The 144,179-nt window shown below is 41.7% G+C and overlaps 2 protein-coding genes across 4 annotated transcripts; one reads left to right on the forward strand and one right to left on the reverse strand.

Moving 5' to 3' along the window:
• Positions 1-13,336: 13,336 nt before the first annotated feature.
• On the reverse strand, positions 13,337-23,636 carry TIMM21 (translocase of inner mitochondrial membrane 21). Its single transcript, XM_055296507.2, has 6 exons — positions 22,999-23,636; positions 16,906-16,968; positions 16,710-16,807; positions 14,056-14,129; positions 13,867-13,972; positions 13,337-13,767 (listed from the first exon to the last, which is right to left on the reverse strand). Exons 1-6 carry the CDS (start codon positions 23,297-23,299, stop codon positions 13,663-13,665), a joined length of 747 nt encoding a protein of 248 aa, XP_055152482.1. The 5' UTR covers positions 23,300-23,636; the 3' UTR covers positions 13,337-13,662.
• Positions 23,637-24,268: 632 nt separating this feature from the next.
• On the forward strand, positions 24,269-100,858 carry FBXO15 (F-box protein 15). Of its 3 annotated transcripts, XM_055296531.2 has the most exons (11): positions 24,403-24,431; positions 24,522-24,607; positions 31,764-31,874; positions 36,207-36,311; positions 41,359-41,601; positions 42,400-42,609; positions 45,910-46,036; positions 47,442-47,524; positions 48,510-48,652; positions 91,013-91,137; positions 100,496-100,858. In XM_055296531.2, exons 4-11 carry the CDS (start codon positions 36,208-36,210, stop codon positions 100,763-100,765), a joined length of 1,305 nt encoding a protein of 434 aa, XP_055152506.1. In that variant the 5' UTR covers positions 24,403-24,431; positions 24,522-24,607; positions 31,764-31,874; position 36,207; the 3' UTR covers positions 100,766-100,858. The 3 variants fall into 3 exon arrangements, with proteins under 3 accessions (XP_055152497.1, XP_055152516.1, XP_055152506.1); XM_055296522.2 differs by lacking the exon at positions 24,522-24,607 and having other exon boundaries at positions 24,269-24,431; XM_055296541.2 differs by lacking the exons at positions 24,522-24,607; positions 91,013-91,137 and having other exon boundaries at positions 24,280-24,431; positions 100,496-100,661.
• Positions 100,859-144,179: the final 43,321 nt, after the last annotated feature.

A 144,179-nucleotide genomic window follows, 5' to 3' on the forward strand; every position in this document is an offset into this window, starting at 1 on the left:
AGAGAAGCAGGAGAGAAAGGGCACAAATGGCCAGGCATAGTGGCTCAGGCCTGTAATCCCAGCACCTTGGGAGGCCGAGACAGATGGATCACGTGAGGTCAGGAGTTCAAGACCAGCCTGGCCAACATGGTGAAACCCCGTCTCTACTAAAAATACAAAAAATTTGCTGGGTGTGGTGGTGGGCGCTTGTAATCCCAGCTACTCGGGGGGCTGAGGCAGGAGAATTGCTTGAACTCGAGAGGCAGAGGTTGCAGTGAGCCGAGATCATACCATTGCACTCCAGCCTGAGCAATAAGATTGAGATTCCGTCTCAAAAAATAGAAAAGAGAAAGGGCACAAACAAGGGTTATAACTCGGGGATACTGAGGCTTGATGGGCTTCCAATGAGCGTTAGCTGGAAGCTGCGTCCTGCTGTTTCCTTGGGACGTGAGCTTCAGTGTGGAGTCACCTGGATTTTGAAGCGTTTTGTGTCATTTAACTGCTGATCAGAGCTCTCCACACACTGAAACCTCAATTCTCTTGTTGAGACTCTAGAAGTCTGCGGGTGCCCTTCGCACAGGAGAAATGCAAGCTGCCCACTTGAAAAACGTCCTCAGAATTGCAACCACAGGGGCCAAGTCAAGAACACTTCAAAGACTGGATGCAATCCAGCCAAGAGGTTGGCTCGTCCCCTCAGCCAGATCTCCCCTGTGCTACCATAAGGAGAGCCTTGCAGCGCTGTGGCAGGCGGTGTTGGCATATGGATGAGAAACTTCTGCATGGGTCTTAGTGAATGCATTGGCATTCCTGGATGAAATACATTAAAAATCAAATAAATCCATATTCATAACAAATAATGATGCAGTCACCTTTGATAGAGTAAAAATGAAGACTTTTGTAATCCTTTGATATGAAAAATAATGAGCCTATGAAGACTCAATTACACTATTTGCAACTACTTGAAGCATATTTTTATCTCATTTCTTGTATCTATAGGCTAAATACAAGTTGATATCAATGCTGATGATATTTAGCTTAATAAGTTTGTCTTTTATCTGAATTATTCCTAAATAAAATTGACAGCAGTATTATAAGTATTCTGTTTATAACACAGAGCAGCCAGTGGCTTCCAGGAAAAGTATAGGTAATTTGCATCATCTTGCCAGAGACAAGGGGTTCTGTTGGATTCATCTAGAAATCAAGACATATTCCTTTAGAGGCTTCCCTATGGGCAGTAAGCCATTTGCCTCACTTGGCATTTATTTGTTGATAGCATTTACATGTCTTTGAAACAATGCTGACAACTTTGCTTAAATAAATGAACATTTCCATGTCCATTCTCAGGTGGCCAGAATAGTCAGTGGATGTGAACAATAAGTTCTCATAAACGTGACTCATGTTTGGATTAAGTATCATCACTGACCAAATAATTTTGTCCTTCTCCCCATTTGTCGTGCCGCCCTCCCATGATGTTATAATACCCATCAAATGATCATGACTGTCAGCAACAAATGCAGCCACTGACACCAGCTGCAAGGAATGAAGTCAGGATTGTCCATGCGATGAATCTGACCTTTTCAACTAAGCTTTAATTTTGGTATGCTTTTCCCCCCTTTTTATAAATTGCTCAGATCTCAAGGTAATAAGCATGTAAAGGAAAACCTGTTAAACATCTTATGCTGTATTCACCATTCCTTTAACTGTTTTTAAACAAATTCCATGTTCATCACAAATTCCAGAAAAAGCAGAGAGTGTAGAAAAAGAGGACAGAGAGCGACATTTTATAATTTTTAGGAGATGTTGGTATTATGATTATAAACCAGAAAAGCACAGACTAATGTTTTCCTAGGTTGGATGAGAAATCTGGAAATAGGATATTGGTGGTAAAAGGGGAAGAGTGCCTTAGGAAGAGTCTTGGGGAAATTTGGGGAGTACCTTTCTTCCAAGCTACACACAGCCAACTGTTGGTAGCGTCGTACTCCACACAGTGAGAAGAAAGGTGGGGCCAAGATGCCACTCTGGAAGGTCAACAGATAAGTGCAGAATATCTAATGCAAATGATTGAAAGCAAATGGTGACTCCGAGCTATGTAGGAGCTTCCCATGTAAATGGCTGCACCACCTTCACTACAGTCGAATAAATGTGTTATCATGAAAACATTCTCTTCTAAACATGAACAAAATCTGCAGGGTCAAATCAATAGATACCCATCAAAGCATTTACTGTGGTTCTAGTAACTATTTGATCAGAATATCCTTCCTTTTTGGCATTTTTGTCTTGTCATATTATAAAGTAAGTGGTCTTACAAGGTGATTGTTCCATAACCATTTTTTTTTTTTTTTTTTTTTTTGCTGCCTTATTCCACACCCTGAAGAGCAGCATATGTGTTTCTCCTGCCAACCCTGCTCCTCATGGTGATTCAGTCTTCTAGAGGCATTAGATTTATGTTGCTAATGCAAGACCACTTTTGTATGCAATGGGACACATCCGTAATTTTTGCAGGCTTCTATCTCTCATGGCTGGCACGCCAGGAATTTTGTAGCTTTCTCAGTCACTTTTTGAATAATGCATTGCTTGGGTATTAGAACTACAGGTACTTATAAGGTTTAGATTTAACACATTTTTTTTCTGAGAACTTGTTTGACATCCAAATACTGTAGTAACTGGAGGTACAGGAGTTAAAATGATGCCTTCTGTATGTACAATGTAAAAGAAAGGCAAGAAACATACCGACAGTTGCGGGGTAACCATGTGCCAGCTACTGCTGAGGCCCCTTCCCTATGGCCTCATATGGTCCTTACAAAATCCCTAAGAAGTAGGTATTGTTGTCCTCATTTAAGAGATGGGGAAACAGAAATGTAGGCAGGTAAAAACAAAACAAAACAAAACAAAAACATGAAAGGCAACATTAGGTGATGTGTAAACACTCAGGATTTAAAAATCAGACATCCCTGGTTCCAGGCTGTGTATGGTAAGATGACCTCGGGCCACACACTGCTGTAGCAGATCCTTTTGGTTGCCTCCTGAAGGGGGGTCTCCCACAAGGTGGGTCCACATTTCAATCTTGGAACCTGTGGATATTATCTTCTATGGTAAAATATGTGCTTAAGTTAAGGATCTTGAGAGGATGCATTAGCCCTGGGTTATATGGGTGGGCCCTAAATTCAAGGGCATGTATTTTTCTAAGACAGACACAGAAGAGAAGACAAGTGCGGAGGAGATTATGATGTAAAGATGGAGGCAGAGACTGGGGTGATGCGGCCACAAGCATCGGAATGCCGATAATTTTTAGAAAATTTGATTATCATTCCTATAGACATATTACTTCCCAATTTTTTAAATAAATTAAATAGAGAGACCATGGAAAATCCCAAAAGGGCTTTCCATGGATGTTGATGAAAACAATGCTAAATATTATGTTAAAGTAAAGAGCTAACATTAGCTAGAGTATTTCTGAATAAGAAGAGTAGGGAGAGTGGCTTTCTCTTACTAGGTATCAGTATCTACTACGAAGCTATGTAGTAAATAGATTAGAGCAGTATTGGTATTAGCAAAAATTAACCAATAGAGTGAAAGAGAGCCCAAAAATAGACCTGCACACATATGGGATTTTGGTGTATGACAGATGTAGATGTCAGTTCAGTAAATGGAGCTGGAATGCATGGTCATCCATATGGAAAACATAAAGTTGGATCACTACTTCACACTCTTAAAATAAAAATAATCAACTCCAGATGAATTAAGGACTTAATATCAAAAACAAAACTTAAAATGATTAATAGACAATGGAGATGAATATCCTTTCAATCTTGGTTTAGACTCCTTACACAAAAACTTGAGAAAGAGTACCTACATAAGACACAGTACCTTTTTACTTTAAAAGATACACTTGATCTTGACTTTATTATCGTTAAAAACATTTGATCATCCAAAGATATCACATACAAAGCAAAATAGCAAGTTTAAAACTTGGAGATAGTCTTTTATGCACACAACCAATGGAATATTACTATCAAATATATAAAAACCTTCTTACAAATTAATAAGAAAATAGAGGCCAGGCACGGTGCCTCATGCCTGTAATTCCAACACTTTGGGAGGCCGAGGCAGGTGGATCACTTGAGGTCAGGAGTTTGAGAACAGCCTGGCTAACATGGTGAAACCCTGTCTCTACTAAAAATACAAAAATTATCAGGGAGTGATAGTGGGTGCCTGTAATCCCAGCTACTTGGGAGGCAGAGGCAGGAGAATCATTTGAGCCTGGGAGGAGGAGGTTGTAGTGAGCCCAGATCATGCCACTGCACCTCCAGCCTGGGCAACAGAGTGAGACTTGGTCTCAAAAAAACAAAAACAAACAAACAAACAAACACAAAACAGAAAAATACCAATAAAAGCACATGCAAAAGACATGAACAGGCATTTGTCCAGAAGAAGGAACACATAAACCATATAAAAATGTTCATTAATGATTAGTGAATGGCAGTCAAGACCACAAAGAGACCCCTTTTACACCATGTGGCTGGCAAATATGAACAAGACTGACAGTCACAGGGCAGGGCAGGATGTGACGCCACAGGGTTTCTTACAATGCACGGCTGGAAGTCATGTTGTTACAATTACTTACAACTTCTTAAAGTTGGCTGCCATAACAGAATACCACCAGCCTGGGGGATTAAAAAACGGATGTTTATTTTCCCACAGTCCTGGAGGCTGAAAGTCCAAGATCAAGGTGTCAGCAGGGTGGGTTTCTCCTGCGATCTCTCCTCGGCTTGCAGATGTCCACCTTCTTGCAGTGTCCTCACATGCTCTTCCCTCTGTGCAAATGCCTCCCTGGTGTCTGTGTGCCCAGATTTCCTCTCATTATAAGGACAAATCAAATTGGGTGAGGGCCCTCCACCCTCATTGTAACTTAATCACCCCTTTAAAAGCCCTATCCTCAAATTCGGCTACATTCAGAGGTGCTGGGGTTGGGAGGCTTCATCACAGGGGTTTTGGAGGCCAGAGGGAGACATAGTTCAGTCTGTAACAGGGGGCGTCAGCCTCCGCTACCCTTAGCTCTCCCATCTCTTCTTTCTGTGGTTCTGTCCTTACTTGTTCCTTCTTCCTTTCCGGCCTGTCCATCCGTCCAGCTGTCTACTATCTGTGCATCTCACCTGTCCATCCCTGTCATCCACCTGTCCCTCCTCTGCTGTGCAGGCTCCTCTTCCTCTCCTCAGCCCTCGGCGTCACTGTCCCTCAGCTTTCAGTCTGCTTTGCTCTTCTTCCTCATCTCACATTAGGGAGAGTCATTACCATTCACTCTCCCTAGTCACGTTCTGAACAAAAGGCATTCTGGGAAACAAAGCTTCCTGGGTGCCACTGCACAGTGACAGTGACATTCTGCTTAGGTGCAACCCAGCTTGCCACTTCCTGGCTCTGTGACTGGCCTGTGCATCAGTTACTTCGTAGGTACAGCTGAACTGCCGGCAGTAGCTAGAAGTTGTCAGGAATGTGAAACCAGCTGATATTTGTGTGGTGCTTGGAACAATGACTGGCATGCTGTGAGGGTTACTTGGGAGTTTGTTAAATAACTAAAACTGAGAGAAACTCCTTATCTCATGTTTAACTAGAAAGTTCATTTCAGCTGTAGGGCTTCAACGGACGAGTGCCAGCTGCTTCCTCGTGCAGGCAGCATTGAGTGCTGCGGTTCTCCAGGTACCTGCTCAATCAGTACTTGTTAATTTGATAACAAATTACGAGATTTGTTTAAAATGAGCTTATACTGTATTAATTATTACTGAGTACAGAAATAAGTTGTAAGTGTGAAGACAACTATTCCACTTGGCTCATGGTTCTTTTGTGCAGTTTCTAATAAGATGAGAAGACAATCTTTCAAAAGAGCCTGGGCGGGAGTGTGGAAAGGCAACCTTGCTGTAACAGGGATGAATTGCAGGGGCTCGGGCGGTCTCCAGCCCTGCTGCCCGTGAGTTTATCCTTAAGCTCGTTGATCTCATAGCTGGAGCCGAGGTGAGCACTGCCTGTTTCTGCTTTGGGTCTAGCTTGGCACCCCCATCTCATGGCAACACTCACACTTCTTTAGGCAGTGGCAGAAAGACAGGAGCTGCTCCTCGTGCCGCAGGCTCACCTTGTCAGTTCCTTTTTGTCCGTCTGTCAGCATCCCATGTCCCAGCAGCTGCTCACCCCTTCTAACCACAGCCAGGGTGAGGGCAATGGTGACAGTGTAGCAGCCACCCCTTTGGGCCTCTGCTCTGCTCTTTCAGGGCCAGCGACCTCTGTCTGGCCTTGAGCCTGTCCTCCCCTCCAGCAGGCAGAGGCTGGCTGTCCCCGGCTCCTCCAGATCTGTCAGGCCTGCGGCTCCACCCCTCACTTCACGGGCAGAAAAGGGCCTGGATTTTTCTGAGAAGGTCTGGAAGGGAAAAGACTGAGGATGCTAACACTGAACATGGAGGATCCCCGCATGCTGGATCTCAGAAGATAAGGCTCCCATCCAATCAGTGGTAGGCACTATGGTCCCGAACCAGGTCACAGAAATCTTTGTGCCTGATGTGATATCTGATTCCTAGGAAGAGAAGGCCACTTTCTGTAGAGGAGACAGGCAGATGAAAAGGACACTTTCTGTTTTGTCTCATAAAAAGAGGCGAATTTTTGTCATGCATCTATAGTGTAGTTAGACTAGCATTATGGCAGAGGAAGGGATGGAAATTACAGAAATTTTGAAAGAATCATGATAGGAGTCAATGATTAATTAGAAATACATGTTTAAAAATACAGAGGATTTAAAGAGCAATCTAGGATCTTAAGCCTGGGGAGGGAAGGAGTGGATGGCAATGGTGACTGTATGCTGTGGAAATCAGTAAGAACCTGGGGGAGCTGGAGCTCGTTGTAGGGGGATGGCAAGTGCAGGGCTGGGTGTGTGGAAGCTGAGGTGACGGCAGGACTTGTCACATGGAGACTGAACCTGCCCAGCAGGTTCCGGCCGGGTGCAGTGGCTCATGCCTGTAATCCCAGCACTTCGGGAGGCCGAGGCGGGTGGATCACGAGGTCAGGAGATCGAGACCATCCTGGCGAACACGGTGAAACCCTGTCTCTACTAAAAATACAAAAAAATTAGCTGGGTGTGGTGGCGGGTGCCTGTGGTCCCAGCTATTTGGGAGGCTGAGGCAGGAGAATGACGTGAACCTGGGAGGTGGAGCTTGCAGTGAACGGAGATTGCGCCACTGCACTTCTAGCCTGGGCGACAGAGCAAGACTCCATCTCAAAAAAAAAAAAAAAAAAAAAAAAAAAAAGAAAATTCCAAGTAGCTGGGAATGTCTACTAGCAAAACAGATACAACAGTCTTCAAACAACCCATTACTAGAACTTCCTAAAGTAAGGGTATAAAGGAGGGAGCCCAGGGAGGGGCGCCTGTCCAGAAGCTGGACCTTGGTGGGAGGATCGGCAGAACGGTGGCGCCTGACTTCCCAATCAGGCCTTTGCGAACTGGATTCAGCTTTCTCAGGACCACTGGCCATCACTGAAGGACGTGGGGAGCATCAGGGCACAATCAGCTCTTGTGCAGTGAGGAGGACAGACACGGGGGAGTGATTTGGGATAGATGGTGACTTTGGAGATGACTCTTAATTTCCTAGGTGACAGCAGCTGTGAGCACCAGACAAAGACAGGGCAGGGGGAATGGGAGTAGCAAGTGGACTAAGAACCAATTTAAGGAAAACGGAGGAAAAAATGTGTAGCCAAAATTGTGAGGTTAGAGACAAGTTAGGATATAGAAAGAAAAACATGAGTGAAAGAAATAAATGTCACGATACTATAGTGGGGAAAAAGAACAGAAAGCAGGATTTTCACAGATCTATATATTAATGCAAGGAGTTTGGGAAGACTTAAGAATTTCATGTAACGAGGTTAATAAAACGTAAGGCTGCAAGCAGGCTGAAGGATACACTCAGGTCTGGAACACAAGCCTGGGAGGGCAAGCAGTGGAATGTTTCCATGCTAAAATTTATGAAATACTTGGTGTGTATAAGGTATAACTTGTACGCAGGTGTGGATCCAAGTTTTCAGGGCCCAAGGGTTACATAGGTTTTGGAGTCTTCCATAAGAAAGGAAATCATTATCAACACAAAATTAAGTACTGGGCTTTGGAGTCTGCGAAAGTGAGGGGCCCCAAAACTTAAGTTTTGTGACCTGGGTAACTCACCCACCTGCAGTGAAAGGTATATAGTAACAGAATGAACACGCAGCAATCTACCATACTGTGTAAGAATTTGTCTAAGATGAACCCCTGGGAAACTCAATTTCATCCTCCTTCCTCCTCACCAGAAACCACCATTCTCCTGAAACCTCGGCTTACCTTTCCCTTGCATTTCTTCATAGGGTTTTCACACATAGGTATGTATCTCCAAAGAGTATTTATTTAGCTCCGTGTTTCTGAACTCTGTATAAATTACGTCAGAATACATATTTAATTTTGCAGTCCGCCTTTTTTGCTCGAAGTGTTTGTTAGATTCATTGGTGCTGGCAAATGCAGCTGTTAGTTCCTTTTCCCTTGCTTGTCGAAACAAAGGCAGTTCCTGCTTTGCACATCTGCAAAACTCATGCAAGTCAGAACTCTCGCCTCAACCCGCATGGTCCCATGGTAACTGAAATTGTGCATCACAATTTTTTTTCCACCAATCTTTTGTCAAAATTTGCCAGTTTTTGTTCTTACATATCTTATACTTGGCTCCAGGGACATGGGCAAGTTTTTCTACGGTGAATACCCAGGGGAGGAAATTCTGCGTTATGGAGAATCTGAAGTTTCAACTCTTCTAAATAATGCCAAGTTGGCCAGCCAGGTGGTTCCACGAATATACATCCCACCAGCAGGGGATGAGAGTTCCCTCTGCTCTATTCACCGTTTTATTGATTAAAAGTTTCTCACCAATCTGGCAGATGAAAATGAGTAACCCATTCTGCATTTTCTTGATTTTAGTGAGATTGAAAGTATTTTTGGAAGTGTATTCGCTTCATGTTTTCCTCTTTACTGAAATGGTCTTTTGCCTGTTAGGGCAGCTTTTTCCTCCTTTTTTGGGGGGTCCTTGGTGTATCTGAAAAGTGATGCTTTCTTAGCTTTGTGTTCTTTAAAGTTTTCTCATTCGTGGCTTTTTTTTTTTTCTGATAAAGTTCTTGATTTTAAAATCAAACTTTTTCTTTATGGTTTCTAATTTTGTGTCTTATTTAAGAAATCCTTTCCAAAAGTCATAAGGATATTCTCCTGTCTAGTTTTGCAAATGTAAAGGTTTTAATTTTCCTGGAATTGATTCTTATGTGGTGTGGGGTAGAGATTTAATTTCATTTTCTCCCACATGGATATACGACTGTCTCAGCACTATTTGTTGAATACTGAACCCTTTCCATTGCGCTGTAATGTAACCTCTGACACATAACTAGTTTCCACAAATGTGTAAGTCTGTTCTGGGATCTTTATTTTGTTCCGTTTGTTCCACTGCCTTAATTGTCTATCGATGCATGAATGCCTTGCTGCACTGATTACTGGAGCTTTCTAGGAAGTGCAGATACCTGGTTGGGGAAGTACCTCTACCTCTATCTTCTGTAAAGGTGTGCATTCTTCAAAGAAACACGTCAGCTCAGAGTAGCCCAGCAGGCTCTCCACAGGTAAGTCCAGCAGCCTGCCTCACCGATTCCTACACCTGCGAGCCCTGTGTGAGCGGACGGCACAGCTGTGCAGACCAGCATCATCACCCGCTTTCTGCGGTGTCACACTGGCCACTGTTCCCTAGTCAGTTTCCTCCCTTCTCCTTCAGGGCTTCTTCCAAGCTTTCATCTTTCTCTTTAAGTCCCAACGCCACCCTTCCTTGCCACTCAGCTGACGACACACGGAGGCTGACCAGCTGGGCTCGGCTGCCAGTGCATCATCTTTCCACAAACGCCTCTGCCTGAGCTGCTCTCCTGCCTCTGGTCAGCTCTGCTCTGAGTCGAACCTGCCAAGACCTTACTCCACTATTCTCTTTGATCTTCCATGGGTTTCCAACCTCTCCTCCATGGCCTCCCTTCCTTTAGCACATTCCCCATTTCCTTCATCTTTAACAAAAATATAAATCAAACCAATTTACAACTCAAAACAGAAAAATAAAATCCTTTCCTCAGCATCTGCTAACCATTATAAGGAAAGAGGGGACTGCAAGTGTTGCTGGCCAGATGACCCTAACATACAGCAAGCTTGCCTCAACTGGCCAGCATGCTCCTCCCGGGCAATGCCATTGCCCCCTCGGCTCCAGCTGCTTCCTCTCTGCAGGCCACTCCTAATCCCGTCCAGTTCAGACAGCATCCTGAGCCCCAGACTTGAGAAGCCTGTTGCTTCTAGGACTTCACCTGGCTGACTGATGCACCTTGAGCTCAATGTAAACTGACTGTTTTCTGCTCATGACCCATTCCTGTCCTGGATTTTAACAGTCGATCAGAGGCCTGAGTTATTCTCGACTGCTCCTGCTGTGTGACTCTGGATTTTAACACAGTCAGAGGCCTGAGATATTCTCGACTCCTCCCCATGTGACTCTGGATTTTAACACAGTCAGAGGCCTGAGTTATTCTCGACTCTTCCCCCTGTGTGACTCTGGATTTTAACATAGTCAGAGCCTTGAGTTATTCTTGACTCCTCCCCGTGTGACTCTGGATTTTAACAGTCAGAGGCCTGAGTTATTCTCGACTCCTCCCCGTGTGTGACTTCCCACATGCACTTGGTCACAAAGTCCTGTCCTTCCCCCAGCCTCACGCATTTCTCAAATATACTACCTCCTTCTAGCTTTATCCTCTCTCATCTCAACCATTACGGCAACCTCTACCTGGCCTCTGCCAAATGCAAGCCATCCTGCACACAACTACCACTTCTAAATACAGATACAGCAGCTTAATTCCCACTCAGATTCCCGTGATGCTCTTCAGGGCCTACGGGATCAAAACCTTAACCCTGTCACACAATACACCTGGCCCCTGCACTCTACACCCCGCCCCCAAGCATTTCAGTGGCACTGGACGACTCTAGTCTGACATATAGCATACCCTTAATCAATATGTTGCATGAAATCTAACAGATGGAACACATGAGTGGTACTATATAAAATAAATAGTAAGTGTAACCGTGAGTGGAAATCTATGAATTAGGAATTGGGGACCTGTTTCTGGATGAGAATAAGAGAAACAGAAGTAACACTGTAGTGGCTTACCAAATGGAAATAAATGGACAAAGTATTACTAGCATTGATCAACAATAGTTATGAAGGGAGCTTGCAAGGTAGTTAGGCTGGAAATCTCACTGGGCTAAACGCAGAACTTCTGATAAACTCTTGCTTTGCATATAATTTCTTCATTAAGGAGGAAGAGCAAACAGTGACAGGAGAGTCTGCTCTAGAGTTAGTGGTGAAAAGAGTTCACTGATCAGGTGTGGAGGAGTGACAGAGGCCTTGGAGGAAAATGACCAGAGCATTTGCAAACTCCCAAATATGACAGAAGGGGATACCAGGCAGAGTCAGATAAGTGCCCTAGAATTCAGAGAAAAAGTGGGAGTAAGCCCATGGACAGAGACACCACAATCAAAGTGGATTAAAGAGGGTCTTAAAAAAAGAGAAATTTTAACATTTAGTAGGGTACATCAGAGGGAATGAAAACAGAGATCCAGAGAGTTACACATCACATTTTCTTGTGGCTATACAGAAGAATCTCTTATTGGTACAGAGATTTTTCCTTTTGAAAAAGTAATTTAGTTTTATTTCTAATTATAAAAGCTCTGATCTGGTTTTTTTTTTTTTTTTTTTTTTTTTTTTTTTTTTTGAGACAAAGTCTCACTCCATCACTCAGGCTGGAGTGCAGTGGCATGATCTCGGCTCACTGCAACCTCTGCTTCCTGGGTTCAAGCGATTCTCCTGTCTCCTGAGTAGATGAGATTACAGGAGTGCGTCAACGTGCCTGGCTAATTTTTTTTTTTTTTTTGTATTTTTAGTAGACAGGGTTTCACCATGTTGGCCAGGCTGGTCGTGAACTCCTGACCTCCAGTGATCCACCTGCCTCGGCCTCCCAAAGTGCTGGGATTACAGGCCCGAGCCAAAGCGCCTGGCCAAAAGCTCAGATCTTAAAGGGGCATGAGCATATCGTAAAATGGCAGGTGCATAAAAATGAATATAGAAAAAGCAAACAGTCTTAAGCCAAATGACAAGTCCAGGGAGGGTGGCTAAATCCCCACCTGAGCTCAGATGTCGGGCTTCTTCAGCAAGCTACAGTTTGAGCAGGTCCTTTGAAGAGCGGGACTGCTTTTTTGAGTTTAGGATAGCAAGTGGAATTTCTCAGCCTGTTAAATGTTGACATTTCAGTGCATACTGAAACTGAACATTCTATAGCAAAGGAAAAAACGATTAGGAGAGAAAGCCTAAGTTAAGGCCTCATTCAAAGTGTGTTACGTCAGGGAGACAAGAGTGTCTGCCATGATATTTTCTATACTCCTTAAATGTTGGAAATTTTTATAATTAAAAACATCTAAAACAAGCAGTCAAACCAAGAAACTAACTAAATTAAGCAGGGAGATAAAGTAAACAGGGGAGATAGATTGCCTGGAGGTCTCTCTATCCTGAATATCCCAAAATTTCAAGAACACATCAGAAATTCCTCTACAGACAGTCCTAAGGGAGAAGGAACAAACACGTCAGAGGGGATACCTCACACTGAAGCCACCGCAGATAAACATGGTTCTAGACCCCTCCCAATGCACATAGCACTTACATAGATATGGAATTGGGATCTTGTAAGTGAAGGTCACTTTTTTCCAAATCCCCAGCAAATATTTCAAATAAAATAGAATCCCCCCCCACCCTTTTATTTAAGGGGGACTCACACACGTATTTGAATGTCTCTCATTCACTCCCATGCTCTTTTGGCAGTCAGAAGTATCATCCCCTTTAGTAAGTTCTAAAGGGGATGAGGGCACTTCATGGCTGCCTTCTATGGTCCAGGCTTCTACCTCTCATCACACTGCCATCCTAACAACCCACACAACAGGGACACTTGACCACACAACTGCTAGAAAATGTGGGGTGGGTGCCCAGGTCTACCCAACTTGTGAGTGTGTACTTTTCCCGCTATGTACAAGGCCCTTAATTCATGAAGGGGGAAATATGAGACAGATTCCTAAAACTCACACAATTTTGAAGAATGTATTTACCATCTGGTTCCCTATGGCCCTCAACCATTTTCACATGTTTATCTCAAGTCAGATTCCAAAGTAAGTGGAGGGCAGCTGCTAATGACATACTTGTTAGTTTTAATTTTATTCTGTAGACATTATGCAGTTCTATAATATAAAATGAATACAATATTAAAATCTATTTCCTTTATTTACATGGTGTAACATTTTCAATAACAAACATCTCTAATCATGAAAGATGGTGTTAAAGCAGAAATATTGTCATGATTGAGTCAATGGGAGAACATAAAATATGCTAATATGCTGTCTTTCATAATTTTTCCGTAAGAAAATGTCTAGTTTGTTTAAATGCAACAAATACTGTATTAGACTCACTTTATAAGCCATACACTCCTTCTTGTCTTTCTTTTGAACACATTCTGGAAGGCAGCTGTGAAGAACGGAGTAGCGAGTCCGCGCCATTCAACATCCATCAGAAACCTGCTTGCTTGATTATTTTAATCATCTTGGGATCGATTATCTTCAATGATAATAGTTCTTCTAGGATAAGATTCAATTTCTACAAATATATATCGAAAATCATATTCACCACTTCCTGGGTTCTGAAAAAAATGTAGTGTTTCCAGGTATTATTTTCCTTTCCAGAACTTAAATAACACTGCGCTCAGAACCTCTGACCCCACGCCCCATGATTCCCACACCTCTTTCACTTCCGTATACACCGTTCCTTGCTTCCCTGGCTCAGAGCCCTCAATGTAGAATTTCACACGCGTGTGTTTCAGCCCATCTTTTACATATTCAGTGAAACTGTCGAGAAAACGAAAGATCAGTCTAAGTTCCTTTCATTTAAAAATCTCCCCAGAGCTTCCTCTGAATTCAAGCCACAGTACCTGACATGCTGCCGGCGACCCCGCCTTGTCACCTCCCCATAGCCTTTAACAGACTCACCAAAGACACCGATCACCTGCAGAACAAGGACAGTGCTTTATTTTGTGTTTTTTTTTAAGCTTCCTAAATAAATAATTTTTAACAAACCAAATGATTTTAGGAAAAAAAAAATCAGTAAGCTTAGGACCTTTTCAAAAATGACCACTCCTGGCTCATGCCTGTAATCCCAGCAATTTGGGAGGCCGAGACACGTGGATCACAAGGTCAGGAGTTCAAGACTAGCCTGGCCAACTAGGTGAAACTACGTCTCTACTAAAAAACACAAAAATCAGCTGGGTGTGGTGGTGCACATCTGTAGTCCCAGCAACTCAGGAAGCTGAGGCAGGAGAATCGCTTGAACCCAGTGGGCAGAGGCTGCAGTGAGCCAAGATCGTGCCACTGCACTCCAGCCTGGGTGACAGAGCGAGACTCCGTCTCAAAACAAACAAACAAATAAAAAAATGACCACTCCAATAAGAAAACTGAAAAAAGAGTTATTATACAAAAATCATCCCATAAATAATTTAAACAAATATTTCATGCACAAAGATGATAACAGTTAGCTTTATGGTGTGACTTGTAGTTTCAGGGCAATGTAGGTTAACGTGACGCAGTTCCTGCTCCCCTTACAGAAAACAAACATAACAACAGAGTTCAGATGTTTCTCTACTAACCCCTTATGGTTTGAAGATAAAATGTATGAACATTTTTAATGAAATGTAATTAATTAATAGCATCTAATACTAAAACCATGAGCTCAAACAATTTTTAAAGTTACTAAACACAGTGAGGAAAAAGAAAACAGATAATGACATTTAAAATAAATCAGAGCTACAGGTGTGAATCTACTATTTCTAATGAGAAAATCCACATGAAGTAGAAATGTAGTTTTTATTGAATTCAAAATGCAAATACTGTGGAACCCTCTAAAAAATATAAATTTGATATTAAACTAAAAAAGTTTGACCCTCAACTCCATGAAATTTATCTTATTTTGTCTGTTTGTGGGGTATCTTCAGTATCACAATTTCCAGGATAAAAAGAAGTAATATGTAAGATGATATTTCAGAATTGTATAGCACAAATAGAACAATTTATTAAACATATAAATGTCAACATCCATTAAGATTTTGTTTCTCCAGGAGACACAGTACCCAGCAAAGAGAAGGGTACCCCTTAAAAAATGTTGACAAAATTGTTAAAGTTTAATTGTTATTTGCAGAGCTTTTTCAGGCAGCAAATGAAGTTATGACTTTAATAATATCCCACTTTTGTATATTCTGTGGAGTTTTTTGTTAAAAATGCTGAAAAATCTATGAAAGGCTGAGTTTGTGAATAAAACAGCAACTCTTCATCTCTTTCCAGAGATGCGTCCTAACATTTAATAAGGTTACCACCCACAGGTATTTCCGGAGTCTGTAAAGCATGTTTCTTGTCAGATAAAATTTGGATTCCCAATAACTATTATGGGAACCTTCCTTATTTCCTGGTTTTCACCTCTGAGATACTTTACCCTCCCTGCCTCTTTCTCCATGGTTACCACTGGCTGTCCAGAGCTCAATGAAGAGAAATCAGTGGATTTAAAAGGAAAGATGCCAGAGATCATTAGCTTCTGAGGTTTCCACCCTGACATGATTAGAAAAACTGGTGGAACATTCAGAGCCAGGGCCCCAGGGAAGATTAGCACCGGGCTCCATACTGAGCACGCTGTAGATTCAAATCTTTCTCCTCTTCAGGGGCTGCAAATGCGAGCTATGATGTTACTCCTTGGTCTGTGTGAAGAACAGCCCTAATGTTTATGATGATAATGGCAGACAATTACCTGCTGTTATCTTTCAAGGTGAATGAAGTTGTATTCCAATGAGTAATATTTTCAGTGCTGAAGGTTTCCATCAGGTAGTAAGAAATCTGATACTTCCCAGGCCACACTGGCTATGTGTGACTGGAAGGCCACATCTAAAGCCTTCCTTCTTGACAGGGTCCTTCAAAGAACCAAGGCAGCTTCCCCATGTCCACTCCTCCCAGGGAAGGGTAGAGGCAGACTGTGCTTAAGAGCTTAGATTTGGAAGCAAATTTTGGATTTGTTTGGATTCAGGTTCCGGCTCTCCCACCTACTAGCTCAGTGATCCTGGTGAAGTTACTTAATCTCTTTAAGTGTCAGTCACCCCTTCTGCAAACTGAAGACAAAGTAGTGCCGAACACGAATGGTTTTTGTGAGACTGAATAAAGATGATGCAATGAGACCCTAGGCAGAGTGCTTGCACAGACACATTTTCGGTAAGTGTCAGCAATGACATTACGACCATGAGGTCATGCGTCAGGCTTTAAAAAGACTAGAAACTTACCGTGAGTTTGATATTTTGGTGTATTCTAAGAATTTAATATCTATGAACAACCAGCAAAATGACTGTCTTGTACAATTAGCATGAAAACATCTCTATACTGAGTTTTGGGTTCTCTTAAAGAACAAAGACCTAATAATGTAGTGATGACCATTATGTATTATTATGTCAGTTTCACTAGCGTGAGAACTGGTTCTTGAATTCTGCCCACTTCCTCCTCCCAAACATTTTCTCCCCCTCATCAGAGTTCATGTAACTCAATCTTGAGAACTAACCTCAGGATGTGATCTGCATTTTTCTAAGGCTCTCCCATATATCTTGCTAGGACTGGATGAAGAAAAAAGTTCTTTGAAAATCGTGTAAAACAAGCCACCTGAAATCACAGAAAACAAAGATGAAGCAAAGCAAGGGCAACATAAAAAGGCCAGCTTAAAAAATATTCAAGGGCTTATACTTGCTGTTGTTTGCAACCTGTAATGCTGATTCCAAAAAGCACCACTATTAAATAGGCAAAATCTCTTCCGGCTTCTTTCACTGTAAAGAGAAAACACCAATGGGTTATGTGTGCTGGCTGGGAGCAGGCATGCTTGTCTGCTGCTTTTGCGCTTCTTGCGAGAGAAAAACAGCCTCCAGATCAAAGCAAAGGGTCTGCGTGTGTTCAGGGGCAGCTGTTTTGAAAACTCCCTGTGTGTCAGCGCCTCAGTAGAATTCTCAGAGCAGGACTTGGGAATCTATGTTTTAATTTAGAATGAAGAAATCCTTTTAACAAGTGATCCAGTCCACAACTGCCGTAGGTTAGGCAACATTCCCAGATTAGGAAGAGTGCTGGCTTTTGTCAACCAAATGGGTAAGGGACTGAATGGACCAAAATGGGTGTCAACTCTTAACAGTCAGTAACTAGCTCAAATGCCAGTCCCACCCCACACTGACTGGTGCATAAAAACAGAACTGTGTTCAGAGTAGGAATTTGGTTGGCCAGAAAGATTTATGAATTAAACTTAGAAAATGAAGAAGATGCACAGACCAGACATTTGTTTTCTCACACTAATAAAATATGTGCATATGGGTTAAACAGACACTCTGAGAGCTAGAGAAACTCAATCAAGACAGTGTCAGGCGGCCGGGAGCGGTGGCTCACACCTGTAATCCCAGCGGATCACGAGGTCAGGAGATCGAGACCATCCTCCATCCTGGCTAACACGGTGAAACCGCGTCTCTACAAAAAATACAAAAAATTAGCCGGGCGCAGTGGCGGGTGCCTGTAGTCCCAGCTACTTGAGAGGCTGAGGCAGGAGAATGGCCTGAACCCAGGAGGCGGAGCTTGCAGTGAGCCAAGATAGCACCACTGCACTACGGCCTGGGCGAAAGAGCGAGACTCCGTCCAAAAAAAAAAAGACAGTGTCAGGGGACAGAGTATATACGTATGTATAGCTATAAATAAATGTATTTGTATTATAGAGAAATACATATACAAGTACGCTTATTTGTCCCTATTACCCCAATCACCCTAGATTCTTGATTGTCCCTCCCAACATTTCATTCCTGCCTTGCTTAGCGTATCAGATGAGTCTATTTTTTCACTTACCAACAGCTACTGTATATCTACTATGTGTATCTTCATATATATGCAAAGAGCTATAACATTACACTACCTTAACATTACAATTATGACTATGCTTTTCACTGATGCTGAGAAAGTGAGTCACTTCCTGGCATTATGTTTATAGACTAATTTATTCACCACATTAGCAATTCAGACTTCTGAAATATAAATCTTTAAAAATTTTTTAAGAAAAAAACTTTTGGAAGAAAATTTTAACAGATGTTGCTGTTATTTTCTCTTCTGTATAAAAAGTTTCTATTACGTTTATAAACAACATTATTTAAAAGAAGTATTTAGCTAATACAACGCTTGTTTAAAAGTGGTCTTTAGCGTATCACAATCCTTCAAGTTTTCAGCAAGGTTCCCAACTTAGAAGACATTATTCAAATAATAAAAAGACCTCATCTGCCAAAATCTGTGTAATTCATGGGACTGACTCAAACAATTGTCACAAATCCAATTTCCCTTCCAAGGTTCAGGAGTTGGGGCCTACAATGATGACATCTCATTCCACTCTCAGTGTCACAAAATACATTTCAATAAATATTACCTGCCAGTTATGTATCAACTCCCAGGTTGAGAACACAATAACAACTAATTAGTTGTAGTAAGTATCTTTATTTGTCCTTGTTACCCAAACCAGGTCATTGGCCCCAACACCCTGGATTTCTGACTGTCCCTTCCAACAATTCATTCCTGCCTTGCTTAGGGTATCTGACAGGTCTTTTCCACTTATTTGATAAACAACAGCTCCTGTATATCTGTTATATATAAAGCCCTGTGCTCAATATTCTCCATATTCTACACACTTAAAAAATTTGTTTGTTACTTTATAGCTGCCTCCAGTGGAAGCTGCTCACTGTCTAACTTTCTCAACCCCATCAGACCTAATACTTTTATGCAAAAAACCCTCATGCCATTTATTTGCTTCCACAATTCTCTACCCCTCCTGTAGTAGGTGCTGTGGTATGGGGCTCCCAGCTGCAGGGAGCACTGGTAGCGGAGAGTTGTCAGCTGAGCTCCTCTCTGGGCATTCCATCATAAGAGAGCTTCCTCACTTAGGTCACAGCACTTCCCTGGACCAGCCCATACTCAATGCCTGGTTGATGCAGAAGCACAAGACTCGGCCCCCACATTAGGTAGGACAGTGACTGGTCAGCTCAGCTCCAGAGGTCCCCAGAGCAGCAGCTGAGGTCCCAACTGCAAATGCACTTCAGCCTCTCCCTCTGCCCAGTCCTGCTTCCCTCATCCCTCAAGATGTATTCTGAGAGCACTCCCTGATAAACCTCATGCAAATCCCACTTCCCTGGGAAGCCAACCTACAACGGGTGCTACCGGGAGTGGTAAGCAGCTCTCAATTTGGATTTTGGAGCTGGCTCGCTGGCCACCGGCTGGCAATGAGGACCCTGTCCCTGGTGGTAGGGGGGTACTGACAGCACCTGCCATAGAGCTGTAGTGCAGCTGATGCAGCTCTCACCAATGGGGACCTGGGATGGAACGCTGGCGGAAGGGAACGTACTGGCTGATCTGTTATGCTGGGAGTTTAGGAGGAATCAGCAATTTTTAGGACTTACATCAGACGGCGGTGGCTGGGGCCATGGAGAGGGACGGTGAGATGATGTGTGTAACTAATCATCAATGAAGGTGAGTGCCAAGGGCAGGAGCCTCCTCCCCAGAGGAACAAGACTCAAATTGTACCCAGAGGATAGAAAATGCGTGGGTCAGGTCTGGGGCATAAGGGCTTCAGGGAGTTTGGCATTTCAAGCCCATGAGACCTCCCACGCCAAGGCCAGGGTCCTGAATTGGGAGGAAAGGGAACCTAAAGCTGGGTAGGGGGCCCTTGAGGTCAATGTTGTAAAAAATCTTGAATCCCGATTCTCCTGACCCCTCTAGCCCTGAAGCAGCAGCTCAGTGTCTGGTAAAGGTGGGCACTTCCTCCATTTTGGAAACTGGGCGAGGGGTGGGTGGGGGCTTCTGCCTAGCAAGATACGTGCTGCCCTCAGGAGGGCTCTCCACCTCCCCTCCTGGCCAAGTTACAACACAACGGGGCATGAGAAGGATGAGAAGGAACAACACTCGGAAGGAGCAGGAGGCCTTCCTGGGGGGTGGGGGGAACATAGACACCACTGCTTCTTAAGGGTGGTGTGTCAAGGGCACAGAACACAAAACCGGCTGAGAGTTGATCAGCATGGGGCACGCTCCTGTGATGAATTTAGCAACCAGGCAAGCACCCTGGGAACTGATATGCAGCTGGCTAGGTCTGCTCCTGGAAACTTTGAGACAGTGATGGTCCACATTAAGTAGAAGTGACAGAACAGCCATGGCAAACTGGAGGAAAGGCTCAACAGCCTCCAAGAATGGGGATGCCACTATAGATATAAGATATAAAGCCCGAAAACCCACCAGCTGACTATGTTCTTGGGAGGGACAGGAGGACACTGTGTACCAAAGCCACCAGCAAGCCACAGTTACATCTTTATAGAGCAGGATGCCCTGACAGAAATGGAGATGAAAGAATTCTGAAGCAGAGACCAGGCTGGGGTGTTAAACAGAAGCCAAGATGGGTGCAACCATCATAACTAATGGCAAGGCTGGAGTGGCAGTCGGGAGTGTCTGACCTACAGAAAGCAACAGAGTTGATGACTAGAACACACTGTTCCCAAGGGGAAGACACAAGGGCAGCAGACAAGGCTACTTCTGAATTACACAGTCATGAGAAATTAACTACAGATGATTCCTGAGGCTGAAGGCAGCTGCTCTAATGCAAAGTCCTGAACATTGCCCCAGTTTCTGGACCTGAATCAGTTTTCAGACCTGGAACCCATTTACTGAAGGAAAGCATATGTAATTGACTCCCCCCGTCCTTCACCAAAAGGACCTATAGTTATCAATTTGGACACAGTCTGTGCTGACAGTGATACCCAAGGACCCAAAGAGTCATGATGACCCCCTGACCGCCCCGCCTCACTGGGATGTAAGAAGCTCACAGGTGGGTCCAGGGACTTACCTGGTAATAATTTCTGTGATTTCCAAATGTATAAATCGAAGGGATGTACTGAGTAACTGGCAACAATAACTCCCACTTTAGTTCCTTTGGAAGTGGGTTAAGAGCTATCACAGTGGGAAAAGTCAAATGGAAGCCTCTGAAACTGCCATTTTACTGACCAAGATAATAAATTAAAAATGATATCACATCTATGGGGAATGGCAGAGTATTCTTAGAGACCTTAGATGCCGGAATGGTGATCCTCATCACAGTCCCTTGTAATTTACCAGTCTTCCTTTCTTCCTTTACAAAACACAAATAGGTGCTGGAGAATGACAGTGGTTAACTGCAAACTCAACCAAGTGGCAGCCAGGGTACACATGTAATACCACATATGGTAACTTTACAGGGGAATGCATTAACACAATCTCATGGTATTGGCCATTGATTTGAAGAATGCCTTCTATTCAGAAGCAGCAGCAGCAGTAGTCTGTAGTAACATGAAACAGATAATAACAGTGTATGTTTATGATCCTGCCCAGGATTTGCTAATTCTCTCACCCTCTGTCATAACAGTCTTAAGGGACCGAAACCTTCTGGACCTGGGCTGTCTAATACAGTAGCCACTCGCCACTCATGGCTATTTCAGTTCAATTTTAAATTAATTAAAGTTAAATCAATTCAGTTCTTCAGTCACATATTTTAGCAACATTTCAAGTGCTCAAAATAGCTACAAGTGGCCAGAACTACCCAAATGGACAGCACAGATATAGGACATCTCTATGCAGAAAGTTTTATTTGAATAATGCTGTTCTGGACATTCAGCAGAATATCACATTTTCTATACTTATGCCATCATGTTAGAGCCCATAAGTAACAAGTGGCAAGTGTGTTACAAGGCTTGGTCAGACAAGCTGCAAGTGTGAGAGGTGGGTCCAACAAAGATGCAGAGGCTCATCAACACATGAGCCGACCTCGTGGGGCTACACTGGGGCGTACCAGGACATGCCCTTCCAAGTAAAAGACAATTGTTGCACCCTATACCTCCTACCACAATGCTTCATAGGCCTCTTTGAATTCTGGACGCAGCATATTCCATATTTGGGAATGTTGCTCCCATCCATTCACTCAGCAACAAGGAGGACTGTCACCTCTGAATGGGGTGCAGATGAAGGAAGGGGTCCCTAAGCAGGTCTGGTGTGCAGTGCAAGCAGGAGCACTGTTGCCTGAGCCAGATGACCTGACGCACATGCTGTTTGCCACTTCTATGCCTTTCACCTCTGCATACAGGTTGTTCCTTCGTGCTGAACTAGTATGAATGAAAAACTAGGTTTTCGGCATAGTCAGCAGATTCTAAAACAATTGGTAGAATATGATTCAATTTTTTGGGTTAAAAATTATTAAAAGGTATTTGTATGAAAGTGTAAAATGTTAAAAATAGTCATCTTCGTGTGGTATAATCATGGGGGTCTAAATTGCTTTGTCTTTTTTTCCTACAAATCACATGCGAAATGAAGAAATTAAAAAAAAAATCTTAAAATATCTGTGAACACATCTCTGACTTTCCCTGACAAATTACATTCCATCCTCCCTATTTTATGTTTTTCTATTATTGCAGGTAACATGTGAAAGTTTTCCCTACCGGTTATGAGTCAATAATATCTCTCTCTCTCTCTCTTTTTATCCTATCCAATTACTCTTTATTATATGTAACAGAGCCAATACAACTTGAGAAAAATTTCCCAGACATAATGAAAAAAGTTGTATCAAATTCAAGATTAACTTTCAAATCTGAGTTCCAATCTGTGAAGAAAACTGTAGGTCTATATGTTCTAGTTCTAAGTTATGTTTAAACGGTTTTTAAAAATTCATGTGAATTGCTTTTTCACCTTTAGCAGTGAACTTGGTGTAAAAGGGCATTGGCAGCTCTTGTCATGCCTGTTGAAAGACCAATCATTAAAATACTCCTTTTTACCTTTTTGTGATGTTGGGACGGCGGTTCCCCCTCTCTGACTCCTGTGCACAGACACTTGTTTGCTGCTATCCTCCTTTGCTTTTCGGGGGCTCGGTCCCTGCGTCCAGATGGTTTTCTGGGTGACTCCAAGAATACATCTAGGTCGCACCGTTTTCTTTTGATATTGAAGCCCATATCTCAAACTGGACTCAGTCTTCAAGCAGGCTTTGTTAAGCATGATGTGTGGCAAAAGCAATCGCTTTGCCGAGGACCTGTGCAGCTTCTCCGTATACTGCACGGCTCGTAGAAAAGTACAAATCATGTTCACAGAAAATCGTTCCGCTTAGGGACGATGCTAACTACAATTAGGAAAGCTTTAGGGTTCACTACACATGCGGCCGGACATGTACTCAAGCCTATACGTTTACATTACATGGCGTGTTAGGCAAAAACGTCAGTTTCCGCAGCGTAAATGAAAACGAAAAGTCTCGAGGGAGAACCTGATGTCTACCTTCCGTTTTGTCTTCTATTTGAATTAACATGCTCTGATTACCTTCGGGGCTGACATTCCCAGTGTCCCCGCCATGCCTTCGCAAAGTCACCTGGGAAACCCCCCGTCTTCCTGGGAATAGTAGTTTGAAAACCTCGCTCTTAACTTGGATGCGGCAATGAGGCGCGCAAAAGAGACTACATCTCCCACAATTCAAGGCGGCCAGAGCACGGCGCAGGCCCTTCCCGCGCCCCCAGACGCCTCCGCGCCCAGCGCCTGCGCAGACGCTGCGCGTCCTTGGAGCGGCGGGAAAGTGGGACGTTGGTCTGGGAATTGGTACCACCGACCCTACGTGGTTCAGGCGGGACTTGGAAAAGCCAAATTAGCAGTTACAATCTACGTGTTCTCCTGATCCTTATAGAGAGGACTGTGCACAGTGGGAAATACCCCCTCTGACTGTGATCTTGCCATTCCGCGTGGGCAAATGGTTTAGTTTTTGCGTTTCACTGTGTTTTCAGAAAAACTGGACAATAAAGAGTTAGCAAGTGGGGATGAACGAGGCCGCTGCAAAGTAGGCGCGGGTTTCCTAAATGGTTAAGCCGCGAACTTGGCTTGGCGCCCTTGGCGGCAGAATGTTAGGGATGGTGAAAGAAGCCGGGGCCCAGAAGTTTCTAGAAGCCCGGTCCGTGAGCGGGTGTGGGGCGCGGTGCCGTCTGCGCACGCGCCAGGGTATCCGTTCGTTTGCCCACGTGCGCATGCGCATAAGCGGTGTGGCGACGTGCGGGCGTGGGGCGGCGCGTGCGCTCTTCGTTTGAGTCCTGGCGCGGTTCTGTGGTGAACTTGTCTCCATGGCGACTGGACGCGGTCGGATCATGCAGCAGCACTGGCTCGGCTTCCAGACGCTGCGCGGGCCCAGCAGGGGCGGTGGCGCGGCCCGGGGGCGCGCCAGGGCCTTTGGGTTCAGGTGACTGTAGGGCCTGCGGGTGGGGTCAGCTGGCGGGAAGCCCATCACTGCGCGGCCCCGCTCTCTTCACCGTGTATTTTATTCGTCCAGCTTGGCGCAAGGCCCGCGGCCGTCTTCAACGTGAGAAGGGTCTGGAAGAACGACCGGAGGAAATCCTTTCTACCCTGCAACGTGGGGTATCCTAAGTTATGACACAAATAGAGTAGCCTCTCGGGGAAATATTTTTTTCTCGCGGCGCCTGTGGCTGGGGATGCGCGCATCTGCTACGACAGGTGCAGATCCAAGAGGTCGCTTCTCCGGGATGCGTGCCCTAAATTCACGTGTGCTCCGCCCCTGCCTTTGTATTTTCGCTCTTCTGTAACCAAGAATCTCCCTTCGTGTTTTTCATGACCTTACAACTTAGGGAAGTAGAGTCTGTTCATCAAAACCTTATCAATTTACACCCTCATCCCCCAAGCAGATACTTCTGGCAGGCAGATTGGTCTGGCGGGTGGGGGGCAGCACTTTCTGCACCTCCAACGTCAAGGCTAAGTTGCCGTCTACATCGCCAGGTCTTGCTCAGCTCCTAGTCCCATTCTGTCTGTCTTCCTGTCTAAATGCAGGAGCCTGTGGTATTCTAGTTCTGCTCCCTAGAGGCTCGTCTCTCCATTTCTCTTGGGGTTTCCTGGAACTGAAGCGTGGTCCTCTCCTACAGTGGGAGAGAAGGCAATTTTGAAGACTTAGGAAAGGAGCAGGAGGCTGCATCTGCTTTCCAGAAGCATCTGCAGCGTGAAGAAGTAAAATGATCCAGTGCATCAGAAGTATCAGCGTGCATAATGGTACCTTATGAAATCCATCTCATTATATCGTGAGCTGTTCCCTAGCTGTGTACCCATAACTGCAGTTAGTTTACAGATGGAGGGATAATGCCAAGAATTGTTTACATTCTTGAGGATTATCTTTCTACTTGTAAGACTCCTTGATTTATAAATATGGAAAGTCATGCATATTCTGCCTTCTAATAAACCAATGGTCTATGTTTAAGCATACGAAGGGAGTCTATTACATACTAGTTGAACTACTTGTTTTTTCCCCCCAGAATCTCCAGAACTATGTCCTGTGTCCTCTCTAGGTCTCCATTACTTCCTCTTACCTGTTTCAGAAGCCCAGCCCTGTTGCTTAGTGCTATGATAATAGTTCTTAATTGAATACCTATAATGCTAGACATATCACAAGCCTTGTCACAAATAGAATGGTGACAATGCCTGCAAAAATTCTTTTATGTAGGAGAAAAAGCAGGAATTTAAATAGGAAACTTGAACTTTTAATCAATTTGCTGCTATTACTAAAATTAGTCTTTACATAGTGCTCTATTGGGGGAAGCAGAATGATTTTTATATGATGAATCTTTTACCTTTTGTAAGTTGAGTGAACTTCCTGGATTGATATAATTAGAGGGCCTGTCATTATGCCTGGCATGGGAACCAGCATTTCAAGCTGATTTGGAAATGTATGCATTACTTTTGGTAAAGAAAAGTCCGCTGCTAAAAATAGAATGATTGACTATGGTCAAAGCAGGTGGTTATTTTAATGTCTCGCTGTGGAAAATTAGATGTTGTTAAGGAATCAGTGTTCCCTTTTTAACACAAAATGTGAATATGTATAAATATCACAAACTGTAAGAAGTGTAGCAGAAAGCGTATTAAGTTGGCTTAATTTGTACCTGCTGTAATTTATTTGATTTGCCAGATATTTAAAATGCACAGTCAATAGGTTTTTAAAATATTGGACTTATTCAAAGCTATCAGACAAAAACCTGTCACTTGAAAAAAAGTGTTTTCAAACTAAATTTATCTTGCTAAATGTATCAGTGTATGTCTACACTTAACCTTATAGACGTATAGATCCGCATAAAAACATAAATAGAACTTGCTGATTTGTTAATTATGTGGACCTTAAAAATGTGCAATTGGGGCCGGGCGCGGTGGCTCACGCCTGTAATCCCAGCACTTTGGGAGGCGGAGGCGGGCAGATCATGAGGTGAGGAGATCGAGACCATCCTGGCTAACACTGTGAAACCCCATCTCTACTAAAAATACAAAAAAATTAGCACAGCATGGCGGCGGGCGCCTGTAGTCCCAGCTACTCAGGAGGCTGAGGCAGGAGAATGGCGTGAACCCGGGAGGCAGAGCTTGCAGTGAGCCGAGATCGCGTTACTGTACTCCAACCTGGGCGACAGAGCCAGACTCTGTCTCAAAAAAAAAAAAAAAAAAAAGTGCAGTTGATTCATTTTATGGATAAATAGAAATGTGTTTCCAGTAGTGTTAAAAGGTACACTGATGAGATGTATGATCTCATGTAAGACATGGTAAAGAGAGCTCTGACAGGACATTCAAGAGATGGGGGTCTCAGAGACTGTCTTTGCTTCTAGCTTGGGACCTTAAGTCCCTTTAGTTGCCTTGTTAGAGCCTTAGCCTTGTAAACTGAAATGAGGGACTCTGAGATCCATTTCAATTGTGGAAAAACAAAACAGCAAGAAATAATCTTTGGCGTTTTAAAAGTGTGAAAACATGTTTGTAATAAAATAAATAGCCTTCATATTCCAATTAAATAAAGGATGAAATGTCTTAAAGCACTTATGCATTACCTTGTGCAGAGTATATGATTAAGAAGTATTTGTAGAATTGAACTAACTAAGCCCTGTTAAATGTTTTAGCCAAAGATAGAGGCATATCCATTCGTTACTGAATTAGGGTTTCAGATTAGGGAAAAGCATTTGATACTTAAAAAAAAATAACTAGTACCAAACAGGATTTATTTGCCTAATCATTATTTAAAACTATCTTTGAGTGGGGAGAGTTACAGCATGACTTTGAGGAACTTACTAAGATCGTTTCATTTATATATATTTTATATGCATATATGTTTACAAAACAGGTGACTTTATTTCACTGACGTTTTCACAGTAATCTTTCATAAATTTGGGACACACAAGTTAAGGTTTTCAGTAAGAACTTGGTGGTGGATTAAGCCAGTATGTATTCTGGAAACATCTAAGCACCCTGGCACTGTGCTTCTCAAACGAGTAGTTGTAGTGGGTAGGGAATACATAGAGCATCTTCTTTGTCTGCAAAATCAACACAAAGGCTTTGGGAAAATGTTAAATAATTTAACTGGTAAATAATATAATACATTTTATGATAGGACAAAGACAGATAAATTATTTAGTAGAATGCAGTATTTGCTTTAATTTTTAAGATCAATTGGGAGACTTCTAAGAAGTTTGAGTTTGCTGCAGACTGTACCCCCAGATTTCGGGGGACCTGGTTTCAGTTTCTTTGCAAGGGTTCTGTTGCTAGGAATGCCTTTGAGAACCACGGCTCCAGTCTCAAGGATTGTGCTGTCCAACTGTGATTCACTGGCCTTCTTTTGCATGTGACTCTTAGGTTTGAAATTAAAACAACACCCCCACCCCCCAACTTATTACAGATTCAATATGCTAAGACAAATTAGAACATACATGGAGTTACGCCCCCTAAATCCTCCCCATTTAAAAAGACCGTCACCAACAAATTTTGTAATCCTGTGAATCAGATCTATTAACTGTTAAACCTTGGTCTCTCTAGACCTCTTTTCTTTGTATGCATATATTTACTTTTCCTCTTAGAGAAATACAAAAATAAGTTTATGTATTAGGTTGGTGCAAAAGTAATTGTGGTTTTTGTTACTGAAAGTAATGGCAAAAGCCGCAATTACTCTTGCACCAACCTAATAGTATATGCTGATATAACCTGCTTTCTCAGTTAGTTATACTGTTAGTGATTCAGCAGTATTTATTGAATGCTGCTCGCATGCCAGGCATATTGTGGGTGCTGAACAACAGCAGTGAACAAACCCATGCAGTATAACTGCCCATGTCGTTCCAGCGATAGTAAGCAAGACAGACAGGTAAAATGTATAGTGTTGGATGGTGATGTGTGCTAAGGAGAAAAACAGAGAAAGGGCACAAAGTGCATCTGTGTGTGGCAGAGGGGACTGGATTGCAGTTTAAATAAAATAGCCAAGGAAGGTCTCAGTGAGATGGTGACATTGTAGTAAATGGCTGAAGAAAGTGAGGGAGCAAGCCATATAGACACCTGGAGGACATCAGGGACCTGTTTCTAATTTAAACACTTAACCTGGGTTGAAAATCTATATTTCAATTGACTAAACATTGTTAACTGTATGGAGGCCATGCAATTTAACCAATCCCTATACTGATTTTAGTATTTTTTTTTCCCCCAGTGCAGAGAACTCTGAGATGGACATTCTTGAGTGAACTATCTGTGCACATTTCTAGAAGTGGAATTCCTGGCTTAAAAGAGCATATGTGCTTTTTAAGGATCCTGGTCTCCAATATCAGATTTGGCTTTCCATAACGTTTGTACCACTGTATCTTGTCTTACGGGCAGTCAATGAGGATGCCTGTTTCTTTGTAACATAGCCAGCATGAATCATCATCATTTATTTGGTATTTGCCAATTGCTAGATTAAAATTGATCCATCAGATGAATTTACTTTTCTTTGGTTCTCTTGGAAAGGCCTAAGGTAACAGTTTTTATTTTTCTGGCATCTTATTGAGGAAATACATAATGACAAAAAGCTGTTACTGATTCAGTAAGATATTTATTTAATATCTTAAATTATATTTTATGAACTACAATAATATTTATGTTTAAAGTATATATATATATATAATTATTCATATGATGCTTAGGGTATGTATGGACTCAGATTCTAGGTACAGCCAAACCCCACACTCCCATGGGCTTAAGGGTTACAGGTTTGGAGCTCCTGATAGGAATTGTTATTGTTTGATGAAGGAATGATAGAAATTCCCTTTATTCGAAGCTTAAGTGTTAGAATCCTTTATCAATTGTAGATATTTTGTCTTTGAATATGTAATGTAAGTCAATACAGACTTTATAAGAATAATAACCATTTAAAAATAAGTCATGCTTTTAAATAATTTTAGAATGTATTACAAATTTTACTGTGTTGACTATTGACAGTAGACAAAGTGTATTATACCTTCTAAAGTTATTTATGTCCATCTGGAACCCCAGGATGTGACTTTCTTTAGATATAGGGTCTCTGCAGGTATAATTAGTTAAGATGAGGTCATACTGGATGAGGGAGGGTCTTAAGTGCAATATGAATGATATCCTTACAAGAAGAGGCACAGAGACAGATATGCCCAGAGGGAAGATTGCTCTGTGAAGATGGAGGCAGAGATTAGAATTATGCTGACACAAACTAAGGGACAGCAAGGATTTCTGGCAACCACCAGAAAAAAGAATGATCCTCCCTAGAGCCTTCAGAGGGAGTGCGGCCCTGTTGACAACTTGGGTTTTGGACATCTGGCTACTAACACATAATACATTTCCGTTGTTCTGATTCACCCAGTTTGTGAAGGCAGTCTTAGGATATGAATGCAATTAGGAAATGATATTTTACTTATGATTACGATGTTAGGACCATGTTAATGGAGCCTAAGCTTTTCTCCTGTGGAAATCTGTGTTTAAGCAAAATTTCTAACAGAAGTACAAAAATATATAACACAGGTAGAATTATCTGATTAAAGGAGGAGAGGGTATTGCAAAAATTTCCAAATTAGCATTTCTTCCTGTCCTTTCTCCCTGTCTTCCTGCCCTGCAGAGCACAGATTGAAGACCATTGGCTAGAAAGTCATATAAGACCAAAAGTACCTTAAGCACCTTTTACTTTTACATGAAGCTGGGATGGAAAGGCATGTGGAACCAGCATTTTTTTCCTCGGTGCATTTTTTACTCTTACAGGATCTGGAAAAGTTTACCTTATGCAACTTCTTTGTTGAGATGACAGTGGTGCAGCTGATCACTAATATTTGTGGAAGGCCTACCCTGTACCAGCTACTGTGCTTTTTTCTAGAGAGAAAAATTCACAAAGGGAAGAGGAATTTACTCTGTAGCTGCTCGGAAGCATGTGGGGAATTGTGCCTGGGGAGCAGGGCAGCCAGGTGCCAGTGGGTGATTTGAGTGCGTACTGCATATCGTGATGCTGTCTTGCGGTAGGCTCCAGGCTACACTGTCACCTGGCCAGCTGATGCCTAGGGCAAGGGCTCCTTTTTCACCACTTGTCTCATCTGATAGGTTGTGCTCAGAGTCGAGGGCCATCCTCTGTTAAGACCGATTGTGGATTTCATACTTCAGCTTTCAGGGGGGTTGGTTAATTACTTTTTCTTCCAAGTTCTTAAGGCACCTCTTTTTTTGCTCCCAGTTGTTGCCCTCCTTTATGAATGTTCTTTCAACTATATCTGGGGAATTGGCCTGGTATGAAAAACTGAGAGTGGTTAAACTGTCAGTGCACAAAGTACATATTCGAAGCAATGATGTTGGTGAACTGAGCGTATACATAATGTACTCTCTAGGATTTAGCCACTTCTTAAATAGCACATCAGGAAGGAGGTGCGCCAATATCCAATACCTGTGTGTTGTATGTTGCTTAAAGCAGAAGCTTCCAAACCTTTCCTAGAGAAATAGTGAAACCATTCGTAGCTCTCCGGGTGTGCTGCTGCCTAGACGTGGAGGCTGTGAGCTGTATGATTTTCTGGTGTTTCAGATTCCCTCAAGGTGTTGTTGAGTACTACTGGTTTTGAGGACTGATCTTAATAAAATTTATTTTAGGAACCTCTGAAAAAGACTTACTGCATAAAAATATTATACGCTATTTCATTGAATCTAAAAAACCATTCATTCTAAGATGCACTACTGTTTTCTGTACCACTAAAATAAAAAGATGGCCAGTGAAAATGTATTACATTGAATGAATTTATGCAAAAGCTAGAGTTGGAACCCTCAAAGATCAGAAAAGTTGTAAGTTATGTTTTATGTTGACAGTTGTAGTTCACTAATTGTAAGTTTTTTAAAAAAACATCTTTAATGGTTTCTGTTATATCCAAATTGGCCAATCAGTACACTGACTTTATCCTTTTTGTTTCCATTAAATGTATTTGATAGCACTCTTTGACATGTTGAAAGCCTATAATGAGAGTGTATATTTCTAAACCTTAGGGTGAAAGCACATCAGAGTAAGTAGTCTTCAGGTTTCCTTACCAGGACACTAAAGGTTTCACGGTCTCTTCCTTCCTTCTCCCTCCCTTTCTTCCTTCCTTACCATCTTTCCTTCCTCCCTTCCTTTTTTTCTTTGCAGAAATTAAGTTTTTCAATGAGTAATCTTTGGAGTTTATGAATCCTTTGGAATTTTGTAGAAGGGAATACATAATTCACCTTATTTGATAATTACATAATTTGAATTTCCCACATTTACTTTCAGAAAGGGGCCAGGGGTCAAGCTTTCTGCAGGCTCTGCTGCCTTGAGGTGCCATGCCAGAAGTGGACAGCACTGGGAGAGCTCTTTCTCCTGCTGTTCTGGGTTCCTGGATGGGTAAGTAGCAGAAGTAGACTGTCACTTTTGGGGGCCTCTAGGCAGGGGGTTATTAGAGAAAGTTATGATGCTGTATATACCAAGTTGCTATTTTGAGCTTGCTAAGAATAGGATTGTGTAGGAAGACAGTACAGCATGGAGCGTTTGATGAGTCATGGGCCTGTCACCACTATCCTTATGAGATGAACTTTATGAAACGAAACTTCAAGAAGTGACAAGTAAATTGAATTTTCCTTTTATTAAAATGTTCTTCAAAAATATTCACTTTTGAGTTGATAAAGACCCTTGAAAAAGGAGAAAGAAGATTAAAGTGTGTTTTCCTGAAAGCTCAAGAGCTCTGTTCATTTCTCAGCTTTCAATATCTGGGAACCCATTTGCCATGGCAAGATTCTGTACTGTGACCCTCAGCACCAAGATCCACAGAAGCTTTAAAAAATTATTATGTGTAATCGATGCCCGGAAGTCCATAGATTTGTACTGTAGCAACATTTGAGGAACACCGATTATATGCTAAGCCTCGTGGGGAGCCTGAAAGCTTGAGATGATCACAGAGAGACATTTTACACTGCAGGAAGCTAGGCCCACGTAGTCTGCGTGTTGCAGAACTGTGTAATTCAGACGTAAGTTGCCTAATTTCAAGTTCTGGGCTTTTAATACTGTATCATAGCTTGCTCAGCTAACAGTGTACATATTTGTATACACATTTCAGTGTATTTTAAAACAAGCCAAAAAGGATATTTAATTAAGGACATTAATTTCAGCTTAAATCCCTATGCTCTGGGAATAGGCTGTTTTACAGTCATCTGATACGAGAAATGGAGCAAATATTCATTTGGTTAGTCCATCCATTAAATATTTGAGGACCTACTCTGTAGCAGATACTGTTCTTGGTGCTGGGACACAAATGGTGAGCCACTCACATGTTCTCATGAAGCTGATGATTAGTCGGGGAGGCAGATTTAAAATACAGTAAGTTGGGATACCTGTTGTCGAGAAAACGAATGGATCCCCAAATCCAGAATAATGGGGTGGCATGGTAAGGAAAGACTTATTTGAGGAGGTGCATTTAAGATGAGAACTGAACATTGAGATTCCGGAGCTTTGAGAGGAGCTCGCCAGCGAGGGGAGAACAGAAAGGTGGTTGGGGGGCTCCAGATGCTGCAGGAACAGCGTAGGGTTTGGGGAGCCCATCAGGCGGGGCTACCAGGCTCTGGGGAGGAGTGTGGCTGTCATGTAATTTCCCAAATTATCTTGTTTATTTGTTTACCTCTCTTCTCTAGAAGTAGGGAAGATGGAGAGACACAGGCAAGTGGGAGATATAGTTGGAGGCATAGCTGACATGATTCATTCATGAATTAGGTGTAGGTGTGAGGGGAAAACAGACAAGTAGGAATCCAGAGCTGTTGGCTGAAGCAGTAGCACAGGTTGAGGTGCTGTTGACTGAGATGGAAGAGAGGTGGGGTCGGGGCAGAAGAGAGGGCCATGATAATGACTTTGGACTGGTTACAGCTGAGATGCCTGGGATGAGTGCAAAGGAGGATGCCAGATGGATGATGGATGTGTCAGTCTGGCTCAGGATGAGGCCTGGCGGGGTCAGCAGTCATGGAGCTGGGTGAGGTGGCTTAGGGAAGGGGTGGGGAAGGGAAGGCAAAGGCGACTCAGGAGCAAGCTTGGAGGACCTGGGGCAGTGAGAACCAACCAAGCAGGCAGGGAAGAGCCCTGAGGTCCAAGACATTGAGGAGAGGCTGTGTGTGAAGCAGAAGAGGAGAAAGCCTGCAACACAAGAGCAGTCAGTGACCTGGGGCCTGGGGAGGCGGGGGGAGGAGGCGGCAGGGCATGGTGGCCCCTCACAGCTGTTGCAGGTGAATGCAAGGGAAGGGGCTAGCCGCTCATGTTCATATTTGCATGTGTTCTATTCCACACTGAAATGTAAAAAGCCAAAAAAAAAGGGGGCATGAAGGTGGAGGCAAGAGGTGTAGACAAGTGTTTTGTTTTCTTTTGTTCTTTCCCAGAGCTTGGCAGTGCGAGGGAGCCTAGAAATTAGGTGGTGGCTCCAGAGAGATCGGGGTGGGGAGAAGCAAAGGAAGAGTGCAGTTTCAGGATGAGAGATTTGGGGTGATTCAGAGGCTCATATGAACAGTGTGCAAGAGAGAGGCAGGAACCGGAGGCTGAGGTCCTTGTGCAGAAACAGTGGGGACCTGGAGCACAGGTGCTTTGATGGGAGGAAGTGAGTGTTCTCCATCGGAACAGGGGGAAGAAAGTGAGGAAAGCAGGAATATTGGGATAGATCCACAATATGAAGCAGGGACAAGGACATATTCACATTTGAATTCCCACAGTACTGAAAATGAACACACACAAATTAACATTCTCAGGGAAGATTGTTGGTTTAAAGCAGTTTCTTTGTTCTACATTCTGAACTTCTTTAACGGTCCTGCCTCTCACCTCCCCTTTCCCTTACGTCCCTATCATCCTGTCTCTTTACCCCACACAAAATGAAATAACTAGAATCCAACAGAAAGTCATCCAATATGGGTATAAATGTTGATTGTACCAGGTTAGAAGAAATTGTTTGAACAGTGATTAAAAATGTATTCAATCTCCACTGTCTTAACTATAAAGTAGAAATTTTCTCCTTTTGCTAGAAGGACACAGAGAGTACCCCCTTTTCATTAGGTTAGTCCAGTGGGGAGGAAGGTAAAAACCTGCTGAATGCCTGTCTTGAATGGGATTTTATTCCAGTTAAATAATTCTGGCAGTTGCTGGATACTTTTCTGAAATGTCTTTAAGCCCAGCTCTGTTTTTTTTTTTTTAAGTGTACTGATTTAAAAAATAATAGATATGAAGTTTTGTGAAATAGTTAAATCAAAATATAAAAATTGTATGCAATGTATTATGGTCACAAAAGCATGTTTTCTAGCAACTTTGCTGTCTCTAACATTAGAGACTTTTTCTCATTGAAAGGATCTAATTTATTGACTCTGAATGGGAGGGGTTTATTTTGGGGACTGATTTAATTAATGCTTAAGCAAAGCTTTTTGTTTAAACTCTCAGAATGTCTCGGTTAACTATAGCTGGCGCTTTGAGCAGTGGGGACATTTACATGGTGATACATATCCAACAGGAATGGCGTTAACTGGTTTTTTTCTGAGGATCTACTTTATTTCTTCTCAGTATTATCGGAATTATAGGACTGATTTTTTTTTCTATGAAACACCCAGTAACCTGATTTTCTTGAAAAATAAACAAGTTTAAAATCATGACAATCACAAGTAGACAGTATGGGCAAGCCCTTTTAAATTGGACAAAAGATTTCTGCCCTGACTCCTTTATCCCTAGAACTCCCCCCCACCGACCGTTGATACAATCTGTGGTAGCTCTGTTGTCGCTTGCCCTTTTGCTGAAGATTCATAGAAGTGCACTCCTGACTTCTTGCCACTAGTGATACTTTCTAGTCACTTTCAGATTATTACTGTGTTTTATAGAATTCTGAGATCATAGAAATAGGTGGAATATTGAGACTATCTCACTATCATATTTAGGCATACAAATAAAATAGACACTTCAGAAAAAACTTATGGCCCTTGGTGTCTCCTTGAAGCCCCAGAGGAAGCAGTCAAAAGCCCAAGGGTGCTCAGAAGGCGGCGCCTGGGATCGGTGTGGGTGAGGTGGGAATAAGCTGCTATTTCCCATTATACTTACTTTTTTGGGGAAAGGGATTCTGTGTTTTTCTTATTAACACCTAAGAATATGTTCTCTGATTCTCTTTTTATCTCACTAAAGAAACATACCTAGTTTAGGCCAGGTTTGGTGGGCAACATGGTGAAATCGCACAAAAAATACAAAAAATTAGCCAGGCTTGGCGACGTGCGCCTGTAGTCCAGCTGCTGGGGAGGCTGAGGCAGGAGAATGGCTGGAGCCTAGGAGTTCTGGGCTGCAGTGAGCCCTGATCATGCCACTGCGTTCTAGCCTGAGTAACAGAGCAAGGCCCTATCTCTACAAAAATAATAATAAAAAAATACACAGTTTCATGGGGGACATTGAAATCCTGCCTGTTGATTCACAATGTATGAACGTGATTAAAATGCTGAGGAAGTTAGCTCTTCCAACCCTTGGCTCTATTTATGGTTTATGTCATGAGAATTAGAATAACCAGAACATTTCAATAAAGAAAATAATTGAAGGTGAGGGTACAGTTTGCCTCTTGTACAGGAGGGGTCTGTCTATGGCCTTCTATTTAGAGATGAGCAGCCAGTTGTTTTCTGGGTAATCTGCAGATTAAGCCCTGGTCCACTCTGGTGATTTCTTTTTTTCCTTTTTCTGTTTTTGCAGAATGCCTTCGGAAATCTTGCTGAAGATATTTTCCTACTTGGATGCTGTGAGCCTTCTGTGTACTGGATGTGTGAGCAGGCGCTTTTATCATCTAGCCAATGACAAGTAAGCAGAAATCCAAGTCTCTGTTATGTTTTGATGACAGTTTGATGGAAGTCAGGAAAACTAGTAACTTTTTAACCATTTTTAAGAATTTAAGAGAATTCAAGAGTATTTTTACACACAAGTGGAAATGTCAAATGCTTTAACTATGAAATTTTCAAATATTTGCATTTATATGCTTAAAGGAATATACTTTGCATGGAACAAAAAAATCAAACTTGTTATTGCTGTAGCTGTTAGAGAATGCAGCTTCAGCTCTGTTGCCAGGAGGTCTTGGCTGTATTCCCCACAGAATCAGACCTAACCACAGAGTCTCAGGCAGCACTGCAGGGACCTGCTGGCTTTGACCCTGGCCCTGCATTTGCAGAGCAGAATGAGTGCTCTCTGCTGATGGCCAAGCAGATCCTAAAGAAAGAGAAGGAAGAGGCTAAGTTAGGTGTACTTAGCTTCTCCTCCCAAACATGCCAATCAAGTTAACTTACTCTGGGGAGAGTGAAATGGATAGAGAGAGGCCAAGACTGTCCTGTCCTGGAGGCTGTAGGCTTGGAAGAAGGGAGCCAAAAGAGAGGGGTTCACCTGTGGTCATCTGGGCTTGCAGGGGGCGGATCTAGGAAGGAAGGGGAGAAACCTCTGCTTCTGTTTGTCACTATAATCTTAGCCTGCATCTCAGAATTGTATCTTAGAGGGAGAGATGGTCCCCTCTCTCATTTAGCATCAAAAGATCAGATAAATGTCGTTCTTAAATAGAACCTACATGTCAGCTGGGGAGATCAGCAAGATGAGAGGGAACGCCGGTTTTAACTGACGGTTTTGTTTGCTGGGTAAGGAGACGGAGAATGGCAGAAGGAGGGCTGTCGTATTAGTTAACCCTGGAACATGGTGGACAAGAATGTCATTTAGTGCAGTGGTTCTCAAATGCCATCCAGAGAAGACTACATATGAACCACCTGGGAAAGCTGAAAACATTTCCACCCCTAGTCTGCATCTCTAGAGATTATAATTTAGTGCTCTGAAATCTGTATTTTAAAAATTCTCCAGCCAGGAGCAGTGGCTCACGCCTGTAATCCCAGCACTTTGGGAGGCCGAGGCAGGCGGATCACGAGGTCAGGAGATTGAGACCATCTTGGCTAACACGGTGAAACCCCGTCTCTACTAAAAATACAAAAAATTAGCCGGGCATGGTGGCAGGTGCCTGTAGTCCCAGCTACTTGGGAGGCTGAGGCCGGAGAGTGGCGTGAACCCGGGAGGCGGAGCTTGCAGTGAGCTGAGATCGCCACTGCACTCTAGCCTGGGCGACAGAGCGAGACTCCATCTCAAAAAAAAAAAAAAAAAAAAAAATTCTCCAGGTCATACTAATGAATAGTCAAGTTCCGAAATGACTAATCTAGTCCATCTTTGATGTTAGGTGTATGCCACTTAAGTGAGGAACTCAGAATAAGCCCTCAGATCTCCTTAAAGCTGTCCTCAACCATTGTCATACTCTGAAGAGGACATACACTGTTCCCTAGTTGGAAAGGATGATTTTTCTTTTAATTTGAAGAGATGTTTCCCATATGGATATGGAAGAATATATGTCTGTATATGTCAATACATGCACACACACACATATCAATGAATGAACTAATAATGTTCTTCACAGTAGTTATAGAATGAATTAGAGCAATTTCTACATTTCCCTTCCTTAATGATTGTTGTAGTTTATGTAGTTGAGATTTGTTTCTCCAAGCCTCATGTTAAAATTTGATCCTCAGTGTTGGAAGTGGGGCCTAATGGGAGTCATTTGGGTCATGGGAACAGATCCCTCCTGAATGGCTTGGTGCCTTCCTTATAGTTCTTGCTCTAGAGCTGGTTGTTTAAAAGAGCCTGGCAGATCTCCCTTCCTTCTCTCTTGCTCGCTCACTCTATTTCTCTCTCTCTGCCATGTGATCTCTGCACAGTTGGCTCGTCTTGGTTTTCTGCCACATGTAGAAGCTTCCTGAGGCTTCACCAGAGGCAGATTCTGGTGTTGTAGCTCCTTGTATAGCCTGCAGAACTATGAGCCAAATAAACCTCTTTCCTTTACAGATTACCCAGCCTCAAGTATTCCTTTGTAGCAACACAAAGAGACTAAGACAATGATCTAATAAGAGATGAAGGTGGTCACTAAAAGAAAGCACAGTGAGGCATTTTTCAAGGAAGGAGTCAACCAAATGTCTAAAACTAGCATTCTGGAGGGTTCCCACTTTATTTAAGGGTAGAAGTCAGACTCTTCAGATAAGCTGATAGATTGTATATTTCTTAGTTTCTTTACTGTCTCCTCTCTCCACTTCACCTGCATGGTGAAGAAACCAGGCCTGGAATCAGATTTGGAGCATGGCTCTAGTGATGTTTTTTGCATACTTTTAGTATTACTTGTGTGCCCTCCTCACTTTCTTGGAAGTTGCCGTTTGGAAATATGAGCTACTGATGAAATTGCACTCACATTTCTTTTCTTTTTCAAAGGACATATTTAATTGTGCTAAGTTGAACTGCACGTTTTAGGTCCTACTAAAGGAACTAAAGAGTCATAGTCTGACTCTTAAAGTCAATGTCTGATCATGAAGTCAGACTACAGAAAAGAGTGTGTGATAATTGGACAAGTAATCAATATGTGTTTTTAAAAAGTTTAAAGTGTATTCTAAGCATTGCTTCTGAAGAGAGGGCAAGCACACACAGTGTAGTGAGTTACACTGATGACTTATAGGCAGACACTCTTGAAGGGCAGGGGGCTCCCCAGTGCCCCATCCCAGCAGCGGGGGCTACTCCCTTCTGCATGAGCCCTGTCTCTGCATGGGAATAACGGGGATGTGTGGATGACATGGCATCTGGTTTATCACAAGGGGGTTTTATTTGCCATGGACTCTGGCAAACACTATTTATCTGAACATTAAATTGGCCCCATTTTCTAAACAACTTGTTTGAGTTTCCCTGAGCCTGTTGGTAGTTCTATTGGATAAATATGCCCTTTTGAATTATAAAGTTGAATCTGACTGGGCCTTCTAACAGGATGGAGCATTTGGGGATCAAGAAGTAAATGTGTTTGGGTTTTGGAGACTGTGAAAGGTATCTGAACCTTAACATTTGTATATTATAAAAAATCAAGGGGAACCATCTGCAGTGTAAAATGTTTTTACTTAGGTTCACTTACAGTAAGTAGTGTATGATCATGTGTGTGAACATAGTTCATCATACGAATGTTAGGTGTGGTTATTGTTACTAACTGCATGTGGAGTTTATGCTGTGATTCCCATCTCTGCGGCAGTGTTTGTTTTTGCAGTTGGTTAGTGCTAACACGTGTAAAAATAGTATCAGAGGTTGTTTAGATCGTGCTGATGTGAGGAATTCAAGGCTCCATAAAGGTCCTGCTAAAGGAATACTTACATAGGGTGAGATGCTGAGTAAAATAAATGTGAAGAAAACACAAGCAAGCTTTTATGCAAAGGGAGTTTTAAAAGTGTCTATTCAAAGGATTTTGGTGAAACAGTTTCAGCTTTACTTAAATGTACTCAACTCATCATGGCATTGCATCTGTCTGCTTACATAGGAAAGTCTAGAAATTTCTGAATTGAAAACACAAACACTTTAATATGAAAGCTAGGCATGAAGTGATTTTGTGGAGTGAGAAATGACTTGAGAAATCCACACTAGGAAGAGAATTCAACCAGGGTCTGACTGTATGTGAGCTTGCATTTGTTGGGAAGTCCATGTAACGTCTGAGTCAAGGAGGTGGTGTTCCGAAGTCATGTGTTTGAGAAATGGTCCTTTTCTGCTGCGGTTAAGGAAATAGCTCTGCCTCCCCGGAGCATCCAGTTATCCCCAGGGGTCCTGCTGCAGTTCAGGACCACTGCTCTGTGGGGGAATCGCTTTTTCCTTGCAGCCTCCAGGCCGTTGACTGCTTCATCCTATGCTGCTCTGAGTAGTAATGTGGAGACAAATGAGCAAATCATTAATGTTTAAAATGCAAAGTTTGCCTTTCAGATAAAGAATTGATTTTAACCGCTGCCTCAGTTTTCCCTGTGTCTTCCTTTTCTTTCCTGGTGGAGAGTACTGGCTGAAGAGGAAGGAGCCCTCAGGCCAGCTCACTGCCACCACTCGTGGGGCTTCTTCCGGCCTCTTAGTAGAGATGAGTGGAAGGAACAGACTTTGAGTCAGAGCTGAGTTTGAATTCCAACATTGAGGCTTATTGGCAGTCTGAATTTGGGGAGCTTATTCAGTTTCTTTGACCCATTTCTTTTTGATTGAAGAGGTAGTGAAACCCAGGTGATAAGAGTGTGAGCTCTGGTTCAGATCCCAGCTTCACTATACACTTGAGTGCACAGACCTGGGCCAGTTCACCTTGCATCTGAGCCTCAGTTACGGCATCTATGCAGTGGGGACAGGAATACCAGCACCTCCTGGTTTCTTTGTGAGGAATAAATGAGTGATGTATAATACATAAAGTGGTTAAACGATGCTTGACACATAGTAAGTGTTGAAAAAACTTAATGTTCACTATTGTTTAGTTGTTACCATTAAAAACCTTCACTTTTTTTCTCTTTGTGAAAGCCTATTCCTTGTTGAAAGTTAAAAAATAGCAAAAATAATGTACAATTCCATTGTTCCCTATTGAAATTTCTTGGTGTGTGTACATACGTCCTTTCTGATCTTTTTAAAAGCATGTATCTATTTAAAAACAAGAATCATACCACATATACTTTCTGTTACATTTAAATAATATATTTCCTATTCTATTACTGATATAAGAGGGCAGTGGTTTGGATGATCCTAAATAACATGAGATTGCTCACTTGAGACCTGACCCTGGGAAATGGGCTTTTCCTTTTAAAATGTGTTTTTGGTGGCGTTGAATTTAAAACACTAAGTCTCAAGCTGCAATTCACTTAACAGGATGAACGTTCAACTGTAAATATTCAGCTTGGCTTATTCATGGAATTGGATTATTTGAAAATATTATGCATCTCTAATTTGGTATATTATGACTAAGGTAGGTGCCAGTGTCTCTTAGTTAACATATTTCCTCTTTTCCCTCCAGTTTTATTTGGATCAGAATCTACTTAACTGCTTTTTCACCTACAAGATCAAATTGGAAAGTTAATTCAGTAGAGAAGATAGCTATGTCTATGAGCTTTCTGTCAGTTCAGGATAAAGAAGCTGGTTATTGGAAGAAAGAATATATCATAAAACAAATAGCATCTGTAAAAGCTGCACTAGCTGACATTCTCAAACCTGTCAACCCTTACACAGGTCTTCCAGTTAAGACCAAAGAGGCCCTCAGGTACGCAATGTGTTCCAAAAGAGAATGATGGCATCAGCTCAAAGTATCGTGTACATAGGACATATGTGCAGTTTAGATTGTGTGTGACTATCTCTAGTATTTTTGTGTGTTTTGTGCATCTATAAAATATGTATCATTTTCCTATTCCGCATGGCCTTCTGCATCTGCTGATTCAACCAACTGCAGATCAGAAGTATTGGTCAGGGGGAACCTGAAACAATAATAACAGTATAAAAAAGAATACAAATAAAGCCAGTACATTATACGTAATAACAACAGTTTGCACAGCATTTACATTGTATTAGGTATTATAAGTAATCTCAAGATGATTTAAAGAATACGGGAGGAGGTGCATAGGTTATATGCAGATACTATGCCATTTATATAAGGGACTTGAACGTCCACAGATTTTGGTATCATGGGGTTCCTAGAACCAATTTCCTGCAGAGACAGAGGGATAACTAGTAAATAGCCTAAAGTTTTAATGAAAAGCAGAAGTAACCTACTTATCTGCTATAGTACAGTAAGAATGTTCAAGGTCTCTTTTCTGGGCAGAACCTTTGTCTTATTTATATATTGCTAGTACCTGGAAAATCTTGGATGTTAAGTGGGTGTTAGGTGAGGAGAAAAAGTCTAAAGAGAGTGTTATTGTTGAAATGAAAATTATACTGGGCATGTTCTGAGAATTTTGACTTTGGCTTTTAAGGAACTAGATGCTTTAGAGAAGATACGTGAAATTGCCTTTAGCATTTTTTTTTTCAATGAGGCAAACATTGTTAGTTTTTTTTCTTTCCCCAGAATATTTGGTTTAGGTTGGGCAATTATACTGAAAGAGAAAAGTGGAAAAGAATATATCATGGAGCATGTTGATCTTTCCATAAATGACACATCAGTTACTGTTACGTGGTATGGCAAAAAATGGCCATGCCTAGCATCATTGTCAACCTTAGATTTATGTGGCGTGACACCAGTTTTTACAGACTGGTATAAAACTCCCACCAAACATAGGTAAGTACCAATCAGCAGAACTGTTGAGTGAGAGCATCTTATATGTAAATATTAGTTGGCATTACTTTTGTAATTAAAAAATAAGAGCAGCATTTTTTAATTTTATCACATATTAAATGTACATTCTGCATTAATGTCGAAGAGGGAAAGAGTGCATTTTATCGCATTTCTGATTAGGTCTAAATTTAAGTTCCTCATATCTTGGTTGTCTTTAATGGTAAAGAATGATGTTGTAGTTAACAAAATTTCCTGGATGATTGATGGCTAACCTTTGAGGTTTTTCATTTTAACCATCTTAACAGAAAGATATATGATATCTTCCTTCTTTAGTAAGTGGTATACTAATCGTAGTCTAAATATGAGGAAACCAAGTCATAATTATTAGTTATTTTGTCTGCCTTCTGTTGAACTTACTAGATATGTGATCTTGTGCAAGTAACTTACTCTTTCTGTGTCTCCATTCTCTCCTCTATGAAATGGAATGATTGTTATACTGGCATAGTATTTAGCATATATGACTGCAGTGAATAAATTCGATCAAAAGATATCACTATAAAATGCGTAGATTAGCTAAGTGTGCAGCACATGGGTAATGCTTAGTGAGCCCTTTACTATTCTGTTGTCAGGTGGCTTTGCACTGAGTCCATACTCACTATGAGGCTGGCATCTGCCTTTCTGAGCAGCTCTCTCAGGCTGTCTTTTTCATCACTGATTGCTTCCTCCTAAAAGCTGGATTATGGCATGCATAGCATCCTCATCTCTGGAGCAAGCTAACATAGCTTTATATAAGATATATTGCAAATATAAAGGTAATACCTGCCTTCTCCTGCGTTGGTTTCCTGCCCTCCCGTCTCCTTCACTGTCTCGATATTCTTTGACTTTTCAGGAGTATTAACCATGTCGTTTTCTTACCATCCTTGCATGCTGCAGTTCCACCCATTGGTTTCTCTCCTGTCTGTCCTTGCCGTGGAGGATACTGTGATATCTGACATTAGTGCCTGCCATCTCTATGGAGGGACAGGGCTCTTTCATGGTTTCCCTGGATACAGACACTTTTTTTTCTTTTTTTTCAGCTCTGTAACTGGGGACCTTGTTTTTGGCTCCTCTCCATGGCGCCTGCTCTTTGAGCATTGTTTTAGTGATTACCGAGCTCTCTTCCCATGCTCTGAATGTAAGACTATTCAGACCTCTTGGTGCTGGCAAATCCAGGTTTTATTATACTCTAAAAATATTCTTAATGTTATGATGAAAAATGAATTATTTTTCCTAAATATATTACTGAAGATACTTTGGAAACAGTTACCTTTTAAAAAATGGTACTTTTATTTGGATAAATCTTTGAAATTTCATATGGGATCATGAAGGAAGCCAGCTTTTTCTAATGTAGTAATTAGGCTTTATGCATTTTAAAATTACGTTTGGAGAATAAGTCCACAAACTGTACTAGTTTTGCTAAGCAATATGTTACTTGGCATATCATGAAATGTTACTTACAGATATTAGGACATAATGGCTAACATTAATTCAAATGATCCTGAAGAATTAAGTTAAATGGATAAAGTTGAATTATAAAGCTCAGTTAAAGATAGTATTTCCCTGAAATGGTCATCAAGGTCAGAAGTAATAGATACTACATAGTACCAAATGCTAGAATTCATTGGGAAAATTCATTTGATGTAATTTATTTCCATGAAACTTCAATGGACTTCAGCCAGCCTTTGATAAACTGTGATAAACAAAACTAAAAGTGATTTTAGGAATTTGTTTTGATTGGCACTTTTATTGCAAGTTTGTAAGTGAATGCTTTCATCATGCAGGAATATAAATCCTTGTATGCATCTGTTTGACAGCCAAGAAGAGACTTTGTGATTTTTATTTGGGTCTTTTTTGTTTCCTCTACGAAATGTTTTTCAACAACAGTGAAAGCCTTATTGATGTAATCTGGATTTCCCTGTAATTTATACCTTTCTAGTCAGACTCCAAATTTTCTTCCTTGCCAGCATTTTCTGCTCCGTAGCTTGTGCTGTCCCACCCCAAATTTGTGAGAAGTGCTGGGGCAACGTCAGCCTTAGTTTCTGTGTCTGTGGCTGTAAGGCCAAGCGCATGAGGACTCAGCATGTTCTCAGAGTCTATTTAATAAGTACCTCTACAGCCAGATTTTCAGAGAAGAATGTTTCTCACATCCCCACCCAGCCTCCTCTATCCACATTAATGATACTAGCAGGGACTGCTGTTTGTTGAGCACCTGCCCCATGCCCTGCGCTCTCGTCCCCACTCAGCAGGCTGGTGATTTCACACACAAAGAACCAGCCTGTGATAGTCGCAAAGTCACTGTAGGTTGAAGCTAAGGTTTTACCTCAGGTTTCTCTGACTCCATAGTGAGGTTCCTGACTCTGCATTTATCCTCCTCCAAGTGTATTCTGCATATGCTGGGTTTATTTCTAATTTCTACATCACACATGTTCACCGACTGTCTCTCCTTACCCAGTTGTGGTTCTCTGCATAAGAAGTTATTTTGAAGAGTTGAACATGGGACTAGGGTCATGTGGTAGCTGCAGATCTGGTTTTGATGCTTCACAGGCCCTTCCACTTTGAAGCAGGACTGCAGCTGGTGTCCTTTTTAACGTACTTATTTAATGTACTTTTGAATTCCTATTGCCTGCTGGCTTGTGCCTGAGGTGCTGGGCACCAACTGTTGAATGAAACGTGGCCCCAGCTCCTTAGGGATTTCAGTCTAATGCTGTGTTAGTGTCTCCTTTATGAAAACACTGGTGATTTAGTTTAAGTTTATTTCTGATGTGTCAACTTTCACTATCTCTGAGTTATCCTTGATAATAACTATAAAAGGCCCATCTGCTTTCCAGCCACCTCCTGAGACCACCCGTTCTTATGTCACTTGAAAGTGTATCTTTGCTTCTGTGTCGTTTCACTCGCTTGACTAGGAATACATATTGAGAGTCTACTTTAGATTGTATTGTGCTGGATTTGGAGGGAATAGAACAGGAGACAGTGCTGCCACTTCATCACTTTCCTGGTCCTTCAGCTTCCTCCTGGCTGGGTCATTGAATTGACAGTAAGAGCAAGACGGAGGGGAAGAAAAACCTAGTTGGGCTGGAAATCTGAATGTATCCATTTTGCCTTTTATTCATTTGTGTCCCCACCCTGTCAATGTGCCACTTAGTTTGAGCACATCATTAATATACTCTTCAAACACACTTGTGATACACTAAAGAGAATTGACAACACTATAGACAGGAAAGCTGACTTCTCTCTCTCCTTTCCTTGGCGTAACGTTCAAAGACTCCGATGGCATTCTTTAATTGCAAAGTACGATCTGAGTCATTTGACCGTATCTACCATGATTGGCTGTGACAGACTCATTCGGATCTTCTGCCTGCACCCTGGCCTCCTGGTGGGAGTGTGGAAGGTAAGACTTGAGTCCCTGTATGTACTGTGTCATTTCCCCATCACAATACCACATTTACTTACCATTATGTATGACTTCAAATGTAAAATCCTTTAAGGCTTTTCACTAACTGCAATCCATTTTACCATCTCACCGACTTCATTTTTTCAAGCTAACATGGCCCTCTCTGTTCCACTGAGGCTGCTCTGCTGTTCTGCTATCATAGACAACTGTGCTATCTGTTGTTCTACTGTTCTGCTATCATAGACAACAACCTCTTCCTGCCTTCATGTTTTCCTTCATGTTATTCCTCTAATGTCGTGTGGCTTTCCCACTTCCAATCAGTCCATGTTCCTTCTTCTCTTCCTTTCATGCTGTTTCTCTGACAACGTTTCCCTTACTATGTGTTCATCATGCCCGTCTCCCAAGCCTGTTTCTGATCCTGTAGGTGCGGCATTCAGTGAAATCTGCTCTTCAGGGTCAAGTGTCTACGATGTTATCCTTTCTCTCTGCATAAGATTTCTTGTTTCACCAGGTCTGGCTGATATTTTAAGATGGTAGTTCACAAATCTGATTCTAAGTTGGCATTATGCATTAGTTTACAATGACTAGACAGAATTAAGACCCTAGCTTCAGACAACACCGTCCTCTTATCCCTTTCCCTTAGCCGACTGTGGCCATCAGTGTTTCTTTCCCTCCTCCCCTTTCTGTGTGAAGGTGGCTTGTGGGTGAGACCGCAGCTTGCCTGCTCTGCATTCCGTGACTTGCATGCATCCAGCTGTGTCGGGTGCAGAGTTGTGAGCACTCTGGTGGCTTCAATTGTCCTCTGCCTGGCTACTGGAGAGTGGCACCTTCAGATTTACCACTTGGGGTCACCTATGCCCATCAGTGTCAGCTGTGAATCTGGGGAGAGATGGAGGTCAGTCCCCAAATAGTCGCATTTTCTGCTATTCAACCTGATGGACAAATGAAGAAATTGAATCTAATCATTCCCACCACGTTGGCCAAATCAAGCAGTTACTTCCAAGAGGAACATTGTGTCAGTAAAGTTCAGTATTTGTAGAATTAATCTGGTATCTGTGAAAGTCTTTGAAAGGAATTTGAAACAGCCTGGAACTAACTGCATCGTTTCACAACTATCATGTGTATCTTTTGACATTTCACAAGCTCTAGGCTGTGAGTTCTCTTGTTCCTGTGTGCTCTGCATATTTGGGTGAATTGTGGTCCTGCTGTCAATATGAAATGTAAGTCTTATTAGATAGTAATAACATATTAGCAGTAATAATGCATTAGCACTGTGGTGACCTTATGTTTGTAAGAGACTGCATCTATCTGCAAGATGAATGTGCTGTGGTCTTCACAACGACCTTGTGAAAAATTTAAACATTTTGGTTGAAATACGTATTCTTCTTAATTAACTTTTCAGAAGGAGGAAGAACTGGCTTTTGTTATGGCAAATCTTCATTTTCATCACCTTGTGGAGAGGAGCACATTAGGCTCGGCCACTATGTATGTATTTATATGTGGGTGTGTTGAATTTGTGTACAGTAAATATAAAGTATTAGAAGTTGATGCCATCTTAATATCCTGAGAATAGCTGCAGAGATATTCTGTTTTTAATCAGTAAACACAAACCAACAGGCATAATTAGCTGTTGCTAAAATAATTGGATTATTCATAAGTACATATTTGCTTTATTTATTCTGGGTTAAGGAGTTTGTACCTAGTAGGGTATTATTTATACGGGTAGGATAGCTTGATTACTTCAAGATGCCACTACTTTCCTTCAAGTTCTTGCTCTTATGTGAATTTTCACATCTTGTAAGGCATGTAGACTCATGGCCCTCGGGCTGAACCTGGCCTGCGGATGATTCTGCCCGGTCTGGACAGTGTGTGTCTTTTAATGAATTTGAATGTCTTTAGGTGGGGCACAGGCTTCCCATTTCACGACAGCTCTCACCCTTTTCCTGTAGACTTAGACTCCCTTACTCATTGTTTGTTTTTCTTTTTTTAAATTACCTGAGAAGCTCCTGAGTATTTTTGAGTTTGTCACCTTATGTAGTCATGTTTTTCTTGTTGAATAAAACTTTGTCTTGGCTTTGGGTCTGCCTGGGTGTTTGTCCTGCAGATCGGTGTTCAGTGCCTTTTTCTGCTGAGCACTTTTGTCCCCTGGACACTGAGAACAACACGGAGGGCAGAGTGGCCTTTGTAGAGTGGCCATCCTGGGATCAGCTGCAGAAACATGTGCACCCGTGCTGGGCTGTGGCTGCCTACAGAGCTCACATCATTGCCTGTTTTTATAGAAGTTGGTAAAAGGAACATTGAGCAGTCTTTTAAGTTCATGGTATTGAAAATTATAGGGAATCCTATGGAGTTTCATTTGTAGGAGGTAGTGCTTTGATATGGATGGTAATTTTTTAAAAAGTATTTTCAAACCAAGAATTTTATTCCTGGCGTTGGCAAATGTGTATGTTTCTTTTGTTTTGCTTTTCAGGCCCTATGAACTGCCTCCACATAGCCCCTTTTTGGATGATAGCCCCGAGTATGGACTGCACGGCTACCAACTCCATGTTGATCTGCACAGCGGTGGGGTTTTCTACCTATGTGGTACATTTCGCAATCTCTTCACCAAGAAAGGTGAAATTAATTGAGTTTTTATTTCATTATGAAATTAAAGGTTGAGGTGAGGGAACCAATTTTGATGACCAAGTTAAGGATTGCCCCCACTGGTCAGTTTATAATCTTTTGGCACCTCCCAGACCCGTGTGTCATCCCAGGGCTTGTGAAAGTCCTCACCGGACCGAGTCTCTTCAGCACTGGCTCTGTCTCCTTCACCACCGTCACTCTCAATGCCACCTCCTGGGGGTAGCCCCTACTCATCTTCTCTACTGATGCTTCCTTATTATTTTTCCATGCTCTCCGCTTTCCCCAGACTTCTTCCCTTCTTTCTTAAAGGAATGTGGTAAATTTGCCAGCAGGGCCCGTGCCGCTCCAGGATGAGAGTAAAGAGAAACCAGCCTTTCTCCTTTACGTACTGTGTCACTGTTTGCCACACCTACCAAAGCCAGAACAGAGGCTGGGGCAGACAGGAAAGGAGGAGACTTACGCCAAGCAGGAAAAACGAGGGAGTGGAGAATGCCCCATTCTAGCTTATCTGATTATTTCCTTTTGGTTTCATTCTTCTGTAGCCTGTAAACTTGGAGTTTCATGTAAGGCCTTGCTTAGATTCAAGTTTAACATTCCTGGTAAAGATATTTTAAAAGGGAAGTTATGTACTTCATTTTGCATTATATTGAGAGATATATAATGTCAGGTTGTCCCTTTATTAGTAATGCCAGGTTTTATCATCTGGTTAAGATGGTGACCACTAGATATCTTCATTATTGAAAGTATTTTTTTTTCCAAATATCCTGGTCCTCCAAAGTCTTTCGTCTAGTGGACTTGACACCCATTATGATCTTTGCCTAAATCAAATATTTTGTTTAAAAATGTTGATTTTCTAATTATTTCACTATGTCTATGTTTATCAACTGAGCTTTTGTAAAGAACTTTCTCTTATCACCTGGGTGAACTTCTATAAAGGCAGAGCAAATACTTAATTCTTTCCTTTTAACTGCCAATTTTCAGATGAAGAAATTGATGTTACAGAGCAAAAGGGGCTTGCTGCCTGATGTGCTGGAACCCAATACTGTGACACCAGGTTTTTGAGAAAAGAAAAGCTTTTTATGGCTGGCCCGCTAATAAGGAGACAGGAGTCCAGCTCAAATCTGTCTCCTCATGCTGGCTTTAATGCAGTAATTTTATTAGGAAAGGTTTAGGGAGTGGATTCTGGGATTAGTAGGTGATTGGTGGAAGGAAAGGGAGGTCTGGAAAGTCCTCAGGCGTGGTGCAGTTACCTCTTCATGCCCTCATGGGTCACTTGCAAATTCAGGAGGAGTTAATATGAAACGTGGTGGGGATTCAGGCTGTGATGTCAGAAAGCTCCATCTGTGAAAACTCCTGTTGGCCGTATTGGTTCCGACTGATTTCAGCCAGTTTTATCTTACAAGTGGAGGGAGTTTTATTATTTTAGTAAGTTGCCTCTTTTCTTATCTGCCATCTTGCAAACTCAAGCATTGCTGTTAGTCATTAGCTTCTTTAACTCTGGAGCACGGTTTCACTGATGCACTAGTCATCTCCTGTGGTGGAAGAAATGTGAGCTCTTCTTCTTTCCTCCTCACCCCCACCCTTGTTTAATGTCACTTTGGACTCTTGGATATTTATTTATTCAATAATTTATAGTCAGTTATAGACATTTCCTTTTGAAGTTACTTGGTCGGTGGGATCTGCTTCGGGCTGCTTCTGTGTCCTCTAGATATCCCGTTTGTCTTTGAGTCTTCCTTGCTTTTTGGCTCAGGAAGATTGCTAGGTTTTCTTGTGTTTGTTGGCATTTTTATCAGAATTATTCAATTCCACACATTAACCTGAGGTATATTAACATCTTTGTTGTTGAATTGTTCCATCCAAGAATGTGGAACGTCTTTCAGTTTGTTTAAAAATTCTTTTATGTCTTTTAGGAGTGTTTCAGAATTTTTTTCATACTAGTTTTGCACATTTCTTGTTATTTATGAAGTATTTAATTCTTGTTACTTCTCTTTCATTTTATCTTCCAGCTGTTTTGTGATTTCTTTGTGATGTTTTGGTCTCATGGAATGAGTTGGGAAGTATTCTTTCCTCTTGGATTTTTTGGAGGATTTTGCATAGAATTGGTAGTATTTCTTCCTTGTTTGGTAGAATTCATCCAAGTCCGGACCTTTCTTTATGAGAAGACTTTTAGCTGCAGTTTCTTTTTCTTTCAAAGAGATGGAGCTATTTAGGTTATTCATTTCTTCTTGAGTGAGCTTTGGTATTTTTTGTCTTTTAAGGAATTTGTCCATTTTACCTAAGTTGCTGAATTTATTGGCATAAAGTTCTTCGTAATAGTCCCTTATTATCTTTTTCATGTCTATAGAATCTAGTGACATGACGTGATTCCTGATATTGGTAATTCGTGTATTTCTTTTTTTTCATGATCAGTGTGGCCAGAAGTTTATCAATTTTATTCATATTCTCAGGGACCTAACTTTTGGTTTTATTGACTTTTTTTCTGTATTATTTTGTTTTGTATTTCATTGATTTGCATGTTGATTTCTATTCTTTCTAGTTTTTTTCTGCTTATGTTGTATTTTGCTCTTTTTCTAGTTTCTAAAGGGAGAAGTGGAAATTATTGATTTGAGAACTTTCATATTATCATATTGAGACATTTGGTGCTGTGAACTTTTCCCTAAGTATTGCTTTAGTGGCATCCCACAAATTCTGATATGTTTTATTTCATTTTTATTCACTTTAAAATACTTTCTAATTTCCCTTTTATTTCTTCTTTGATATATGGGTTAGATAGAAGTGTATAATCTAGTTTCCAAATATCTGAGGATTTTCTGGAGATCTTTCTGTTACTGAGTTCTAATTTAACTCAATTGTGTTCAGGAAATATGCTTTGTATGACTTGAATTTTTAAAAAGTGACCGAAATTTGTTGTATGTTCCAGAATATGATCTATTTTGGATTATGTTCCATGTGTACTTGAGAAGAATGTGTTCTGCTGTTGTTGAGTAGAGTGTTCTAAAATATTAATTAGGTAATATCGGTTGAGAGAGTTGAGATTTTTTTGCCTACTTGTTTTATCAATTAGAGAGAGGTGTTGAAATCTCCAACTCTGACAGTGAATTTGTGTACTTCTTTTTGCTGTTTTATCAGTTTTTGCCATGTGTATTTTGAAGCTCTGTTATATTCATGAACACTGGAGACTATGATATCCCTCTGACTAAGTACACACTGTGTACATTGTTGAGGGTGCCCCCAGTGTGCCCTAATGCACACCAAGGGTACAAACGCTGTGCCTTCTATGCCAGTATTAGCAGAGAGCTGAGTCTCTGCTCTCCATGGCCGCAACCCTCATGGAGTGTTGAATTGCGCATCTAGCCTGACCTGGTGCCACCACTGTGAGCAGCTGGCCTGGGGAATGGGGGAACAAGATGCGATTTCCACAGAGATGAGGTGAGATGGCTGGCTGGTCCCAGCCACAGCTGCTCCTCAGAGCTCTCCTTCCCCTTTAAACCTTGTGAACCATTACAGAGCCCTGTGTGTCCCCACTCTGCCTCCCCCACCTCAGCCCACACTGCTGCCATCCCCTCTCTGGCCTTATCCTTTAATGTCCTCCCCACTCTAGCTCTCTTGTAGCTTTAGTGAGTTCCTCTCTGTTCCTTGACTGTATCAGGCTTTCTGTGGCCTCACATTCTTGGTGTGCCCCTCCTGCCTGCGGCGTTACTGCCCCAGATCTCAGCATGGGTCCTGGGGGTCATGTCTCTCTGAGCCTGATTCACTGACAGCTTCTCAGTGAGGCTTTACCCACTTTGCTACACCTAGAAGCTCTCACTCTCACTATTTCTCACCTGCCTGCCTCAATTTTTCTCCATAGCACTATCTATCATACTGAGTTTACTTATTTAGGTAGTTTATATGTTTAAGAGAAGTAACTTCCACAAGGCAGGATTTTGGTTTATTTTGTTCAGGACTGTCATGGCACATAGTAGGCTTGCACGTAAATATCGCAAAGAGGATGGGTGGCTCCCGAAGGCCATGCAGTTGAGGGGCTCTTAGATAGACTCTTCTGAGCCTATTACCTTAAAGCTCTTTCTGTTTCTTTAGCTAAAGGATTCTCAGCCGCATTGGCCAGGATCTTTTTGGTCAAAGCTCTTGCAGTTCTTGTTGCCTCTAGAGGAAAAGATGCAGCTTCAGGATGCTGCAGAGCAGAGCTGCAGGCTGGCCTTCCTTGTGGGACCAAAGCAAGGCAACAGCGAGGGCCTGAGCCTCTCCATCAGGAGTGGGAAGCCCTGCCCTCATCCTGCCTCCCAGGGTCTGGGGAGGCCCAAGGAGGCTGGTGGGGCCTAGTTCCTAGGCCACTGTGCTTTTTCAGAGCTGCCACTGCTGGTCTTCCCCCACTGCCTTGATTCCTTTTCTCTTACAACCCAGAGGAAGGGCATCAGAGTTCCCCTTCTAAAGTACGTGACTGTGTACTTCTCTCTGGAAAGAAAAAGCCTCACAAATTCAACGTCTGGCAGAGTACTTTCTACTTTTGTACCTATGGTAGGTTACTTGGCTACACAAATAAAAATGAAATTTGTGTTTAGGTACTTAGTGTCTATGTCATCCTCTCATTACAAGGCAAACATCAGGAACTTGTGCCGTTTCTCATCTGAGATGGCTTATAAGACATAGTTTTTGCAGAATACCAACTATTCTATAAAAATTTCTTCCAAGACACTAGTTATATTACTTTCAGTTTTAAAAATATTTATTATGAAATAATTTTACATTGTACAGAGAACTCCTGTACAGTCTTTATACAGAATTTATTCATTTATAACATTATTTGCCATTAAAAATCATTTTTCTTTCTCTCTCTCTCTCTCTCTCTGTGTGTATAATGTTAATAGACCCCTTGATGTTTATACGACATGTGTGTGTATACACACACATATATATGTGTATACACACACATATATATGTGTATACACACACATATATATGTGTATACACACACATATATATGTGTATACACACATATATATGTGTATACACACACATATATATATGTGTATATACACACATATATATATGTGTGTGTATACACAGGTCATAAAATCATCAAGGGGAATATTAAGATTATTAACATTATGAATCTCAAAGCGCCGGGATTACAAGCATGAGCCACCACACCCTGGCCTACCTTTATGTGGTGTGGTGTGGTGGCTCATGTTTGTACCTGCAATTTGAGAGGCTGAGGCAGGCAGATCATTTGAGCACAGAAGTTCCAGACCAGCCTGGGCATCATGGTGAAACCCTGTCTCTACAAAAAAATACAAAAATTAGCCGGACATGATTAGATGCACCTGTAGTCTCAGCTACTTGAGAGGCTGAGGGTGGGAGGATCGAGAGTTCCAGGGTGCAGTGAGACATGATTGTGCCCCTATACTCCAGCCTGGGCAACAGAGCAAAAAAAAAAGGAAATATATATGTAGACTTATGTATGTTGGAATCCATATACTTGTAGAATTATCCCATCACTCTATTCTTGAGGAGTTAGGGCTTGTTAGGTGCTAGGTCTGTCTCAGGGGAATATCTAGAACTTCAGAGAAGAGGACTTGCCATTCATTACTGCAAACAAATAACAGCATAATGTTGATTAATTTTTATATTGCATTCCTCATACCTAAAATACACCCTTAATAATGATGAATATGATAATAATAGGGAAAATTTATGAGCACTCATTACAGGTTTCTGCTAAATGTTTCGTGTTAAGTATTTCACTTCCTCTTCACAGCAAGCCTGAGCTGTGGGTACTTTTACCTCCCCACGTTATTGATGAGGAATCAGAAGGTGGTAGAGAGTCAGGTCTCTGTTCTGTAAAGCTAGTAGGTGGCACTGTCTGCACTCAGGTCCGTGTGACTCCAGAGCTGGGTACGTCCTGCTTCCTGTAATATACTTCCTGTATATTTTTGCCTTTTTAATGATGTGCTTTTAGAGTGTATCTTCTTGTGTGTGTGTGACTGTCAGTGTGTTTCCAAAGTTTTGGCATTGTAAGTGTGGTCAGGGTAGGCTGCTGACTTGCTGGAGTAACATTTAAGCCAATTTTGTGTTAATGTTAATAAACCCCTTGATGGTTATATGATTGTTACAACGCATAAGAGGTTAAGTTAAATGAAGGAGAATGCGGAACTGAGTTAGGAATAATTCGCCTTTGGTGATTTTCCCCCCAGTAAAAAATGACAAAGTAGATTTCCAAGGTGGACTCAAGTATATTTCCACTTCCCATGGTTGCACTACTAGGAGTCAGCAGAGGGCGCTGTTGCCATCAGAGTGTCTTTGTAACATTTTAAAAAGTATTATACAAATAGAATGTCCTCTGTAGTTTTTGAGAAACTCTCTTGTGGTACCATGTGGTATATTTAGTAAATTTCAGCTATGGCATTGCTTTTGGGGATAAATCACTTTGCCCCCATTTTTTGAAAAAGACTTTCTCCCTATCAAGGATAAAATGTTCTGTCATCACGTCTCTGGAATGTAGGTGGCTCTCTGCTCTGTTCATCCTCCGAGCGACCTGTGAAGCCTGGCTTGACACTAACCAGGCAGGCTGTAGGGAGCTGCGGGAAGTAAAGGTATGAGGCTGGGTCGTTTGGGGTTCGTCCATTAACAAACAGTTATTGAATGCAGGAGATGGGCCACACAGAGGGAAGCCCTGCCTCCATGTGATCCCTGCCTGATAGGGTTAGGGACAGAGAGAGGTTTGGGAATCCAGTCACAGGCATGAGTGAGGAGGGGTGGCATGAAGGATTTCTGGAAGGTTCTGAGGAAGGGCACACCAGGAGGAGCTGGGGTGGGGATGAAGTGACCAGTTGCAGTGTCCAGACAGGTTACTGGGAGGGTCCAGGCCGGGGTAGTAGGGTTGAGTGGAAAGGATAAAACTTTAACTATGACATAGTTTATTAATAGAGCCAGAATTTGGCCATTCTGTATGGACATTTCCAGGATTCTATTTTTGAGTGAGGGATTTTATGGATGCTCCAATTAAGTCCACCAAGTCATTGCAATCCTATTAAAAACCCCAATAGTAATTTATTATCAAACTTGCAAAGTAGAGTCTAAAATCACTTTGGAAATGCACATATGCATATGAAATGGCTGAGAAATTTTGTTTCGAATTTTTAATGAGAAAGTATAATCTTTTCTATGTATACAGGCTACAGAAAAACAATACAATAAAAAATCATGTAGCCACCACAGTTTAGAAATAGACCAGTACCACAAACTTTGAAGCTGCCTGCATGTCCCCAACCTGCTCTCATCTGCTTCTTTTCCTGCCAGAGGGAACCACTATTCTGTCTGTTGTGTTAATTGTTCCCTTGCTTTTCCTTTTTTTTTTGGTAATTAAACATCTTTGTATGGTGAAATGACACACAGAGAAATGCATAAGACAGATAATTGTAAAGAAAACACCTGTGTGATCACCATCCAGGCCTTAAGTTTTGAAAATGAATTGAGAGGGGGCTGGCTTAGCAGATGTTAACCACTCTGAAACTACAGTGACCAAGAAAGTACAGTATCATTAAAGAAATAGATACCCAGGGGAGTGGAGCAAAACATCTTTCACATCTTTTGCAGTTCCAGATTTTTCTGTCAAATTATTTCTGTATACATAAACCCTTTATTCATATTTTAATAAATCTTAGACTCATAGAAAAAGTAATGAGTAGCTATTTTGATTATACATTATGCATTATGATATATCTACGTATCAGTGTGTATCTTCATCCTTTAAAAGATACATATCTATTTCTTTAGAAAGTATAGAATGCACTCTGTAGAATAATGTGCCTTATGCTGGCTAAAAGGATTTCTAGAATTGAATATGTAGCGAATGCAAATAATCAAAGGATTTGTGTTTGTTTTCAGGCAGAACAATCCCAGTGAAGTATTCAGAGTGAGTTCTGACAGTTTGATGTCGTCCACCTCTTGGTCACGATATTTTCTCTGAACAAAATATCCCTTAGTTCTATTTTCTTAACTCTGTCCCATGAACTTTGGTACAAGGTCCTTTGATTTTTTTTCAATGTCTGTTACTAAAAACAAACCAGAAGAACCCAGTTAACTCTTGGTGCCTGGGGTTAGGTTCCAAGTCACAGAGTGGGAGGAGTATTTCCAAAGTGACTCAGTGGTAAATGCTCAGAAATAAGCGTCACCTCATTGGCTGACCAGCAACATCTCCAGCTCAGCCCGTGCTGCAGTCATCCGTTTTGAGGCAACAGCTCGTGTCTCTTAGCTTTGAGTTCTGATATGTCTCCAGCGGGCTCGGCTCCCCGGCCAGTGGACACTAAGTCTTGCTCTACTTTTCCTCCTCTGTTGTCCTTTCAGATCTGAGGATGTTCTATTTTGGCGTGGTTAGGAGGACCCTAGGTCCTCTAATTCCATAAAATACTGCTCATGCTTCTAGACATTGTTCTCCCTCAGTAAGAAGCTGTGTCTGGGGAAGGCCTTTTTGACCTCTCAGCACTACCTGATAGTGAATAAAAAGGATCCGTGTCCTTTCTGTTTTTCCTTGTGGGTTTATTTGACTGCTTCTCTTTGGAACTTTGTCATACTCCTCCAAGGAACTGGGAAGTGTCCTTTCTTTGTATTTTTATGTGTTCTGCTACTTTGTCAAGTCACGGCTATGTTGAAAATTTTAAAAAGGATCTAATTTCTTTTCAAAGAAAAATGTATGATCCCTAGACTTGCACATATTGTTACCTGCTTCTTTGTGTATTGCCACTAAAATTAAGCTAAAAAGAAGTTTATGTGAAGAAATATTTTGCTATCTGAATTGGTTTATGAGAGGAAAGAGGGAATGTGGGTAAACAGTGAAGGAAATACTGAAAGAGTAATTTGTAAATGAAAACTTAAGGTGAGCTTATAACAGTGCCCATGGGTTTTTCTGTATACCTTTTGTTTTCTATTCTTTTGGAAATGTAAATAGATGACATTGGCTCCCTAATTTCAGTGATTCACTAGGAGGACTCCGAGGACTCAGGATATAGTTGCATTATTGGCTAAGACTTATGACAGTGAAAGGATACAGAACAAAGTCAGCAAAGACAAAAAGGGCATGGGGTGAAGTCTGCAGGAAACCAGTGCAAGCTAAGAGTCCTTCCCCGTGGAATCAACACAAAGTGCTCTTAATTCCTCCAAGAATGAGTTGTGACCAGGCGTGTGAAATGTCTATTATTAGATAGCTCTAATGAGAGCTCATTAGAGACTCAGCACCCGGGGTTTTTACTGTGGGCTTGTCACATAGGCAGCCTCTGCCTGGCACTAGCAGAATTTCGGACTCTCAGAAGCAAAGAAAATGTTCAGCATTAACCACATTGTACAAATTGTTTAGGTACAGGGACCACCCTTACTGGGTAGGGAATGATGGGTGAGAACACTCCTGAAATCCAAATGCCTAGACCACATCCAAGGGTCCGGTTGGCAAGCAGATCTTCCTAAGAATTGACAGTATGAGGCTTGCTGTGTGAACTATTTTCAGCATAGCTGTCCACGAGCGCTTTGATAAGGTGATGGTGCCACCCTGTGAAAGAGAAGACAGGAAATAGTCCAGTTGTGTCTTTGAACTATAAATAGAGCTTGCCAAAGGGCCTGATCAGCAATGCAAAGTATGAAGAAATGTATATTTATTTGATCTTTGTATCAGGCTAATTATTACCAATTTTCAGAAGCTGAAGGAAAAATGTTTTGCATGGTGCAGTATGTTGTAGTATTTTTATCAGTATTGAGAGGAAGAGGAATACTAAAGAATCTAAGGGAGGTAAATCTTAAATAACAAAGTTTGCTGCTTGTATCATTTGAGTTTTTCTAAAAATAGACTGTACTTTTTAGAGCAGTTTTAGGTTCACAGCAAAACTGGGAGGAAGGTACAGAGATTTCCCATATAGCTTCTGCCCCACAAAACCATAACCTCTCCCATTATTAATATCCTGCACTAGAGTGGACAGTGTTGACATATCATAATCACCCAAGGTCCTACCATAGTTTATGGCAAGGTTTACTTTTGGTGTTATACATTTAATGAGTTTGGACAAATATTAATGGTCTGTATTCACTATTATAGTAGTATACAGAGCAGTTTCACTACCCTAAAAATCCTCTGAGCTTCACCTGTTCATCCTTCCCTCCTCCCTAATTCCTGGCAGCCACTAGCCTTTTTGCTGTCTCCATACTTTTTCCTTTTTTAGAATATCATATGGTTGGAATCATACAGTATTAACCTTTTCAGACCAGTGTCTTTTGGTTAGTAATAAGCATTTATGTTTTCTCCATGTCTTTTCATGGCTTGAGAGTTCATTTCTTTTTAGTGCTGAATAATATCACATTGTCTGGATGTACCACAGTTTATTCATCTACCGAAAGACATCTTGGTTGCTTCCAAGTTTTAGCAATTATGCATAAAGCTGCTATAAGCATCCATTTGCAGGTTTTTATGGACACAAGTTTTTAACTCCTTTCAGTAAATACCAAGGAGTGTGGTTGCTGGATCATGTGGTACGAGTACGTTTAATTTTCTAAGAACTGGCCAAACTGTCTTCCAAAGTGACTGTAGCATTTTGCATTGCTACCAGCCATAAATGAAAGTTACTGTTGCTCCACAGTCTTACCAGCATTTGGTGTTGTCAGTGTCCTGGATTTTGGCCATTCTTTTAGATTCTTTTGGATTTTCTACCAAGACAGTCATGTCATCTCTGAACAAAGAGTTTTATTTCTTCCTTCCCAATCAGGATACCTTCTATTTCCTTTTCTTGTCTTACTGCATTAGCTAGGACTTCCAGGATGATGTGGAAAAGCAATGAGAGGAGTCATCCTTGCTCTGTTCCTGATCTTAATGAGAAAGTTTTGAGTTTCTCACCATAAAGCACAATGTTAACTACAGGGTTGATGTAGCTATTCGTTATTAAGTTGAGAAAGTTCCCCTGTATTCCTGTTTTTTCCTGGATTTTGTTGAATGCTGTTTCTGTATGTGTTGTTATGATCATGTGATTTTTCTTCTTAAGTGTGTTGTGTGATGGATTACATTAATTGCTTTTCAATGTTGAACCAGCTGTGATGACCTTGGAGAAATTCTACTTGATCATAATATATTATTTTTCTACATTGTTGAATTTGACTTGCCAATATTTTGTTGAGGGTTGTTGCATCTTTGTTCGTGAGAGATACTTGTCTGTAGTTTTCTTTTCTTGCAATATTTTTGGTTTTGAAATTAGAGCAAAGCTGGCCTTATAGAATGAGTTAGCAAGTATTCCCTTTTCTTCTATATTTTGAAAGAGATTTTAGAGAATTGATATTATTTCTTCCTTAAATATTTGGTAGAATTTACCAGTGAACTCATTTGGGCCTGGTGTTTTCTGTTTTACAAGGTTATTAATTATTGATTCAATTTCTTTAATAGCTATAGGCCTGTTCAGATTATCTATTTCTTCTTGTGTGAATTTTGGCAGATGGTGTCTTTCAAGGAATTGGTCCATTTCATCTAGATTATCAAATGTGTGGACATTGCTTTGTTCATAGTATTCTCCTATTATCTTTTTAATATCCATGGGAGCTACACTGATATTCCCATTTTTCATTTCTGATATTAATAATTTGTATTATCTCATTTTTTCTTAGTTTACCTTGCTAGATGCTTATTGCTTTTATTGTTATTTCCAAAAAACCAGCTTCTGGTTTCATAGATTTTTCTGCATTGATCTTCTGCTTTTAAATTTACTGATTATTGCTTTAATTTTTATTATTTCTTTTTTTTCTTCTTAGTTTGGATTTAATTTGCTCATATTTTTCTAGTTTTTTATGGTGTGAAAGCTTAGATTGTTGATTTCAGATCTTTCTTCTTTTCTAATATATGGATTTAATGCCATAAATTTCCATTTAAGCACTGCTTTTACTGCCTCCCACAAAATTTGTTAAATTGTGTTTTCATTCTCATTTACTTCAAAACATTTTTAATTTTTTCTTGGGATTTCTTTTTTTGACCCATGTGTTATTTAGAAATCTGTTATTTAGTCTCCAAGCACTTTGGAATTTTCCAGCTAACTTTCTGTTATTGATATCTAGTTTAATTGTATCAGTTTGCAGACACTGTGTGATTTCCAGTCTTGTAAATTTGTTAAGGTGTCTTTTATGTTTTTTTTTCTTTTTTTTTTTTTTTTTTTGAGACAGAGCCTCTGGTGATCTGCCTGCCTTGGCCTCCCAAGTGCTGGGATTATAGGTGTGAGACACCACAGTTGGCCAAGGTGTGTTTTATGGTTTTATGGCCCATAATGTGGTCTATCTTTGTAAATGTTCCATGTGAGCTTGAGAAGAATGTGCATTATGCTCTTGTTGTATGATGTAGTCTATAAATATCCATTCTACTCAGTTGATTTATAACATGGTTGAGTTCACTTATGTCCTTACTGATTTTCTGCCTGCTGGATCTGTCAATTTCTGATAGAGAGGTGTTGATGTCTCCAAGTATAATAGTGGGTTAGTTTATTTCTCTTTGCTGTTCTATTAGTTTTTGCCACAGATATTTTGATGTTCTGTTGTTAATCACATACACATTATGAATAGTTATGGCATTTTGGAAAATTGATCTGTTTATCAGTATCTGATGGCCCCTGTTTATCCCTGGTAAGTTTCCTTGCTCTGAAGTATGCTGTGTCTGACAGATAGCTACTTATGTTTTCTTCTGATTGGTGTTAGCATGGTATATTTTTTTCCTTCCACTTAATTTGTATATATCTTTACATTTAAAGTGAGTTTCTCATAGGCAATATATAGTTAGGTCTTGTTTTTTTTTCTACCAACTCTGAGAATCTCTGCCTCTTAATTGGTATGTTTAGACCACTGGTGTTTAAAGTTATTATCGATACAGTTGGTGAGATATATACCATATTTGTTATTGTTTTCTGTTTGTTACTTTTGTTCTTTATTCCTGTTTATGTATTCTATGCTTTTTCTGCATTTTGTAGTTTTAATTGAGCATTTTATATGATTCCATTTTGTCTTCTTTCTTAGCATATCACTTATACTTCTTTTTAAATTTGTATAGTGGTTGCCTTACGATTTACCATGTTTATCACAAATCCAGTTTCACTTTCAAATAACGTTCTGCCACTTCATGGGTAGTGCAAATACCTTATAATAACAAAATAATCCAAATTCCTTCCTCCTAATCTTTGTATTATTGCTGTTTCTCATTTCACTTATACATAAACATATATATATATACACACACATATATATACACACATATATATACACACATATATATACACACATTATACACACACATATATATGCACATATATATATATACACACATATATACACTATATATATGCACACATATGTATATGTATTTGAATATATTATTACTACTACTGTTTTGGGCAAACTGTTATCTGTTAGGTCTATTATGAATAAGGAAGTGAAAGCTTTTATTTTTTCACTTATTCCTTCAGTGCTCTTTATTTCTTTATGTAGATCTAAGTTTCTGACCTTTATCATTTTCCTTTTTTTAAAATTATTATACTTTAAGTTCTAGGGTACATGTGCACAACATGCAGATTTGTTACATAGGTATACATGTGCCATGTTGGTTTGCTGCACTCATCAACTCGTCATCTACATTAGGTATTTCTCCTAATGCTATCCCTCCCCGAGCCCCCCATCCCCTGACAGACCCTGGTGTGTGATGTTCCCTGCCCTGTGTCCATGTGTTCTCATTGTTCAACTCCCACCTATGAGTGAGAACATGCAGTATTTGGTTTTCTGTCCTTGTGATGGTTTGTTGAGAATGATAGTTTCCAGCTTCATCCATGTCCCTGCAAAGGACATGAACTCATCCTTTTTTATGGCTGCATAGTATTCCATGGTGTATATGTGCCATATTTTCTTAATCCAGTCTATGATTGATGGACATTTGGGTTGGTTCCAAGTCTTTGCTATTGTGAATAGTGCCGCAATAAACATATGTGTGCATGTGTCTTTATAGTAGCATGATTTATAATCCTTTGGGTATATACCCAGTAATGGGATCACTGGGTCAAGTGGCATTTCTAGTTCTAGATCCTTGAGGAATCGCCACACTGTCTTCCACAATGGTTGCACTAATTTACACTCCCACCAACAGTGTAAAAGCATTCCTGTTTCTCCATATCTTCTCAAGTATCTGTTGTTTCCTGACTTTTTAATGATCACCATTCTAACTGGCATGAGATGGTGTCTCATTATGGTTTTGATTTGCATTTCTCTGATGACCAGTGATGACGAGCATTTTTTCATGTGTCTGTTGGCTGTATAAATGTCTTCTGTTGCGAAGTGTCTGTTCATATTCTTCACCAACTTTTTGGTGGGGTTATTTTTTTCTTGTAAATTTGTTTAAGTTCTTTGTAGATTCTGGATATTGGCCCTTTGTCAGATGATCATTTTCCTTTTCTTCGAAGAACTTCTTTTACAAGGCAGGTCTAGTGGCAACAAATTCCTTCAATATTTGTTTTTCTAAGAAAGCCTTTATTTCCCTTGCACTTTTGATAGATAATTTTGCAGGGTAGAGAATTCTTCATTGGTGGATTTTTTCTCTCAACACTTAATACTTCAAATGTTTTACTCTATTCTCTTCTTGCTTGCCTGGTTTCTGAGGAAAAGTCAGATGTAATTCTTATCTTTGCTCCTGTATAAATAATGTGTTCTTTTCCTCTGGTTTCTTTCAGGATCTTAACATTTTTGATTTTCTGTAGTTTGAAGATTAAACACCTAGGTGTAGTTTTGGGGAGCATTTATCCTGTTTGGTGTTTTCTGAGCTTCCTGTATCTATGGTTTGATGTCTGACTTTTAACTTGGGGACATCTTCGGTCATTATTGTTTCAAGTATTTCTTCTGTTTCCTTCTCTTTCTTCTCATTTTGGTATTTCCATTGCATGTAAATTACACCTTTTGTGGTTTTCTTGTAGTTATTGGATATTCTGTTCTGTTTTTTTTTTTCTGTCTTTTTTTTTTCTCTTCGCTTTTCAATTTTAGAGGTTTATATTAAAATATCCTTAAATTCAGAAATTACTTACTGAGCTCTAGCCTACTAATAAGCCCAACAAAGGTATTCTTCATCTCTGTTACCAGGTTTTTAATCTCTGGCATTTATTTTGGTTCTCTCTTAGAGTTTCCACTTTTCTGTTTACATTGCTTACCTATTCTTGCATGCTGTCTTTTTTTTTTTAATTTTTTTTTTATCTCTTACAGTCCTTAGTCTGTTAATCATAGTCGTTTTAAATTCCCAGTCTGATAATTCCAACATCCTTGCCATAGCTGAGTCTGGTTCTGATGCTTGCTCTGTCTCTTCATACTGTGTGTTTTGCTTTTTAGTATGCCTTGTAATTTTTTCTTGATAGCTGGACATGATGTCCTGGGTAAAAGGAACCACAAAAAGTAGTAATGTGGTGGTAAGGTGTGTGTGTGTGGTAAGCATTCTCTAGTCCTTTGGTTAGATCTCAGTCTTTGAGTGAGCATGTGACCCCAGATTGTGAACTTCACAGGCGCTTCTCAGTCCCCCACTTTACTGTGACCCCAGATTGTGAACTTCACAGGCGCTTCTCAGTCCCCTGCTTTACAACCTCCAGGATGGCTGGAGGGAGAGGGCTGCAGTTTAGTGTTTCTCTTCCTTCAGGTAGGTTAGGCTCGATAATTCCCCTAGTAGGTTATTCTCTAGTTAGTTTCTCTTGAGGAAAAGCCTTGTTAAGTAGCACAGAATGCTGTGGTATATTTTGGTGTTTCCTTTCCCCTCCCTTCTCCAGGGGAATAGAGGAATATTTTTCTGATACTCACTGTGAGAAGCAGGTGAAGCTTCTAGAGGTAAAACTCACATCAGTGTGCCCACCCCCCTTGACTGGGTCTCCCTGAAGTTTTTAACTCTCATACTTGCCCACACTGAGTCTCTAGCAGCTTATCATTTACAGCTCAGGTTTCCCCTTTTTTTTATACTGGTGCCTATGGAGGTTTTGGCTCAATAGAGCTACGACTGTCTGTATTCTCCTGTCTGTCTCTCCAGTTTTGGGACTGTGGTTTGCCCTGTGACTTCACTTTTCTTGTAGATCTAACAAGACTTGATTTTTACTTGTTAGGATGGAGTGGTGACTTCCAACATTTTTAAAAATGGGCTGGAAACCAGTCACATTTTACTTTTTATCTGAGTTGCTATTAAAATACTTTTAAAAAAACTAATGTCTTCTTTGACTTCAGCTTTTGAAATTCCACATATAAGTGGGATCATGCGGTATTTGTTTCTCTGTTCTTTGGTTATTTCACTGAACATAATGTCTTCTAGATTCATCCATATTATTACAAATGACAGAATTTCCTGGTTTTTTTTTTTTTACAGAATATCACTGTGTACCCCATAAATATATTTAATTATTGTCAATTAAGTGAAATAAAACAAAAAAAATCTTTTTGATTATGCGATTTGAAAATTCAGAATATGTAGAATTTATAAAGAAGCAAATAATCATTCAGGAAAACTATTGTTTATATTTTGGTTCGTTTTCACATATATAGCTCTCTTTATATCCTTAGACAACATTATGTGAACAATATTACATTCTTTTTCCTTTTAAATTACATTGTGAGTGTTTTTCAAATGCCACTAAATTGTTCTTGAAAATTTGTATAATATTCCATTGTTTGGGTTTTTTATGATTTATTGACCCATTTTCCTAATGTTGGACATTTAGTATCCACTTTTCATGATTGTAGCACTGTTATCATGACCATTATTTTGAAAAATATCTATTGATTTGAGAGGTGAAAAGGACATCTGATTGTTTTAAGTTTGCATATGCCTGAATGTTAGGTTGACTATTTTAAAAATCGACTATTACAGAGGTTTATGGTTTTTATAGCAACCATATTACAGGCTGTTTAAGGGGAATCTTCTTAGGATCTGACTTCAGTACCACCTCTTACTATGTGTGTAAACTTAATCAATTACCACAGTGTCCTTGCTTGCAAAATAAGGAAAACATTAGTACCTACCTTATGAGGTACTGAAGAATGCTTCAAATATGCTTGGTGCTGTTATTGTTGTTCATTATCATATTTCTTTTCTAACTGAATATTCATTATTCATGTTCAATTGGTTCCATTGTTTTAAATGTTTATAAGATTTATATGCATTACATTTGTTGAAAATCTTTTCCCATTTTATCTTTTACCTTCTAATTTTGTATATATTGTTTTGAATCTCAGAGGTTTTTAATTGCATGTCAATAATTAATGTTGCATCTTTCAAATTTTTGTAAATATAGTAAGTTCTACTCTTGAATACAAGGCAAATACTCAGCTATATTTTCTTTAGATTGAGTATTTCTCCTTTTTCAACCTATGCTTCCTTTTGATTAACATAAAAATTACACATACCCTACAGACTCCTGTACCCTTACCTCTTAGAATTATTCTTGTCTGTTAAGAATAAGTGCATCTTCTTTTATCTCTACTGGGCAAGAAGATACTTCAAGCTTTCCTTGTTCATTTTGTCATGAAATATGTTCCCAATATAAAATTTCTTACTAATGAACTTTATCAAAGATTTCTTGATTATTTTTTTCCATTTATGCTTTTAGATGTTTTTAATATTCACCTGGCCAGATTTTAAAATATCTTCTTTGTATTTTGAGCAGATTCATATTAAATCTGTATTAATTTGGAATGGATATATTTTTATTTGGAATTTTCATCTATCCCTCCAACTACAGACACACCTTGCTTTATTGTTCTTTGTTTTATTATGCTTCACACATACTGCATTTAAAAAATATTTTGGGGGCCAGGCGCAGTGGCTCATGCCTGTAATGCCAGCACTTTGGGAGGCTGAGGTGGGCAGATCGTGAGGTCAGGAGTTTGAGACCAGCCTGCCCAACATGGTGAAACCCTACCTCTCCTAAAAATACAAAAAAAAAAAAAAATAAGCTGGGTATGGTGTCACACACCTGTCATCCCAGCTACTCAGGAGGCTGAGGAAGGAGAATCGTTTGAATCTGGGAGGCAGAGGTTGCAGTGAGCCAAGATCATGCAACTGCACTCCAGCCTGGGTGACAGGACGAGACTCCATCTCAAAAAAAAAAAATCTTTGGGAAATAATTTTTTTAAATTGATGCCTAATAGATGTACATATTTTCAGGATACATGTGATAATACATTTATATAACTTTTGCAGATCAAATAATATACTGGTGATGTTCATCATTTTAAGGGGTTTTATGTTAGAAATATTTGAATTATTTAATTCTAACTATTTTGAAATATATAATAGGCAATCATAAAATGTAATCACTCTACTGGTCTATCTAACACTAGGTTTTATCTCTTCTGTCAGACTCTGTATTTGTACCCATTAACTTCTCCTCATCTCTGTCCTTCCTTGCCTCCAGTAATGACTAATCTACTCTCTGTCTTCATGAGATACACATTTTAAGCTCCCACATATAAGTGAGAACGTGCAATATTTGTTTTCCTGTTCTTAGATTATTTTACTTAATATAATTACCTCCAGTTTCATCCATGTTGCTGCAGATGACAGGATTTCATTCTTTTTAGTGGCTGAATAATATTTCATTTTGTATGTATTACACATTTTCTTTATTCACTCAGCCATTGATTTACACTTAGATTAATTCCATATTTTGGTTATTGTGAATAGTGCTGCAGTAGACATGGGATGGTGCAGACATGTTAAAGCACTCTACTATTATTGTATTGTATCCTGTCCCTTCCCTTAGATCTATTAATATTTATTTATATAATTGGGAGATCTGCTGTTGGATGCACAGATATTTATAATTGTTGTATCCTTTTGCCAAATTGACCCCTTTGTAATTATTTAGTGACCTTCTTTCTCCATTATTACAGTCTATTTTATCCTGATTTGTAGTTTATTTTATCTGGTAGAAGTACAGCTACACTTTTTCTTTTTTGGTTTGCAGTTGTATGGAATATCTTTTTTTAAGCCTTTCATTTCAGTAAACGTGTGTCTTCATAGGTGAAGTGGGTCTCTTGTAGGCAGCATATAGTTAGGTTCTGTTTCTTTATCCATTCAGCCACTCTGCCTTTTAATTGGAGAATTGAGTCAATTTACATTCAGTGTTGTTACTGATAAGGAAACACTTACTACTGCCACTTTGTTGCTTGTTTTCTGGTTGTTTTGTAACCCTCTGTCCTTTTCTTTCTGTCTTTTTTTGTTGTTATAGTATCTGGTAGAATATTTTAATTTGTTGCTTTTTATTTTTAGTTAATCTATTAATAGGTTTTTTCATTCTTGTACCGTGAGGCTTATAAAAACATCTTATAGATATAACAAGTTATTTTAAAGAGATGAAAACTTAGAACACAAAGAAAAGAATGGACACAAATAAAGAAACGAGAAAAAAATTACATACTTTAATTACCACTCCTCACCTTATGTTTTGACCTTTAGTTGTCTCAGTTTACATATTTTTATATTACCTATCTCCTAACACGTTGCTGTAGCTGTTATTGCTGATAGATTTGTCTTTTGGGCTTCATAGTAGAGTTATGAATGGATTGCACGCCACAGTTACAGTGTTAGAATATTCTGAGTTTGTGTGCTTAATTTTACCAGTGGGTTTTCTATCTTCCAATGTTTTCTTTGCACATATTAGTGTTTATTTCTTCCAGACTGAAGAACTCCTTTTAGCACTTCTTATAGGATAGGTCTGGTGTTGGTGAATTATCTCAGCTTTTGTTTGTGTGGGAGATACTTTATCTCTCCTTCATATTTGAAAGATAGATTTTCCAGATACAATATTCTTGGATGGCAGTTTTCGTTTTCTTTCAGCACTTTGAAAATGTCATTTATGCAGCCAAAAAACACATGAAGAAATGCTCCTCATCACTGGCCATCAGAGAAATGCAAATCAAAACCACAGTGAGATACCATCTCACACCAGTTAGAATGGCCATCATTAAAAAATCAGGAAACAACAGGTGCTGGAGAGGATGTGGAGAAATAGGAACACTTTTACACTGTTGGTGGGACTGTAAACTAGTTCAAACATTGTGGAAGTCAGTGTGGCGATTCCTCAGGGATCTAGAACTAGAAATACCATTTGACCCAGCCATCCCATTACTGGGTATATACCCAAAGGACTATAAATCATGCTGCTATAAAGACACATGCACACGTATGTTTATTGCGGCACAATTCACAATAGCAAAGAGTTGGAACCAACCCAAAGGTCCAACAACGATAGACTGGATTAAGAAAATGTGGCACATATACACCATGGAATACTATGCAGCCATAAAAAATGATGAGTTCATGTCCTTTGTAGGGACATGGATGAAACTGGAAAACATCATTCTCAGTAAACTATCGCAAGGACAAAAAACCAAACACCGCATGTTCTCACTCATAGGTGGGAATTGAACAATGAGAACTCATGGACACAGGAAGGGGAACATCACGCTCCGGGGACTGTTGTGGGGTGGGGGGAGGGGGGAGGGACAGCATTAGGAGATACACCTAATGCTAAATGACGAGTTAATGGGTGCAGGAAATCAACATGGCACATGGATACATATGTAACAAACCTGCACATTGTGCACATGTACCCTAAAACCCTAAAGTATAATAAAAAAAAAAAAAAAAAAAAGAAAATGTCATTTCACTCCCTCCTGACCTGTGTGGTTTCTATTGAGAAATCTATTGCCAGATGAATTTGTGCTCTTTTATGTTATTTGCTTCTTTTCTCTTGCTGCTTTTAGGATCCTCTCTGTGTGCTTGACCTTTGAGTATTTGATTATTATATGTCCTGGAGTAGTCTTACATGAGTCAAATCTGTTTGGTGTTGTCTAGTATTCTTGTACCTGGATATATCTTTCTCAAGTTTTGGAAAGTTTTCTGTTATTATTTATTTGAGTAAGATTTCTACTACTTATTCTTGCTCAACTTTCAATCGAACACCAATAGTTATTAGACTTGGCCTTTTGAGGTAATTTTCTATATCTTGTAGGCAGTCTTCATTCCTTTTCATTCTTTTTTCTTTTTTCCTCTAACTAGGTATTTTCAAAAGGCCTGCCTTCTACCTCACTGATACTTTCCTTTGCTTGATCCATTCTATTTTTGAGAGCCTCCTATGAATTTTTCAGTTCAGCAAATATATTCATTAGTTCCAAGATTTGTGTTTGACTTTTTATAATTATTTCAATCTGTTTGCTAAATTTCTCTGATACATTTCTGAATTGCTTTTCTTTTTTAAAAAAATTTATTTCCGCAGGTTTTTGGGGGAACAGGTGGTATCTGGTTACATGAGTAAGTTATTTAGTGGTGATTTGTGAAATTTTGGTGCACCCATCTCCTCAGCAGTATACAATGAACCCAATTTGTAGTCTTTTATCCCTCACCCTCTTCCCACCCTTTCCCTTTGAGTCCCCAAAGTCCATTGTGTCATTACACCTTTGCATCCTCATAGCTTAGTTCCCACTTATGAGTGAAAACATATGATGTTTGGTTTTCCATTCCTGAGTTACTTCACTTAGAATAAGTCTCCAGTCCAATCCAGGTTGCTGCAAATGCCATTGATTCATCCCTTTTTATGCTGAGTAGTATTCCATTATATACATATACACCACAGTTTCTTTATCCATTTGTGGATTGATGGGCATTTGGGTGGGTTCCACATTTTTGCAGTTGTGAACTGTGCTGCTATAAAAATGCATGAGCAAGTATCTTTTTTGTATAATGACTTATTTTCCTCTAGGTAGATACCCAGTAGTGGAATTGCTGGATGAAATTGTAGTTCTACTTTTTTAGTTCTTTAAGGAGTCTCCACACTATTTTCCGTAGTGGCTGTACTAGTTTACATTCCCTTCAGCAGTATAGGAGTTTTCCCTTTGTGCCACATCCATGCCAACATCTGTTATGTTTTGATTTTTTGGTTATGGCCATTCTTGCAGGAGTAAGGTGTTATCGCATTGTGGTTTTGATTTGTACTACCCTGATCATTAGTGATGCTGAGGATTTTTTTTGTGTTTGTTGGCCATTTGTATATCTTCTTTTGAGAATTGTCTATTCATATCCTTAGCCCACTTTTTGATGGGATTGTTTTTTTCTTGCTAATTTGTTTGAATTTTTGTAGATTCTGGATGTTAGTCTTTTGTCAGATGTATAGATGGTGAAGATTTTCTCCCGCTCTGTAGGTTGTCTGTTTACTAACTGTTCTTTTGCCATGAAAAAGCTCTTTAGTTTAATTAAGTCCTAGCTATTTATCTTTATTTTTATTGCATTTCCTTTTGAGTTCTTGGTCATGAAATCCTTGACTAAGCCAATGTCTAGAAGGGTTTTTCCAGTGTTATCTTCTAGAGTTTTTATAGTTTCACACCTTGGGTTTAAGTCTTTGATTCATCTTGAGTTGATTTTTGTATAAGGCAGGAGATGAGGATCCAGTTTCATTCTCCTACATGTGACTTGCCAATTATCCCAGCACATTTGTTGAATAGGGTGTCCTTTCCCCACTGTATGTTTTTGTTTGCTTTGTTCAAGATCAATTGACTGTAAGTATTTGGGTTTGTTTCTGGATTCTCTATTCTGTTCCACTGGTCTATGTGCCTATTTTTATACCAGTACCATGCTGTTTTGGTGACTATGGCCTTATAGTATAGTTTGAAATCAGGTTAATGTGTTGTCGCCAGATTTGTTCTTTTTGCTTAGTCTTGCTTTGGCTGTATGGGCTCTTTTTTGTTTCCATATGAATTTTAGGATTGTTTTTTCTAGTTATGTGAAGAATTATGGTGGTATTTTGATGGGAATTGTATTGAATTTATAGATTGCTTTTGGCATTATGGTCATTTTCATAATATTGATTCTACCCATCCATGAGCATGGGATGTGTTTTCATTTGTTTGTGTCATCTATGATTTCTTTCAGCAGTGTTTTGTAGTTTTCCTTGTAGGCTTTTATTACATTGAGATTTGTCCTTTGTATGCTGATTTTGCTGGGAGCTCTAATCATAAAGCAATGCTGCATTTTGTCAAATGCTTTTACAGCATCTATTGAGATGATCATGTGATTTTTATTTGTAATTCTGTTTATGTGGTGTGTCACATTTATTGGCTTGCATTATGTAAAACCATCCTTGAATCCCTGGTATGAAACCCACTTGATCATGGTGGATTACCTTTTTTATATGTTGTTTGATTCAGTTAGTTAGTATTTTGTTAAGGATTTTTGCATTTGTGTTCATCAGGGATATTGGTCTTTAGTTTTCTTTTTTGGTTATGTCCTATCCTGGTTTTAGTATGAGGGTGATACTGGCTTCATAGAATGATCTGGGGAGGATTCTTTCTTTCTCTATCTTGTGGAATAGTGTCAATAGGACTGGTACTAATTCTTTGAATGTCTGGTAGAATTCAGCTGTGAATCCATCTGGCCCTGGACTTTTTTGTTGGTGGTAATTTTTAAATTACCATTTCAATCTCACTGCTTGTTACTGGTCGTTCAGGGTATCTAATTCTTCCTGATTTAAGCTAGGAGGGTTGTATCTTTCCAGGAATTTATCCATCTCGCCTAGGTTTTCTAGTTTATGTGCATAAAGGTGTTCATAGTAGCCTTGAATGATCCTTTCTATTTCTGTGGTGTCAGTTGTAATATCTCCCATTTCATTTCTAATTGTTCTTGTTTGGATTTTCTCTTTTCTTGATTAATCTTGCTAATGGTCTATCAATTTTTTTCATTTTTTCAAAGAACCACCACTTTGTTTCATTTATCTTTTGTATTTTTTTTGTTTCAATTTCATTTAGTTCTGCTCTGATCTTGGGTATTTCCCTTATTCTGCTGAGTTTGGGTTTGGTTTGTTCTTTTTTCTCTAGTTCCTTGAGGTATGACCTTAGATTGTCTATTTGTGCTTTTTCAGACTTTTTGATATATGGATTTAGGGCTATGAACTTTCCTCTTAGCACCGCTTTTGCTGTATCCTAGAGGTTTGATAGCTTGTCTCATTTTATCATTCAGTTCAAATAATTTTTAAATTTCCATCTTGATTTTATTGTTGACCCAGTGCTCACTCAGGAGCAGGTTATTTAATTTCCATGTATTTGTGTGGTTTTGAAGGTTCCTTTTGGAGTTGATTTCCAGTTTTATTCCACTGTAGTCTGAGAGAGTACCTGATATAATTTCAGTTTTCTTAAATTCATTGAGACTTCTTTTGTGGCCTATCATATGGCCTATCTTGGAGAAAGTTCCATGCACTGATGAATAGAATGTATATTCTGTGGTTGCTGGGTAGAATGTTCTGTAAATATCTGTTATGTCCATTTGTTCCAGGGTATAGTTTAAATCCATTGTTTCTTTGTTGACTTTCTGTCTTGATGACCTATCTAGAGCTGTCAGTGGAGTATTGAAGTTTCCCACTGTTATTGTGTTGCTGTGTATCTCATTTCTTAGGTCTAGTAGCAATTATTTTATAAATTTGGGAGCTCCAGTGTTAAGTGCATATATATTTAAGACTGTGATATTTTCCTGTTGGACAAAGCCTTTTATCATTACATAATGTTCCCCTTTGTCTTTTTAAACTGCTGTTGCTGTAAAGTTTGTTTTGTATGATACAAGAATAGCTACTCTTGCTCGCTGTTGGTGTCCATTTGCATGGAATGTATTTTCCCACCCCTTTACCTTAAGTTTATGTGAGTCCTTATGTGTTAGGTGAGTTTCTTGAAAGCAGAAAATAGTTGGTTGATGAATTATCTGTTCTGCCATTCTGTATCTTTTAAATGGAGCATTCAGGCCACATTCAATCAATGTTAGTATTGGGATGTAAGGTACTATTCCATTCATTGTGCTATTTGTTGCCTGTATACCTTTTTTTTAATTGTATTTTTGTTTTATAGGTCCTGTGAGATTTATGCTTTTAGAGGTTTTGTTTTATGTGTTTCCAGGATTTGTTTCAAGATTTAGCCCTCCTTTTGGCAGTTCTTGTAGTGCTGGCTTGATAGTGGCAAATTCTCTCAGCATTAGTTTATCTGAAGAAGACTGTATCTTTCTTTCATTTATGAAGCTTAGTTTTGCTGGATACAAAATTTTTGGCTGATAGTTGTTTTGTTTAAGGAGGCTTAACATAGGGCCCCAATCCCTTCTAGCTTGTAGAATTTCCGCTGAGAAATCTGTTGTTAATCTGATAGATTTTTATAGGTTACCTGGTGCTTTTGCCTCACAGCTCTTAAGATTCTTTCCTTTGTCTTAACTTTTTTTTTTTTTTCTTTGAGATGGAGTCTCAATGTTTGCCCATACTGGAGTGCAGTGGTGTGATCTTGGCTCAGTGCAACCTTCACCTCCTGGGTTCAAGTGATTCTCCTGCCTCAGCGTCCTGAATAGCTGGGACTAAAGGCATGTGCCACCACGCCCAGCTAATTTTTGTATTTTTAGTATAGATGGGGTTCTGCTATGTTGGCCAAGCTAGTCTTGAACTCCTGGCCTCAAGTGATCTGCCCACCTCGGCCTCCCAACGTGCTAGGATTACAGGTGTGAGCCACCGCACCTGGCCTACTTTGTCTTAACTTTAGATAATCTGATGACAGTGTGCCTAGATGGTGATCTTTTTGCGATGAATTTTCCAGGTGTTCTTTGAGCTTCTTATATTTGGATGTCTAGGTCCCTAGCAAGGCCAGTGAAGTTTCCCCGATTATTCCCTCAAATATGTTTTCCAAGCTTTTAGATTTCTCTTCGTCCCCAGGAATGCCAATTATTCTTGGGTTTGGTCATTTGACATAACTTCAAACTTCTTGGAGGCTTTGTTCATTTTTTCATATTCTTTTTTCTGTGTCTTTGTTAGATTGGGTTAATTCAAAAACCTTGTCTTTGAGCTCTGAAGTTCTTTCTTCTGCCATGTTTAATTCTATTGCTGAGACTTTCCTGAGCATTTTGCATTTCTCTAAGTGCACTCATTATTTCCTGAAGTTCTGATTGTTTTTTATCTATGCTGTCAATTTCACTGAAGATTTCCCCCCTCATTTCTTGTATCTTTTTTTGGTTTCCTTAAATTGGACTTTACCTTTCTCTGGTGCCTCCTTGATTAGCTTAATAACTGACCTTCTGGATTCCTTTTCAGGTAAATCAAGGATTTCTTCTTGGTTTGGATTTATTGCTGGTAAGCTAGTGTGATTTTGGGGGGATATTAACCTTGTTTTGTCATATTACCAGAATTGTTTTTCTGGTTCTTTCTCATTTGGGTAGGCTATCTTAGAAGGAAGGTCTAGGGTTCAAGGCTGCTGTTCAGATTCTTTTGTCCCATGGGGTGTTCTCTTGATGTAGTACTCTCCCTGTTTTCCTAGGGATGTGGTTTCCTGAGGGCTAAGCTGTAGTGATTGTTATCTCTCTTCTGGATCTAGCCATCCAGTAGGTCTACCTGCTCCAGGCTGGTACTGGGGGGAGGAGAGGGTGTCTGCACAGAGTCCTGTGATGTGAACTGTCTGCAGGTCTCTCAGTCATGGATACCAGCTCCTGTTCCAGTGGAGGTGGCAAGGGAGTGAAGTGGACTCTGCAAGGGTCCTTAGTTGTAATTTTGTTTATTGCACTATTTTTGTGCTAGTTGGCCTTCTGCCAGGAGGTTGTGCTTTTAAGAGAGCATCAGCTGCAGTAGTGTAGGGAGGATCAGGCGGTAGGTGGGGCCCTAGAACTCCCAAGAGTATATGCTCTTTGTCTTCAGCTACCAGGATGGGCAGGGAAGGACCATCAGGTGGAGACAGGGCTAGGCGTGTCTGAGCTCAGACTCTTCTTGGGTGGGTCTTGCTGTGGCTGCTGTGGGGGATGGACGTGTGGTTCCCACATCAATGGAGCTATGTTTCCAGGAAGATTATGGCTGCCTCTGCTGTGTCATGCAGGTTGTCAGGGAAGCGGGGCGAAGCCAACAGTCACAGGCCTCACCCAGCTCCCATGCAACTTAAAAGGCTGCTTTCACTTCCACTGCACCCCCCATCCCCCCAATCCCCCACCCCCGCAACAGCACCAAGTCTGTTTCCAGGCCGTGGCTATGCAGGGCTGAGAACTTGCCCCAGCCTACCTGCCTCTCAACTGTGAAAGCAAGGAGGGCTTTTGTGCCTCCCCACCTGTGGAGTCTGCACACCGGATTCACACCCTTCTCCAAGTTCTGGCCAGGAGACATTGTGTTCAGTTGGAATTGTTACAAAGTTTAGCTGGAGGTTTCCTTTTCCTTTTGGTCTTTTCCCAGTTCCTCTGGCAGTTCTCCCCAAGGATCCTTCCTAGGCAAGGCAGAAATGGCTTCCTTGTGGATCCAGAGAGCCCACAGGGCTTTTCCCACTGCTTCCTCTGCCCCACTATTTCACTCGGCTCTCTAAATTGACTAAGGACCCATGAATCTTCTCCCGTGATCTAGACCTTCAGGTTCTCCAATGAGGGTGTGTTTTCGGGGTGGGTGATTCCCCTTTCCTACTTCCATAGCTTGGGTACTCACAGTATTTGGTGTGTATCCTGTATCCTGCGGGAGTAATCCACTTCTTTCAGAGGGTCTGTGTCTTTTCTCAGCTTTCCTGGTTTATCAACATGTTTATTTTCCTGAATTGCTTTTCTGTGTTATCTTGGAGATCACTGAGTTTCCTTAAAACTACCATTTTGAATTATTGGTCAGAAAGCTCACATATCGCCATCTTGTTAGGGTCAGTTACTGTTTTTTGTTGTTGTTTGTTTTTTGTGTGTGTTTTTTTTTTTTTTTGCTTTGGGAGATTATGGTTCCCTGTTTGCTCTTCTTTCTTGTGGCTATATGGCTATATCTTTCCATTGAATGATTAGTTATTTATTCCAGTCTTCTCTGTCTGGCTTCTTTTGTTTTTTTATGGGATATATTTGCTTAGAGATTATTTACTGCCAAGTTGCTGGCTCCTTTTTGGCTCTAGGTTGTGCCTTAAGCCCATTTTCACCTTGGCTGTAGTAACTAATTGGAGTACTACTTGTCTCAGATGCAGGAGGCCCCAGAGAGTATATCCTGGCACTGTGAGAAGGCTGGCTAGGGGTTTGTGCCCAGGAACCAGTGGAACATCCGTCCTGTAGTGTGGTGCTACTGAACAGCCACAGTGATTTGGCATCTCGTTTGTCTGAGTTACTGAGCTGCATTTCCAGGGCTGGGGATGATAGTCTCACCTCTCCACTTTGACTTTGCCTGTCCTCAAGGATATTTCTCTCTTCAGGCACTCTCAGTACTTCCCATGGCTTAAAGTAGGGGCAGGTCTCCTGCCAGGGAACCCAGGATGGTGGGGAAGCTGGTTGTCCACCTTAATCTCATGGTTTGCATTGGGGAGACCATGAGTTGCAGGGAAATTTTCTGTGCCCTTGGTTATAGGTAGAATGGGGGAGGGGTGTCACAGATGTGAAATCCAATTCTATTACCATCTGCTCAGGGTCTTTCACTTCTCTGTGGCCTCAGGAACTGTCTCATTCTTGTATTTGAGTTCTGGAATATTTCTGGTGATAATCTTAGCATTGTGCATTTGTTTTGGTTTTCTGTTGAGGGAAGTGAATCCAGCTTGCTTCTATGCTAGCATGTTGGATCTGGAAGTCTAAGATATTGTAGTTTTTACAACTCCAAAGTTCGTGGCACCTCTGCATGGAGCACATCTATTGGTGCCGGTTTTCTAATAGCATGTACTCACTTTGAATTTCTATGTCACATGTTGGTAATTCCCAATATTTTAAACTTTTTCATTATTATTATTATATCTGTTCTGGTGATTTGTGATCAGAGATCTTTGATGTTACTATTGTAACTGTTTTGGGGCACCTCAGACAGTGCCCATGTAAGATGGCAAACCTAGTAGATAACTGTTGTATATGTTCTGACTACTCCACTGGCCAGCTCTTCACCCGTCCCTCTCCCTCTCCTCAGGCCCTTCTGTTCCCTGGTAAAAAAGAATGTTGAAATTAGGCCAGTTAATAATCCTACAGTGGCCTCTAAGCATTCAAGTGAAAGGAAGAGTTGCATGTCTCTCACTTTACATCAAAAGCTAGAAGTGATTAAGTTTAGTGAGGAAGGCATGTTAAAAGCTAAGAGAGATTGAAAGCTAGGCCTCTTGCACCAAACAGCCAAGTCATTAATACAAAGGAAAAGTTTTTGAAGGAAATTAAAGTGCCACTCCAGTGAACATACAAATGATAAAAAATCAAAACAGCCTTATGGCTGGTATGAAGAAAGTTTTAGTTGTCGAATGGAAGATCCAGCTGGCTACAATATTCCCTTAAGCCAATACCTAATCCAGAGCAAGGACCTAACTCCCTTTTATTCTGTGAATGCTGATAAAAGGTAGGAAGCTGCAGAAGAAAAGTTTGAAGCTAACAGAGGTTGGATTATAAAGTTTAAGAAAACAAGAAATATCTACAGCATAGAAGTGCAAGGTACAGCAGCAAGTGCTGAGGCGAAGTTGCAGCAAGTTCTCCAGAAGATCTAGTTAAGATCATTGATGAAGGTGGCTACACTAAACAATGGATTCTCAATTTAGATGAGACAGTCTTCTATGGGAAGGAGCTGCTATCGAGGACTTTCATGCTAGTGAAGAGACGGCTTCAAAGGACAGGTTGACTTTCTTGTTCATGGCTAATGCAGCTGTTTACTTTAAGTTCAAGCCAATCCTCTTTTACCATTCTGAAATCCTAGGGATCTTAAGGAGGCTGCTAAATCTACTTTGTCTCTGCTGTGTAAATGGGACAACACAGCCTAGATGACAGCATATCTGTTTATAGCATGGTTTACTGAAAAAGTCCACTATTGAGACCCACTTCTCAGAAAGCAAGATTCCTGTATTAGTCTGTTCTCACATTGCTATAAAGAAATACTCTGGATTAGGTAATTTATAAAGAAAAGATATTTTATTGGCTTGAGGTTCTGTAGGCTGTACAGGATATAGAATGGCATCAGCTTTTAAAGAGGCCTCAGGAAGCTTACAGTCATGGTGGAAGGCGAAGTGGGGAGTAGGCACATCACATGGCAAAAGCTAGAGCAAGAGTAAGGAGGGGAGAGGCCACATACTTTTAAACAACCAGATTTTGCAAGAATTCACTCACCATCATGAGAATAGTACCAAGAGGGTGACACTAAAGCATTCATGAGAAATCTGCCCTCCAATACAGTCAGCTCCCACCAGGCCCTACCTCCAACGCTGGAGATTACATTTCAACATGAAATTTTGGCAGAGATACATATCTAGACTATATCAATTTCTTTCAAGGTATTACTGCTCATTGAGAATACATCTAGTCATGCAAGAGCTCTGATGGAGATGTACAAAAAGATTAATGTTGTTTTCATGCCTGCTAATGCAACATCCATTCTGTAATCCATGAAGGGTAATTTCAGCCATTAAGTCATATTTAAGCAATACATTTTATAAGTCTATAGTCTCTCTTTTGTCTCTCTCTTGTCTTTTTACAAAAGTCTATAGTTTTATAAGTCTATAGTTTCCAGAGATGGTGATTCATTTGATGGATCTGGGCAAAGTCCATTGAAAACCTTTCAGAAAGGATTCACTATTCTAGATGCCATTAAGAACACACATGATTCAAGGGAGGAGGCCAAAATATCAACATTAACAGGAGTTTGGAAGAAGTTGATTCTAACCCTCATGGATGACTTTGAGAGGTTCAAGACTTCACTTGAGGAAGAAACTGCAGATGTGGTGGAAATAGCAAGAGAACTACAGTTAGAAGTGGGGCCTGCTGTGACTAAATTGCTTTAATCTCATGATAAAACTTGAATGGATGAGGAGTTGCTTCTTACAGATGAGCAGGGAAAGTGGTTTCATGAACGGAGCAGGGTGATCTTGCCCATGAAATGAGGCCAGATTCACCTGAGCACCCTTATGTCTACTGGCCTCTCCAAGGGTCCCAGCTTGGCTGTGCCTGCTTGCAGTGCCGTCTTGGAAGCCCAACCATGTCTTGGACCCACATCATAGCTCCTGCACTGACAGACGACACCTGACCATCAGAGAGCACCAGCAGAGTGGCCCTCGCTGACACCCACCAGCCACATGCATTCATTCCTCATTGCAGACTACCCTATACCACTTTGCTAGCATGCACTTGTCTGCAACCACCCCCGCATTGTTTTGCCGGCACACGTATGTGAGTGAACCTCGCCTTACCTTTCTTTCCAGCATGTGGGTATATGTGCGCTCCACCATGCTATTGCTGCTGGCATGAGCACACCCACCACCCGCCTGTTGCTGTTGTCCATGTGCATCGCTGGCACAAACGTGCATGGACAACAGCAGGCCTGCCCCCACCCTGTGTTGCCACTTCTGCTGGTATGAACACATGCATGGAAGTCGCCAGCTCTACGCCTACCAGCACCCTGCCCCTGTGCCAATACAGCTGTGGGTTTGAATGTGTGTATGGACCCTAGCAGCCTGCCCCCTTCTCTGCCCCACCCCCTTCTCTGGGCCCACCATCCCTGTGTCCCAGCTGACAAGCATGCACCCTGCTGTGCTGCTGCTGCTCGCCCATGGAAGCAAGCATGGATCCTGCTGCCACCACATGACCACCACATGATGCTTTATCTGGCAGCACCCATCAGAGTGTTGTGACCAGCATTCTGGGAACACTTTGGCTCTTCTGACACAGCAGGTTTCCATCGTCAGGGGGGTCAAGGAACAAAGTTGGGGTCGTGATATCAGTCTTCCAGAGTTAAAACATGCAGCCTAAGGGTGCTGAGCTAAGCGTTAGCCCCCACAAAATCTACTAGAAATGAAACCAGTCAACTCAGTCTACCTTACATCACAATCAAGCCCCCAGGGACATCAAAGATAAAAGCAAAAACATACACCTATCCAAAGGACAGCAACTTCAAAGATTGAAGAAACATCAGCACACACAGATGAGAAAGAACCAGTGCAAGAACTCTGGCAACTCAGGAAGCCAGAGTGTCTTCTTACCTCCAAACGACCACACTAGTTCCCCCACAATGGTTCTTAACCAGGCTGAAATGACTAAAATGACAGAAATGTTATTCAGAATATGGATAAGAACAAAAATCATCAACATTCAGAAGAATGTCAAAACCCAATTCAAGAAATCTAAGGACTACAATAAAATGATACAGAAGATGGAAAATGAAATGGCCATTTAAGAAAGAACCAAACTGAGATGATGTAGCTGAAAAACTCACTTCAAGAATTTCAGAATACAGTCACAAGTATTAACAACAGAATCAACCAAGTGTGAGGAAAGAATCTGAGCTTAAAGACCAGCTCTACAAAAGAACTCAGTCAGACAAAAATAAGGAAAAAACAATGAAGAAGAATGAAAAAAATGTCCAAGAAACATGGGATTAAAGAGACCAAATCTATGATGCATCAGCATCCCCGAAAGACATGGAGAGAAAGCAAACAACTTGAAAAACATATTTTATGATAAGGTCTGTGAAAATTCCCTCAACCTCTCTAGAGAGGCCAAGATTCAAATTCAGGAAGTGCAGAGAACCCTTGTGAAACACTACACAAGACCATCCCCAAGACACGTAGTTATCAGATTCTCCAAGGTCAAAATGAAAGAAAAAACATTAAAGGCAGCTGGGGGAAGGGGCATGTTACCTACAAAGGGAACTTCATCAAACTAACAGTGGACCTTTTAGCAGAAACCTTACAGAAAAGAATGGGGGCCTTTAGTCAGCATTCTTAAAGAAAATAATTTTCAACTAAGAATTTGATATCCACCCAAATGAAGCTTCATAAGGGAAAGATAAATAAGATCCTTTTCAGACAAGCAAATGCTAAGAGATTTTGATACCACCATACCTGCCTTACAAGAGGTCCTCAAGGTAGTTGTAAACATGAAAGACTATTACTGACCACTACAAAAACACACTAAGTACATAGACCAGTGACACCATAAAGCAACTACACAAATAAATATACATAGTAACTGCTAACAACACGATGGCAGCAACAAATCTAGACACAGCAACACAAATCTTGAATATAATCAGGCTAAATTGCCCAATTAAAAGGCACAGAGTGACAAATGGGTTTAGAGAAGGAAGACCCAATGGTTTGCTGTCTTCAGGACACCCATCTCACATGCAGTGACACCTATAGACCCAAGGGATGTAGAATGAGAAAAATCTACCAAGCAAACAGAAAAGAGAAAAAAAGCAGGGGTTACTATTCCAATTTCAGACGAAACAGACTTTAAACCAACAAAAATCAAAATTAAGAAAGAAGGGCATTACATAATGATAAAGGGCTCAATTCAACACGAAGACCTAACTGTCCTAAATGTGTATGCACCCAACACAGGAGCACCAGATTCATACAGCAAGTTCTTAGAGACCTATGAAGAGACTTAGATAACCAAACAATAATAGTGGGAGACTTTAGTACCCCACTAACAGTATTGGATCATCAAGGCAGAAAACTAACAAAGATATTCAGGACCTGAACTTGACACTTGACCAAATGGACCTAATAGCCATGTACAGAACACTTCACCCCAAAACAGCAGATTATACGCTCTTCTCATCTGTGCATGGCACATACTCCAAAATTGACCACACAACCAGACATAAAACAATCATTAGCAAATGAAAATAGAGAAAACCAAAATCATACCAACCATGCTCTTGGACCACAGCACAATAAAAATAGAAATCAATACTAAGAAAATAACTCAAAACCATACAATTACATGGAAATTAAACAACTTGCTCCTGAGTGACTTTTTGGGAAATTATTGAGGCAGAAATAAAGAAATTATTTGAAACTAATGAGAACAAAGATACAATATATCAAAATATCTGCGACGAAGCTAAGGCAGTGTTATGAAGGAAGTTGATAGCACTAAACACCCACATCAAAAAGTTAGAAAGATCTCAGATTAACAATATAACATCACAACTAGAGGAACTAGAGAACCAAGAGCAAATCAACCCCAAAGTTAGCAGAAGATAAGAGATAACCACAATCAGAGCTGAACTAAAAGAAATTGAGACATGAAAAATTGTACAAAATATTAATGAATTCAGGAGTTGTTTTTTTGAAAAAAATTAAAACAGACTGCTAGCTAGAGTTATAAAAAATAGAGAAGATACAAATAAATACAATCAGAAACGACAAAGGGGGCATTACCACTGACCCTAGAGGAGTACAAAAACCCTGAGACTATTATGAACACCTCTATGCACATAAAGCTAGAAAACATAGAAGAAATGGATAAATTCCTGGGCACATACACACTCCCAAGACTGAACCAGGAAGAAATTGAATCCCTGAACAGATCAGTAATGAGTTCAAAAATTGAATCAGTAATAAAAAGCCTGCCAACCAAAAGAAAGCCCCAGACCAGAAGGACTCACAGCCAAATTCTACCAGCTGTATAAAGAAAAGCTGGTACTATTCCCAGGGAAACTATTCCAAAAAATTGAGGTGGAGGGACTCCTCTCTAATTCATTCTGTGAGGCCAGCATCATCCTGATACCAAAACCTGGCAGAGACACAATTAAAAAGAAAACTTCAGGCCAATATCCCTGATGAACATAGATGCCAAAATCCTCAACAAAATACTAGCAAACTGAATATAGCAGCACATCAAAAAGCTAATCCACCATGATCAAGTAGGTTTTATCCCCAGGATGCAAGATTGGTTCAACATATGCAAATTGATAAATGTGACTCATAACATAAATAAAACTAAAAACAAAAACCACATGATTATCAATAGATCCAGAAAAAGCTTTTGATAAAATTCAACATCACTTCATGATAAAAGCTTTCAACAAACTAGGCATTGAAGGAACATACTTCAAAATAGTAACAGCCATCTATTTCAATACCAATATTATACTGAATGGACAAAAACCGGAAGCATTCCCCTTGAAAACTGGAACAAGACAAGGAGGCCCTCTCTCATCACTCCAACATAGTACTGGAAGTCCTGGCTAGAGCAATCAGACAAGACAAAGAAATAAAGGCATCCAAATAGGAAGTCAAACTATCCCTGTTTGCAGGCAAAATGATTATATGCCTAAAAACCCCCATAGTCTCTGCTCAAAAGCTCTTTGATCTGATAAACAACTTCACCAAAGTTTCAGGATACAAAATTAATGTACAAAAATTAGTAGCATTTCTGTACAACAACAACATCCATGCTGACAGCCAAATCAAGAACACATTCACATTCACAATTGCCACAAAAAGAATAAAATACCTAGGGGAACAACACACACTGGGGCCTGTCGAGGGGTGTGTGTGTGGAAAGAGAGAGCATCAGGATAAATAGCTAAGGCATGTGGGGCTTAATACCTAAGTGATAGGTTGATAGGTGCAGCAAACTACCATGACACATGTTTACCTATGTAACAAACCTGTACGTCATGCACATGTATCCCAGAACTTAAATTAAGAGAAAAAGAATAAAATACCTACGAATAGGAATACAGCTGACCAGGGAGGTGAAAGACTTCTGTGAGATCTATTTTATAATTCTGTGAGAATTACAAAACACTGCTCAGTGAAATTCAAGATGACACAAATGGAAGAACATTCATGCTGATGGATAGGAAGAATCAATATTGTTAAAATAGCCAGACTGCCTAAAGTAATTTATAGATTCCATGTTATTCCTATCAAACTACTAATGACATTCTCCACAGAAATAGATAAAAACTATTTAAAAATTCATATGGAACAAAAAAAGAGCCCAAATAGTCAAGGCAATCCTAAGCAAAACGAACAAAGCTAGAGGCATCACATTTCCTGACTTCAAACTATATTACAAGGCTACAGTAGCCAAAACAGCATGGTACTTGCATAAAAACAGACACATAGACAAATGGAACAGAATAGAGTGCTCAGAAATAATGCCACACACACCTACAACCATCTGATCTTCAACAAAGAGACAAAAACATGCAATGGGGAAAGGATGTCCTATTCAATAAATGATGCAGGGATAACTGGCTAGCCATATGCAGATGATTGAAGCTGGACCAATTCCTTACACCACATATAAAAATCAACTCAAGATGTATTAAAGACTTAAATGTAAAACCTAAAGCTATAAAAATCCTGGAAGATAACCTAATAAATACCATTCTGAACATAGGACTGGCAAAGATTTCATGATGAAGACACCAAAAATAATTGCAACAAAAACAAAAATTGACAAATGGGACTTACTTAAACTAAAGAGCTTCTGCACAGCAAAAGAAACTATCAACCAAGTAAACAGACACGTATCGAATGGGAGAAAACATTTGCAAACTGTGCATTTCATAAAGGTCTAATATCCAGCATCTGTAAGGAACTTAAATTTATAAGCAAAACAAACCCCATTAAAAAGTAGGCAAAGGACATGAACAGACAATTTTCAAAAGAAGACATACATGCTGCCAAGAAGCATATGATAAAATGCTCAACATCACTAATCATTAGAGAAGTGCAAATCAAAACCACAGTGAGATACCATCTTATACCAGTCAGAATGGCTATTATTAAAAATTCAAAAAAATGACACAGGCTCACAAGGTTGTGGAGAAAAGGGAACGCTTATACACTGCTGGTGTGAATGTAAATTAGTTCAGCCATTGTGGAAAGCAGTTTGGCAATTTCTCAGAGAACTGCAAAGAGAATTACCATTTGACCCAGCAAACCCATTATTGGGTATGTTCCCAAAGGACTATAAGTTATTTTACCATAAAGACACATGCATGTATCTGTTCACTACAGCACTATTCACAATAGCAAAGACATAGAATCAACTTAAATGCCCATCAGTGGGAGACTGGATAAAATGTGGTACATGTACACCATACAGTATTATGCAGCCATGTCCTTTACACCAACATAGATGGAGCTAGAGGCCATTATCTTAAGTGAACTAATGAACAGAAAACAAAATACCATATGTTCCCCCTTATAAGTGAAAGCTACACATAGAGTACATATGAACACAAAGAAGGGAACAACAGATACCACCAAGTCCTACTTGAGGGTGGAGGGTTGGAGGAAGGTGAGGATCCAAAAACTACCTGTTGGGTACTATGCTTATTACATGGGTGATGAAATAATCTCTACAAACCCCTCCAACATGCGGTTTACCTATGTAACAAACCTCCACATGCACTCCCGAACCAAAATAAAAGTTTAAAAAAATGCCACAGCCACATTCAGCAACCCCCATCCTGATCAGTCATCAACCATCAACATTGAGGCAAGACCTTCCACGAGCAATAAGATAATGCTTTGCTGAAGGCTCAGATGGTCATTAGCATTTTTTAGCAATAAAGTATTTTTGAATTAAAATATGTACATTATTTTTTAGACATAATGCTATTGCACATTTAAAAGAGTATAGTATAAACATAACTTTTATATGCACTGGGAAACCAGAAAATTTATGTGACTTGCTTTTTTGTGATATTTGCTTTATTCCTGTGGTCTAGAACTGAATCTGCAGTACGTCTGAGATATGCTTGTGTTTAAGTTTCCCTCTAGTACCCTGGAGAAATGCTTTTATGTAGATCCTGCATCTTTCTCCATTTATTAATACTTATTTTTGTGTTGCCTTCGTGAACAAATTCTTATTATGTTTCCATATTTTGTTAGATTTGCTCTATATCCTAAAGACTTTCTGTAATATACTTTCTATTCAAATACCAATTAAAAACTATTCAGTGCTGGCCGGGCATGGTGGCTCACACCTATAATCCCAGCACTTTGGGAGGCCGAGGTGGGCGGATCATGAGGTCAGGAGATTGAGACCATTCTGGCTAACACGGTGAAACCCCATCTCTACTAAAAATACAAAAAATTAGCTGGGTGTGGTGGTGGGTGCCTGTAGTCCCAGCTACTTGGGAGGCTGAGGCAGAGGAATGGCGTGAGCCCAGGAGGCAGAGCTTGCAATGAGCTGAGATCGCACCACTGCACTCCAGCCTGGGCGACAGAGCAAGACTCCGTCAAAAAAAAAAACAAAACAAAACACTATTCAGTGCTTACTCTGTAAGACACAATAGAAAATATCAAGGGTATGAAAAACAAGTTATGGGCCTTAGAGGTATGAGACTGTTTAGCTCTTTAACAGCAGAACCTGATAAGTGCAGGTGATCTTGTTATGAAATTCTTCTTTAATGTTTTTGAGTTTTTTTCAGTTATTTTTGTATATATCATGTTATCGTCTTTTTATTGTTTTAATTCCAAAAATAGGTGACTTTTTGTTCTATCTTGATATTATCGAGTTTCTTGATATTAATTTTTTTTCTGTGTCTAGTTCAGATTATACTCCCCAAGAATTTATAATAGGTAAAGCATTAGAAACAGTATACTCCTTTCTGAGTGGTAATTACCTAGAAAAATCAGAGCAGATAATTCATTATAGCATATTTATTAGTACTTATTAGTACATGTTTTCTCTTTTGTACATCTGATGACTTATTATGAAAGTGTTACAAATTAGTGTTTCTCATTTGATGAAATCTAATCAATTTTAAATTTCCTGGTTGTTTTTTCCTGTTTTAAAACTTTTTCTATCCCAGGTTATAAAGATATTCTTCTTTGTTTTTCCTACCATTGTTATGGTTTCAGCTTTTGCATTTCAGTTTGTTATCTGTCCTTAACTGGTTTTGTGTAAGTTAGAAGATAAGTTGATGTTCTTTCCCAGTGTGGATGTCCAGTTGTTTTTGTACCATTTGTGAAAAGACTTTCTTTGCTCATCAAATCATTTTGATGACTTTGTCAAAAATCAATTGCTTGTAAAAGTGTGGGTCTATTTCTGAACCAATCTATTCCATTTTATTGATCTGTGTGTCTTTTTTGTTGTTGTTTTGAGACGGAGTCTCGCTCTGTTGCCCAGACTGGAGTGCGGTGGTGCGATCTCAGCTCACTGCAACTTCTGTCTCGGGGTTCAAGTGATTCTCCCACCTCAGCCTCCTGAGTAGCCGGGATTGCAGATGCCTGCCACCACACCTGGCTAATTTTTGTATTTTTAGTAGGATAGTGTTTCACCATGTTGGCCAGTCTGGTCTCGGACTCCTGCCCTCAGGTGATCCACCTACCTTGGCCTCCCAAAGTGCTGGGATTACAGGTGTGAGCCACCGCGCCCAGCCAATCTGTGTGTCTTTATAAATAATGCCACACTGTCTTGATTTCTGTAGCTCTATAGTAAGTCTTGAAGTCAACTTTTTTTTTTCCTTTCCAAGATTGTTTTGGCTATTTTAGGTCCATAGCGTTTTCATATGGAGTTTAGAATCATCTTGCCAATATTATTATTTATATAATTATTAATTATTTATAAACCATTTTCTGAAGTACCTGTTGGGATTATGCTTGTGACTGTGTGAAACTTTAATAGATAAGTTTGGGTAATTGGACATCTTCACTATATTGGGTCTTCCAGTCTACAAACATGGCACATCTCCACATTCTGCTTGACAATGCTCTTGGCAGTCTTTAGATAGAATATTATTATTGAGATAAAGCATAGAGGGTACTTAACACACTTAGCTTGGCATACATAATCAACTACTGTATAATGTTAATATTATCAGTTCCATTCATCCTCACAAAGCCTTATCAAGTGCTATTTGTATCCGTATTTTACTGAGTTCGGAACTTGACCATGGTTATACAGTTAATAAATGGCTGAGCAGGGTTTGGAATGAGGTCTTTATGAGTCTAAAGGCCATGCTTACAGGTAGTGTCACTGGAAACCAAGGATGGTGAGCCTCAAATTGTATTTTGCTGAATTTTGCAGATGGTCTTGTGTATTGGTAGGTTAAGATTAGAGTCTCCAAGAACAGAATTTATTCTGAATGACTTAAGGAGCACGGGAATTTAATAAAGGATATGCTTGCTCGTAGTCTCTCTAGCAGAGCCACACTCTATGTTTATAGATGCAAAGCCATGCTCTGTGGCTTCTCTTGTGAAACTATCGCCAGTATAGTAACCATTAGTAGCCTCGAGACCTCTGCCCCTGCCAGCCTGAGGCGCAGGCCCCTGCCACTGCCTCTGCCAGCAGATGGCTCTTCCCGTTCTGTTCCTCCTCTCAGTGCTCATTTCCGACTCCAGGTTTGCAGGAACACATGTGTCTCATTGAAGGTGCCTGCATCACCAGTGACCTGCTTATAAGGAGGGCTGGGAGCGGAGGCTGAGCGTGGGACTCATAGGCTGAGCCATTACTTCGAGTATTGGGAAGCCATAGTGATTCCCTAGTGTATCCTGCTTGCTAATTTATAAATAGGCTTTTCTCTTGGGAGTAGTATGAAAACAAACATGATAATCTGAATCTGCATTATAAATTATTGGCTAGTAGATAATTAATTAGTGATATGTTTCGCATATTTCTTACTCTATTGTAACACAGACTCTGGACACAGAACAGGGTTTGGATCATGTTTCTGCCATTGACCAGGGATCTGACCTTGGGCAAGTTACTGTTAACCTCTCTGCGTCAGTTTTATCACCTATGAATTCAGGAAATTATATTACCTAATTAATATTATTATTTAAGGTGTTAAAGTATTCTTCTAAGCTATTAAGTGTCTAACTCAGTGGTTGGTATACAATAATTACTCAAAAATACACCTATTTTATATACACACACTTTCACACATCTGTTCCATGTGCAGACTGTTTAAATGTAGGAAGAGCTTAACCTTTCTCTGTCTTATAAGTGGTTACAGAGGGTTGGTGGAAAGAGCTCTGACCTTTTGAGACACCACAGTGTTATAATTGTTCTGAAGTGGGAGAATACCTGGTAATAACAAAATAACAGTCTCTGCTTCTACAGGGATTTGATGTTTATTAGCTCAGACAGTTGCCATTGAGACGTTATTGGCTGCTGTACTTTGGAGTGCATTTTCTGCCGTGTCCTGGGGACAAGCTGTGTGGAAGATGAGCTCTTGGTTTTCTGTAGGCGCCGTCGGCTGCCTGCCTTTGCCGCACCAGTCAGAGGCCTCCCTTGGTTTTGCACATGGCTGCAGTAGTGCAGGGCAGAGCGGAGTCATATCTGGTCCATTCAGAATGTCATTACTGTGCCTCCGCTGAGGCCTCGCTTTTCATACACTTCCTCCCTGCTTCCGTCAAGCCCTGCTGAGGTGACGAGGTGATGAGGTGACAGCAGAGCTGTTGCCTGGGAAGGGTCCGTGTCATTTGGCATTTCTTCCTACGCCTGGGGAGAGTGGAAGGGAAGCTATACAGCTCTTGCTAATTACTCAGCAGTAGAGAGGAAAATGTGGGCTGCCTCTGTCCTTAGAACAGAAGTAAGACGTGGAGAAACCAGCAGTGTGGCATCTGGGCAAGGAGCTCCCATTTGCGGGGCTGGAAATCCTGCCTCTGTGTCGTCTCTCACTTAAAGCATATTACTGGGTCACAAAAGAGGCCCCAGGCAAAGCGTGGGCTTTAACCTTCTGGTGACACTGAAGTTGGAGAACACTGTATAACATTTCTAGAACAGAGCTTTGGCTCCCAAGGCAGCTTGGCTTTGGTTTTATTTTGTCTCGTGAAATAACCAGGCCAGGGCTGGAGAACACTTGCTCTTTTCCATGATTTTTCTGTCTGCTTTGCCCTGTGACTTGCACCTTCCCTTTGTTCAGACTTCCATCTCTGGAGAACTCTCAGGTATGAGTTGTCTTGCTGTGCCTGATGGTCGCTTCTCAGGATGTGTTCAGACAGAACCAGGAAGCTTGTGTCTGTGTGAAACCGAGGGGTGCCGCGGCTCTCCCTGCCACAGGAGGCCTAGGGCAGCAGGGCTAGTGTGCTGTGTGGGTGCAAGGGCTCCTCCGTGTGGCCAGGCTGCCAGTAGCTGGCTTGGAGCTGGCAGCAGAGGGCCAGGGTTTGGCCTCCAGCTAGGTGGGCGTGTGCACGCACTCTCACTCAGTTACAAGCCTATGCAGAGGTGTTGGTTTATTTCATATGAGTTTCTTCCACTCCTCTTCATGTTCGCCTGCTCTCCAGCCCCTTGTTTCTTTGCCATTTCTGCACCTGCTTTCTTCAGCTCTGTAATTCTAGATATCGGTTTTCAGCACTGTTGGCTTACCCACATCAGAAGAACCCTTTCTTCCTTCAGTGACCACCTTTCCATCAGTGACAGGTGGCTATTCAGGCTCACCTCAGCCGGCTTCCCCCGACTCACCTTTGACATCACCTTTCTGGGCACTTGTTAATGTTTCTGTCTCTGGGACACAGATGCATCACTCTGGCCTCAAGCCAGAGGCTGGGATTGCTGTGCCCATGTTGCCCCTGTCGCTGAGGCCAGGGCTTACCAGGGTGAGGTATCCCCATGACGTTGCCTACTGAACGTGCTTGGCTTGTTGTCTTGCATTGGAAGACAGTGATTGAAACAATCTTACATCTTTTCAGGAAATATTGAAAATGGACACGTGAAGCTCATTGTTATACATTTAAAAAATAACAGAGAACACCTACCTCTTATTGGAAAAGTTGGCCTCTCGTGGAAAACTGATATTTTTGATGGCTGTATAAAGGTAAAAAACAGAAGTGTTTTCTTTTCTTCAAGTAACTTGATTTCTATATAATAAAAAGTCTGTTTATATATGTAAATTATATAGTCATATATGTATGATGTTTCTTTTATAGTTCTGGATTTATTGTTCTGGTTTCTGAAGGTTGGTGCCCATTCTGTTAGCCATTGACAACCAGTGGATTCACTCATGAGATGCTTATTGAGTACCTTTCATTTGTCACTGAGTATGGTGGAGTTGGAGGGGCAGGTAGTCTGCAGCAGCATTTCAGAACACTGTTGATCACAGCCCCCTACTCCCTCAAAGCCCCTCTGTTTTGTGGAAAGAGAGTGGAACTGAAGGTTGGACCAGGCAGGCAGCATCTATTCAAAACATCTTGATCATCCATGTACCAATTTAAAACTTATTGCAGTTATAAATTCTTAGTCCAGGATATAGGGATTTCCTTGAACTGTTAAATAAAAGATTAGCCACATGGGTGGGAGAGTTGATTTAGTGGTTGGGAAGTGGCAGGGAAGGAGGGAGGAGGAGGAAGAGGGGACAGATGTTCTCACAGTTTTGCTTTCTTCTGTCCTTGTGCCCATGGCTGCTCCTGGTTCTTGTCACTCTCCATCTTTATTCTGTGGGATGAACAAGATTTTCACAGTCCCAGGGACCAGCGGGATCAATCTCCTGTGACTGCGGGGGCCTCCCCTAACATGGCTTTATACTGCGCTATGCATGGGCACCTTGTTAGAACTATTAATGATGACGACCGGGACCAAGAGTGGTGTTATCATGAAGCACTGTCCCTTGAGCCACTTGATATTTGATACAATGAGATATTTTACAAATCCTATTTATTCATAACAAATGTTTAAATTTTGGTAAAAATTATGTTTATCACACATCATATTGTTTCATGCCTTTAAGAGAACAGACCTACCTTCTTTCTTTTTCTTCAGATTTCAGTAAAGTTTATAATAAAAATTGGCACTAAGATAAAATATTCACATCAAAACAGACCTTGAGGATCAAGAAAGGCAGAATGTGAATATGATAGTCTTTTAAAGGGTCAGCATAATTTTTAAAAATAATTCTGTGTTTTCTGGTAGTCCAGAGCAAGATGAGAGCAGTCATTTAGTTCTCACTGGGAGAAAAAAGGGAAGTGTAGTCATTATACAAAGAAAGCTTTATCCCAGTTCTGATCATTAAAAACAAAATCTCCAATGGGACTTTATGTAGGACAGACTAAGCTACATAATGGACCAACCCTAAATAGCATCTTAGCAGCAGATGCACTCACAGATTTCTCATAGAAGTTCTCAGAGAAGCTGAAGATACAGCTTCAAAATTGGACCTTTACATGAGCTCCAAGCAGTGATTCTGTAGGTTGCTAAACCAATGTGACTCAGGTGCACAGGTTTTTAGAAAAACAGCTTGATCTGAAAGCAGGATTTTGAATTTTTAAAGTAGAGAATGGATTGCATGTCCCTGGACAGTTTTCCCCATAAATTCCTTTTCTCAGATGGGCTTCGGGAAAAGATAGCAAATAGCTCAAAAGCTTGTACCGTCTCCCTTGGGCCTGGAGGGTAGATGTGGTTTATTTTCTGTTTGCCTTTTATGCTCTTGGGATCAGTATTAAGACTAAGCTGTCCTCAGAATTCCCAAAAGAATAAAAAGTCAGATCAGTGATGTCATATGCCTTGTATTTGCTGTGCAGCTCAGGTATTTCTCTCCAGGAGTCTGATCACCCTAAGAATAGTGAAATGACAACATGTATTTTAAGAAATTGCTTGGAATGAGTTAAAAACTTTTTTTTAAAGCATGGACATTAGCTTAGAAAGTTTCTTAGGTACATAAGACTTTTTAAAAAAAGTAAAATAAAAACCCCACTCCTTCTGGAAATTGTAGACACAACCTCTGGTGAGGAGCTTCTGCTACATAGTTTACGATGCCTGTCAGAGCATAGGCTACAGAGAAAGTACGTCACCCAAATACGATGCTGGTGGAAGGACAAAGAAGTGAGAAAATATTAACGATAATGACGGAGGATGCTGCCTAGTTGCGTCATGTTGGTTGAAGTGATGTGCGGTCATGAAAGGACATCTGATGTCCTTGGGACCTGCTGTTCCCATGAGAATCTCCATCTTCCTCCAACCTCAGAGTTGAGTGACCTCCAACACTTACTGGTGTGGCAGTAGTTCAGGTGGAAAGTATCTTTAGCTTGAGTTCCTGGAGCAAAAACTCAACAGAGCAGAAGTTTATGTGGTAAATTATTAAACTTTAAAATTCTTTAAAAATCACATTATTAGTAGGTCAGTTTTTTATTCCTTTTTTTTAAAAAGGTCAAAAGATACTGATAATTATTACAATAATATTATGAATGAGCTATATTTTAATTGTGGTAAAATAAACATAAAATTTACCACCTTCACCACTTGACTTCTATATTTCAGTGGCTTACATACCTTCTCATTGTTGTATAACCATCACTACTGTCTAATCTCCAGAACTCTTCATTTAAAGATGCTCTCAGTGGCCATGTGTTAGTACTGAATCCATGCAGGACGCTTGCTCTCTAAGTGGTTACCATGCTATTTTACAAAGTCATGTTGAAACAGCCAGGCTACTCTCTCAAGGTAACCTTGCTGCAGTCTTCAGTATAAGTCAGGTAATCAACATGAAATACTCTCCTGCTCTGTCTTCTCCCAGTGCCTATCAGAATTTCAGATGGATGGATTTTCTTTTGGTGAGGCTTTTCCCGTATGTTTCTTTTACGTTTTTCTTTCACTCCTTGGCGTTTTTGATGTTATTTTAATGTTACTTCTAAATCTGTATGGAGATTGGCATCAATTTTTATTTAGACTAGATATTTCAGTGTGGTTCTGTGGTTCAGCTTTATGTAAGAACAGTTGAGTTCAGTAGAGCCTGCTATGGGCACGTCATGGGTCAGCATGTTGCAGGTAGCCGTGGCCCATGAGAAAGGCACCCTGGCCACTTTGCTTGACAAGCACTGCAGCTGCATGGGTGATTAAGGCTGCTGGTGCTGATACAACTGAACATCGCAGGAAGAACAGGACAGTCCCACACATGTGAGTGCTGCACTCTCCCCAGACGCTGAGTTTTGAGCCTGGTGTAGTTCACTGGTCCATGGGGGAACAGGTGAGGAGAGACTTCCTCCTGCAGGGAGGGTTAGGTCTACCAACTGCTCAGATATGTGCCTCCTGGACGTTCAGAGTGAGAGGGACTGATTTAGGAGAGGATGACTGAAAACAATCTCTGTGAGGAGAAAGAGGAAAGGGCCAGTGGGAGGAAGGCTCATGGGAGGTTCTGACATGCATCCCCCTCCAGAAGGTTGGGAGTGATTTATTCTGGAGAAGGAACCCAGTGGAGAAAGAGATGCTTTGGACAGGATGGGAAATAAGGAGTGAGGTTCTAGAGGTGAGGGGCAGCTGGCCCAGGGAGGGGTGCGAGACCCACTGTGCCACTGCGGCTGGTGCTGAGGTGGGCCTCTTCCTAGCTGGCTGTCCTGCCTGGGGTGGGCTAGTGCCCGGGGACAGGAGGGAGAGTGATTGGGGGGCATTAGAAAGGCTGCTAGGGCAGGTCAGGAGGAGCCTTGAAACCCTCAGGAAAGAATTTGGATTTTGGTTTATCTGTGGATGTTGTTAAAGAGTTTGATGTGCCTATTGTGTGCTAGGCCATGTTTTAGGTTAGGAGGGAATTGGAGAATGCTGGACTTTGAGAACTAGGAGGGCTTCAGAAGAGAGTCAGCTCCCAGCTCTTGATCTGGCAGCAGAGGAGGTGGGAGAGCAGAAATACTGAGACACCCACTGACGGCTTAGGGCTCTGAGCAGCGTCCTCCCCAAGGAGCCCTTGTGCTCCACCAGCTGCTCCTTCCTGACTTCTGCCAGGGTTTCTCCTCCTCAACCTTCTCGCAGGTGATGGGACCCAGGGCTCCACCTCCTTCCTCCCATAGGATCTAACCACCATCTCCATGCTGGTGGGTTTGGTGAGGTTGTAAGTAACATAGTCAAGTGTCTGCTAGCCCAGAGGCTAAGGTCATTCAGGGTGGTGGGGTATGGAAGATGGGTGCACCGTGCAGTCCCACCTGCTGTGTTATCTCAGAGGTGCTTAGGCCTCAGAGCCTTCTCTCTAAAACGGCCACAGTGGTAATGCCCATTCCAGGAGGGCTCCGGCTGCCTGCCAAAGACAGAGCCATCTGCTGGCCCTCAGTATTGGCTTCGACTGCCCCATTCTCAGCCTCAGTGAGGCTGCAGTGTAGGGTATTTTTTCTTCTTTCCCACCTGCTCCCCACTCTGGTGTCCTCCTCGCAGCCCAGGCTCTGTGTGTGGTGGTCCCTGTCACGCAGGAAACAGTGGGTGCTGTGGAACAGGCTGTGTGGGGCTGGTCACTAGTGTTCCAGGACCACTGCAGCCGATTGCCTGGGAAAGGCATCCAGGAGCAAGGTCAGGTGTCTGAGGGGTTCCTGGGCGGTCTCACTGTGTAGCTCATCTGATGTGAGGGGCCTTAGGCTCTGGCATGCACTCTCCCATCAGGGATTAGAGTGTTTCATGCTGGCTGCTTCTTCACCCAGGTCTCCTGCACAGATGGCGGCCAGTTCATGCCAGTCACTTATTAAACCATCTCATTTTTTCAATGTTTGGAATGTCTTTTTTCCTTAAATTTCTCCAAGATATACATGTATTGAGTCGAGACCCTTTGACCTGATCATACTCAGGTCCAAATGGTCAGCATTTTTGGCCACATCTAATTAGTTATAACTTGTGAAAGCAGTGGTACATAGTTGCTCAGTTTATGCTGATATCTAAGAGTAGCATTTAAATTACAATTGATAAAACACAAATGTGGGGCAGAAGTCATGGCAAATAATGAGCCATCCTGAAAAGATAAGCATTAGAATATTTTATCCTTGACGTTACTTCTTAGCTTCCTTAGAATTAAATAAAATAGTGGATGTAAACTCCTATTTTTCCAGAACATACAACACGTTAAAAACATGGCTCACACCATCTACCCTCATTGATAGAGGCATTAATCACAGTAGCCAAAAGGTAGAAGAAAACCAAGTGTCCATTCACAGATAAGTGGATGAACAGACTGTAGTCTATCCATGCAATCAAGTATTATTTGGCCTTAGGAAGGAAGGAAATTCTGACGCATACTACAGTATGGAAGAACTTTGAAGACATGATGCTAAGGGAAATAAGCCAGTCACAAAAGGACAAATACTATATTACTCCATTTATATGAGGTTCCTATAGTTGTCAAATTCATAGAGACAGGAAGTAGAATGGTGGGTGCCAGAGGCTGGAGGAGAGGAAGTGGGAAGTTAGGGTTTAATGGGGACAGAGTTTTAGTTCTACAAAATGAAGAGTTCTGGAGATTAGATAGTAGTGATGGTTATACAATGAGAAGGTATGTAAGCCACTGAAATATAGAAGTCAAGTGGTGAAGGTGGTAAATTTTATGTTTATTTTACCACAATTAAAATATAGCTCATTCATAATATTATTGTAATAATTATCAGTATCTCCAGCTGTGCCTCCTCCCCTGACTCAAGCCTCCACCTAGCTATATCTGTTCACTTGGTGGATTTAGTGGCTTGGGTTCCTCATGGACATTGTGGATTCAGCATGTCTAAAACTTGCACGTTTGTTCTTCCTCATATCATCTGCTTCTGTAATGGGTAAGCAAACGATCTAGGAGACAAAACCTCCGTTCCTGTTACTCTCCCATTAAGATGCGAGATTCTGCTCTGCCTACCTCGTCAGTGTCTCTTCCATCTCTTATTTCCTGGTGTTTGCTGCCCCGATGCATTAGGGCTCCTGCTGTCCTACCTTAGTGTTTAATAACAACCAGCACCTCTATCACTACTCTTACTGCCTCCCTCTCATTTTATCACACTCATTCATTCATTCGGCACATAATGGCTGAGCTTCAGTGACTGTGTGCATATGCAGGTGGCCAGGGGCACGATGCTGAGCCAAGCTGGCCTAAGTCCTACCCCCTTGGTGCTTAGCATCCATCTCTACCTGCACTGGCCGGGCCAAGTCGGTTTCAGTGGGTACATGGTCAGTTGAGATGAGAGTATCAGGGAAACTTCCCAAGGGACTGGTATTTGAACTGAATGCTGAGATGGACAAAGAGAAGATGGGGAGAGGAGCTCTCAGCGGGGGAGCCTGGGTGGCTCTTTGTCAGCTGGGGGCATGGTGTGTTCAAGGGTGAAGGGTCAGTGTGGCTGGAGCACAGATGGCAAGAGGTGGCATTCTGTGCAATGAGGTGGGATGGGCAGGTGAGGCCAGGTCAGGCCTTAATGGTAGCCGGAAGGAATTTGATTCTTTCTTGAGAGCCATGGAAAGTTGTCTCAGGGTGATATGCTGAGACTCACGTTTTGTAAAGGTTTGTTTTCTGAATGTGGAGAATGAGTGGGGAGATCAGTTAGATGGCTGCCTCCTTAAAGGAAGAGCAGTAACTTGGTTTCCTAGTCTGCTTGGCCTGCCATCACAAATCCCCATCAGCTAGGTGGCTTTTAAGCAATAGAAACTTATTTCTTACAGTTCTGGAGGCTGGAAGTACCAAGGTCAAAGCACCAGCAGATGGGTGTCTGGTGAGGGCCCTCTTCCTAGTTCCTAGAGGCACCTTCTAGCAGTGTCCTCACCTGGTGGAAGGAGCGAGACAGCTCTTTGGGCCTCTTTTATAAGGACCTCAGTCCTATTCATGAGAGCTCTGCTCCCATGACCTAATCACCTCCCAGAGACCACATCACCTAAACAGTCACATTGGTGATCAGATTTTAAGACACGGGTTTTGGGGCGCACAAACATTCAGACCATAGCACTTGGACTAGGGCAGTGGCAATGGAGATGGACAAAAGTAAAGTGATTCAAAAGAGGTAAGAACTAACGGGATTGGGTGATGGTTGGCTCGTCAGGGCTAGGAGGGAGGCCCCTAGAATGACGCTGACATTTCAGGCATGCACAGCCAGATGACTGATGATGGTTCCACCAATCCCTGGGACGAGGAGCACCAGGAGAGCTTTGCTGGGAGGGTCCTGAGTTTGGGTGTAGTCCTGCTGGACTTGAGGGACCCTTGAAAGATCCAGAAGTTGAGTACGCACTTGAATATTTAGGTCTTGAACTTAGAAAAGAAGTTCAGCCTGGAGATAAACTTTTGGGAATCACAGGCATGTTGGTGATAAGTTAGGATGCAAATGTAGATGAGTTCCATTTACGGGGAGAGATTACATAGAGTGAAAATAGGGCCTAGGACCAAGCTGTAGGAACCTCAGCAATGGGAGCGGGTAGAGAGCTGCAGTGGGTTCTGGATGCATTTGGAGAGGTAAAATTACTCTTCACTGTTTTCTTGAAAAACTAAACACTGCTGAGAAGCAGACATACAGATGGTCACTAGATTTAGTGACCTTATCAAGAGATGTTTGGTCAGATGATGGAGAAAGGATACCAGGCCAGAGCAGTTTGATGAGTGAATGGGTATTAATGGACAAATCCAGCAGAGACAGCTCTTTGGAGAGGGCTGTCTGGGAAGCGAGGAAAGAGCAGGGGCCTGCGGGGCCCAGGGAGGCTGTTTCTCTCTCTGCCTCTCTAAGATGGGAGTTACTTGAATGTGTTGAAGGCTAAAAGCTGATGGGAGGATACAAGTAGTCACTTGAGAGAGGGACGTCGTGCCTTTGCCAGATGGGCTACGCTGCAGCAGGAGGTTACTGGGCCACACCTGGGAGGAGCAGATGAGAAACACATGCGAGGAGAGGTGGGCGCAGAGGAGCTGGGCTGTGGATCTGCAGTGAGAAGTTGAGGAAAACATCCTTCTTCCCTCTCTGTGAAGGCCGAGGTCCTCTGCAGAGAGCACCCTCCTAGCAGGATGCAGAGGGCTGAGGGAGGGGATGAGGCGTTGTTCCATGAGGCGGAGAGGGAGCCACCCAGAGAGCCAGGGTGGGACCCTCAGGCTGCGCTGAGGATGGTGCAGCTGCATGGGTACCCAGCAGCTCTGTGTGCAGCCCTCCCGCTGTGCTTGGTGCTCAGGTCCAGACAGATAGAAAATAACCGCGCTCCTCCGGGCTGGGGTTTTGCTGGACCTGGACCTAAGGTGTGATGCAAGGGGAGTGAGGGAGGTATGTGCATTGGCAAGAGTGTTATTCCAGCAAAGGCCAGTGAAATCTAAAGTGGAAAGGAAGAGGCGGGAGAAGGAAGGGCTGGCTGGCGGGTGGGCTAGGTCCATGGGCAGTGCTCTTCAGGCCTTCTTCCATATTTACTGCGGTGTGGGCATATACAGACCACACATTCATGTGGAATGAAAACAGCATTCATGAAATGACGTTTATGCTTACTATGTGCAATGCATGCTGACTGTGTTCTCTTTCATTTTGTTTCATTTTATTTTGACAAACAGTTGTGTCCTGCTAAATTTACTTCAGGATGCATTAATAGGTCATGGCTTGCAGGGTGAAAACATTGGGTGGATCTGAAGTACAGTTGTAGTGGAAGTCGTCCAGTGAGTCAGCTGGAAGACGAAGGGTGGCAGTTAGAAGACAGGGTGCCTGAGGCATTGATAGTGAAAGTGGACCACTTCTGGGAAGTGATGTGTCGGTGATGTGATTGTGGGAGTGAATAACTGAGGTCAAGTTGAGGAGGAGGTCATGGAGTTGACCAGCTCAGGAGTTGAGAGTCCAGGATACTGGAGGCTCCACCAGGGTCCCCACGGATGTTGGGGTCACTTGGGATGACAGTGAGACTTGGAAGACTTGGGAGAGTGAGAGGGAGAGGCAGACAGCAGGGCTGGTGCCAGAGTCCTGGAAATGAGAGTGGGCGGACAGGAGGCTGGCACATGTCAGAGACGGGCATGGAGCATGGGTACAGAGCTGAAGTTCAGAGCCTCAGAGAAGCAGGAGGTTTCTCAGAAGAGGGGAGGGATCGGCCTGGTGGTGGCAGTGAAGACCCAGGAACACAGGCACACTGCTTCTCAGGGTGATGTGGCGCCTCATACTCGGAGGCACTGACTGGTTATTGGTGTGATTTGTGTCACATCTGTAGCCACCGTACTTTAAGTTCCATGAAGAGATGGACAATATTTGTGACATTTCTCTGAGCTCCCAGTGCTAAGTCCTAAACTGAGCCCCGTGAGAGCTCCTGTGTATATTTGAGAATGAATATTAAGTGATGAGACACACAAAAGCCCAAGTATAGTCTAGGTTATGAAGTAGGCCGTGAAAAACGAATGATAGTATTCTGGATTTTGATGCCACATGCAGCATTTCTAGTGAGTTTTACAGTGTTGCGATTTTTCTGTGAAAATCAGGTCTGATTGGCCTTTTTATCCTTGTCAATCTGTGTTTATTTTGCAGAGTTGTTCCATGATGGACGTAACTCTTTTGGATGAACATGGGAAACCCTTTTGGTGTTTCAGTTCCCCAGTGTGCATGAGATCACCTACCACACCCTCTGACGGCCCTAGCTTCTTGGGACAGACGTACAACGTGGACTACGTTGATGCGGAAGGAAGAGTGCACTTGGAGCTGGTGTGGATCAGAGAGACCGAAGAGTACCTTATTGTCAACTTGGTCCTTTACCTTAGTATCGCAAAAATCAACCATTGGTTTGGGACTGAATATTAGCAGTAGGTGGCAAATTATTGTTGTTATTTAGTTGTTTATTTTTGACTGGCTTTGTTCTTGGTGTTGAAAGTTAAAATAAAGCAAATCTGCAGAGTGCTGTGCAATGCCTTTCATCTCACATTAGAAATTATGATTTATGGGTCATTTTTAAGTTAATGTTTGAAGGATTCAGTTAAATTTTAAAAACAAAAGTAACAGTGAAACTTCATATGAAAACAAAAAAAAAGGTATTTACTTCTCTTCCACCCTTCGTTAAAAATCTAAGAACTTTTACTTAAGCAAATGATCATGTGATCACTGTGTGTGTGTGTGTGTGTGTGTGTGTGTAGGGGTGTGTTCTTACAGATAATAGTTTTTCTTTATTGGTAAGAAGCTCAAATGAGAAAATGTACTTAAATATTAATATAAGCTTCATTATATTCACTAGAATTAGAAAGTGCTACATTCATGACAGTCAGCAGCCATATTGGTATTTAATAAAGTTAAATAGACCAGTGGCCTCATTAACAAGAAAAGATATATCTGAAATCATAAGGAAGTTATAACTTAAAAGAGCAAGGCACAGTACAAGTCCAGTGGGGACACCAGCTCTGTGTGAGTGGGGATAGAGACGGATGAGTTATTGAAACTTCCTCTGCAGAAATATTTTAAGAAAATTGACAGATGATCAGGATTCAAATAGGGGTGATAAGTATCTAAGCCTATGTTATTTTAGGGCATTTGGTTCTACATTTGTTTTAGATTATGTTGGTTGTTTTGATTATATTTTTATCCCCCACTTGAAAGTTCCCCTCCGAGGTGGTTTTCGACGTCCTGCCGTGTTCCTCCTTCTCAGGCGTGCATGAGCACATGCCCCCGCTCTGTGTTTCATTCTTCTCCTGTTTAGTGACCTGGCCACTTTCTCTTTGGAGGTATGTGTATGATAGTGAGCATGTGAGAGTGCAGAATAAAGAGCCTGAAGACAGCAATCAAGTGAAGATGGGGAACAGATATTATGTTCTTGCCCCAAAAAACGTGAGAGTAAAAGGATTTCTGCTGCTGACACCGTTCTCCACCCTCCTTTCCTCCATGACCTTGGGCCAAAGTCCTTAGGAAGAGAGGAATTTGAAATGCGGTCAGATGTTGTGAGCACTGGGCTGTGTTATTTCATGGTGTCACCAGTGAGGGAATGTGGAGTGTCTGCCCCAGCTGAGTGAGCGTCAGGGGCGGAAGGAGGCACTGGCCTGAGCACTGAGCCCAGATGAGGCCCAGGACTCAGGAGAGGCCAGGGATGCCGAGTGCCGCTTACAGAGCTGCGTTGGAATACAACCACGAGAAAATGTGTGGAGACCCCCCTGAACCCCCTGGGTTAAATTGTGAAGGACTAGATGTCCTGACAATACTGGAAACATAGCAGAGCGGGGGAAGAAGCCCTGTTCTCTACCTCCTGTTTAATGATGTTTGGATGGAGGAGGGAAGCAAGGACCTCCAGGGATGGCACAGCGGAGCTCCGTGGACATGAACGCCTGCCTTCCCTGCCAGACTGCTAGTCCTGTGAGCAGGGACAATGACGACTTCTGGTTCACTGCTTCATCTCCAGCACCTAGGAGCATGCCAGGTGCTCCATAATCGATACTCAATAACGATTTGTCAAACCAATGGAAACTGTTATCGGGATATACCAGCAGCCATGGGAGCACGAAGGAAGCAGGGAGCAATTCTGACTGATGATTCTGGGAGTCCCTTACATCTCAGGTGACATCTGAGTTCACCCTGGAAGGGAGGTTTACTGGGCAGCAATGGGGAAGGGTGAGGCGGAGGAGGCAGTGCTCATAAAGCCTTGGTGCTTTTAAGAGTCTCATCAGAACAGGTGTGCATGCCACACACAACCGAAAGATGCTAGCGGACACCCCGTCCCAATGTAACTTACACATGTCTGAGATATTAATATTCAGCTTTTAAAGCTGTCTCTTATATTTGCCTCCATATTTCTAAATATATTTAAACATATCAGATTATGAATTCTACTTTTTGTTTCTCCCAGGATACTTCAGCCCTGGAGATCCATCTCTTTTTGCTGTGAACTGCTTGTTCTCTAGCCATGCTGGGCAGCTGTCATTCTGGGGTTCCCTGCATGCATCCTCCATTTTATGGAATCCTGTCTTCCTCTTTCCTGGTTCATATCCTTTTTTTCAGTGATACACGTTCTCCTGTGGCTTTCTAAGAAAGATGACACGGAAGATATATTTTGAATCTATGGATTTCTGAAAAATGTCTGATGGATAGTTTAATTGGGTACCAAACTGTAGGAAGAAAAATATTTTCACTGGGAACTTTGAAGACAGTTGTTATCGTTGTTGCTGTTATTTAATGCCACTTTGCCTTTTCTTCCTCTGTATGTGGTCTTCTCTCTTTCTCTAGTCGCTGAAAGCTTTTAGGATTTACTCTTCTCTCCTGGTATCTTAAAATCTCAAGACGATGTGCCTTGGAATAGGTTTTTTGCATTCATTATGGGTCATTTTTATCTGTGAACTTGTGTACTTAAGTCTTGGATTTTTAAAAAATCGGAGAGTAGTTTCTTTGCTGTCTTTCAGTTTTGTTAACTGTGATTCTTTCTGGATTGATTCTCTCAAATGCCTTATCTTTTCCATCTTATCGTCTGTCTTTTAGTCTTTTGTTCTGCTTTATGGAATATTGCATCATTTTTATATTTTTTATTTTGATGATCAGGGTTTTACTTTGTAAGAACTCTGTTTTCTAGTTCCTTCTAAAGCATTTGTGTCTGTTTTATAAATGTAATATTTTCTCTAAAGCAGGTGTTGCCAAACTTTTTCTGCACAGGGCCAGATAATAATTGAGGCTTTGTGGGCCATATGGTGTCTGCTGCAACTCCTCAACTGTGCCATTGTGGTATGAAGTCAGCTATAGATGGTACACAAATGGGCATGGTTGTGTTCCAAAAATACTTTATTTATAAAAACAGCAGCTGAATTTGGCCTTCAGGCTGTAGTTTGCCAAGTTCTGCACGCATCTCTAGGTTATTGATTTCAGTTTTCAATAAAGTTTTTATCTTAACCATTTGGCAAAACCATAGTAGTAATAATAGTCTTAGGCAAGACTCTTCAGTAGATACTAAAATATGTGGGTAAAAGTGTGATGAGAAAGGAGATTTTGACATAGTCTCAAAGATTTTGCCACAAAATAATACCAGTTACAAAGGAAAAAATAGGAAGTTCACAGTGAAGGAGCCTAGGACAGCACCTTAACCAGTGCTTAGCAGCGTCAGCAATGAGCAGACGTTTGCTTCCTGATCATGCCATGAGAAAGACACCGTATCACTTTGTGGCATTTTATCAAAAATGTATAACAAGGATGAAAACATGGGGAAACATCAGACAAATACAGATTGGAGGGAACTCTGCACTTATATTTGTACTTGTAGTCTACATTCCCCTTTAAAAGTGTCGGGGTCATAAAAGGCAATGTCTCCTCGACTGGAGGGGGCAGATGAAAGCAACGCATGATCTCAGATGGGATCCTGGATCAGAAGATGACACTAATGGAACCACAGGTGAAATGTGAAGAGGGGCTGTAGATCATAGCATGTCAGTGTTCATTTCCTGACTTTAATATCAAAATGTGGTGTCAACATTTGGTGAGTCTGAATGACGGGCATATGGGAAAGCTTTCTTATATTTTTGCAACTGTTTTGTAAAGCTGAAATTGTTTCAAAGAAAAAGTTAACATAAAAAAATAAAGGTTTTCACATCTTCCCATGCCCTTTGTTTTGTGGAATTCAGGCTGTCTTTGTCAGTCAATTTGCCTTGCTCTCAGGCTTGCCTGTTGGAGCCTCTGCTGTCTGCTCATATTTAAGACTGAGGCCCTCAGAAGCGCAGCAGGAGGTCTGCCGAGGGGACCCACTTGTCAACTGATGCCTACACTGGAGTAATTGGGCCCTGCACTGCGTTTGGTACTGGGACCTCCAAATACGAGTATTAGGAAGTCTGTTCTTTAGGGCTGCCACTTTCTTCACAGGAGAATTCTCCCATTTCACAAGAGCCTAGGGTTGCACAAGAGTCCCCTGCGTAAAGGGCATGGAGAGGGGCTTACTGTGGTTACAGCCTGGGGAAGGTAAACCTGCCACAGCTTGGGCCATGCTGAGAAGGGAACAGCATGTCCAGATAGAGTTGGACTTGATTCTTTACATGATCGGAAGTTCTTTTATGTTTTGTTTTGTTTTCATATACAAAGGTAATACATTCAAATAATAGAAAGATATAAATCAGAGTATAAATGAAAATTTTGTTTCTAAACTACTCCACCTCCATTTGGCCAAAGCGAACTGTCATTGGTTGGACGTGGTTTCCACACAGATGGGAAAGGATGGATTGGAGCAGGAGGACGTGAAGGCAGGGATAACAGGTGGGAGGTCGTGGTGGGAATCTGAGCAGAAGTAACATTTGCATGCTCTTGTCCTCCTATGATTAAGGGTGTGAGAAAGGGAAGTGGACCAGTATCTGGAGCAAAGGGTCTTAGGGGAAAGTAATTTACCCGAGTAGTATTTAGGTGACCAGAGCTTTCCAAATGTTAGCAATTTGAAAACAACTGGTAAATCTACTTTGGAGTACACTTAAAAATGTCTTTCTCCAGGTTCCCAAATGACAAGACAATATATATTTTTTTAATCAAGGGGTTCAGTTTGATAATTATTTTTAGTTTTTTTCTTTTTTGAAGCACTCTCAAACTTACAGAACTGTTACAAGTGCAGTTCAAATAACTTTTTTTTAAATGACTGTATCATTTGAGAGTAAGTTGTTAACAGGTTGCCCCATCACCTCTCAATACTTTAATGTATATTTCCTACAAACAAGGATAGTCTCCTAATAACATAATCACAGCCACTACAGTCAGGAAATCAACACAACTGATTACGATGATCTCATGCTTAGACCTCCCCATTCACGTTTCCCCAGTTGTCCCAATAATGACCTCATAGCAGAAGGTCCAGTTCAGGATCAGCTGCTGTGTTTGGTTGGCCCGTGGCTCTCCTCCCCTTCACTCTGGAATGGCTCACCAGGCTTCTTGACTATTATGACCTTGATACTTTTGAATGTCACAGGTCAGTTATTTAATAGAATGTCCCTCAGTATGAGCTTGTCTGATGTTATGTATTTGATATTGTTTGGCTGTGTCCCCACCCAAATCTCATATTGAATTGTAGTTTCCATAATCCCCATGTGTCGTGGGAGGGACCTGGTGGGAGGTAATTGAATCATAGGGGCAGTTACCTCCATACTGTTCTCATGATCGTGAGATCTCATGAGATCTGATGGTTTTGTAAGGGGCTTCTCCCCCACTTCGTTCTGCACTCTCCTTGCTGCTGCCATGTGAAGAAGGACATGTTTGCTTCTCCTTCCACCATGAATGTAAGTTTCCTGAGGCCTCCCCAGCCATGCAGAACTGTGAGTGAATTAAACCTCTTTTCTTTATAAATTACCCAGTCTCAGGTATTTCTTCATAGCAGCATGAGAACGGACTAATACAGCATCGTTGTCGGAAATATTGCAGAAGTGGTGCTGTGTTCTCACTGTGTCCTATTGGAGTCATAGGATTTCAATTTGTCACCTCACCAAACTGTTCCCTGCAGCCCCTGGATGACAGTGGTGTCTGGCATCTTCTCTGGTTACTTTTCCCACCTTTGTGATGATTATTTTGTGGGAGGTACTTTGAAACTAGGTAACTGTCCTATTCATCAGCAAACTTTTAACATATTTATTTGTTTCTATCAGTATAGAATCATGGTTTTCTTTTTTCTCATTGGGTTGTAATCAGTTACCATTATTATTTATTTCTGTGCTCAAATTTTCTCAGGTCTGTCTGGCAGAAGCCCTGGCGAGCTGGCTTCTGTGTTCTCTGATATGTCCCCCATCACTCTCTGGACACTTCCTTTCTGGAATGAGGTGGTTCAGACTCATCCTGTACTTTCCCTGCCACAGCCCTGGAATCAGCCTTTCTTCAAAGAGCGTGCCTTCCTTCTGGTGGAGAGTATTTGGAAACAAAGATCTGGGTGCCAGGCATGCTCATTCCTACTGAGGTGTCACTGCTTCAGTTCCTCTCCAAGAACAGCATCAGGAATGTAAGTATCCCCCCTTATACATGCACTACACATTCACTTATATCCTTTCTTTAGGTTGGTGCAAAAGTAATTGCGGTTTTGCCATTTTAATGGCAAAAACCGCAATTACTTTTGCACGAACTTAATATATCCACAGATATTGAAAAGCATGAATTCACCCCTGTGTCTTCAGTTTCAACCCAGCACCACAAGTTCATTGTTGTTTTCTCCTTTGGATGCTTGGCGCTCTCATGCCCACCTGACTCCCATCATCCTGAATCTCTTTCCTCCTCAGGGCATCCCATCCCATCTCCCATCACCCCTCTCCTGCAGATGCCTGGCTTCCTCTCCTGGGCTCTGACAGATTGTGATGAGAGGCTCAGGCACAAGGAGACCCTCCACACTACACCAGGGCCCCCACCCCTCATGCCTCAGGGCACCCACTCCTGTTTGTGCAGCCCTCGCATCTACTGAGGCTCAGAAATGTCACACTCAACCACTGACCTATAGGATTAAAGATTCTTTTTCATGCCCACAACATCCTGGCATTTGGATGGATGATGGGCAGAACTCTTGGTTACATACAGCTCCAAATGAGAGAAGGCTGCCAGATAGGGCCACTTGGGGGTTGCCCCTGGGGACAGGGTAACAGTCAGCTGGCATTGCAGGGGCAGCCTATTAATGGTGAGCTGGGTGTGGAGGGAGACTAGCTAGGTCTCGCAGCCTCCCTGTGGATTGCCTAACTTGAATAATTCTGTGGGCATATCCTAGTTGTCTGGTACCTGGCCCCGGAGCCATTAAGGCTGACGCATAGTGGACATTGACGATGAGAGCCTGATAAGGGAACTGGTTGGGGTGTGGACTTAATTAACTGCTCAGGAAGGGAACTGACCAGCCTCTATCCTCAAAATCGCGTCAAACATTAAATGGGTACAGCATTAAAAAAAACTAATGTGGTTTGGATTTGTGTCCCCACACAAATCTCATTTCAAATTGTAATCCCCATATGTCTGGGGAAGGATCTGATGGGAGGTGATTGGACCACGGGGCTAGTTTCCCCCATGCTGTTCTCGTGATAGTGAGTGAGTTCTCACGAGATCGGATGGTTTAAAAGTGTGTGGCACTTAACCCCCTGGCTTTCTCTCTCCGGCCGCCATGTGAAGAAGGTCCTTGCCGCCCCTTCATCTTCTGGGAGGCCTCCCAGTCATGCTTCCTGTTAAGCCTGCAGAACTGTGAGTCAATTACACCTCTTTTCTTCATAAATTACCCAGTCTCAGGTAATTCTTTATAGCAATGTGAAAACGATACAATAACAAACCAATTTCCAGCCACTCCTTCTAAGCCCTGCCTCCTCTACAAGGCACCCCAATCACTCCACCTGGGCCTTAAGGATAGCTTATTCCACCAGCTGCAGGTGCGGCCTTGCTCTGCTCCACTTAATGGCTTTAGGAATCAACAGTGGGTGAAGGGGAGATATTTTTCAAGGATTAAATATACTAACATCATGTAAGTTCTGTGTGTCATCAATGCTTACAGATTATACCCAGTAGAAATACTAGCTTTTTGCAGGGACTGACTATCTTAATATTGTGTGTGTTGAAATGCAGTTGTCAGACACATGAAAAGAAAGCATTTACTAATCATACTCCTTTGTCAGAGATAAAGCTTTTTGTTTGCAAAGCAAGAGGAATTATTGTGCTGGGGTATCTTGATTACAAAGAAAAAATCACGAGGCGGGGCTCATTGAGCTGAATCAAGTCAAGAAAAGTAACAGGTGCAAACTCTTAATCATGCAGTTGGTAAAGAAAACAAGTTTGAGTTACAAGAAAGCATACCTACCACTAGTGTAGAAAAAAAAGGACATGTTTTTTATTTCAAGTAAACTCCAGATGCAAAATCTTGTCTGATTCAAAGTTAGGTCAAAGATCTGACCATCCTTTGGAAAGTTGACTTTTATATGTAACTCCATAGTTGTCTCTTATTTTCATTAACATCCACCTAAGTCTAATGATCATAACTTCTTCAGAAACAAAATGTTCTCATGGGAAAATCTATGGAAACTGTTTTCCCAATACTTGTAATGGAAAGAGGTTGTGCCTTTAACACACTGGATGGTTTCAGGCACCTGTGAACCTTTGGTGCGTGGAGTATCATGACATTTACCTGCAGGCTAGGGAGTATTTTGTGGTCTTCTGTGGCTGCAAGGAATAACCCTAGGTTCCTGTGAGCTATGGGGAATATGAGCTAGTTCACTGCCGGGTACATCTCGAGCTGCAGAAGCCCCTGGGGCTGCGAGGCAGGCTCACTAAGCACCGCTCTGGGAATTAAACACAAGGCAAGAAAGGAGGGGAGTGCGTAGGACACCCAAAGAAATGAGGGCTGCTATGGGGAAATTAAATGCATGTTTGAGAGCAGCTGAATGGCAGCTCTCCTTTGCCCACTGCAGCCGAGGAGGTCCACCTGGCTCCCGGGGAAGAGCTTAGAAGAAAAGGCTGGGCTGTGGGCAAAGCAGGTTAAAGGTGCAGCCACAGACCATGTCAGGTCCCCTGCCACCAGCACAACATGCAAGCTCTGGCAGGGATGCAGGATGCGTGCTCACACATCCATCACTGCAGCTGCGCAGGACATTGTGGGCGTCAGTTTGTTCCTGAATATGATGTGCAGAGATGAGTGCATGCCCTGAGAAATGTGTAAACATTGGGGATTTGTCAGGTTTTAGAGTCACATGCGATGGGGCACACAGGTCCTCAGCCTCTTTCTCCTGCCTCAGCCTGGACAGCTGGCCTGTGCCAACCCCCTCACTTTACCTTCTGGCCTCCTGGTGATGATAAAAATGAACTCCGAGAGTGCTCCTAAGGAAAATGTGTGTTTACTGCTTGACATACAGTCACATGATTGAGTCAGTGAAATGGCCATAAGAAATACATTAATCTTTAGGTGTTTGGTTCAGAAAAGTGCCCAGAGATGCAAGATGAGACACCTGTGATTTCTCACTGACTTAATCTTGGTAAAGGAGAAAGTGAAAAATTCACCTTGAAATAATAATAGTAGCTTTCATTTTTAAAAGTTGGAACCTTATTGTGTGCCAGGCATTATGCAACAAGCTTCACCTATATTTTTTAAAATCCTCCCAAAACACTGTGGGCAGTTGGTATGAAAATGGCATTTAAAATGAGGAACTGAGCAGAGAGGTCAAATGCCCAGAAGTGCACATCTGGTACTGGACAAAGCTAGGATTGGCCTGGACAAAGCTAGGATTGACCTGATTCTAAAGCCCACGGCCTGTTGTCCCATATCTCCACCTGTGCACCCATGGTGCTGGACGGTGGATGATGGATTATGAACATGTGACACACAAGAAAAGGTCATCACATAGGTATTTAGCCAAGCATAAATAAACACATGCAGTGAAGCTTATTCTGCCTAACAGGGATAAGGCTGTTTGAAAGAACTATGTCTTAAATCAATGAAACTGGTATATACTAACACAAAGAACTGAGAGTAACCAAGTTACTTTGAAGAAGCGGAAGGTGACAGGGTTTGCTCTATCACATAGGAAGGCTTTGTGTAACACCACAGGAAATTAGAGTGCTCTTTGGTGCAAGAAAAGAGTACATAGACAAATGGGGCAGAACACAGAGCTCAGAAACAGATGCACACAGAAGGACAGCTGTTTTATGGCAAAGGTGGCATCTCAGAGCAGTGGGGGAAGAATGGACATTTTCATAATGATGCTGGGACAATTGTATAGCCATCTGGAAGAAAGAAAAGTGGACCTACTTATACCATGCCCTAAATGTGGAAAGCAAATAAGGAAGTTTCAGGAAGACAATATGGGCAGTATTTCCATGTTCCGTCATCTCTGACGGGCACTCAAGTTGGGAACCATTCTTTTACTTTTTTAGAAATAGGACTCTCACTTTTCTTAGGAAACACTCTCTCCTTTGATAACTCCTGCTGGAATATTCCTCTCCAAGTTGAATCAGCCCAGAGGCGACACCTGCCCATAAGTAAGTTTCAGAAAAATATGACTCACTGGTCTTATTTCCCCCCACTGGGGGTTCATAGAATAAGTCTTACCCTGCCTGGCCTCATCTCAGTTGTTTTTAAAGAGGAAGAGGAGATGGGCCTCAAAGCATCAACTAAAAAAGCTGGAGGAACAGTCTATGTTGCATCTAAGCAGACAGTGCTCTATCTTCTCAGTTAGGGCTGTAAGGGACATCTTAGTCATCTACAATCAACTCTGTGAAAAACAAAATGAAAGTCTTATATGATGTATATATAAAGAGAGCAGGGTATTTAACTCTGTCATTTTAGCCACAATGATGTTTGTTGGGTGCATTATTTAAAAAAAAAACTAGACTTGGTGGAAATAACCAATGTAAAGTAAAACTGAGAGTAGTTAAAACTTCACATAAGAACATTAGCCTGGGAAGAAATAATGGTCATTTCAGAAAATGCTCAGGGGCAGACATGGTGATTGGTAAAATTTGATAAGGATCAAAAAAAATCAATGAATCAAATTTATATTGTGAAATTTACATGGATGAGAATTGGTCCCAATGAAAAGGAAAAGCTGAAAACAGTTCACTTACACAGTCTTGGTAATTAATCAAATGATCAAGTTGCTTTAATGGCATTTCATCTTGCTATAATTCTGAGAAAAATATTTTAATGATAAATAGAGCCTAAACATCCTCAAGGTTAACATGGTAAGGTTAAAACATTCTAAACATTCTATATTGATTTAAAATACCAAGTACTTCTTAACTGCAGTGTTCTTTAAGCTAAGCAAAATTTAAATATTTTAATAAGAGACTAGAAGTAATAATGGACAAATGAATGCAATTTGATTTTTTGAAGTCATGAGATTCTAAGTACATTTTGTTTGTAATTTTATTAATGTTGCTATCATAAAATATTTTAAAATGAGAAATTTAGTTCATGGTTACATTAATTCTACTATTAAATTCTGATGTAACTAGACTCTGGAGACAGCAATAAAAATGATTCAATGTTTTTTTTACATACAGCCTACATCCCAGCAGTCTTATATTGCCCCCGATTCTTGTGTTTGTGCAATACACACTGATCTTTGCACTATTAGGGCAAGAATTGCTGTTGTCTTGGAATAAGATACAAAGTAGCTGTCTGCTTGCTTACAGATTTATAGACCCCATCTACCCATTTTCCCAGAACAAGAACTTTCTTTCCGTAATAAGATTCCGTTGGCCACTGTTTTGCAGCTAAATTGCGAATTTGCCCTGTTACTGGTTTTGCTTAAGTGGAATGAATGGCCATGCCGGAGAAATGCATTTCTGTGGCAGCCCTGTAAAATGACTATGCTGATGTATCTATTTAGTAAGGGCTCCATGGACAGCTGAAATAGACCTGCGTGATGCCTGACCTGAAATTGTAGGCGTTTGCTCTTCTCTTTCACAAGGAGATAATTATGGTACATCTATAACTGTTGTAAAAAGAGATTCTCGAAGCTATATTGTATAAAAAAGTCCCCAGTCCCCAGATGGTAAAACTTTGTTTCATGGAGGGGCAAAAAACGGAAAACCTGCCACACTGGCATTAGGAAAATGTTGCAAGTTTTATTCTGGAGGCAGACAATGCATTATAGTCTCATGGTTTATGTTCCCATCACATTTATTCCTCAAGGGTGTTATTAAATTAGGAGGTATAACCATGCATTTTAATCACCATGATTTATGAAAAACCTAATAGCAACAGAGAATATTACTTCTGTGTACAGAATCTCCCCTGTCCCCATCTGTGGATGTGAGAAAATCGTTCCCTTAATTGTGAATATGGGTTTGAAACTTGTTCCTGTATCAGGAGTTAAATATGGCTTTTCGGACAGAATACTTAGGATTACCTTCAGTTATTTTAAATACTCTAGTCTCCCCATGAAAATGGTGAGAGGATCATGTAGCAGATGAATGTAAGCCCTTTGTTCCAGATTTTAGCATGAGCTCTGGGTTTTAGATGTATGCATTCTCTGTGAGCTGCAGCTGATACTTTATACTTAAGTAGCAGGCTCTTGCTTGCACTTCATGCCACTCATTCTAAAACACAGGCAAGAAAACCGTTCTTCCCCTAACAATAGCCAGGGACCCTAAGAAGGAAAGCCAGCAGGCATTTATTTTGTGCTTCTTCAGCACAAGGCAACACCCTGGCTACTTTGGATTCCAAGAGGAGAAGACATGGACGACCAGAGAAGCAGACCATGACGTGCGCCGTGTCCCAGTTCTGTGCTCTGTGCAGGGAAGAAGGGAGATGAGGTCTGAGGAGGGAATGAAAAAGTCTCCATGGGCCTTTGATGCAGGGCAAGTGAGCCCCAACTTGGGGCTTAACCCAGGAGGGTTCTTGGCTTCAGCTAGGAAAGAATTCAAGGGTAAGCTGGTGGTAGAAGAAAACAGCTTTATTGAGGTGGCAGTTACAGCTCCGTGACTGCATCTGCAGAGCAGGGCTACCCACAGGTGGTGCACTGAGAGTAGCTGCTCAAAGGCCCTTCTGCAGCCGTGTTTATACCCACTTTAAATTACATGCAAACTAAGGAGCAGATTGTGCAGACATTTCTAGAAAAAGGGGGGTAACATCTGGGTCACCAGGTTGTTGCCATGGAAAGGGGCAGTGGCTTCTGCATGTTGCTATGGCAATGGTAAACTGACATCCACACTGGTGGGTGTGTCTTAGGAGAGGTGCATCTGCTTCTTCCCTGTTTTAGCTAGTCCTCAATTTGGTCTGGTGTCCAAGCTCCACCTCTGGAGTCATGTTGTGCCTTCTACCTCACTTTGAAATAGGGGTTGATTTTTGTTTTGTAAAACTGAGGTTATCCAGGTAGGGAGAAAAGCATAAGAAAAAAGAGGAAAGAAAAGGGAAGAACGTGGGGAAAATGCAGCTTCCTTTTCAATATTCAATAGAGCCGATTTTTTAAGTACTGAGCATAACAGTTGATCTCAAAGCATAGCAAGTCCTCAACAAGTGTGTGGAAAGGAGAGAGTAGGAGATAAATCACAGGGCCAGGAGAGATGTAGACAGAGGGAGACACAAGTAGGATGAGAACTGGAGAAAAAGAAAGAGCTGGGGTTGGGCTTTGGGTAGAGGCCAAAAAGACACCAGGCAAGGTGGCCTGGAGCTGAGGAGGGCCCAGGGGAAAGTGGAATGGGCAGGCTGCTTTCTCCCAAGGCCCAGTGTTTTCCCCTTCTTTGCCTAAATAAACCAAATATTTTAATATTCTTGTTACAAAGTCTTTTACTCATAGATATTTTTGATATGGGTATAACATTTTAACTTTGTTGTTTGTCAGTAATCCCAGTATGATTCTTTTTTTTTTTTTTTTTTTTTTTTTTTTTTTAGATGGAGTCTCGCTTTTTCACCCAGGCTGGAGTGCAGTGGCTCAATCTCGGCTCACTGCAAGCTCCGCCTCCCAGGTTCACGCCATTCTCCTGCCTCAGCCTCTCTGAGTAGCTGGGACTACAGGCGCCCGCCACCACACCCGGCTAATTTTTTTGTATTTTTAGTAGAGATGGAGTTTCACCGTGGTCTCGATCTCCTGACCTCGTGATCCGCCCGCCTCGGCCTCCCAAAGTGCTGGGATTACAAGCGTGAACCACCGCACCTGGCCGATTCTTTATTTTTTCAATCCATGCATACTGCTTACATAGTCTATACATTGTCTACTGGCACTCTTGTTTTTTTTGAGACAGAGTCTTGCTCTGTCATAGTGCAGTGGTTGGATCATGGTTCACTGCAGCCTCGACCTCCCCAGCTCAAGTGATCGTCCCATCTCAGCTTCCTGAGTAGCTGAGACTACAGGTGGATGTCACCACATTCAGCTAATTTTTCTATTTTTTGTAGAGATGGGGGTCTCCCTATGTTGTCCAGGATGGTTTTGAACTCCTGGACTCAAGCGATGCTCTTGCCTTGATCTTCCATAGTGCTGGGATTATACGCGTGTGCCACCACTCTTGACTACTTACACTCTTTAGTTAGGACACTTTCATAGATAACATAAATACTTGGTGTATGTTGCCAGAGGCAATGACGCATTTCTGAGTTCTATTCAACAGGCAGAAAGGTTCATTCCCACCATTTCAGGAGCACAATTTTGGGAAAAAATATTAAAAGACTTTATATTTTATATAGTTTGCTATAATTTCTTTTTCTAAATAAATATGTGACCATGTCCAATTTGTTTGATTTCACACATGAAACACCTCAAACCTCCCTTTTTTATTTTTATTTTTATTTTTTTAATTATACTTTAAGTTTTAGGGTACATGTGCACAACGTGCAGGTTTGTTACATATGTATCCATGTGCCATGTTGGTGTGCTGCACCCATTAACTCGTCATTTAGCATTAGGTATATCTCCTAATGCTGTCCCTCCCCCCTCCCCCCACCCCACAACAGTCCCCGGAGTGTGATGTTCCCCTTGCTGTGTCCATGTGTTCTCATTGTTCAATTCCCACCTATGAGTGAGAACATGCGGTGTTTGGTTTTTTGTCCTTGCGATAGTTTACTGAGAATGATGGTTTCCAGTTTCATTCATGTCCCTACAAAGGACATGAACTCATCATTTTTTATGGCTGCATAGTATTCCATGGTGTATATGTGCCACATTTTCTTAATCCAGTCTATCATTGTTGGACATTCGGGTTGGTTCCAAGTCTTTGCTATTGTGAATAGTGCCACACTAAACATACGTGTGCATGTGTCTTTATAGCAGCATGATTTATAGTCCTTTGGGTATATACCCAGTAATGGGATGGCTGGGTCAAATGGTATTTCTAGTTCTAGATCCCTGAGGAATCGCCACACTGACTTCCTAAATGACCTCAGATATGTACCCTTCATGCTATATAGGCCACACAGCAGCCTCTGTAAAAATAGGGTGGAAACATGTTTTTGTGCAAAATTCAAATGCTCCATCTTCTCTGTTAGGGCTGCAAGGGATGTTTCTGGTCCGGGAGATATTCGTTGTCTGGGAGGCTTCCTGTCTCAAGCTCTGGCTTAGAGGTCAAGGCTGCCACTGACTGTCTGGGCCAAGCCAAGCTCTGCCTTTCTTTGGCCCTGTGACGTCGGGTGAGTTCCTTCAATTTTCTGTGTCCCAGTTTGCTTATAAGTGAAGTTGGCATGACAGAAGAACCTCATAGGGTGTGAGAGGAATAATGGGGCCAAGCACCTACAGCACTAATTGACTCCCATGTCCATCTGGGAGGCCAGCTGACCAGATGTTGAGGTGAGGGAAGGAAATAACTGCCTTTGCAGTACTGAGAACCGGTCAGCTGAGGTTGTTGGTCTTGGAGTGCTAAGCATTGTTCCCTGTACCTTGGAGGACATCTGTGAAAGTGCCCCTTGGGAGAGGTGTGGTGGGAGAAGCAGAGGGAGAATGTTCCCTGGGCTCCAGAGCAAGAGCAGCATCACACCTTGCCCACAAGTCAGTGGCAGAAACCGTCACCTGGGCCATGGCCTGCGCTCGCCACCCACTCTGATCTGCAAACCTTCGGTTCCTACATGGCACACTGCAGTCACCGGTGGTCCCAGCCTGTTCCCCAGCCTCCTGAACGCAGCTTAATGAAGGATCCTGGGGCTGATCAGAGTGACTAAGTGGGTCCCCAGACGATCACTTGTCATTTGGTTCAACCCCAAAGCTTAGAGCCAAAGGGAAGCCTAGGATGAAACAGCAAGGGAGAGAAATTTAAGTGTTTAACAGCTAAGTGATGAATGATCAAGATCCAAGGAGGAGCCACGTCCTCAGGAAGGCCACCCGTCCTCTTCCGCCCAGAGCCACTGCACTGTGGTGGGTGCTGTCTGTCATAGCCATAGGCCATCCATTGGCTAGAGGGTCAGCAGCCTGTTCTGCTCTGGTGCGATGGAGAAACCAAGGCATTGACTTTGCAGATAGATTGTGGATGCAGCCAGCCCACGCCAGACACAGTAACGGGCAGTCACCGCCAGGTCACGAGGCTGCTGGCAGTCATCCTAGCAGCACATCCTCGTCTGCTGGGACACAAAGGCCAGCAGGGTGTGTGGCTGGTGGTGCTAATGCTTTGCTTCCATTGCTCAGATGAGATTTCACCTCATCTGTGCCTGTCATATTTCCTACCTGGTACCTCTGTCTGTGTTTGTCTCTGTCTTCTCTCTATCTCTCTCTTGTTCTGTCTCTATCTCTCTGATTGTGTCTCTGTCTCTCTGTCCCCCACTTTTTGCCTCTGTCTTTGTTTTAATCCCTGTCTCTCTGTTTCTGTTTTTCTCTCTTGTTTTCTCTGTCTCTTCCCCCATCCTCAATGGGGACACAGAATTCTGGCTGACCACAGTGATTTTAAGGGTGGGTTTTAGGTGGAATCTACTGTATGTTGAGAGGTCTCTTCTGTGCAGTGCAAACACCAGGATGAGTGGAGAGGCTCATTTCTTACCCCTGTCTGGGTCTAGGAGGCTAAGTGCAGAATGTTCAGTGAAACCAAACCAGCAGAACTCTGTGGAAGTGGCTGTTAGAGGATTGTTAGCCGATTAAATACCAAGACCTTAGATTAGCTTAATAATGCCCGTGTTTTGATAGACTTCAGAGATGTTTGAAGGCAACAGCTCAACTGATCCCAGGAAGAAGATGAAGGATGATGGAAAATATTAGTGGAGGACCTCATGAGAGCATCAGGACGCCCCGACCTGCTGAGGCTCTCCTATGTCAGCCCAGCCACCACTTCTAGGCTGATCGTTTTAGGCTTGACGGTTTAAGAGATTAAAAAAGAAAGGGGGGTATTGAGAAGGACCCGATCCTGCTCCTCTCCCATCCCAGCCTTATCTTAGCCACCTCCTAGTATCTACCTTTGGTGAGTGTCGGAGAGTGTACCTGCTGAGCTTGTTACAGCACAGCTGTGGATTCGGCAGGACTGGGCTGGGTTGGGGCTGGTATTCTGCATTTCCAGGAAGCTCCCAGGAGATGCTGACTGTGGGTCTGTCCAGGGACTGCGCTTCCAGCAGCAAGGCGAGGAAGTAGAGAGGAGGCTATTCCTGTTCCCCAGAGCGAAGGGCATTGGCTGACACTCATTTTATTCATGGTCAGGGTTACGGTACCTTAAAATTCAGAGCCCGGGGTCTTGGCACCTCTTTTATTTTGTGCTGCCTGCCTCAGAAACAGACCGGATGTGGCTTTTGGGAAAAGTCTGACCCTGTGCACTCTCTTTTTTTAAGGAGACTGCACAGACAGTTGAGCCAGTAAGTAGGTCAGGAGATATTTCAGAGCTAGTGATTTGTATCCCTGAACTTGATCTCAAGCTTGGGAGGGAGGCAGCAGATCCCAAGCCCAGGCCACATCCTGCAGCTGAGCACACACACTTCTCAATTGCCACATGGTTGCATTGTATCTTCTGACAGCTTAGCTTTCTAATTGAACTTTGTAGTAGGAGAGCTTGTTTTATTTTGCAGATTTTTCCAGGAATTTCAGGAAAGGGAATTTCTCCCAATGTAATTCTTCAACTATTTTTGGGGTGGGGGGTGATTCATGTAATTAATTAAACTATTAGGCATATTAATCAGAAATAAAATATATTGATATCAAACTTAGATTTAGCTAATAATTAGACTAATGACCTTCAAGTCAGAGATTCTGCCTTATTCACTGAATATCCCCATTGCCTAATTTAGTGTCTAGTAGCTTCTCAAGAAATACTGACTTAGATTCCTAGTGCAGGTGTTGCTGTGGACTGAATGTCTGTGTTTCCCCAACCGAGGTTCATATGTTGAAGCTCAAATCCACAGCATGATGCAGTTTGGAGATGGGGCCTTTAAGAGGTGATTAGGTTGTGGGACTGGAGTCCCTGGTGGGATTAGTGCCAGTATAAGAACAGATATGAGATTCTCTCTCCCTCTCTGCCATGTGAAGACACAGAGAAAAGGTGGCTATCTGCAAGCCAGGGAGAGAATTCTCATCAGAAACAGTCAGTGGGCACCTTGGTCAGGTATAGCAAGCTTTCAGAAGTGCAAGAAATAAATGTCTGTTGTTTAAGCCACCCAGCCCATGGAATTTTTCTACCACAGCCCAAGCTAAGGCGGGTAGCAAAATGGATTGATTTCATGTGAGCTTCTAGCCATGTGTTCCTGGGGTGACACCTTATGAAGAAGCATCACACTTTTGCCTTTGTGGAGGTCTTGACAGTTAGTATCCAAGGACTTGGGTGTCCTGGAAATTGCAATCTTAGATTGAACTATTTTATCTAATGCTGGTCCCCAGAAAACTTCTACATAAGGGAAATCTGTCTTTGGTGTCTATGATGGGTAGCTTTATGTGTCCGCTTAGCCACAAGCCTTCGTACTCAGTGAAGTGATCAAACATGAACACAGGTGCTGCTGCTGCAAAGGTGTTGTGTGGAAGTGGTCACATTCACAGTCAGCCGACTCAGCAAAGGAGATGCCCCTCTGTAATCTGGGCCACGTCCAGTCACTTGAGGGCCTTGAGCACAGATGGAGGTTTCCTGGAGGAGAAGGAATTCTGCCTCAAAACTGCAGCATCCACTATTGCCCAAGTTTCCATTTGGCAGCCTGCCCTATGGATTGTGGCCTTCCTACCCCCACAAACATGTGAGCCAACTCCTTCAGGTCCCTCTCCTGTTGGTTCTGTTTCTCTGGAGAAGGCCGATTGACACCATGCACTTTACATTGTTTGCCGAGCCCCCGCCTCTGGTGTCCTTCCTTCCTCTCTATGCCTAGTGGCCTCTCGCTGTCACCTGCTGTGGGTCACCCCCACTCAGATGCACTCTCCTCCAGTAGGCCTGCTCCACGCTCCAGAACTGACCTTGTTGCTCAGGACCATGTGTCCTGACCCAGGGAGCTCTTGGGAGGTTGTCAGAAGACAGGCAGTGGATTACAGCAGTGGTCCCCCAAGTCCAGCTCCCTGCAAGTCACTGGAGTCAGTTAACATGCAGCTCGCTGGGCCTCACTCCCAGAGTTTCTGGTTCAGAGCATCTGGGGTGGGGCCGTGGAATCTGAATTTCTTTTTTTTTAATTATACTTTAAGTTCTGGGATACATGTGCAGAACGTGCAGGTTTGTTACATAGGTATACATGTGCCATGGTGGTTTGCTGCACCCATCAACCCGTCATCTACATTAGGTATTTCTCCTAATGCTATCCCTCCCCTAGCTCCCCATTCCCAGCATCACACACACCAGGGCCCTGTGGTGTGTGATGTTCACCTCCCTGTGCCCGTATGTTCTCATTGTTCAACTCCCACTTATGAGTGAGAACATGCAGTGTTTGATTTTCTGTTCCTGTGTTAGTTTGCTGAGAATGATGGTTTCCAGCTTCATCCATGTCCCTGCAAAGGACATGAACTCATCCTTTTTTATGGCTGCATAGTATTCCATGGTGTATATGTGCCACATTTTCTTTATCCAATCTATCACTGATGGGCATTTGGGTTGGTTCCAAGTCTTTACTATTGTGAATAGTGCTGCAATAAATATATGTGTGCATGTGTCTTTATAGTAGAATGATTTATAATTCTTTGGGTATATACCCAGTAATGGGATTGCTAGGTCAAATGATATTTCTAGTTCTAGATCCTTGAGGAATCACCACATTGTCTTCCACAATGGTTGAACTAATTTACACTTCCACCAACAGTGTAAAAACGTTCCTATTTCTCTACATCCTCTCCAGCATCTGTTGTTTCCTGACTTTTTAATGATTGCCATTCTAACTGGTGTGAGATGGTATCTCATTGTGGTTTTGATTTGCATTTCTCTAATGAACAGTGATGAGCTTTTTTTCACGTATTTGTTGGCCACATAAATGTCTTCTTTTGAAAAGAGTCTGTTTATATTCTTCACCCATTTTTTGATGGGGTTGTTTTCTTCTTGTAAATTTGTTTAAGTTCTTTGTTAGATTCTAGATACTAGCCCTTTATCAGATTGATAGATTGCAAACATTTTCTCCCATTCTGTAGGTTGCCTATTCACTCTGTTGATAGTTTCTTTTGCTGTGCAGAAGCTCTTTAGTTTAATTAGATCCCATTTGTCAATTTTGACTTTTGTTGCAATTGCTTTTGGTGTTTTAGTTATGAAGTCTTTGCCCATGCCTATCTCGTGAATCGTACTGCCCAGGTTTTCTTCTAGGGTTTTTATGGTTTTGGGTCTTAGGTTTAAATCTTTAATCCATCTTGAATTAATTTTTGTATAAGGTGTGAGGAAGGGGCCCAGTTTCAGTTTTCTGCATATGGCTAGCCAGTTTTCCCAACACCATTTATTAAATAGGGAATCCTTTCCCCATTGCTTCTTTTTGTCAGATTTCTCAAAGATCAGTTGGTTGTAGGTGTGTGGTGTTATTTCTGAGACCTCATTGGTCTATATATCTGTTTTGGTACCAGTACCATGCTGTTTTGGTTACTGTATCCTTCTAGTATAGTTTGAAGTTGGGTAGTGTGATGCCTCCAGCTTTGTTCTTTTTGCTTAGGACAGTTTTGGCTATATGGGCTCTTTTTTGGTTTCAGATGAAATTTAAAATAGTTTTTTCTAATTCTGTGCAGAAAGTCAATGGTAGCTTGATGGGAATAGCATGGAATCTATAAATTACTTTGAGCAGTATGGCCGTTTTCACAATATTGATTCTTCCTATCCATGAGCATGGGATGTTTTTCCATTTGTTTGTGTCCTCTCTTATTTCCTTGAACAGTGGTTTGTAGTTCTCCTTGAAGATGTCCTTCACATCCCTTGTAGGTTGTATTCCTAGGTATTTTATTCTCTTTGTAGCAATTGTGAATGGGAGTTTACTCATGATTTGGCTCTCTATTATTGGTGTATAGGAATGTTTGTGACTTTTGCACATTGATTTTGTATCCTGAGACTTTGCTGAAGTTGCTTATCAGCTTAAGGAGTTTTTGTGCTGAGACGACAGGGTTTTCTAAATATACAGTCATGTCACCTGCAAACAGAGATAATTTGACTTCCTCTCTTCCTATTTGAATACCCTTTATTTCTTTCTTTTGTCTGATTGCCCTGGCCAGAACTTCCAATACTGTATTGAATAGGAGTGGTGAGAGAGGGCATCCTTTTCTTGTGCCAGTTTTTGAAGGGAATGCTTCCAGCTTTTGCCCATTCAGTATGATATTGGCTGTGGGTTTGTCATAAATAGCTTCTATTATTTTGAGATACATTCCATCAATACCTAGTTTAAAGAGTGTTTTTAGCATGAAGGGGTGTTGAATTTTATTGAAGGCCTTTTCTGTATCTATCAAGATAATCATGTGGTTTTTGTCATTGGTTCTGTTTATGTGATGGATTATCTTTATTGATTTGCATATGTTTATTGATTTGCATATGTTGAACCAGCCTTGCATCCCAGAGATGAAGCCAACTTGATCGTGGTGGATGAGGTTTTTAATGAGCTGCTGGATTTGGTTTGCCAGTATTTTATTGAAGATTTTCACATCGATGTTCATCAGGGATATTGGCCTGAAATTTTCTTTTTTTTGTTGTGTCTCTACTAGGTTTTGGTATCAGGATGATGCTGGTCTCATAAAATGAGTTAGTGAGGAGTCCCTCTTTTTCTATTGTATGGAATAGTTTCAGAAGGAGTGGTATCAGCTCCTCTTTGTACCTTTGGTAGAATTTGGCTGTGAATCTGTCTGGTTCTGGGCTTTTTTGGTTGGTGGGCTATTAATTACTGTCTCAATTTCAGAATTTATTATTAGTCTATTCAGGGATTCGACTTCTTCTTGGTTTAGTCTTGGGAGGGTGTATGTGTCCAGGAATTTATCAATTTCTTCTAGATTTTCTAGTTTATTTGTGTAGAGGTGTTTATAGTATTCTCTGATGGTAGTTTGTATTTCTGTGGGATCAGTGGTGATATCCCCTTTATCATTTTTTATTGTGTCTATTTTATTCTTCTCTCTTTTCTCCTTTATTAATCTGGCTAGCAGTGTATCTATTTTGTTAAGCTTTTCAAAAAACCAGCTCCTGGATTCATTGATTTTTTGAAGGGTTTTTCATGTCTCTATCTCCTTCAGTTCTGTTCTGATCTTAGTTATTTCTTGTCTTCTGCTAGCTTTTGAATTTGTTTGCTCTTGCTTCTTTAGTTCTTTTAATTGTGATGTTAGGGTGTCAATTTTAGATGTTTCCTGCTTTCTCCTGTTGGCATTTAGTGCTATAAATTTCCCTCTAAACACTACTTTAACTGTGTCCCAGAGATTATGGTACATGGTGTCTTTGTTCTCACTGGCTTCAAAGAACTTATTTATTTCTGCCTTAATTTTATTATTTACCCAGTAGTCACTCAGGAGCAAGTTGTTCAGTTTCCATGTAGTTGTGTGGTTTTGAGTGAGTTTCTTAATCCTGAGTTCTAATTTGATTGCACTGTGGTCTGAGAGACTGTTTGTTATGATTTCCATTCTTTTGCGCTTGCTGAGGAGTGTTTTACTTCCAATTATGTGGTCTACTTTAGAATTAAGTGTGATGAGGTGCTGAGAAGAATGTATATTCTGTTGATTTGTGGTGGAGAGTTCTGTAGGTGGTCTGCTTGGTCCAGAGCTGAGTTCAAGTCCTGAATATCCTTGTTAACTTTCTGTCTCGTCATTCTGTCTGATATTGACATTGGGGTGTTAAAGTCTCCCACTATTATTGTGTAGGAGTCTAAGTCTCTTTTTGGGTCTCTAAGAACTTGCTTTATGAATCTGGGTGCTCCTATATCGGGTGCACATGTATTTAGGATAGTTAGCTCTTCTTGTTGCATTTATCCCTTTACCATTATGTAATGCCCTTTGTCTTTTTTTATCTTTGTTGGTTGAAACTCTGGTTTATCAGAGACTAGGACTGCAATCCCTGCTTTTTTTGCTTTCCATTTGCTTGGTTAATCTTCCTCCATCCCTTTATTTTGAGCCTATGTGTATCTTTCCACATGAGATGGGTCTCCTGAATACAGCACACTGATGGATATTGACTCTTTATCCAATTTGCCAGTCTGTGTCTTTTAATTGGGTCATTTAGCCTGTTTACATTTAAGGTTAATATTGCTATATATGAATTTGATCCTGTCATTATGATGTAGCTGATTATTTTGCCGATTAGTTGATGCAGTTTCTTCATAGTGTTGATGGGTCTTTACATTTTGGTATGTTTTTGCAATGGCTTATACCGGTTTTTCCTTTCCATATTTAGTGCTTCCTTCAGTAGCTCTTGTAAGGCAGGCCTGGTGGTGACAAAATCCCTTAGCATTTGCTTGTCTGTAAAGGATTTTACTTCTCCTTCACTTATGAAGCTTAGTTTGGCTAGATATAAAATTCTGGGTTGAAAATTCTTCTCTTTAAGAATGTTGAATATTGGCCTCCACTCTCTTCTGGCTTGTAGTCTGATGGGCTTCCCTTTGTGGGTAACCCGACCTTTCTCTCTGGCTACTCTTAAAATTTTTTTCCTTCATTTCAACTTTGATGAATCTGATGATTATGTGTCTTGGGGTTGCTCTTCTCGAGGAGTATCTTTGTGGTGTTCTCTGTATTTTCTGAATTTTGAATGTTGGCCTGTCTTGCTAGGTTGGGGAATTTCTGGATAACATCCTGAAGTGTGTTTTCCAACTTTGTTCCATTCTCCCTGTCACTTTCAGGTACACCAATCAAGCATAGGTTTGGTCTTTTTACATAGTCCCATATCTCTTGGAGGCTTTGTTCATTCCTTTTCATTCCTTTTTCTCTAATCTTGTCTTCATGCTTTATTTCATTAAGTTGATCTTCGATCTCTGATATACTTTCTTCTGCTTGATCAATTCAGCTATTGATACTTGTGTATGCTTCACAAAGTTCTCATGCTGTGTTTTTCAGCTCCATCAGGTCATTTATGTTCTTCTCTAAACTGCTTATTCTAGTAAGCAGTTCCTGTAACCTTATATCAAGGTTCTTAGCTTCCTTGCATTGGATTAGAACATGCTCCTTTAGCTTGGAGAAGTTTGTTATTACCCACCTTCTGAAGCCTACTCCTGTCAAATTTGTCAAACTCATTCTCTGTCCAGTTTTAGCTTGGAGAAGTTTGTTATTACCCACCTTCTGAAGCCTACTCCTGTCAAATTTGTCAAACTCATTCTCTGTCCAGTTTTGTTCCCTTGCTGGCGAGGAGTTATGATCCTTTGGAGGAGAAGAGGCATTCTGATTTTTGGAATTTTCAGCTTTTTTTGCACTGGTTTTTCCTCATCTTCATGGATTTATCTACCTTCGGTCTTTGATGTTGGTGACCTTCGAAAGGGGTTTTTGCGTGGTTATGCTTTTTGTTGATGTTGATGCTGTTCCTTTCTATTTGTTAGTTTTCCTTCTAACAGTTAGTCCCCTCTTCTGCAGTCTGCTGGAGTTTGCTGACGGTCCACTCCAGACCGTATTTGCCTGGGTATTACCAGCAGAGGCTCCAGAACAGCAAAGGTTGCTGCCTGCTCCTTCCTCTGGAAGCTTAGTCCCAGGAGGGCACCCGCCAGATGCCAGCCAGAGCTCTCCTTTATAAGGTGTCTGTCGACCCCTGCTGGGAGGTGTCTCCCCATCAGGAGGCATGGGGGTCAGGGACACACTTGAGGAAGCAGTCTGTCCTTTAGCAGAGCTCGAGCGCTGTGCTGGGAGATCCACTGCTCTCTTCAGAGCAGGCAGGCAGGAACGTTTAAGTCTGCTGAAACTGCGCCCATAGTCACCCCTTCCCCCAGGTGCTCTGTCCCAGGGAGATGGGAGTTTTATCTATTAAGCCCCTGACTGGGGCTGCTGCCTTTCTCTCAGAGATGCCCTGCCCAGAGAGGAGGAATCTAGAGGCAGTCTGGCTACAGTGGCTTTGTGGTGCTGTGGTGGGCTCCACCCAGTCTGAACTTCCAGGTGGTTTTGTTTACATTGTGAGGGGAAAACCACCTACTCAGTCCTCAGTAATGGCAGATGCCCCTTTCCCCACCAAGCTACAGTGTCCCAGGTCGACTTCAGACTGCTGTGCTGGCAGTGAGAATTTCAAGCCAGTGGATCTTAGTTTGTTGGACTCTGTGGGGGTGGGATCCACTGAGCAAGGCCACTCGGCTCCCTGGCTTCAGCCCCCTTTTCAGGGGAGTGAAGGTTCTGTCTTGCTGGTGTTCCAGGTGCCACTGGGGTACGAAAAAAAAATCCTGCAGCTAGGTCAGTGTCTGCCCAAATGGGCACCTAGTTTTGTGCTTGAAAGCCAGGGCCCCGGTGGTGTAGGCACACAAGGGAATCTCCTGGTTTGTGGGTTGTGAGGACTGTGGGAAAAGCATAGTATCTGGGCTAAATAGCACAGTCCCTCACAACTTCCCTTGGCTAGGGGAGGGAGTTCCCTGACCCCTTGTGCTTCCAAGGTGAGGCGACGTCCCATGCTGCTTCTGCTCACCCTCCGTGGGTGGCACCCACTGTCTAACCAGTCTCAATGAGATGAACTGGGTACCTCAGTTGGAAATGCAGAAATCACCCTCCTTCTGCATTAGTCTCACTGGGAGCTGCAAACCTGAGCTGTTCCTATTTGGCCATCTTGCCCGGGAATCAGAATCTGAATTTCTAGCAGGTCCCTGGATGGTGCCACTGGCCATCAGGCCCAGTGTTGAGAACCTGGAGTCTCCCATCAGCCTCTCACAGCTCAGGCGTCACCAGAGAATCTGGAACCAAAGTAGAGGAAAGGTGAAGAGGATGGTCCTTGCTTTAGGAAATAACTCTTCATCCACATATAGGGTGAGAGGAGTGGGGTGGGGCATAGTCATGAGGACAGGGGTCAGGGGAGTGGTGGGGAGCCCAGTGAGAAATGGCCCTGAGAGAGCCTAAACCAGGAGGGGCAGACACTTGGGGAAGGGGTTTATACCCTAGTGCAGGATGGGTGGGTTTGTATTCACCATTGTGTCCCCAAAACATGTTCCTTTGCTCATAAAAAAGACTTACTCAGAAAGTGCTCATTGAAATAGATTAATATCCCCCTTTGAAAGTCATGACTAGATGACAGACTCCAGGGTAATGACAGATATTTGGTTAGGGCGGGAAGATGTTCCCTGTTTGTATCTGCCCTGAATCAACCAGGCGATGTTTGTCCATCTCCCTGAGAAACTGCAGCTAGCAGAAGGAGCTACACAGCAGAAAATGTGTCTAAGGGGTCTACATTCATGCGTTCATTCATCCGTGTACAAAACTCTCATTAAGTTCCTAGGGTATAAAAGGCATTGTTCTGTATACACGGGGGATAGCCCAGATCCTTGCTGCCTTCAAGACTCACACAACCTAACCCAGGGACTGTTGAAACTGTGATCTTAGTGTGGGCAGAGGCAGCACTCTTGGCTAAGCTAAGGAGTCTATGGATCTCTTAGTAGTCAGACGGAGCAGCACTGACTACAGGACAGGAACCATCCTGCCTTGGACTTGGGAATATGCTGCCTGCCTGGGGAACATCCCAGGTGCTCAATACCAAAAGGTTGCTGTTATTTATCCTGGCATTCCATGCTGAACAATGACATTACTCTCTGAGCAAGCAACTCTACACTTCTTAATATGGTGACAGTCTTCGTGTCCCACAACCCAAAATGGAGTTCTCCAAAGAAATCAATGAGGGATGAAAGTAACAGTTTCTGATGTAGTACAAGTAGAATGCAACTCAGCAGCACTCGTCCGTGTATAAAAACTTGCAGGGTGATAGATTAGAGTGTGGATTTAGTAGCTTGCAATGACAAACACACAGTAACACTCTTAATGCTCAAAGATATATTGTGTCTGCACACTCCTTCTCTCCTCTCTTTCCTCCAGAAACATTAACAGGGCTAATTTTCTGGGAAAATATTCCATAAGAGTTCTGAATCTTAAATCAAGGCCATCAAGACTTCACCCTGAGGTAGATAATTGTGTGCTCACTCTCCCATTGGTGCAGTGTACAGAATGACAAATCACATAGTAATGAGAGGAGAATCCCTTGTGGGGCTAATGCATGTCCTTAGAAAGTCTGGTGGAGGATAGGGTTCAATACTGAAAAACACAGGAGAAACTACAGCTAGGAGCGAGTGAAAAGAACTGCTTTTATTCACACTCCTTCCCAAGTTATTACATTCAATTCAACAAATATTTGCTGAGTACATAACAGGTGTAAATTATTACCTGTCTCCCTACAATATTTACTCCATCACACTCTATAATAAGATCTGTCTGTGATTAAATAGTAATTTCCCTGTTTTCAGCCATCAGTGTCTATTTAACTTGAAGATAAGGCCTAAATTTTCAGAGCCCAAATTAAAGTTCCCGGGCAACTTGAGGCAAGGAAATAGACACTTTCTATGAATTGAAAATGGGTTCATGGTTCTGTTTTTTTCACTTGCCATGTTGGAATCTTAGAGAAATGGCTCCACATGAGAGGAAGTCAGCTATGCCTATCCTGGGATCAGAAATCCAATGTATATATAACAAGCAGCTGCAGATGGTGCTGGATGCCGCAGTGTAGTTCTTTCCCTCCTCCTCAGCAACTCCCCTGGCATGTGTCTAAAGGAAGACGGTGGATGTGTGGATGAGGAAGGCGGGATGCAGCTGAAAACGTTCAATTTTAGAAAGTTACAAGCATTGTGACTGCATGGAGGTTACAGTGTTTATCGTAACCATCTGGGCACTGGAGAGGGAGTCAACGATGTTATCTGTCCTGCTTCTAACTTTGAGGTTCACTTTCAGAAAGACCTTTAGGATGTCATTTAGAAGAGAATCTTGCTGATCAAGTTGGCATGCTAAATAAAGCCCACAAAGAGAACACGTTGAATTGATGAAGCTTCATACTTCATTAAAGTTTGCCGAGGAAGAGAAATTGCAGTAATGAACTGATATCATCCTTCACATAGTAGACAGTCAACAAATGTTGAATCCAAGCACGTTTGTGGCAGTGAATGCAATTACACATCTTCTCTTGACTTGACTCAAATAATTACGCCGCTAATATCCATTAGAAAAGCAGTACTTTGTTTATATAATTAGGCAAGTTATTTTTAGAGACAAATGAATACTAGAAATGGTGTCCAAGTCTCTGCCCATAGGACATTTTATAGCTGCCTGTGTCCAGAGAAGTTAATAGCTTAGTTTTGGGGATGTAGCTTTAGTGTAATTCCTCAGCCAGAGCTGAGATCTCTGAAGGACCTGTATAATTGGGATGGAATTCACCTAAGAAACAGTGGGATAAGCCTTCTTTTATTAATCTATGCATCTTAGATAAGATGTTCCTACTTCTGTCATTTGTAGAATTACCTTCCACTCCACCAACTCTGCAGACAATGTAGAGCAGGGAAGAAGGGATGATTAGTTAGAGAGCTTATCTGTCTTATGAGAAGTAAAAATAGAAATTGATAGTTAAATCTGACCTATGAGGATGACAGTTTTCACTTGTTTGCTGTACAATTTTAAATACAAGATAAAGGCCAATTGAGACCATGCGGTAGTACTATTTAAAATAAAAACTGAGATGCAGCTAAGCAGCATGGAAAATATAAAGTAAGGTATTGATAGATGACTCCTGGCTAAAAAAGCAAATAATTTTCCTAACACATTGCATTCTTACACTCACAGAATATTAGAATTTGGTGAAAATAGTTAAATCCACTTTCTTTCCATTGGGGGAAGTGACCTTTCTAAATATGTTGCCAAACATTTTGTTCCAATACTGAGATGAATTATTTCCATAAAGATAAACATTATCCTGACTTTTTTTACATGCTTACTTTTCTTCATACTTTCTTTTCTTTTCTTTTCTTTTTTTTTTTTTTTGAGACAGAGTCTTACTCTATTGCCCAGGCTGGAGTGCAGTGGTGTGGTCTCGGCTCACTGCAACCTCTGCCTCCTGGGTTCAAGTGATTCTCCTGCCTCAGCCTCCTGAGTAGCTGGGATTATAGGTGCGTGCCACCACGCCTGGCTAATTTTTGTATTTTTAGTAGAGACGGGGTTTCACCATGTTGGTCAGCTGGTCTTAAACTCCTGACCTCATGATCCGCCCGCCTCGGCCTCCTAAAGTGCTGAGATTACAGGCGTGAGCCACCGTGCCCAGCGTCTTCATACTTTCATAATTTTACTGTGCATTCCTAAGTGTTTCAGTTTCTTCTGTTTGTGAACTTTATATAAATGGCTTGGATGGAGATCGTGGACAGTGCAGTAAGTTTGTAAAGAGAAAAAATGAATAAGAATTAGCAGTAACTAAGCTGTTATTTGCAAATGTTATGATTTTCTACATCGACACCCCAAACTAACCTATTGACAAGTTTTAAAATAAGAAAGTTCAGTAAGACTTCTGGATAAAATATCTGTGTATGAAAATCAATTTAATTCCGTTAAAAACCCACCAATCAGAAAGTTAAACTAAATGTGTTATTTATAATTGCCAAAAAGCCGAACTGAAACAAATATAGATAACTCTATGGTACTTGAGAACAAGTTCAACACAGGACATGTAAAACCTATATGGAGAAAATTTACAACTTTCTCAAAAGCCACAAACAAAAATGTAAATAAATGGAGAGTTACCATTTTCATAGATGGAAAGGCTCTAGCAATGTCTGTTCCCACTAAATCTACAAATACAATATCACTGCAATCTAATTGCTAAAGAATTTTTTTTATTTAATAAGTGAATTAAAAAACATGGAAAACTACAGGACTAAGGATGGAGAAGACGATTCTGAAGAACAGTGTGGAGGGCATACTTTCAAGACGTAGCTCAAGGGTAAACGTTGCTTTATAAACCAACAAAGTCATGCATAATGGAAACAATTTACAGCAAAATAGCATTATCAATTAGATGGAAATGATAGACCATTTAATAAATTGGATATCCATATGCAAAGTATTAAAATTAGACTTTTACTTTACACCATACACGGAGATACATTCCAGGTAGAGTAAAGATATAAGCAAAATTTCAAATTTGAGATGAAAATATTGGAGAATATCTAATCCCAGTGTAGGGAGGGATTTAAATAAAGACACAAAAAACACAAGCCATGGGAAGAATGCAGATCAAATTGTCTATATTTAAAACAAAAATTTCCATACATAGACTACAGAATGAGAGATATTTGTAAAACCTATAACTGATAAATGATTGGTGTTCAGAATAACTTAAAAAACCCCAAACTCCTTCAAAGCAGTAAGCTGCAGACCAGAAACTCCCTAGGAAGATGATAAAGAATATGAACAAACAAGTCACAGGAGAGGAACCAACATGAAAATAATAGACATCATTAGTCCTCAGAGAAGTTCACATTAAAACCCGAGTGAGATTCCATTTCACATCCTTCAATTGGCAAAAATGTAAAAATCTGACAATTCCAAGTGTCAGTCAGGATGTGGAGCATAAAAACTCACATGCCCTGTGATGGGAGTACAAACTGGTATAACCACTTTGTAAAATAATTTTGCATTCTCTAATAAAGTTCAAAATGTGCATAATCTACAATCTACTAATTCCATTTCTAAGTACATGCCAATGGAAACTTGTGCACATGTACACAAGGAGAGATGAAAAATGCTTATAAAAATATTGTTTGTGATAACAAGAAATGGGAAACATCCTATATATTTGTCAACAGGAAAATGAATAAATTGTGCTATATTCATAAAATGTTAATATTACACAGCAAAGTGAATGTACCAGAGCCACATGCATGAATATGGATAAATCTGAAAAACAGAGCATTGCAGAATGATATTATTTATGTAAGACTTTAAGACCTTCAAAACCAACACTCAATATGTTTTATGAAAACATGCATTTATAGTAAAATCATTAAAAATATGAATGGAGAAGATAAACATCAATTCAAGTGAGAGATTATGTTTGGGAAGGGAGGGAGAGAGGGTTAGTGGGACTGAGGATACTTTAAAAAGTGATATAAAACCAGTTTGACAAATATGAAAAAGCAATGAAGAGCGATGGTATGCTTGAAATATTTCATACAGAAAGGAAAACCATCATTATTATGTACCATCATATCACTGTGCTCAATTTTGATATCTAAACAGTGTTTCTTAGTAAGGTCATATTTCATAGACATATTGAATAGTAATTTCATGATCATACTTATATATGCATATAAAGTTTAGGTTTATTTAAATTTTTAGAAACCAATATAGTTAAATAAGGCCAAATAGGCAATATATAAATTACATACACCTACAAACTCATTTACTATAATTAATCAGCAATTCTCAAGAACATCATATAAAAAAAAGTGAATGGATGTTGTTAACCTCTGACCTCCTTCCAACTCTTTTCTAACTCAGCCCTTCCATGCCAACCCCCTACACTTGAAGGCCTGAGGAAAGGATACTTATAAATGCAAGTTAAACCTGAGATATAAAAACGGGATCTAGGAAGCATCTGCAGAGTTTTAAAATATTAATAAATCAGGCCAACAAGAGAGTGATGTTATTGCAGACGTTTCCATCACTTTCCTTGATGTTGTTTTCTTTATACGCTAGATTGCCAGCCATTAGACTACATTAGGAGAGACCCAGTCTTTGATTGGAAGAGAATTAACTCTATGTAACACTAGAACTGACGCAAAACAATGGGTAATTTCTGCTGTGAGAAAGTTACCAGTAACGTGTGACTGTGTAATCTAAGCTGTGCTGTAACTTAACAGATTTAAATGGGAAGAATGACAAAATACCACTGTCTTATTTCCTCAGGCAACGACACCAAAATACTATAGATCAGGTGGCTTAGACAGCAGACATTTATTTCTCACAGTTCTGGAGGCTGGAGGTCCAAGATCAGGTGCCAGCTGATTTGGGCAGCTGCCTTCTTGCTGTGTCCCCACATGGCAGGGGAAGGAGAGAACTCTGGAGTCTCTTTTTATGGGGTCACTAATCCCATCAGATCAGGGCTCCACCCTCATGGCGTCATTTAACCTTAGTTTCTTCCTTACTCCAACTACAGCCACACTGGTGGTGAGGACTTTAACATATGAATTTTGGAAGGACACATACGTCCATCCCATATTACCAACTAAGGCAATTGTCCTCGAGCCACCCTGGGGCGATTTGTTACTATGTATCATTTGCACAACCAGTTAGGCAATGGATACATCAACTGGGCTGGGTTTTGAGTGCCACTCCGTGCACTTCTGCTGCTCTCTTGTTAGAAATGAATATCAAGGACATTGGCATCAACTTTGGGCTCTCATAAAGGGGTTTGAAAATAGGACTATGCTACCTTTCAGAAAAAAAGATGGAAATTTAGATGAAAATTGTCAAAAGTATCTGACTTAATAGCTCTAACCTAATAGCTCTTATTCAACTGCTGGATGAAAGATGGTTCTGAATAGTAGAGACAGACAAAGTATTTGGGCTTCTTGTTCCTCCCTAGAGCACTGATAAAGCACAGTGCCTAGCACATGTCAAATACCCAATGAAAATGTAATTTACATAATGAACAAATGAATGAAAATTCTTTATTGTTTTGCCACTGTAGCCCAACTTGGCTTAGTGAGTGACTTGTTAATGGTTTATATTTCTGAACATACCACGCTGTTTTCTTTGCTGTGCTTGGCAAGTTCCTTAACACTCTTCTACTTTTTGTAGGTCAAGGAGATAATTGCTACTTAATATTTAAAAGCAAATCGATGTCTTGGATAGTGAAGGACAGTTCTGAGGCTTTTTATTTATAGCTTTATCTCCCATGTCCCCATTTCATTCTCTGACTTGTCCTTTTGGTTCTAACCATTATTTGCTTGGTGTGAATCAGAAAGCCCTAAAGAAGCTGGAAAGGATAAATAAAATGATATCTCCAATGGGCAAGTGCTTTGGAGATGATAAAATGAAACACTTTGTAAATAAAATGTTTGGCCTTATAATTTTGATGACGTATATGTGTATATATATATTTTGGCAGTGATAGAAAATAGGGGAAGGGCCACCATCCTTTGGTTTTGGTTGCCCGGACCTGCAAGGTGGAGGGCATTAGGAAGAGGGCAGGAGTTCTGCTGGGGCCAGAGAGAGCACAGAGAGGCCAATGGGCAGCTGGGTCTGAGGAGGCTCTGGCCAGGTAATGCTCTGATTAAAAGGCACCAATTTAGGAGCTTTCAGCCCCACAAGAAATTGTCTTCACCCCCACCTTTGCACTTTGGCTACCTGTGTTGGCTATATTGAAATAAAGTCACTTTAAAAATCTGAGTTACTTAGAGAAACTGCTTGATAAACTTGTCGAAATAGGAGGTGACGTGGAAAGCATGAGCATTTGGAAGTTGGACCAATCCAGATCCCAGTCGTGTCTGTGTCACTGACTAGAATGTGATGGGTAACATTTTTAACTTCAGATCCTGAGTTCTCCATCCATCGGCAGGAAGCAACACCTGCCCGTGGCCGTGGATTATTGCGGAGCTAATGGGAGGAAGGCAGCTGGCCCTGCATCTACATGTGGGAGGCACTGGTGCTCCTTTCATTCCTTTCCCATTCCAGGTGGAAGTTTGGAAATCTGAATGGACATGAAGCCAGACAAGCAATGCAAAGGGAGAACTAAGACTTCTTTGGAGCTGCCAGTGGCCCAGGGTTGGGCCAAAAGCGTCACACCCAGTGGAGTTGTGGGCATGTTTCTGTGATAGAATATTGGGCGAGCACACTTTAAAACTTTGACTTGGCTTTTTTCAGTTATATTAGAATGACAGTTGATGGTACTATGTTTTTATCATATGCCCTGGACTTCCACATATGGTTTCTATTGTGTGATGTGGAAGTGACAAGCTTGTGCCTTAAGGGTGCAGGAGGAAAGGGTGACTCCTGTGCTGCCCCCGCAGGCTTGAGGGATGTAGAGGTGGACACGGGATTTATGCATGGAGTCATACAACAGCCTCGGTTGGATGGGTCCTGTAATTAGCACATTTCTTAAAATATATTTTATGACGGCTATTTATACTGTGGCATTTAGTGTGGCTTGCCTGTCTTAATTTGCTGAAATGCTTCTTGTTTCTTTTTAGGAGACATGAAAATGAAAATAGGGAGAAGTAGTAAGGATAGCTCTTTGTGTGTGTGCGTGTGTGTAAGCAAGAGAGAAAGAGGGAGAGAGAGTTTTTTAAATTTAATTTAATGTGATTTTATGTTCCTGGATACACATGCAGGACGTGCAGGTTTGTTACACAGGTAAACGTGTGCCATGGTTGTTTGCTGCACCTATCAGCCGATTACCTAGGCATTAATCCCTGCATGCATTAGCTATTTATCCTGATGCACTCCCTCCCCCACCACCACAGGCCCCAATGTGTGTTGTTCTCCTCCTTCTGTCCATGTGTTCTCATTGTTCAGCTCCCACTTATAAGTGAGAACATGTGGTGTTTGATTTTCTGTTCCTGATAGTTTGCTGAGGATGATGGCTTCCAGCTCCATTCATGTCTCTGCAAAGGACCTGATCTTGCTCCTTTTTATGACTGCATAATATTCCATGGTGTATATGTGCCACATTTACTTTATCCAGTCTATGATTGATGGGCATGAGTTGATTCCATGTCTTTGCTATTGTGGATGGTGCTGCAATGAACATATGTGTGCAAGTATCTTTATAACACAATGATTTATATTCCTTTGAGTATATACCCAGTAATGGGATTCCTGGGTCAGATGGTATTTCTGGTTCTAGGTCTTTGAGGAATTGCCACACTGTTATCCACAATGGTTGAACTAATTTACATTCCCACCAACAACATAAAAGTGTTCCTATTTCTCTGTAGCCTCGCCAGCATCTGTTGTTTCTTGACTTTTTAATAATCACTGTTCTGACTGGCATGAGATGGTATCTCATTGTGCTTTTGATTTGCATTTCTGTAACGATCAGTGATGTTGAACTTTTTTTCATATGTTTGTTGGCTGCATGTATGCCTTCTTTTGAGAAGTGTCTGTCTGTTTATGTCCTTTGCCCACTTTTTAATGGGGTTGTTTTTTCTCTGTAAATTTGTTTAAGTTCCTTATAGATTCTTTGTCAGATGGATAGATTGGAAAAAATTGAGAGAGAGAGAGTTTAATAGGGAACACATTGACACCTTCAGAGAAGAGAAGGAAATATTTAAATATTTTGAGAGAAAAGTCATTATAAAGTTGAAAAGGTTTTCTAGCCTCCATATAAACATATCCCCCCTCTAAGTTTTTAGAAAAGTTTTATTATTAAGATAACTTTATGTTGAGGTTTTGGTGTGGTGATTTAATAGCACACAATAAAGAAAAAAAATGTGATAGAGACCAGATAATTTAAAAAGTTGAGGAGTGTTAGTCTGTTAGTCTCTTTTGAGATAAATCACTACTAGTCTTTCAAATTGGGTTTGCATTTGTTTGTAGTTGGCCTTCAGGGTGGAGCAGCAAGGACAATGGCTAGAGCATTGCTTTTGCCACTGGGGCAGCTTTGCTTCTGTTCTGCGCTCTGCTGCCCATTAATCGAGTCACCTCGTATGTGTGATTTGGTTCCCTGGGTCTCAGTTTTGTCATTTGTGAAATGTCATCTGTGTAGTGATAGAAAATGTCTCATAAGATTCCTGTGTTAAATAACATGGGTAGCACCTGGGCCATAATAAATGTCCAGCTAATACAGTTATCATTTCTCTGTGTTTATACTGAGCAGTGTATTACAGAGAATTATGTCTGTGCGTATTACTTAGCAGCATGGCTGAAAAGGGAAAACTGGAGTAGAAATGGGAATCAGGTACAGAGGCTTGGAATTTATCTACTGCAAGAATTGGCATTATTTCTTTTTGCTTTGTTTCTTTTCCTATGCTGTTGAATCATGTCCTTGGAAAGCTGAAATTAACCTCATCCTAAAATCTATACACTGCTAGTGTAGTACATACAAAATACATACTCTTCTCATAGTTTGCATTCCTTCTCATTTAAAATAAGTTATTGAAAGATTTATTTTGTTTTTCCAGTTCATTTATGTGATCATTTCATTGCACTCTTACTAGCATTCACAATGTGGTATGTACTCTGCTGAATATGAGCCAGAAAGCTGAGAAAAGAGGAAGAAAAATTCAAAGAGGAAGAGTAGGAGAAAGCTTTGGTCTGGGGAGAGCTTGCAGACCCACGGGGCACATGGTCCTAAGGGCCATTGGTCTCCATGTGTTGCAGTCTATGGGCAGTGGTCTTTGCATGCTGTAGTCTCCACATACAGTGGGCTCCACATGCTGTGGTCTCTGCATGCTGTGGTCTCTGTATGCTGTGGCCTCCACGTACAGTGGTCTCTGTGTGCTGTGGCCCCTGCGTGCTTTGGTCTCTGAGTGCTGTGGCCTCTGCGTGCTGTGGCTGCTATGTGCTGTGGTCTCTGTGTGCTGTGGCCCCCATGTACAGTGGTCTGTGTGTGCTGTGGCATCTGTGTGCTGTGGTCTCCGTTTGCTGTGGTCTCTGTGTGCTGTGGTCTCCACGTGCTGTGGCCCCTGCATGCAGTGGTCTCTGTGTACTGTGGTCTCCGTGTGCTGTGGTCTCTGCGTGCAGTGGTCTCTGTGTACTGTGGTCTCTGCGTGCTGTGGCTTCTGTGTGCTGTGGTCTCTGTTTGCTGTGGTCTGTGTTTGCTGTGGTCTCCACATGCTATGGCCCCCGTGCGCAGTGGTCTGTGTGTACTGTGGTCTCTGTGTGCTGTGGTCTCCGCATGCAGTGGTCTCTGTGTACTGTGGTCTCTGCGTGCTGTGGCTTCTGTGTGCTGTGGTCTCTGTTTGCTGTGGTCTGTGTTTGCTGTGGTCTCCACATGCTATGGCCCCCGTGTGCAGTGGTCTGTGTGTACTGTGGTCTCTGTGTGCTGTGGTCTCCACGTGCAGTGGTCTCTGTGTACTGTGGTCTCTGCTTGCTGTGGCTTCTGTGTGCTGTGGTCTCTGTTTGCTATGGTCTCTGCTGTGGTCTTTGTGTGCTGTGGTCTCCATGTGCTATGGCCCCCACGTGCAGTGGTCTCTGTGTGCTGTGGTCTCCGCGTGCAGTGGTCTTTGTGCGCTGTGGCCTCTGCATGCAGTGTTCTCTGACTGCTGTGGTCTCTGCTTGCTGTGGGAAGGCCTCCATGGGAGCCACGTGGAGCAGGCCTGCTGCCCCCTGCTGGCGGGGTGAGGAGGCATCACAGAGACTGTTCTGTGGTGGGAAAAGGAAAGTTGTAGAAGAAAAATTTCACTAGAGGCCTGTTAAAAACGGCAAGAAAGACTTTACCCAAGACTATTGCAATAGGAGAGAGAGAGAGAGAGTGCGAGAGCACGGGCGCACGCTAGAACTCAACTGTGTTGAGACGAAAAGCAGGAGTGGTTTGAAGGGTAGAAAGCTCTAAGTATGTCAGGGCAGAGGCTGGTCCCTGGGATTAGGAAAAGCTGTGCTTGCTAAGTGGCCTTTGTTTTTTAGGTTCCCACCTTCCCATAGAGACTGAGAAATAAGGATGCTATCTTTCTTTTCCTCCAGTTTTGTTGAGGTATAAGTGACAAATAAAAATTGTATATCTTTAGGGTGTACTTTTTGGTGTCTTAATATCTGTGTGCACTGTGAAATGATCACCATAATCAAGGAGGTATCTTTCTTGATGATTGTATTTCAAACTGATGGCCCCCAGGTCCTTGAGGAAGACAATCCTGGGCTATAAAACTGGCTAGAGGCTGGAGGAAGCTTTACATCTCAAAGGGGCAGATAAAGGAATCACAACGGCACATTTTCTAAAGTCAATGTTCTAGGAAAAGGGAGATCAGGCTCTACAGTCAGGAGGAAGACTGCCTAAAGTTTAGTGCAGCTGAGGGGATAGTGAGGCCCTGTGGATCACAGTGAGGGGGCCAGGGAGGGACATGAGGGAGAACAAAGGGGCCAAAGGCCCAGAGAGGCTGTAGAGTGGGAATGCTCAAGCCATGGCTCTGAAAAGCACCTGCCAGCTTCAAATCCAACACCCTCACTTCCTAAGTATGTGACAGAGCCAAGTGACTTGAGCTCTTGGGCCTTGACTTCCTTTCACGTAAAATGGGCGTATTGTTTGAAGGGTAAAATCAAGTAATTCCTGTGAATGCTTAGCCGACTGCCTGGCGTGTGCTACAGGATAATGTAAGGGTTTTATTTGACATGATTGCATAGAGATCCCAGGCAAATAGTGTGACCTTCTTGAGTGGCAGGGGTTGGAGCTGAATATCTTCATCAGGCCAGGATGGGAGGGCCTGTGTGTATGTTCCTAAGGAGTTCAACTTTAGGGGAGGACATGAGAGTTTTAAGCAGGGTTGTGACATGGTGACATTTAGATTCTTAGAACAATCTGGCATTCATGAAGAGGGTGTGTGTGTTAGTCCATTTTCACACTGCTATAAAGAAATACTTGAGATTGGGTAATATATATATAGAAAAGAGGTTTCACTGGCTCATGGTTCTGCAGGCTGTACAGGAAGCATGGTGGCGTCAGCTTCTGGGGAGGCCTCAGGAAACGTAGAGTCATGGCGGAAGGCGAACAGGAAGCTGGCACTTTACACAGCCAGGAGCAGGAGGAAGGGGGAGGGGAGGTGCCACACACTTTTAAACACCAGATCTTGTGAGAACTCTATCGCAATACAGTACCAAGGGAGGATTAAGCCATCATGAAAACTCCGCCTCCATGATCCAATCACCTCCCACCAGGCCCCACTTCCAACACTGGGGATTGCAATTCGACATGAGATTTGGGCGGGGACACAGATTTAACCATACCAGTCCATTACATACACAGAGCAATAATTTTTTTTCTGTTATTTTTGGGAATAAGAATTTTTTTTTTTTTTTGGTGACAAAGTCTCTTTCTTGTTGCCCAGCCTGGAGTGCAATGGCGTGATCTTGGCTCATTGATACAAAGTTGAACAAGTGAATACGTTCTGAGAGGATATTTGAGACATTTCCACACTGTATTCATCATGTGTTTTATTTTCTGTATTTTATGATGCTTCAGCATCTTGGGAGCTTTGGTCATTGGGGTGAGACAGCCTTTCCCAGGGCTGGCGAGTTCCTAGAGACAGCAAATGACTGCCCTGAGGGTGTGCCTTTCATATGAAAACCAACAACCCAAAGCCTGTATCCCACCTATCTCCTTGCTCTGCCTCTCACACCCCCAGCCAGCATTTCTCCTGCACTGAGCCACCCCAGGGCCAGGCACTGAACTGAGGATCACCCTGCTCCTAGAGTCCGCTGAATAACTCAAACTGTCCAGTCCTAGACTTGCTCACACTTGCCTCTCCTGCCACACCCACTCCTTCCTGTGGCCCACACAGTGCGGGTGTGGGGCTGTCCTGTCCCTCCACGTCTGCTGCCTCCTGACCTCCCTGATGCTTCCTTCTGCCCATGGCCCTGTGCTGCGTCCTGTGGCCCCTTGTCTTGGGAGCTGTAAGAATCCTTCCTTCAAGGGCATTGACCTGTCTGTGTTGTGCAGTCACCTCTGCAGATTAAATCTCGGTGTGATGGACCACACACCTTGCCCTTCTGTTCTTCTCCTGTGCTGCCATCTCCTTTCCTCTTCACAGGCAGCTGTTGGCCCTGAGTGTTTCCTGGCACCTGCTTGCCTCGATGGCTCTTCCTGCTTCCTGGTAGGCTCATGTCCTCCAGATGTCATGGCCCAGGGCACACACTCAGCGAGACTCCAACCTTCCTGCTCACGTGGGTGCCTGGCCAGCGTGGAGATAGGACATCTGGCTGTGAACCACAGCCACTTCTGAGAGCTCGTGACCTCTGCTTCTCCCCAAGACCTTCTTCAGTGCAGGGAGAGCCTTGCTTCTGATTTTGTGTGCATTTTAGCTATGAGAGTTTATTTCATGCCTTGCTTGTTGGATGGATGCCAAGCCATTTGGGCAATATGCTAGGCCAAGAGGAACCAGAAAAGAGGGATTGCTCAGCCAGGAGGGGAGGCAAAATCAGAGGTAGACAGCTCATTTCCTTTGAAAAGTGGCAGCTATTTTGTGTTTTGGGGGCCAGTGATGAGAACACCGCAGGACTTCTTTAGAGTCCTTACCCAGTCTGTGCAGGGGGTGATGACATCCTTCTTTGCTCACTGAGGGCCGGGGGGTCTTCAAGGAGTGAGGGCAAGCCTGGAGAATGTCTTTCCAGGGAAGGCAAGCAGAGCCTACGACAGAGGAGTGAGTGGAAGAGGCCACCTGAGCTGTGAGGACAAGTGCGGACATGCAGAAACAAACAGGGAGGTCATTGCAGAAACAGGGAGGCCATTGCACAGTGAGAGATGTGAGGACATGGGGCCAGGAGACATCAAAGCCCTCATCCCCAGTACCTGTGCATGTGACCTTATTTGGAAATAGGGTCTTTGCAGAACTGATCAAGTGAAGATGAGGTCGTTGAATGGGACTTTATCCAACATGATCATGTTCTTATAAAAAAGGGAAATCTGGACACAGAGACAGAGTCCCAGAGGGAAGACGAAGGGAAGACACAGGGAGAAGATGGCCATTGCCAAGCTGAGGAGAGCACCCAGAACAGGTCCTTTTCTCATGACCTTCAGAAGGAACCAGCCCTGCGAAACCTCGATCTTGGACTTCTGGCCTCCAGAACTGGGAGAGGATATATTTGCATTGTTTTCAGCCAGGGGTCCCCAACCCCTGGGCCACAGACCAGTACCAGTTTGTGGCCTGTCAGGATCTGGGTTGCACAATGGGAGGTGAACAGCAGATGAGTGAGGGAAGATTCATTTGTATTTACAGCCGCTCACCGTCGCTCACATCACCACCTGAGCTCCACCTCCTGTCAGATCAGTGGCAGCATTAGATTCTCATAGTAGTGCAAACACTATTATGAACTGTGCATGCCAGGGATCTACGTTGCACTCTCCTTATAAGAATCTAATGCCTGATGATCAGTCACTGTCTCCCATCACCCTCAGATGGGTGTGTCTAGTTGCAGGAAAACAAGCTCAAGGCTCCCAGTGATTCTACATGATGGTGAGTTGTATAATTACTTCATTACATATTACAATGTAATAGTAATAGAAATAAAGTACACAATAAATGTAATGTGCTTGAATCACCCTCAAACCATCACCACCAACACTGATCTGTGGAAAAATGGTTTTCCACAAAACTGGTGCCAAAAAGCTTGGGAACCACTGTTTTAGGCCACCCAGGTGTGATATTCTGTTCCAGGAGCCCCAGGAAGTGAATGTGCCTTGTTGAGGGTTAGCAAGCTCCCTCTAACATTTCTGGATATTCCTTTCCTCAGGAAGATGTCTGAAAAACCGACTAAACCAAGGAGGAGTTTACCAGCAGGACCCTGGGTATCCTAGGAATCAAACAAAGAGGGATACAGCCCCACCCCACAGGAGTGGACCACGGGCTGCTGGCCATGAATCACAGCAAAAAGAGCAGGGGAGGCCTTTGTCAGCTGTTTTCTTTTCTGTTTTTTCCTGTCCCTGCTTGTTTTCTCAACCTTCCCAAGTGTTGGGGAAGCAATTTCAAAGTGCTGGCCCTTTGAAATCACAACCCTGGGACTCCTCAGCAAGAGACAAGGCAAAATTCTCTCTCCCTTTTCAGGTAATATCCCCTGGCTGATGGCAGGGATGGAGGCAGGGGCAGAACTCTGATGGCTGAGTGGAAGAGGAGCCTTTCCTAGAGTAGGGTGGTCAGCTGGCTGGCAGGCAGAGGGAAGGGCTGGCTCTGTTGCATGCTGCCCACCCCGTAGCCTTCCCTGTAAGCCCCAGTTGGCATAGGAGGAATGCTGCACTCCATGATGAGGGCATGGGCCTTTCTCAAGTATTTATTTCTGTGGTCTCTGGAGCAAGTTTGTGTGTTTCGCCCATTTGGTCTGGTTTCCAGCTATAACCCTTTGTTCTGGGTTTCTGCCCCAAGTACCTCCCTGGACCATGCCATGATTGGACAACTTCAGCTCCAATATGCACACAGCTCCTGTCTTGATTCCTGTAAACTCAGCCAGTTCCAGCCTGCAGTGTTTCACTGATTTTATTGAAGGTACAAGAGTGAAGGAAGGCCCTTGTGATTCTGAAAAGGAAAACATAAAGCTCATTAGAAGCTCCCAGTGAACCTGGAATCTGTCGTCGTCCTTCTTGGGGGGCTAAGATCAAGCTGTTCATCCCTAAGCCTTGCTTTTCCACCATGCTGGAAGGACATCGTTCACTGCTCTCGAAGGTCAGTTTCTTCACTTCTCTCCACTTCATGAGTGTCTTCAGCCTCCAGAGAGAAAGGCCAGGTTCTCCTTGATACCAATCTAAAATCAACTTCATTTCTCCACCTCTAGATGAATGAAAGGAGGAACACCCATTTTCTTGAGTGTTAGACTGGCTTTACATGACACAAGGAAGATATTCACAATGCAATCCACTTCTCAAAGTCTGTGCTATGCAATAGTAAATGCAGAAGAAGCCCCTGTACCTGAAATACTCCAATATTTGGATAGTTAATTAAAAGCATCAGTTAAATGGGGAATCATAAGGAAATGCTGCATGCATGCATGAATTTATTTTAACTTCAAAGATAAGTACGTGGTTTCATTTGCCAATCTTTAGATGAAGAACCAAGGTTTATTCTCTGAGTATAGTGTTTAATTATGTGTCATCTTTCTTGCATAAACCATGGCCATACTTCATCATCTACTGAGTTCAACTTTGCATTCTTGAAAGTAGTGTAAACCAAAAGTATCTGAGACAGGTCTCAATCAATTTAGAAAATTTATTTTGCCAAGGTTAAGGATGTGCTTGTGATACAGCCTCAGGAGGTCCTGATGACATGTGCCCAAGGTGTTTGGGGGTGCAGCTTGATTTTATACATTTTAGGGAGACAGGGGATGTCAATCAAGGCATGTAAGGTGTACGTTAGTTCAGTCCAGAAAGGTGGGACTACTCTAAGCAGGGGCTTCCAGATCATAGGTGGATTTAAACATTTTTCTGGTTAGCAATTGGTTGAAAGAGTTATTATCAATAGAAAGGAATGTCTGGGTTATGATAAGAAGTTGTGGAGACCAAGGTTTTATCATGCGGACGAAGCCTCTAGGTAGCAGGCTTCAGAAAGAATAGATTTCAAATGTTTATTATCAGACTTAAAGAATCTGTTCTATCAGTAATTCTAAAAGGAAAGGGGGGTACAAATGAGGTATTTCTGGCTCCCCATTCCCATCATGGCCTGATCTAGTTTTTCAGGTTAACTTTGGAATGCACTTGGCCAAGGGAAGGGATCCATTCAGATGGTTGGGGGACTTAGAATTTTATTTATGGCTTACGGTAGAATGAGAACTTAGAGACACTTGCAAAGGAATCTGAGTTCAGAATCCCTTTAAAAATATATTTTTGATTAGTTGTAGAGAGTGGGATTAACCTGATTCTTCAGGTCATAATGGACTTGTTGCAGGCCCCTGCGCAGGTCCTTTCTTTGTTCTGCTGTATTATGAAATGAGATTACATCAAG

Source organism: Symphalangus syndactylus, chromosome 1, assembly GCF_028878055.3.
Source record: "Symphalangus syndactylus isolate Jambi chromosome 1, NHGRI_mSymSyn1-v2.1_pri, whole genome shotgun sequence".
Lineage (NCBI taxonomy): Eukaryota > Metazoa > Chordata > Mammalia > Primates > Hylobatidae > Symphalangus > Symphalangus syndactylus.

What these genes read in the sequence shown, in the direction of transcription:
- TIMM21 (XM_055296507.2), bottom strand. Translation starts at nt 23,299, where the DNA reads ATGATTTGTACTTTTCTACGAGCCGTGCAGTATACGGAGAAGCTGCAC. An exon ending in CGTCCCAACATCACAAAAAG is followed by an intron (nt 16,969 to 22,998) that starts GTAAAAAGGAGT and finishes TTCTCTTTACAG; the next exon opens with TGAAAGAAGCCGGAAGAGAT. An exon ending in TTTTGGAATCAGCATTACAG is followed by an intron (nt 16,808 to 16,905) that starts GTTGCAAACAAC and finishes CTGTGATTTCAG; the next exon opens with GTGGCTTGTTTTACACGATT.
- FBXO15 (XM_055296522.2), top strand. Translation starts at nt 24,316, where the DNA reads ATGGCGACTGGACGCGGTCGGATCATGCAGCAGCACTGGCTCGGCTTC. An exon ending in TATCATCTAGCCAATGACAA is followed by an intron (nt 36,312 to 41,358) that starts GTAAGCAGAAAT and finishes TTTTCCCTCCAG; the next exon opens with TTTTATTTGGATCAGAATCT. An exon ending in TCCTGGTGGGAGTGTGGAAG is followed by an intron (nt 46,037 to 47,441) that starts GTAAGACTTGAG and finishes TTAACTTTTCAG; the next exon opens with AAGGAGGAAGAACTGGCTTT.